At 49.9% G+C, this 130,260-nt stretch overlaps 30 protein-coding genes across 30 annotated transcripts; 10 read left to right on the top strand and 20 right to left on the bottom strand.

Annotated features, from left to right (window-relative positions):
* Positions 1 to 310: 310 nt before the first annotated feature.
* On the bottom strand, positions 311 to 2,161 carry KD926_000148 (uncharacterized protein; the record flags this gene model as incomplete). Its single annotated transcript, XM_053104076.1, has 3 exons — positions 311 to 1,517; positions 1,686 to 1,879; positions 1,943 to 2,161. The coding sequence occupies 3 exons, from the start codon at positions 2,159 to 2,161 to the stop codon at positions 311 to 313; spliced, it is 1,620 nt and encodes a 539-aa protein (XP_052952643.1).
* A 4,450-nt stretch (positions 2,162 to 6,611) lies between these two features.
* Positions 6,612 to 7,520, top strand: KD926_000147 (cytochrome P450; the record flags this gene model as incomplete). Its single annotated transcript, XM_053104075.1, has 1 exon — positions 6,612 to 7,520. One exon carries the CDS (start codon positions 6,612 to 6,614, stop codon positions 7,518 to 7,520), a length of 909 nt encoding a protein of 302 aa, XP_052952642.1.
* A 173-nt stretch (positions 7,521 to 7,693) lies between these two features.
* Positions 7,694 to 13,781, bottom strand: KD926_000146 (uncharacterized protein; the record flags this gene model as incomplete). Its single annotated transcript, XM_053104074.1, has 3 exons — positions 7,694 to 10,632; positions 10,683 to 13,673; positions 13,727 to 13,781. 3 exons carry the CDS (start codon positions 13,779 to 13,781, stop codon positions 7,694 to 7,696), a joined length of 5,985 nt encoding a protein of 1,994 aa, XP_052952641.1.
* Positions 13,782 to 14,671: 890 nt separating this feature from the next.
* On the bottom strand, positions 14,672 to 15,121 carry KD926_000145 (uncharacterized protein; the record flags this gene model as incomplete). Its single annotated transcript, XM_053104073.1, has 2 exons — positions 14,672 to 14,683; positions 14,747 to 15,121. The coding sequence occupies 2 exons, from the start codon at positions 15,119 to 15,121 to the stop codon at positions 14,672 to 14,674; spliced, it is 387 nt and encodes a 128-aa protein (XP_052952640.1).
* A 2,921-nt stretch (positions 15,122 to 18,042) lies between these two features.
* On the top strand, positions 18,043 to 20,697 carry KD926_000144 (uncharacterized protein; the record flags this gene model as incomplete). Its single annotated transcript, XM_053104072.1, has 6 exons — positions 18,043 to 18,057; positions 18,106 to 18,333; positions 18,740 to 19,053; positions 19,115 to 19,392; positions 20,153 to 20,404; positions 20,456 to 20,697. 6 exons carry the CDS (start codon positions 18,043 to 18,045, stop codon positions 20,695 to 20,697), a joined length of 1,329 nt encoding a protein of 442 aa, XP_052952639.1.
* Positions 20,698 to 20,951: 254 nt separating this feature from the next.
* On the bottom strand, positions 20,952 to 23,486 carry KD926_000143 (fungal specific transcription factor domain-containing protein; the record flags this gene model as incomplete). The annotated part of the gene is made up of 6 exons (XM_053104070.1): positions 20,952 to 21,141; positions 21,202 to 22,030; positions 22,100 to 22,220; positions 22,278 to 22,780; positions 22,851 to 22,990; positions 23,125 to 23,486. The coding sequence occupies 6 exons, from the start codon at positions 23,484 to 23,486 to the stop codon at positions 20,952 to 20,954; spliced, it is 2,145 nt and encodes a 714-aa protein (XP_052952638.1).
* Positions 23,487 to 25,410: 1,924 nt separating this feature from the next.
* KD926_000142 (uncharacterized protein) lies at positions 25,411 to 29,631 on the top strand (the record flags this gene model as incomplete). Its single annotated transcript, XM_053104069.1, has 2 exons — positions 25,411 to 25,440; positions 25,504 to 29,631. The coding sequence occupies 2 exons, from the start codon at positions 25,411 to 25,413 to the stop codon at positions 29,629 to 29,631; spliced, it is 4,158 nt and encodes a 1,385-aa protein (XP_052952637.1).
* Positions 29,632 to 30,846: 1,215 nt separating this feature from the next.
* Positions 30,847 to 32,194, top strand: KD926_000141 (uncharacterized protein; the record flags this gene model as incomplete). The annotated part of the gene is made up of 2 exons (XM_053104068.1): positions 30,847 to 31,080; positions 31,151 to 32,194. The coding sequence occupies 2 exons, from the start codon at positions 30,847 to 30,849 to the stop codon at positions 32,192 to 32,194; spliced, it is 1,278 nt and encodes a 425-aa protein (XP_052952636.1).
* Positions 32,195 to 34,689: 2,495 nt separating this feature from the next.
* On the bottom strand, positions 34,690 to 44,053 carry KD926_000140 (putative ABC efflux transporter; the record flags this gene model as incomplete). The annotated part of the gene is made up of 12 exons (XM_053104067.1): positions 34,690 to 34,953; positions 35,016 to 35,342; positions 35,397 to 35,678; positions 35,752 to 35,829; positions 36,299 to 36,648; positions 37,276 to 37,625; positions 37,693 to 38,344; positions 38,434 to 38,441; positions 38,491 to 38,559; positions 39,057 to 39,223; positions 40,158 to 40,720; positions 40,816 to 44,053. The coding sequence occupies 12 exons, from the start codon at positions 44,051 to 44,053 to the stop codon at positions 34,690 to 34,692; spliced, it is 6,348 nt and encodes a 2,115-aa protein (XP_052952635.1).
* An 886-nt stretch (positions 44,054 to 44,939) lies between these two features.
* On the bottom strand, positions 44,940 to 47,079 carry KD926_000139 (fungal specific transcription factor domain-containing protein; the record flags this gene model as incomplete). The annotated part of the gene is made up of 2 exons (XM_053104066.1): positions 44,940 to 46,132; positions 46,479 to 47,079. 2 exons carry the CDS (start codon positions 47,077 to 47,079, stop codon positions 44,940 to 44,942), a joined length of 1,794 nt encoding a protein of 597 aa, XP_052952634.1.
* Positions 47,080 to 56,317: 9,238 nt separating this feature from the next.
* Positions 56,318 to 56,656, bottom strand: KD926_000138 (uncharacterized protein; the record flags this gene model as incomplete). Its single annotated transcript, XM_053104065.1, has 2 exons — positions 56,318 to 56,575; positions 56,642 to 56,656. 2 exons carry the CDS (start codon positions 56,654 to 56,656, stop codon positions 56,318 to 56,320), a joined length of 273 nt encoding a protein of 90 aa, XP_052952633.1.
* A 944-nt stretch (positions 56,657 to 57,600) lies between these two features.
* Positions 57,601 to 59,809, bottom strand: KD926_000137 (transient receptor potential ion channel family protein; the record flags this gene model as incomplete). Its single annotated transcript, XM_053104064.1, has 2 exons — positions 57,601 to 59,342; positions 59,443 to 59,809. The coding sequence occupies 2 exons, from the start codon at positions 59,807 to 59,809 to the stop codon at positions 57,601 to 57,603; spliced, it is 2,109 nt and encodes a 702-aa protein (XP_052952632.1).
* Positions 59,810 to 60,256: 447 nt separating this feature from the next.
* On the bottom strand, positions 60,257 to 64,347 carry KD926_000136 (fructosyl amino acid oxidase; the record flags this gene model as incomplete). The annotated part of the gene is made up of 11 exons (XM_053104063.1): positions 60,257 to 60,440; positions 60,492 to 61,770; positions 61,889 to 62,267; positions 62,325 to 62,678; positions 62,748 to 63,042; positions 63,103 to 63,229; positions 63,279 to 63,595; positions 63,651 to 63,794; positions 63,854 to 63,924; positions 63,984 to 64,014; positions 64,247 to 64,347. 11 exons carry the CDS (start codon positions 64,345 to 64,347, stop codon positions 60,257 to 60,259), a joined length of 3,282 nt encoding a protein of 1,093 aa, XP_052952631.1.
* A 604-nt stretch (positions 64,348 to 64,951) lies between these two features.
* Positions 64,952 to 65,914, top strand: KD926_000135 (short chain dehydrogenase; the record flags this gene model as incomplete). Its single annotated transcript, XM_053104062.1, has 1 exon — positions 64,952 to 65,914. The coding sequence occupies one exon, from the start codon at positions 64,952 to 64,954 to the stop codon at positions 65,912 to 65,914; it is 963 nt and encodes a 320-aa protein (XP_052952630.1).
* A 1,899-nt stretch (positions 65,915 to 67,813) lies between these two features.
* KD926_000134 (putative extracellular thaumatin domain protein) lies at positions 67,814 to 68,368 on the bottom strand (the record flags this gene model as incomplete). Its single annotated transcript, XM_053104061.1, has 1 exon — positions 67,814 to 68,368. The coding sequence occupies one exon, from the start codon at positions 68,366 to 68,368 to the stop codon at positions 67,814 to 67,816; it is 555 nt and encodes a 184-aa protein (XP_052952629.1).
* Positions 68,369 to 70,797: 2,429 nt separating this feature from the next.
* On the bottom strand, positions 70,798 to 74,135 carry KD926_000133 (Sec23/Sec24 family protein; the record flags this gene model as incomplete). The annotated part of the gene is made up of 6 exons (XM_053104058.1): positions 70,798 to 71,432; positions 71,487 to 71,678; positions 71,734 to 72,171; positions 72,228 to 72,568; positions 72,626 to 72,729; positions 72,786 to 74,135. 6 exons carry the CDS (start codon positions 74,133 to 74,135, stop codon positions 70,798 to 70,800), a joined length of 3,060 nt encoding a protein of 1,019 aa, XP_052952628.1.
* Positions 74,136 to 74,868: 733 nt separating this feature from the next.
* KD926_000132 (amino acid permease) lies at positions 74,869 to 76,957 on the top strand (the record flags this gene model as incomplete). The annotated part of the gene is made up of 8 exons (XM_053104057.1): positions 74,869 to 74,925; positions 74,985 to 75,388; positions 75,449 to 75,564; positions 75,623 to 75,797; positions 75,873 to 76,187; positions 76,271 to 76,600; positions 76,725 to 76,796; positions 76,870 to 76,957. The coding sequence occupies 8 exons, from the start codon at positions 74,869 to 74,871 to the stop codon at positions 76,955 to 76,957; spliced, it is 1,557 nt and encodes a 518-aa protein (XP_052952627.1).
* A 237-nt stretch (positions 76,958 to 77,194) lies between these two features.
* On the bottom strand, positions 77,195 to 82,825 carry KD926_000131 (cleavage polyadenylation factor subunit CFT2; the record flags this gene model as incomplete). The annotated part of the gene is made up of 6 exons (XM_053104056.1): positions 77,195 to 80,045; positions 80,130 to 80,288; positions 80,957 to 81,350; positions 81,499 to 81,528; positions 81,848 to 81,961; positions 82,015 to 82,825. The coding sequence occupies 6 exons, from the start codon at positions 82,823 to 82,825 to the stop codon at positions 77,195 to 77,197; spliced, it is 4,359 nt and encodes a 1,452-aa protein (XP_052952626.1).
* A 1,635-nt stretch (positions 82,826 to 84,460) lies between these two features.
* Positions 84,461 to 87,793, bottom strand: KD926_000130 (putative integral plasma membrane protein; the record flags this gene model as incomplete). Its single annotated transcript, XM_053104055.1, has 8 exons — positions 84,461 to 84,619; positions 84,708 to 86,515; positions 86,569 to 86,614; positions 86,669 to 86,753; positions 86,811 to 86,849; positions 86,963 to 87,089; positions 87,151 to 87,697; positions 87,755 to 87,793. The coding sequence occupies 8 exons, from the start codon at positions 87,791 to 87,793 to the stop codon at positions 84,461 to 84,463; spliced, it is 2,850 nt and encodes a 949-aa protein (XP_052952625.1).
* Positions 87,794 to 88,192: 399 nt separating this feature from the next.
* Positions 88,193 to 89,446, top strand: KD926_000129 (snoRNA-binding rRNA-processing protein UTP6; the record flags this gene model as incomplete). The annotated part of the gene is made up of 2 exons (XM_053104054.1): positions 88,193 to 88,282; positions 88,349 to 89,446. The coding sequence occupies 2 exons, from the start codon at positions 88,193 to 88,195 to the stop codon at positions 89,444 to 89,446; spliced, it is 1,188 nt and encodes a 395-aa protein (XP_052952624.1).
* Positions 89,447 to 89,796: 350 nt separating this feature from the next.
* KD926_000128 (peptidyl-tRNA hydrolase domain protein) lies at positions 89,797 to 90,437 on the bottom strand (the record flags this gene model as incomplete). Its single annotated transcript, XM_053104053.1, has 2 exons — positions 89,797 to 90,061; positions 90,163 to 90,437. The coding sequence occupies 2 exons, from the start codon at positions 90,435 to 90,437 to the stop codon at positions 89,797 to 89,799; spliced, it is 540 nt and encodes a 179-aa protein (XP_052952623.1).
* Positions 90,438 to 92,312: 1,875 nt separating this feature from the next.
* KD926_000127 (putative RNA-binding protein (Nab3)) lies at positions 92,313 to 95,249 on the top strand (the record flags this gene model as incomplete). The annotated part of the gene is made up of 5 exons (XM_053104052.1): positions 92,313 to 93,573; positions 93,644 to 93,823; positions 93,886 to 94,372; positions 94,427 to 94,647; positions 94,708 to 95,249. 5 exons carry the CDS (start codon positions 92,313 to 92,315, stop codon positions 95,247 to 95,249), a joined length of 2,691 nt encoding a protein of 896 aa, XP_052952622.1.
* A 575-nt stretch (positions 95,250 to 95,824) lies between these two features.
* On the bottom strand, positions 95,825 to 96,315 carry KD926_000126 (cytochrome c oxidase subunit 6B family protein; the record flags this gene model as incomplete). The annotated part of the gene is made up of 2 exons (XM_053104051.1): positions 95,825 to 95,947; positions 96,085 to 96,315. 2 exons carry the CDS (start codon positions 96,313 to 96,315, stop codon positions 95,825 to 95,827), a joined length of 354 nt encoding a protein of 117 aa, XP_052952621.1.
* Positions 96,316 to 96,773: 458 nt separating this feature from the next.
* KD926_000125 (protein SYS1) lies at positions 96,774 to 97,449 on the top strand (the record flags this gene model as incomplete). The annotated part of the gene is made up of 2 exons (XM_053104050.1): positions 96,774 to 97,021; positions 97,095 to 97,449. The coding sequence occupies 2 exons, from the start codon at positions 96,774 to 96,776 to the stop codon at positions 97,447 to 97,449; spliced, it is 603 nt and encodes a 200-aa protein (XP_052952620.1).
* A 5,159-nt stretch (positions 97,450 to 102,608) lies between these two features.
* Positions 102,609 to 104,435, top strand: KD926_000124 (Ty1/Copia family ribonuclease HI; the record flags this gene model as incomplete). The annotated part of the gene is made up of 4 exons (XM_053104049.1): positions 102,609 to 102,641; positions 102,978 to 103,091; positions 103,645 to 103,785; positions 104,157 to 104,435. 4 exons carry the CDS (start codon positions 102,609 to 102,611, stop codon positions 104,433 to 104,435), a joined length of 567 nt encoding a protein of 188 aa, XP_052952619.1.
* A 1,066-nt stretch (positions 104,436 to 105,501) lies between these two features.
* KD926_000123 (MFS general substrate transporter) lies at positions 105,502 to 107,094 on the bottom strand (the record flags this gene model as incomplete). Its single annotated transcript, XM_053104047.1, has 2 exons — positions 105,502 to 106,733; positions 106,803 to 107,094. 2 exons carry the CDS (start codon positions 107,092 to 107,094, stop codon positions 105,502 to 105,504), a joined length of 1,524 nt encoding a protein of 507 aa, XP_052952618.1.
* An 8,595-nt stretch (positions 107,095 to 115,689) lies between these two features.
* Positions 115,690 to 118,601, bottom strand: KD926_000122 (mismatch repair ATPase MSH2; the record flags this gene model as incomplete). The annotated part of the gene is made up of 2 exons (XM_053104046.1): positions 115,690 to 118,518; positions 118,578 to 118,601. The coding sequence occupies 2 exons, from the start codon at positions 118,599 to 118,601 to the stop codon at positions 115,690 to 115,692; spliced, it is 2,853 nt and encodes a 950-aa protein (XP_052952617.1).
* A 396-nt stretch (positions 118,602 to 118,997) lies between these two features.
* Positions 118,998 to 120,557, bottom strand: KD926_000121 (DNA replication factor Cdt1 C-terminal domain-containing protein; the record flags this gene model as incomplete). The annotated part of the gene is made up of 1 exon (XM_053104045.1): positions 118,998 to 120,557. One exon carries the CDS (start codon positions 120,555 to 120,557, stop codon positions 118,998 to 119,000), a length of 1,560 nt encoding a protein of 519 aa, XP_052952616.1.
* A 766-nt stretch (positions 120,558 to 121,323) lies between these two features.
* KD926_000120 (uncharacterized protein) lies at positions 121,324 to 121,952 on the bottom strand (the record flags this gene model as incomplete). Its single annotated transcript, XM_053104044.1, has 3 exons — positions 121,324 to 121,530; positions 121,592 to 121,704; positions 121,841 to 121,952. 3 exons carry the CDS (start codon positions 121,950 to 121,952, stop codon positions 121,324 to 121,326), a joined length of 432 nt encoding a protein of 143 aa, XP_052952615.1.
* A 1,686-nt stretch (positions 121,953 to 123,638) lies between these two features.
* KD926_000119 (putative C2H2 transcription factor) lies at positions 123,639 to 125,501 on the bottom strand (the record flags this gene model as incomplete). The annotated part of the gene is made up of 1 exon (XM_053104043.1): positions 123,639 to 125,501. One exon carries the CDS (start codon positions 125,499 to 125,501, stop codon positions 123,639 to 123,641), a length of 1,863 nt encoding a protein of 620 aa, XP_052952614.1.
* Between the last annotated feature and the right edge of the window lie 4,759 nt (positions 125,502 to 130,260).

The following is a 130,260-nucleotide window of genomic DNA, read 5'->3' as shown; positions in this document are numbered from 1 at the left end:
AGCTATCCGAGATGGCCAGGGTGGCAACATCGTCAATCCACCCGTAGGAAACCGTCTTGCCTCCCTCTAGAAGGGGTAGCTGAATCCGAAGGGCCTCAATACCGTCGATCGATAAGGCGCGAATGAGGGGGGTGTTAAATAGGAGGAATAGCATCGGCGATATAGGGGACCCCTGTGGGATCCCGGTAGGGGTTGAAATAAGGTTGCTGAGATATCCGGGAAGCTGCAGCCTTGTAGAACGGTTCGATAGGAAGGATTTGAGCCAGCCGGCGAAGAAGCCGAGCCCCATCATACGTAGATTGTGGAGGAGTCATATATGCGAGACGTTGTCGAAGGCGCCAGCCACGTCTAGAAGTAACATACTGACCTTCCGGCCCTTGCCCCAACTCTCAAAGATCTGGTCAAGGAGCAACTGGATCAGGTGGTCGACTGAGATACCCCTGCGGCCCCCTAGATGGCTCCTGGGTAGGAGATTGCGCTCTTCCAGGGCCCAGGCGATCCGTACTGTAGCTACGGCCTCCAGGATCTTGCCGAGGGTATTCAGGAGCGCTATAGGTCGGTAGGATTTGGCGAGGCGATAATCCCGAGGGGCTGTTTTACGCAGTACTACAGTAGTCGATTGCTGAAAGTATTCCGGGTTATGCCCAAGACGTAGACACGCGTTAAATATCTGCGTTAGTACAGTGAGAAAGGAGAAGACCTCACCCAGCCAGTGCCAGACCTTGTTAGGGATGCCATCCGGCCCTGGTACTTTATCGGGAGGCGCCCGCCTGATACAGCGGAGCACCTCGTGCTCGGTAAGATCCGGGAAGTCGATCTGGGGAGGTATCTGGGCCGTAGGGATGTCAGAGAGGTCGGCCGGGGGTGGTTCAGGAAAGAAAGCTTTGCGAAACGCCTCTACTTTCTGTTCTGCGGTCTCTGCGAGCCCGTCATCCGTCTTCAGCGTCGGTATAAGGCCTCCGCGGGCCTCCCTGCTCCTCGCCCACTTAGCTGCCTTCCACATGCCTCGAGGGCCTGATTCGGTAGCCTTGCGGACCCAGGAACGGTGGCCCTGGCGCAGTGCCTTAGCCAATACCTTTCCTTTGCGGTTCCTGACTTTGGTATAGCGCTCCCACCGGAGGCCCGTGGTAGGGTCGGTAGGGCCGTTCGTAATAACTGATTCCGTGTACTTACGCCGGAATTTCCGGGTGATCTTGACCATTTCGCGGCATTCTGCATTGAATGAAGGGTTCGCCCACTTGCTGGGCTTCGCCCACGGGGTAGAGGCAGCGATTCCTTGGTTGACTGTCTCGATAAGGTATTCTATAGCGAGCTCAATATGCTGCTTCGTTTGTAAGGGAAAGGCCTTGGTCTGTAGGTTAAAGTCTACGAAGCTCTGCAGGTCCTTGACGCTGCAGGCTTTCCAGTTCCTTCGTCGCTGTGCCTCAGGGGTTTTAGTGCTGATATCCAGAAGAGTTCGTATAGGATAGTGGTCCGAATCTGCGTGGACTCGTTCGTTGACCTCGCAGGCAACGAGCCTAGGGGTCAGGTCCTGTGAGCCGAAGACCAGATCGATAGTGGTTCTGCTTCTGTTGCGCTCCTACGTGGTAGTGCCTGGCTCTAGCCAAAGGTCTAGGCACCTCGTATCGGTCAGTTCCAGTAATTGGTCGGACGAGGAGTCTCTTTTAGAGCGTTCTCCTCCCTACGCCGGGTGGTGGAGGTTGAAGTCGCCTAACAGGAGCAAACGCGGATTAGTAGAGCTGTTAGTAGGGCCGGTAGGGATAGTTAGGGAGGTAACGAGATCGAGAGTAGTGCTATCTGCTTCGTCAGGTCGATTATAGATGTTGAAGATGCGCACTTGTTGGCCGTCAGCATCAGTAAGCTCGAGCTCCTGAACGTCCTTCGAATGCGCTGTATGTTTCTAGGTACTGGGATCGATTTGGCGTGATATATAGAGGCACACGCGGGCCCGCTCGTCCCCTATTTCGGTCGAATCCGGGTATAGGAGCTGGTGGGAGCCGTTAGCAGGATGATGAGTAGTATCCTGGTAGGGGTTCTCCCAAGGTTCTTGTACAAAGATGAGGTCAGCCTCTAGGACCGCAGGGTCCCGGAGGAACTGTGCCATCACCTTGTCTTTAGATCGATTCGTATTATATTGGAGGATGTGAAGGGGCTTGATCATGATCGATCAGCCCTAGTGCGTTTCCGTGATACTGAGCGGGCCCTTGTGATAGGAACCGTGGTAGGTGCAGTAGTTGGCACCGGGGACTTCGGGAGGGCGCCAGAGACAACAGGGGTAGGGCGGCTCGCGGTCGCCTGTGGCAAAGCCTTAACAAGTCCGTTCGATTCCAATACCATCTTCAACCTGGCATTCCTGCTCAGGAAGTGATTTTACCCGGCCCTACTGGCAGAACCCTGACCCAAAAGGTTCTGCTGCAGCAAATATCTCTGAAGTTTGCACCTTAAGCCAGCCGCAAGGGCAATAGTATTATAGGCAATACCGCGCCAGGAAGCTCCTGGGGACCTGAGTACTAGTCAGGCATAATACTTTCTCTCTCTAGGCCAACCGACATGCGCATCCGTCCTCTCGAGCTACTATAGGGTCTCCGCAGGTCCATCTAGTAGGTTATGTTGGCGATACCACGTTGCTGCGGTCCAAGTACGAATTGGAAGCATCTGTTGAAGTGCCGGCGATACCATACAGCTACGGTCCAGGTACGATCTGGAAACACACCTTTCTAGTACCCTCTGGTTACCGCTATAATGCTACGGCCCGCTACCTCAGAGAGATAGTTTCCCGTTACTGCTAGTGGTCTCCCTCTAGTAGCCGACCATGTCTTGCAGAGGCCATCACCAGCACTACCTAGCCAGCGTACTGCTTGTGTAATAGGCCCTACTAACTTAGCTCAGTTCCTACCATATACTTTGAAACTCTGAAACGGTGCGCTGTGCCTGTTCAAGTAATAAGTAGTTCGGTCTTGGTGTAGGCCTTGCCTTTAACACATCCGGCAACTACTATCCTGCTAGACTTAACAGCTTCTATTACCTCAGAGAGTACTTAGGTTTTGTTCTATCCTTCGCTGAGACAGGATTTTCTGCCTCAATCCCAGAGCTAGCTGAATTCGAGGGTGCCCTGTCACTCCACTAGAACAGCTTTGTGTCGGGTAATTTTTATATCCCAGTATCCCTCTGGCGATCACTGACTCCTTTCGGAGCACCTAGGCCCCCTTTTGATAGATATTCAAAAGGTTTCTCGCATTACCTCAAACCAGTTTTTCAAAAGGTCACCCCGCGGGGAGGATTTTAGCATATATTTTACATCTCTTGCCTGGATGGTGCGCTGATGATTCCTGATGCTAGACATTTTTAGAGCTTCGGCCTAGGCGCCATGATTACAAGGCCTAGATATAAGCTGCTGCTAGTAGTTGGAGCTTGGCATTTTCAGGATCCCGGCCTAGGCGCCATTTTTGCAAGGCCTAGATATGGATCTCTGCTAACAGCTTATTCCTCATTCTGACTTTTTTCTTTAGCACGCTGCTGCTTACCCAGACCATCAGCTATCAACTAGTAATTAGATTTACAGCAGCCCATATAGGCATCCCAGCCTGTTATGGTACACAGTAGTACGTGTCACTAAGGCAAGTACGCCAAACGCGCCAAGAAGCCGCGTGTGGAGTACGCGCCCGGAAACGCGTACACAATCAAAATACCCCTTTTCCCCGAAGCTGGGGGAGCGCAGATAGAGAAGGAAGCGATGAAGAAAAGGAAGCGATGAAGAAAAGGAAGCGATAAAGAAAAGGAAGCGATGAGTGTTAGGGAATAGGCCTCGAAATGGTGCGGTCTTTGGTCCTTTTTGAACTTACTAAAGACCGCAAATGCATAATTCTACTATTACCCTTTTCAGCTGTAACTATCTCCTTCTTGCTCAGCATAAGCCTGCTTATTCTTTGAATGCTTTTCTTGGGTAGAAAGATACTCATAAAATAGCGCAAGTTGATCAGATTCAATATCAAATTTGCTGGTACACATAAACATCATCAAATCTTGGATTGTACGTGGCCGTAGTGAGCCCCGGCGATAGTGGCAGATATCACGAGCAGAGTTAAAAAGCCGCTCTACCGCAGAACCACTAGCTGGTGTTGTAAGAATATTTCGAGCAACACTTGCAAGGACTGGATATTCAACTTCATATGCCTTCTAGAATACAAGAGGTGTTGATTGAACAGTACCTATTGATTATATATTAGTATGAGTAAGACCGGGCTATCAAAAGAAACCTACTACTTCTAAGGTAACGTGTAAGCTCATCTGGAGCATCATTGGATGACTGTATCAGTAAAGACGGCCTAATTAATATATTAGTATCAGAGATATCACCCCGAGTCTCCGAGAGTACTACATCTGAGTATTTCTCAACATTACGCTGTTAATAAGGTCGTATATACTTCTCTATCGACCTCTTGTATCGTGGTACCCAGTGTTTCTCCCATTCTGGTCCTATAAAGATCTCAAGTTTGTTTCTTGGGCCTAGAATAGTCTCAGTTTCTCTCTTGCACGTTTAAGTGCATCTCTCATAACTGTCTTCCATCTAATCTTCTTTCGCATAAGCTGTGTCTTTGCCCGATCAATATACGTAAAGAGTGCATTATAGATAGCAAAAACATTATGCATCGTAACATCAGTAGTCGCCGACAGGGATGAGGTAAACTTAAAGAATAGCTAAGTAATTGAAAGCAGGTAATCAACCTGTTGTCATTCATTCTCATCCATAGCAAATGTAGTAAAATTAAACTGAATACAGAAAGTATCAAATACTTTCTGCAGTCGTCGTGCCCGACGGAGCATTAAAAAGGTTGAATTCCAGCGTGTCCGAACATCTTGTATTGATAATAGTATCGGCTCTTTCCTCTCTTTGTCTTTAGCTTGGTCTTTTTGGATTTTTATGAAGACTTCACGGCGTTAAGGGCTTCGGTTAATATAGACAACAATCTTCCGAACCTAGATAATAATATAGATTAGAACTAGTAGTAGAAAAAAGGGAGAGAGAATTAATATACTTTAGTCAGAGTTTTCACAATAATCTGATTTTCTTGTTGAGAGACCACATTTTTATGATCCTCCCACTCCATCTCCTCTCGATCATTTTGCGGATTGACATCTATATAGTTAAGAAGCTCTTTCAAACTGAGCTGTTTAACATGTGCAATACATGGAATACGAATCACTGGGATATAGCTTGAGATATCCATAGCCGTAACTGCTTCTTGAAGAGATGTCATCAAAGTTTTATTGTTTGAGGCATTATCAGTTGTAATTGTAAGTACCCGATTTGTGATATTAAGTCTTTCAAGTACTTTGAGAAATGAAGTAATAAGCCTTGTACCAGTATGAGATCCAGATATGGGCTTAAAGCCAAGTAGTATCTCACGATAGTTCCATTCCTGGTCAATAAAGTAGCCTGTTACTGCCATGAAAGCCTGGCGGAAAGGTGATGTCCAACAATCTAATGCAATAGAGAGTTTAGATCCTTCAGGAAACTTTGCAAGAAGAGAACTTTGATGCTGCTTCACAGTATTTTCAAGATGTGTTCTGACCGTCTTTGCACATGGTATATAGGATATAGAAGGAGCACGATTTGACATTTCGATAAGAGCGCAGAATTCGGGATGTTCAACAAGCAGGAATGGGAGCCGAGATGCAACAATAAAGGTAGTCAGTTTATCCATCCAAGCCTAAGAGGAGAAAGGTGTCTTATGAGATAGGGTAGCCTAGCTAATAGTGATCCATCAGATATTAGGGCAACTTGATGAAAGTTCTCCCAGGTACCTGCCTGACGTTTTCCTTTAAAGATATTCCGTGGGTTAGTACTTCCATATTCAGTTTTCAATCACCAATGGATAAAATCCTTGTTCACTATCTCCGTCCAGAGAAGATATATCTTCTTTCCGATAGGACCAACACATTCAAGATGTAACGAACGGCTACGCAGGCGATAAGGAATCGCGAGAATGTAGGGCATGCATTCAACGAAGAAACTAAGCTAGGTTGTGAAGCTAGTCCCGATCGGGTAGTTAGGTCATAGGGTATCACGAAGGAACGTCTTCGGTGGCTGGTCACAGTCCGTGACACAAGCTTCTCTGGGATTATAGGTGGGATGAAAGGATGTATCAAATTCGCGTCTAGATTAGAAAACGGTGTTTCGCGGCTATCAGGAGCAAGAGGTGTATCAGATACAAGATAGGGGAGATCTATTAAATTACCCCCAAAAGGAGATGAGGGATAATGGTCTGAAAACTGGGATAACCGACTTTGTGACATAGTGAGAAGAATAAGGGGAATAGAGAATATAGGAGGGTAGAGAAACTTAGAGAGACTTAGAGAGTCTGAAAGCCCATTCAAGAAAAGATGACTCCAACTGCGCCTTTCCCCCTTTATCCAATAATTCTGTCTTGTCATCCGAAAAAAGCCCCAATCTAAAGAATCAGCGAGAGATACACCACACTTCATATCAAGCATATTATTGTTCGGTCCACGTCGCGATATATCGTTGGATCTCCGCTGTGTAGGCTTTTCATATTGTTTGATGTACCATCCACTAATGTGAAGACAGGCGGCGACCAAGCATTCATTCGATGGAGTTTAGTGTTTATGGAATGGAGTACACCGATTTGCGAGATCGGATTTTTCACCAAATAATTGGTCGAATTTTGTCCATTCCGCGGATTATCCACAAATTGAAGAGTCTTCTGCGATCGACGTACGAGGATCGGCTGAAAGGATTCCAAAAAGACCAGGGACCAGAGGGTGAGCCTCAAGACCTTCTTCAGAAGATAATGCGACATCTCTACGAGACCAACATCCCCGATCTGAACCTTCACTTTGTTGCCACTCACATCATGATCTTCATGCTGGCCGCTTGCGTACAGCCCTATATGCTGACTCCGCACGTTATATTCGACATGCTGGAATCGGATCGCGAATATGGAACAATATCCCAGGTGCAGGAGGAGCTGAGCGAGGTCTTCGGTGAAGCCCGACATGACGAGCCTCGGTGGAGCAGAAATGACGCATCCAAACTGACCAAACTAGACAGTATTCTTCGCGAGTCTCTCCGCCTGAACACCCTCGTGAGCCATAGCATGCCCCGGAAAGTGATGGCCGATGGTCTACAGACACCTGATTGTTTCACCTTGCCTAAAAGCGCGACTGTCTCTCTCCTGGCAAGAACTGTCCAGACAGATCCTGATATCTATCCAGACCCTGATAAATTTGTTCCGTTTCGATTTGCTGGCTCGGACGGCAAGAGGCTCACGGTTATCTCATCGGAATTCTTGGTTTTCGGGCACGCGCAATATGGATGTGCTAGTCAATTTCTGGTAGCCGTGGAGTTGAAAATGGTGCTTGCGTACCTGTTCAGGCATTACGAGGTCGAGTTACCAGCAGAGTATGCAGGTAAACGGCCGCCGGCTATGTGGATCACTGATTTAAAGATCGCGCCGCAAAATGAGAGGATTAGATTGAAGAAGAAAGGGTTTAGTTAGACATGATACTTGTGTACTGTCGTCCAGAATGTGATAAGTGGAACTAGTTCATGTTAGAGTTGAGATTGGTGTAAATTATCATGTTTCTTGGACGGAATCATAACTCCTGTCTCATCCAAATGCAACAATTACAATAAACAAACGTCAATCAATCCGATGAAAGGAGTGTAATATCACTCGTCCCGAGCAAACAAAGCCAAGATCTCATCCCTGTCAAAGGCATCAGCCACATCCAAAGCAGTAGCTCCCTCTTTATTCTCCGCTGTCGGGTCCAATCCTAGCTCAAGGAGCAACTCGAAGATCATCACATCCTGATCTTGCAAGCCCTCCACATCCTCCCCTCGACTAGCAACTGCATGCAGCAAGGTATCCCCGCTATCATTTACCGCAAATATATCATGCTCTGCGAACACGCGTCGCATGTCATCCATATCAGGCGAAACGCGCGGCTCTATGTCGGAACTATAATATCGTACTTTGCTGACATAGGCGAAGATGGGAGTATTGCCTTTGTTGTCGCGAGCTTCGCGGCCACAACCGGCGTCGATGAGTGTTTGATAGAGCGCTGCATAATTACAGAAATAACGGTCACGGTCATTTTCCTTGCCCAGAGAACTACGCTCTTGTCTTCCCTCATCGGACAATTCCATCAGTGCTGGAATTATGCAATGAAGGACTGTGACACCGTTGAGGAGAGGATCAAGAGGGTCCGCGCCGGCCGCCAGTAGCGATCGAACGATCTTCAAGGGTGGTATTCTGAACCTGGACTCATCGGAATCGGATTCGGAACTATCGATCTCCCCGATTAATGCACAATGTAGCGGCGTTAGACCATGCTTATTGCGCACTGCTGAGCGTGCACCGTGCTGGAGAAGCTCTTCAACTACATTTGTCAACCCGGAACAGATAGCATAATGCAGAGCTGTGGAACCTGAATTATCAACGGAGTTGAGGTCAACACCACCGCGAATTAGCTCTATCGCAGCAGAGACCTCTGCCATATATATGTCTCTGGCTAATTCGAAGTTGTGGTACCCGCGCAAGTTGCATGCTCGGATGAGAGGTGTTTGGCCCTGTGCATCTCTTGTTTCAAGGTCGAAGCCAGCAGCAATAATGGGATTCACTCGTGCATTGAGCGAACATATCTCATGCAGGACTGAAGATGTCCCATCATAGAGGGGTTGGTGAGGATTAGCACCATGTGCAAGTAGAATATTCATTAGCATTTCATTTTTTGCAGAGGCCTCCTTGAGTGGTGTCTCGTGTTTGTCCCTCATCCGCTTAGATTGCATTTGCATCTTATAGACCACATTTGGATCAGCGCCTGCCTTGAGGATCATTTCCAACGCCGCATGGTTCCCTGCCCGTATTGCGGAGGCAACTATAGGCTTGTTATTTAGTTCTGCACCGTGGCCCAGCAGTATTTGAACGATTGACAAGTCTCTTTTGTTCTCCAACGCGTCCTGAAGAGGTGAACGTTCATTGTCAGCTGAGCTAGCATTCACATCTGCCCCGAACCTGAGTAGGATGTCAAATGTTTCATCGCACCAGAGGCCGAGCTCGCTGGCATCTGGCTCACCGGCAGCCAATGCAGCCTGCAACGGGGTTCTGCCTTTCCGCAAGAGCTCGGTGTCTGCTCCTGCCTCGAGTAATATGGTGAGCGCCCTAGCATACCACCAATACTTACCCGAGGCTAGTCTATGCAAGGCATCAGAGGAGTTGAGTCGTTTCTTGCTCTCCGTATCTTGGACATGATTCCCATCGTGGGGTACGCGCACAACAACTTGTGTCAAGAGGCGGATCATTTCAATGTTGCAAAGAGTCCGCTTAGTAGCAGAATTAACAAGTGACGGTAGGACATCGGACAGATTCTCAATACATGTAAGGAGGGTTTTTGCCATTGATAAAAGGCCCCATCGGGCACAAAGCTGCAGAGCGGATATTTTGTTGCTTTCCGTAAGGGTGATCTTCGGTGAGCGTAGAAGTTCTTCTAATAGCTTCACATTACCAGTGGAAACCACGCGTTTCAAAACTGTGTCATTTCCCGAGGACGCTGGCATCCTGTCGATTAATCTTGCGAAGTCTTCACAGGTAGTCGTGCATAATGCTTCTCCAAGAGGGTCCAAAGGCAACGATCTTAAACTTTCGGTCGAGGCGTAGACCCGGGACGTGGTTGGTGCTAACTCGTCCACAACTTCGGATAGACCAAGGATTAATGCAATGTCCAATGGTGTATTGTTGTCGTTGTCCCGTTCTATCGGGTCGGCTCCAGCTGCGAGTAGAAGATGCACGACCTCTCGAACTGATGGAGAATCTTCCTCGTCACTAATCACAAGCCCTAAAGTCTCTAATTTCTCAATCGAACCTTGCGAGCTATCTTCGGTGTTTTCCAGCCTTGCCTGACATGCGTTTCGCCTGCGGTTATATTGTGGGACTTGGTCAAACTCTGCAACAGCATGCAATGGTGTCTTGCCTTGTCTATCGCATATGTTCGGCCGCAAACCTGCATCGAGTAAGAGCTTTACTGACTCGTATCTTCCAGATCTGGCAGCATCATGGAGCGCTGTGCGACCCTCGACGCTAACATCATCCAGCGGCAATGACAGTCTCTTGTAAGCCTGGAGTAAGAGACCTACGGCATTCGTCTGCCCTGCCTCCGCAGCGAAATGAAGAGCGGTTCGTCCATGGATGGTCTTTGCTCCAATATATGCACCATGTTTCATTAATAATAAAACATTAAAGTCGGAGGCCGTGGCTGCAATATGTAAGGGAGTGACAAGCTCATGATCCTGGGCATTGATATGAAATCCCAACTTGGAGTCCAGCAGAAATTCGAGTCGTGTTACCATTCCTCTGCTCCTGTCGTTCGGGATTGCGGCAGCAAGGTGCAGTGCTGTTCCTCCCCGATAATTGCGCACATGAATAGGGGCATTTAGTTGAACGAGGGTCTGCGTGAAATAGCTCGCCGAGCTCCACCGATGTGCGATTGTTTCGTGGAAGATCGAATTACCGTCATGATCGACACTGTTGATATTGGCGCCAGCATCAATAAGCATATTTACCAGGGACTTTGCATGTTCAACTGATTCGACGGTTGATGCGTAATGCAGCGCTATAACTATCAGCATCTCGTGCTCAAAATGGGTGTTCAGGAGCTCTTACCTGACTTTCCCTGAAAGTCTACTGCCTTCACATCCGCGCCCAGACGCAATAGCCCACCTATGCAACGATTATCATATCTAGTCTCGGCTGATAGCGATGTGAGGAGCGCTGTGCGACCGACGAAGTCTCGCGATTCTAAGTTTGCTCCATGTTTTATCAACATCCTTAGAATAGATTCCGACTCGTGCTCATCAGCGGTAGTGTGCCACACGAACTCGGCCAGCGGCGTTCTCCCGGCGTGATTTCGGATGTCCGAATGTCCGAGAAAAATCCATTGGTCGGCCTTCTGCAGTGACGACGATGCCAGGATGCAATGCAGTGGTGTATTTCCCCCCGAGTCCTGTGTGTGAAAGTCGCCATTCAGTTCCGCAAATACACGTGGATCTATCAAGCTTCCCTCCTTCCCAGCGACATGGAGCGGTGTCATCCCATCTGTTCTTCTAGCGGCATTGATATCAGCGCCAGCATTCGCAAGTATTCTGACGATATCCTCCTCCCCTGGGTAATCGCTAAGCTGATGAAGCAGAGTTTCTCCATTGATGTCTACTATGGAGGCGTCAGCTCCATTCTCAAGAAGCCAGGAAATGAACTCGACAGCAAATTTTTTGCAGGAATGATTCGAAAAAGCTCCCCAAGCAAAAAGTGCCGTCTGTCCTTGATAGTCGGTTGCATTGATATCACACCCTGCATTTATGAGAAGTTGAAGCACCTCTCGATTCTTTTTATGGGCGCCGGTCAATCTCGGTCTTTTAATCTCAGAAAGTCCAGCCCAACCGTGGACAGGTGTAAAGCCCATGTTGTCTTTTTCTTCTCCTTGATATGCCTTTGAGTCGTGACTTTTCTTTGGTCTGTCGAGGGATCGAATGCCGATGTCTGCTCCATTTTTTAGCAAAACCTCAACTGTTGCGCTACTCTGAGACTTTGCGGCGAGATACAAGGCTGTGTCTCCGTGATGAAGGTCGTCAATTCCGCGGCGAACTTTTTCGTCTTCAAGAAGAAGCGTAACGATCTGCGCTTGGCCGCTTGATGCAGCCATATGTAGAGCTTCCCGACCCTGTGTCGAGGGATCAATATATGCTTGCAGCTCTACCATGGTCTCGACATGCCCGCCTCGGCATGCATACGAGAGAGCTGTCTCTCCTTTCTCAAAGTTTCCCCATCTTCCTCTGTAACATCCTGACTCGTCTTCTTTTTTCTCTTGTACCGCAGCCAGAGGATCTGCTCCTGCGGCCAATAGAAGACGCACAACTTCTGACTCATTGAGCTTGGCGGCGTAATGAAATGCATTCATCATATCATCGTCGACCCAGTCATACCGAGCCTTGTAGTTGAGAAGAGTTTGCACAGTTGCAGCGTGTCCCGTCATAGCAGCATAGGTGATGGGCGTACGACCGTAGCCATCGCGACACTCTATATCGGCTCCATTGATAAGTAGGTGCTCAGAAAATTCACTAAGCCCACTGTGTGCAGCCATATGGAGAGGTGTCAGGTCGCTGTGTGTGGGTATATCTCGACTATTCAACACGCCTATCCACCACGTGAAGCATTCATGGTTATTAAAAAACTCATCCAGAAGATATATTAGCTCTTCGACTTCGTCCACCATGAAAGCATGGAACGGCCATTCTTTCGATGCGTATCGTAGCGTGGGGAATCGTTGCCACAGAGCCTTCAGATTGTTAGTGGGATCTTCAATATACTGCTCCGGACATTCGATGCAGCAGCGTGTGATGTATTTTATGCAAGCGCGTGTTATGTTTGCATGAGCAGTCTCAGGGTCAAGGACGGGGAATTCTCTCATATCTTGCCCATCCTGAATGTGGCTGACGTCTCTGTTCAGGAGGAACTCGGTCATTGAGTGGTGAATTATCTGGATCACTCCATCTTCGCAGACCTCCAGGAGTGGGCCGCAGGTGCTACGAATAGCATGTTTGGCATCTTGGCCTTCGGTAAGGCCGCCGCGATCGGGTAGTGAGTCGACCATTGTTGCTATCTCCAGCAGACGCAGCGGTCTCACTGCGTATACCACGAACTCCAAGACCAACCGCTGGAATTCTCGGGTTGTCTGAGAACGAGCGGCGTGGTCACGCAGGATAGTCGTATACATGCTTCCTAAACCATCCGGTAGTTGGCTCAGTTGCGAAACAATTGTAGTCGGGTGGAGGAGTAGCTGATCAATGACTAGCCGAGCGTATAAAAATAGCCCCTTCCCCCGGTCGCATATTACCTCTTTGATTTCAGCAGCCTCGCCTTCGGTCAGGGTAGCCTCGGATTCGAGTCTCTGGGTAATGTAGATCGCGATGTCTTTATCCACGTTTCGGCGATCTAAGCGTAGGTCGACGAGACAAGACCCTCCGAGATGCTTCTCCAAGTGAGGCAACTGACGACTAGTCAGGATCAACTTGATCGATTGAGGTGACTTCCGTCCCAGGTTGAGAACGTCTTGCAGGAATTGATCGTGGCCCGGCTCCATCTCATCCAGGGCGTCAATCACGCAGTATACTTTGGGCATTGCAGCCAAAGCAGACACAAGGCACTTCCACAGCTCGCTGAACGGAACACTCGCTATATATTTATTCTGGCCGTTCAACTTCTCCAGCGCCGATTGTAGCACTGGAGAGTGGTCCAAGAGAGTATGGCAGAAATCTCTCAGGAGCGAATGTGGAGTTCGATTCGCCTCGATAATCTCTCGGAAGAAGAAAAACAGTACCGGCGTATCTCCCCGTTGCTGTAGCCTTCTCACCATACTGGCTGCAACAACTGACTTTCCACTTCCTGGAATTCCTCGGATCCAGAGATCGCCGATCTCATTGGTGTCGCTCCATCGACGGTACTGGTTTGTGTCGAGGATCCATTCTCCGGTGCCGGCCACATGAGAGTTAAGGTGCTTGCGATACTCACTGGCTGGCGAGGTTGTATCGGTCGGAGACAGCCATGCTTTGAGCTCTTGGATCACACGCAGTAACTCGCTTTTACTCCTGGCAGTGGTCTCTGCGGCCAATTAGTTGGTAACAACATATTGGTGGTATCATTATCAATTTTACCAGGAAAGGGGACAACGACATAATTGTCCGCGTCGTCGCCGAACTCATTATTCATTGTTAGCGGTGATGGGCAGGATATTGTTCATGAGATCATGAAAGAACTGGGCGATCGCAGCTATTTAGTATGGTGTTAGCTGGCTAGTCAGAGCCAGTGCCTAGCTCATCCCAACAGTGCCTCATTTTCTGTTCCTATCATTGGCTCATCTTGCAATCTAGCCTGTCGTTCCCACTCTTGAAAATAGACCAATCTGTTGTTTCTAACCTCCAAATACACGGAGTAAGGCTCACTTTCTCCGCTTTATAAAACCCACAGTGATCAAACAGAAATGAATGATCCACTTCAGAGCTTCGAGTGCCTAGAATTTTCCACTGCCTCAAACCATTTGCACAAGGTTCCTACACAAGGCTCCCACATTGGGTTATCCATTTTCAAACCGTTTTTCCGTGTTCTTGGTCTCATTAATACCGTTTGAGAAAGCAACAACGAGATTTACTGCTGGTTATGTGCCCACGCTAGCGGCCCACACTCCACTTCATTTATGTTGGCCAGTAATTGGATACATATTTTTAGGCAAGTACTTGCTAGGACCCAATGGCCCCTTCCAGCCCATTCTCTACAGGCTCAGGGAGTGTAGAAAAAAGAATAAATACTCCAAGCAGTATAATAATATTGATTGAGTTAGTGATAAGTTTCGAAATTGATCATCTCAGCGGGCAGAAGGCCAGTGCTGATCGAGATATATTCCCGGGACAAACTTCATGCGATTGATTGAACGATTCAATTCCCAATTCATACAACCAAAAAGGCAGCTGTTCAAAAATGAATAATTCATTGTCTCCCTGACAGCAATCATATTGGGGAGTAATGCATTTCAGTAAGTAATTCGCCGGGATATATCCCTACACCCATCCAGGTAACTGTGGAATGACCTGCCTCAGGTTCATTCACTGGGTGTTCTGCAGTATTGTTAGCCAGAATTCCCCCCTCGAACCTAAAATCAAGATAGGATGTTCACATACACAAGCAAAGGACTGGATCGCCGCATTGAAGCAATCCTCTCCCTCCACTTTCTCCGCCACGCCCTTGCGGCCTCGGTGTTTAAAAAGCCGGCACTCCTTCGAGTGACGGACGCGCACACTTGCGGCAATCAGCTGCTTATTTTTACAGCTTTCCTTGTGGTCTTCCCCTCCGTTCCAGTACTGGTGGAATTTCACGTGACTGTCTCCGCTGTCGAAGTTGTGGCACGTCTTCGTGTCGGTCCCGTAGTAGATCTGGTATTTGTTCGGATTTCCGGGGCCGCAGTCCTTTGTGTTGTCGTAGGCCGTGTCATGCCATGCAGAGGCAAATGAGGCAAGGGAGATGAGGGCTAGGGGAATGGTGGCAGAGAGCATCATTCTAAATGGCTTGGGGAGGTAGAAATAGTGATGAAGAGTGTGTAGTGGTATATTGTGTGTTTTGTTTTCTTGGGTGAAGGTTCTGGGCCCGCGCTTGCTTTGTATATCCCTCATCATCCATATTGAACCGCCTACATTTGGTTAAAAGAGTGCAGGCCGTGTAGGAGTTCATTTCAGCTGATCTTTTGTTCCCTCCAGCGAGTATCGACCGAAAAGTCAACCAACAGGAATGCGACAAAATAGACAGATCATGGGATATCAGCTGCTTTACCATTGTGCTGTAAGGTAGCGGCATGCCAGCTGAGGCCTTGGCCGGTTTATTAGCTCAATTAGGATGGGCACTGTCGATCATTGCCTCTCAAACACCCCGGGGCTTTATATGGGGACGGAGTAAGCAGACCCGGGAAAGGAATTTCATAGACAGAAGCGTTCGGGATCATGAGTGGTGGGGATTGGTAGACATATATCGCGCCAAAGGTTGCCTCGATAAATTTGTTGCCAATTAAATGGATTACTTTTCAGTTGACTCTGAGTGTACTAACCGATTTGTCACCAGCGCGAGCAGTTTGATTATGTAGTAAAATGTCGTCTTCCTCGCCGTCAGTCAGTCGCTATAGACGAAGTTGCGGGTTTCACTTAGTCGAGAAATCACGAGCTTACTATTGGGAAAGAATTGGTCCAGATGGCCGGGCATGTTTAGACTAATGTTGATCATCATACTGGCTGTTGCCAGCAACAGGTAGGCTCACTGATGGTGAGATCTACCGAAGCATTAGGTTCTATGAGCGAGTAGGAAACCACGCCGACGTAGAGAACTGGAAAGCCGGCTGAACATAGAGACGTCCAAAAACCTCAAGAAACTTGGTGGAGATAAGTACAAGGCCTTGAAATATATCTTCGACGACAACCTTCCATTTGGTGGGATTATGGGAGGACTTTGTATTCGGGCCGTTCAACCGCTAATTTACTATGAATCGCCTAGAGGTATGATCCTGACCCGTATCTTAGAAGTATTATGATTTGACTAGTGAGGTAGGAGTTAGCACATTATATTCGACATATTTCTAAAACTTGGAGATTTATTTGTCGTGATACTCGTCTCTTTAGTCTCGTGGATAGTTGCACTGTGAAAATACTGGAAATTCTTACACCAGAAGCGATCTACCACGCGAGCGTTATAGAGTAACTAGCAATGAAAGGTCAAATATTCCTGAATATTAACAGGGCGACTGCCCTTGACCAAATGTTGCCTCGAATTCTCCAAGTACAGGGGCGTGTTCCTTCCTTTTTCTCTTTTTTCAAGGATATACTTTATCTGGAAGCATGCACCCAATCACTCCGCCCACTACTGCCTTCCAGGCAGAGAGATGGCTTTTCGACAGACATTCTACCGGAGTTTGGCTAATACCAGCCAGTCACCAGTGATACTCAGAATCCAGACAGGATTGGATAAATTTAGACATGCTAATGGAACAACGGGTACTTGATGGTGTTTCTAGCAGCAATGCGTGGCTTCGGCGTTGAAGAACGTCAATCATATTTGGCCGTACTGGCTCTAGAACTGGGGTTTGATAACCGTGGATCCAAAGGCTTCTAAAGCAGGAACCTGACTATGTATGTCCCATGGCCTTTTTATTGCGGAGTTGTTCTATGCATCAGTACCCAATTAACATGGATGAGGTGGAAGGCTTAGCACGAGAATTGGCAGAGAGCATTTGTGCATGCGCAAGGCCGAAGGATAGATGCGACAGCCCTGAAATCTCCTGTTCCAAGGAAGTCCCCAAAGAATTACGGTGTGGCGTGCCGGACGATGTCAATTGCCAGGAATTCCAAAATGATCTAAACGTCGACACTGTCTACAACTGTAACCCAGCCCCCTGGCATCACTCAGCGTCGCTCATTTTCAGCGCGATATGTTCCTCTGCTTTTTCGGGAAACATGACATCCCAAGAAGCTTCGACAAATCACTTGAAGACTATAGAGGGGATCGAATATCGGACGATATAGCACAGGTGAAGATCAGGAGCTGAAGTTGGCGTTTTTGCTCTCACCTAGTAGAGAAATTACTTTTCGTGTATGTATCGATAGCAGGGATACTATCTCGACAACGTGACTTGAAGGGCCACGATCATAAGAGAAGCATAAGAGTACACTTATGGGCCCCTCCCATCTTCGGAGTATAGCTGATGTGATGGGGAATTGTGTTATGAATTGTCCTACTTCTTTTTAGAGTTGTGAGAGTATGAATTGAACACTTGTTACATGTATTTGTATTATTGTGCTAAAGAGCAGCAAATGTAAGTGCGGAATACTCCGTATTGTGATTGGTAGACAACACGCCGACGGTGGTCATAGGAGTTAGTCCACCTTTCTCGTTATGCCTGACCTGACAGAATAAAGAAACTAGTGAAAAATGGGCCATTATTTCAATTAATTTCAATTATAAAAATTCCGTGCCCGCCCATTGGTCAGTTCCGGCAGGGGTATAAACCAAGCAATACGATTGCGTTGCATCAACTAAGAAATGCACATTTGCGCCTAGGCGCCTTTTAAATTGACGTTCTAGGTTTTTCCTATTTAAAGACAATAACCCTCCGTCCTATTGATAGCTTTGTAGGTTCACAGCTGACAATCCGCTAGAACTGCCGGAATCAACCCAACAGGCCATCCGAGAGGAATACTCACATCAACTCAGCTTTACGGATGGTGATATCTATCGAAAGATCAAGCTCTACGAAGGAGTACAAAATGGTGCCGAGGCAGAGAAATGGAAAGCACGCCTTAGCGACACCAAGGCCAGAAACCTTAATCGGTTGAGCAGCTCTTTATAAAAAGACCTACAAAACGCCTTCGATGAGGTTCTTCCATTCATAGGGCTATGGGATGGTTTCCTACCCGGGTCATTTAACCGTCTATTTCATATGGATTGCCCAGAGGTACGGCTAGGTCATCTTAGAGATCTACATGCACTAAACTAGACACAGGAACCGGCCCATTATATTCGCCACATTCATAAGACTTGGAGTTTCATCTGTCATAATCCTGAAATCAGCGGCCTCGTTGACGGTAACACCGTGAAGCTCTTGGAAACTCTTACCCCAGTGGCGACATCAGATCAGTCCACTATCAAACGGCTTGCGCATAATGGCGAGATATTCTCCAGCGTCGATAGCCTGACCGTAATGGAACAGATTGTCCCTCGTCTGTTCCAAGTTCAAAGGCGGATTCCGTCCTTTTTACTTTTTTCGAAGATACAATCTATCTGGAAGCCTGCATTAAATCACTGCGCCCATTACTGCCGCCAAAGCAAAAGAGACAAAACAAAGTATTCGACAGTTCTTCTGCCGCTATTTTACCGACATCGAACAATCACCAGGTATAATCAAAATACAAACAAATAATAGCAAATTCAGGAGTGTTCGTGGGGAAACGGACCAGCGCAAGGCGTTTGGCTACCTCACGATATTTCTTGCAGCCATGCGTGACTTCCCCGTGCTGAGCCGGACTGCCCCTCTACAGTCACACGGAGAAAAAAAGCCCCTGGTTGGAGGGTCCATCGAGGAGCGTCAACCACATCTAGCGTTATTAGCGCTGCAAATGGGGTTTGACACCTCCTAGATCCTGGCCCTTGCGAACAAAGATCCTGACATTGCAGCTGCTAAAGAGTTTATAAAATGGTGTCGCCCTACAGACCAGCATGAAGCCAACAATTATGAAGCCGAGAAGCTTTTACGGTACATAGCAGGAAAAATGGGGGTTATTGAAAGTCCAAAGGACAAACGTGCTACTCCTCAATTTGTTGGTGTTGTCAAAGTGCCCAAGAAATTGCGGTGTGGGCTACCAGACAATAGAACCTATAAAAATGGTCGGAATCATTTATTTCTCGACACAATTTACGACTACAACCCGCCCTTTGGACAGTATTTGACGTCGTTAGCTTTTCAGCGAGATATTTTTGTCTGTTTTTGTGGGATGCATAACATCCCACAAGAGGTCAGCAGAGATTGCGCTGCGGTTCAAATCACTCACCAGTTCAACCCTCAGGCTTAGCACTGGAGGGAATAAGCGAGAACAACAGCTACCACTGGCGAAAGGTGCAAAAACGGGACCAGCGGAGGTAGAGTCACGGGTATTCAAGGGTGCAGCGGTGCCAGAGCGGCCCTTAGGGGCAGACGATGAGGTGCCAGAGGGGGCAGTTCTTGCTAAAGGTGAAATTAACTTCCTTGTTGCTGCGCTCCTTGCGCCGGGCCATGTCCAGTACGGCAGCCACGGTATCAAATGTCTTATAACTAAAGGATTTACTGATGTAAGGAACTAGAGTGTATTAGAATTTGGTCACACGCTCCTCTTCAGGGGTCTCGGCGCAGATCCACAAGGGGAGAAAGCGCTAATAGTAAGCCGATATAGATTCATTTCTGTCTTGTTTTACAGTGATTAACTGCCTCTTGGCGTATCCCTTGAGGAAGTAGATACCTAGATACATTTCGAGCTCCTTCATAAAGGTCTGGTAGGTCACGAGACTTCTGCATCGAATGTCTCAGGATATGATATCATCCAATAGGAAACTTCTGAACTGACCTCCAAAAAGAGAAATTCATGGAGCTTCTGCCTTGATGAAATGGACCGACAACCTTTACCTGACTTTTTGTCAATTTGCCCATCGGCGCTTTGCCTAACACTGAAGTTCCCGATGTGATCATTTTGTAGCGTCCATGGGCGCAGCACCTCCTTCCTGCAGGGTAAATCTTTAGAGTCTGAGCCATGATATGTTTCAATTGTGCAGCGGTGGCACTTTCGCAGTCAAGTAAATCTCACGACGACCACCTTGACCCAGGACCACCGATGGACACCCTAGACGGCACATGAGGAAATGCAGTGGAGAAGTGGAATCTAAACTTGATCCGCCCTGTGGAGGTTGACTTTCGATAACATTTATAACCTCCCATCCGTCCACTTCAGCTTTCATATCTCCATTTTCCTCTACTACACGACAGTCTTTACACAGTACTATCATACTACTTTCGCTCACAGTGAAGGTCTTCGCCCTAAGTTCTCTCGTCCCTCTGGTCGCCGCCATGCCCGGCCGCCGCCAGGAATCTGCTTCCACCGGCTCCTTCGGCGTCACTGCTGCTCGCTCTGGCTCGCCCATCCACTTTCTGCCTCTGACTGCTGCCGGCTCGTACATCTATCTCGGTGGCAAGAGCCAGACCTATATTGCGGAGGGCGTCCCGCTCAGCAAGTCGACCAACGACACCATCCTGGCCGGCTCCCGTTACCTTGTATGTACATTTCCACATCTCGCAGCGCAGCTCTCCCACTAACGATTCAAAGAAGTCGTTTTTCCCGGCGGCCAGGAGATCTACGTCGATGCTTGCGGTGCTCTGTCCTTCACCACCTCCCACTCGGGCGACATCCCCGAAGGCTCCTCCGAGGGTCCCTTCAAGTACATTCCCGGCAAGAACGGCGGCCTCGGCACCTGGAGCTACGGCTCCAGCTTCATTGCTTGCCCTACTGCTTCCAATGCCACTACCACCCCCTACAGCCGCCGCCGTATCGCTGCTGCCGCCCCTAAGTAGCAGGTCTTCTCTGCTCAGAAGAACGCCACCGTCCCCACTGGCAACATCAACGACTGAGATCCTGGTGACCTGATTTCTGAAAGGTTGAGCTAATATTGAATGATTGTAAATCGAATTTCTTTTCTGGCTTCTTCGTACATATACATTCCTTTGTGATTATATTATAGACATGCCGTAATGCCGTATCTCCACATTGATAAATAGTTCTATTATCCAGGCTAACCTAGAAAAGGTGTGAATTTCTTGCAAAGTGCTTAAAGTATCCAGGGATCAATATTAGCGAAATCGCCATTGAGCCACTGTGACATGTAGGCCAGATCTATGTCGTTGGAAAGAATATTCGGGTTAGAAAAACAGGGTGCGACGCCCCTTGAATGATTGATATCCGAACCCGCCGGTTGAGGAAGGCGAGTGAAATCAGGTTCTGGAATCTCTGATTCCTGGCTTAAAAGAAAAATAATCCAGTTAGTAGAGGAACAAGAAGTTATTGAATTCGAGATATACTCAAGCCATGGAAACTCTTCGAATAGACTCGAACAGTGTTGCAGCTCCTGGCTGGATGACTGAATAGCCTCTTTCACGCACTCCATCACATCGATACTGAGCTTTTTGCCCGTAGTTGGACCGATGTGCTCCATCTGGTCAAGGCAGTGAATGCCTCGATTGACATAGCTCAAGATATCTTTGGCATATTCGGGGTCAACGCCAGGTCCAATGACATCGTAGAGTAATGTCACACAGGCGGCGATGAGAAACGCAGCAAAGGAAGCATCGTTACGTATATCGGGGAAGCGTTTGAACATTACCTCATTGCAAAGTGTTACAATGCCTTTGGCTGCACTGATGCAGGCAATGACCGATTCCTCGAGCTTGACAAAGCCAGAGAAACTTTCTTTCGCTTCTATTTTCGTTTCGAAAAATGATGTAAAGACGAGAGCAGGCCGATGAATGACCATACGCATCATGTGGTGATTGATACCCAAATGAGCGCGCTGAATCTCCTGCCACTCTTGGCCGATGACGCACTTTTCGTCGAAAAAGTGCAGATATGAGGGCAATGACTGTGCAATGACATCGAGCGTCGTGTCACATTCCTGAACCACGGGGTCAATCTTTTCCAGATTCTCCACTGTCTTCATACTCGTCGATGAGTATATGCTCTGAGCGGCTTTCTCAGCTAGGCGACCAATCCCTGCCATTGATCGGACCCATGCACATTCTTTTGTAGGCCTACCGCTAACCAGGTCCTCCAGCGTGTAGATATTCTCGACTTCGGGAAGATCTTCTGGATATGAGACATCGATATAGTCATCCAGTAAGCTTGTCGGACGACCTGTGAAAAGCGAGCACATCCTTTCGTTGCTGTACATGATCCAAAAAGTTACACGTAGCCGGTGCATACTAAAGCTGTTGCCATTGGCTACCTGGCTCCGGTTAATTCCCAGGGACAAAGCTGTTCGGGCAGCATGCCCCAGGAGTAGGTAAGTCTCATTGGGGCGCATCGCTTGCAATGAGTCCATGGCCTAGAAGTTTGTCAGTTTTCAGAGTAAATGTCAAAATGCAGGAAGCCTTGAACAGACCTTGAGCAAAAGGAATTGAAGAATCTTGAAGCTGGGCTCTTGAAAGACAAATGAAAAATCGCTACTCTGGGAAGAAAAATATTCGGCCCATTTTTCGAGATCGCTCGCCGATTCATTTGCTGTTGGTCGAGAAACGCGGGCTCCCAAGGCCAATATCATGAAGATAATGTCTTTCGATACCATGTCATGTCTAGAGCCCGGTGGACCCCAATAGGCTTCCCACATGGAGATTGTTTCTGAGCGAGAAATAATGGGTATCAAGGGATGGACAAGTCTGAAATATGCACTGAGAAAGGCATCGCACTTCGATTTATCCAAAATTGCTTCCTTATTGGTTCTTGCGCCCATTTCATCTTGTCGTGCGGAAAAAATGAAGTTTTCTAGGCCCCATTTTTGCAAACCATCAGGAATAGGCTTCTGCTTTTGGTCCAGATCAGAGCCGTGACTTATTTCATGAATACGCTGGTAAACGCGTTGAACTAGGTTTAGATAAGAGGATGGACCTAATATTGTAGAATGGTCAAACACTTTCCCATCAGAAACTCATGATAAATTTCCCAAAAAAAGGCATACCGTAAAATTGGAAAGATCCGTTTTTTGTGTTGGAAACTCCAATCCCCGCACGCATCTCCGTCTGCCTTTTGAGCTGAACTGGATCGTATCGCGCGCGGTGCGAGATTTTGACTGGAGAGCGCCCCGGTGTATCTGTGGCTCTGGGCTGCAAATTTAGCCCATGAGGAAGAGTGACAGGGCGTTTTCGTCGAGATGGTCGGCCTTCTATGCGATATGTGCAAGGAAACCCATGCTGCCAACAGTTGGCGCAAGGTTTATTACCATCGCATTTCACCTTCCGGGCCCGGCAGGCTTCACAAGCTCGACTGATACGAGACTTTTTCGCCAATACTGTAGAAGGCCGTAGACTTTCAGGGTCTTCTTCCATTCCCAGAAAGGTCCACGTCCTAGTCCCAACGAAGCGGTTGAATGCGGATTGATCGGTTGAGCCTGAGTATCCACAAAACTGAGCGTAATTTGCAATGAAGTGACTTGTGCTCTACAAAAAGTGATAAATTGAGGACTGAGAGGTGCGACAAGAGATGCCAGCCTATCTTGAGGTTGCAGAGATTTTGGGTGCCTAGCGAATCGCGATTTTAGAAAGGTAGATTGCAAGGTTCCCGAAGTTGGAGGCAAGTGTCGGAATGTGTGGAGCATTAGGTACTGGCGTGTTAATTAACGTAGGTAATCCACAAGCGAGTGAAACACCACCCGCATTTTGACCGCAATTAAAAACCTCTTCAATTCAACCACCAACCATGCCTCCAAAGGCGCGTCAAAATTCAAGAAATTCAGTAGAACAAGAGGGAAGGATCTTATTAGATATTTCTTCATTTAAAAAGGAAGAATTCAAGCCAATTCGTGAAACTGCACGCGTCTTTAACATCCCGCATACAACTTTATCTCGTCGGCTTAATGGAACAACATACCGCAGCGAAACACGCGCAAATAGCCATAAATTGACTGAAAACGAAGAATATTCGCTTGTACAATGGGTTCTATCATTAGACGGACGTGGAGCAGCTCCCCGACCCTCTCATGTGCGAGAAATGGCCGATATTCTACTTATTCAGCGCGGTACTACACCTATTCAATCAGTCGGAGAGAACTGGGTATACAACTTGATTAAACGGCGCGATGAACTAAAGACACGCTTTTCTCGAAGATATAATTACCAGCGAGCGAAATGGGAAGACCCAAAACTTATTCAGGAGTGGTATAATCGCGTGCAGATTACTATAATGCAGCACGGTTTCTTACTGGAAGAAATCTACAACTTTGACGAAACTGGCTTTGCAATGGGTCTAGTAGCAACTGCAAAAGTAGTTACTAGAGCTGAGATGTCTGGCAAACCCTTTCTTATACAGCCAGGTAATCGGGAATGGGTTACATCAATTGAATGTATCAACTCTGCTGGATGGGTCCTTCCACCATGCATTATCTTCAAAGGGAAGGTCCATATAGAGGGTTGGTACGAAAATCCAGATCTACCACGCGATTGGAGGATTGAAGTCAGTCCTAATGGATGGACTACTGATGAAATTGGGCTTCGCTGGCTTAAAAATATCTTTATTCCTGCTACTACAAGCCGTACAACTGGGAAATATCGTCTTCTGATTCTTGATGGCCATGGCAGCCATCTTACGCCTCAATTCGACCAGATATGCAGTGAGAACAACATCATACCTATCTGTATGCCTGCGCATTCTTCGCATCTACTACAGCCTCTAGATGTTGGCCGCTTTTCACCACTAAAACGCGCATACGGACGTTTAGTGGAGAATAAGATGCGTTTGGGATTCAACCATATTAATAAGCTTGACTTTCTTGAAGATTTCCCTCGGGCGCGTGCAGAGATATACACTACTAGTAATATTAGTAGTGGATTCTCTGCAACTGAGCTAGTTCCATACAATCCAGATAGGGTACTTGATCAGTTGAATATTCAACTAAAGACCCCTACACCACCAGGGAGTCGACCAACAAATTCAGCTCCTAAAACATCCTATACAACTAGGCAGCTCGAAAAGTAAGCATCTATTGTGAAGCAGCTGCTTAAAGCACGTATATGTGAGCGTACGCAAAAGCCCTTCATCTTCATTAGAAGCGCGATTAGACAAGATTGTTAAAGGCCATGAATTAGCCTTGAATGAAGCAATTCTTGCACGTGAAGCAATTGTCAGTCCATCCTGACCTAACAATAAAACTGCATGGCCAGGGGGACATTCCCAATCAAGACTCCTTGCTATGCTACTTAGGCCCACAGTTGCTCCGACACCCGGTTAGCTGACTAAAGTTTTCATGGGCTCGGGAGTAGCCAACCAATGAATAATCATTATCGCTACCGAAGGCCTCGGATACTGTCTGTATTGTGATTGGCTGATGAGCTATCTACTCGATGGCAATAATACCAGATCCGAGATCCCTACCGAAGTAAAGGCGAGTGAGCCAAAATAGTTATTGAATTACTTATATGAAATAAGATACGTTCCGGGGATACTATTTTTATTTAAGGTCGTTAGCTCCAGTGATTTGAGTTGCGCTGTGCTATCGTCTTTGGTCAAAAATTGCAAAAGAAATCATGAGTGCAACCGCTCACATCGAGAAAAATGTAAGCTTTGGCAGCGCTTTTTCCGCATGTTAATTTACTAACTGTGGATTTTGAATCGCATAGGGGAATCCCCCACAGTTCGACCTGCCGCTCTACCGCACGGAGGGTCGTTCGCTTGGCGTTGTGTTTGAGCATATGAATGTGCTCGGGGCGACGGCCAGTGCCAGTGGCATCCTCAATCTCCCAACCGTAATCCTGAAAATTGCGGAATTTCCTGTTCGCCTGACGCTTTCGATCTTTGGAAAGCGATCCATCCCCTCCAAGCCCATCGTTGAAGATATCAGTGGCGTTCTCTTCCCGGGCGAGACAATGCTTGTACTCGGTCGCCCGGGGTCAGGTTGCTCGACAGTCCTGAAAGCCCTAGCAAACGAACATGATCCATTCGTCGACGTCCAAGGCAAGATCTCATACGGAAACATTTCACCCTTGGAAATGTCCCGCCGCTTTCGCTCCGAAACCGTGTACGTCAGCGAGGATGACATTCACTTCCCCACTCTATCGACGAGAAACACTATGTCATTTGGCTACAAGCTACGCAAACCAGTCGACTCGGAACAATCAGATTCAGAATTTGCTTCTGAGCAAACAGAGAAAATGCTTCGCTCTCTAGGTATTGTCCACACTAAAGACACGGTTGTGGGAAATGCCTTCATCCGAGGCGTGTCTGGTGGGGAAAGAAAGCGCGTTACTCTAGCTGAAGCCATGTCAATAAACTCAGCCTATGGCTCTTGGGATAATCCTATCCGGGGGCTCGATAGTTCTTCTGCGAAGCAGTTTCTTCGCTTGTTGAAAACTATTTCAACTCGAACCGGTATGGCAAATAGTGTTTCTCTCTACCAAGCTTCTGAGTCCATGTATCAAGAATGTTTTGATCGTGTCATGGTTCTCTATGAAGGCCGTATGATCTTTTGCGGGAGAGTTTCCGATTCAAAGAGCTATTTTGAAAACCTTGGTTTTGAGTGTCTCCCTCGCCAAACAACTCCAGATTTCTTGACCGCTGTCACGTCTCCTGCTGAAAGAAAGATTCGAGAGGGCTTCAAGAACGTGCCGCTTGACCCTAACTCTATGGCTCGGGCCTTCCGCGATAGTCAGGATTATACCCGTCTCCTCGCCGATATCACCACATATTATAGTGCTGTTTCGGAGAGCCAGGTATATACCGAGTCTTTTAAAGAAAAGTCGCGTGCTATTCGATCGAAAATGACGATGTCTACAGCGATCGCACCTCGATCTGTGTTCAAACAGACAACTGTGGCAATCTCTCGCTATTACCAATTGATTTGGGGAGACAAACGCACATTCTACACAGTTTTAGTATTCAATGCTATCAATGCAGTTATCAACGGCTCGGCATACTATATGGCGCCTAAGACGGCCACCGGGTCTTTCGAGAAAAGCGGAGCTCTTTTCTTCTCGCTCGTCTATTTCTTCCTCAATGCACTTGCGGAGACATCTGCAACCGTTAACTCTCGATCTGTCTTGCTCAAACAACTCAAGTACGGGTTCCTCAGCCCTGTCTCTTATGTGATTGCACAAACGGTTGCCGATATCCCCGTTGCCGCTTTTCAGACCATCGTGTTCTCTTGTTTATATTACTTCATGCTTGGCCTCGTTCGCGATGCCTCTGCCTTTTTTACCTTTTTTCTCTTTGTCTTCGTTCACTATGGAACGGTACAGGGCATGTTCCGCATGCTTGGAGCCTGGTCACCAAACATGAGTGTTGCATTGCTTATGGCTGGCAGTGGAATGCCGGTGGCGCTACTATACTCTGGATATGCACCCACAATCCCTACCATGCACCGATGGGGCTCTTGGATTCGGCGAATCAGTCCATCTCCATGGGCCCTTGAAGCATTGATGGCTAACGAATTCGCGGATATCAACTTGAGCTGCACAGAGAGTCAACTGGTACCTTCAGGCCCTGGTTATGATGGCAATCTTCATTACCAAGGTTGCACGATCATTGGTAGTACTAAGGGCTCTGCGACTGTCTCAGGAACCACATATCTGAGTGACCAGTATGAATTTTCGCCTTCCCACATATGGCGAAACTTGGGAATTCTCCTCGTTCTATGGTTTCTCTATACAGTCATCGCTGCCGTCGGGCTCACTGTCATGACTCGCGAAAACAGTGGGTCCTATGCTCGGGTCTTCAAGAAGCCTCGATCATTGAAAAACTCAATGCAGGCAAATGGCGATCCTGAGAAAGGCACCAGCACTTTGCCAAGCTCTCGTGCATCATCTTCCAACGAAATTGACGCGGCTGGGGCCCAAAATGAAATGGGAAAAGATCGAAACCAATCCAAGACTTTGTTTACATTCGTGAATCTCAATTACTACGTCAACGCTGGGGGGTCTGAAAAACAACTTCTTACTGATGTCAATGGCTATGTTCGCCCGGGCCAGCTTACGGCCCTGATGGGAGCCTCAGGTGCCGGAAAGACAACTCTTCTAGACACTCTGTCGCAAAGAAAGTCTGAAGGGCGCGTAGAGGGCCAGCTTTTGTTGAATGGCCATCCTTTAGGCAAAACATTCGCTCGCTCTTGCGGTTTTGTTATGCAACAAGATGTTCACGAGTCTACTGCCACAATTCGTGAAGCTTTCCAGTTCTCTGCTCGTCTCAGGCGGCCTGCGGAAGTGCCCGATTCCGATAAATTGGCGTATGTAGAACATGTGCTACATTTACTGGATCTTGAACCCCTTGCGAATGCTATTATCGGCGGCGAAGGCCAGTTGAGTGTTGAAGAAAGAAAACGTGTCACAATTGGTGTTGAGCTGGCGGCTCGTCCCCCGGCGTTATTTTTCCTCGATGAACCAACATCTGGACTGGACAGTCAGGCTGCATACCAACTAATTGCTTTTCTGAAAAAGATCGCACTTGAAGGCCTGCCGATTGTTTGCACAATTCATCAACCCTCTGGTGTTCTGTTTGATATGTTCGACCATATTTTGCTTCTTGCACCTGGTGGAAAAACTGTTTATTTCGGGGAAACCGGAGAGAACTCCATCAACGTTGTGAACTACTTTGGTCGGTACGGTGCCATCATCAGGCCAGATGATAATCCTGCAGAATTTATCCTTGGAACAGTTACTGAGGGTGACAGCACGCGAGACTGGGTGGCTACTTGGAATGAGTCCCCCGAGCGACAGAACATGGAAAAACACATTTCGTCTTTGAATTCAGAAGCTGTCCAAGAGCCCGGCACTCAGGAAAGCGATGCTCGTCAATATGCCCTCAGCTATAAATATCAAACTATACTCCTGGTCCAGCGGCACTGGGTTGCAATATGGAGGAATGGACCATACAACTTCAGCAGGCTATTCAAGTCAATATTCTGTGAAATTTTCATTGCTTTCAGTTTCTTTCATACCAAGTCTGATGCTCAAGGTCTTCAAAATCATATGCTGGCTCTTCTGCTACTAGCTTGGATTATCCCTGCCACTGCCGCTGATATTCAACACGTTTGGTTTGAAAAGTGGGCTATTTTTGCCGCCCGTGAGAGGAACGGCATCTATCAATGGAGTACACTTCTTACTGCTTTGATAGTGGTTGAGATTCCCTGGCAAATCTGCTTCTACACAATCATCTACTTCTGCACTTACTGGACCGTGGGATTTCCAAATACCTCTACAATTGCAGGCTTCCAGTATTTCATGTTCTTACTGCTATCCCTTTTCGGCACTAGCTACTCCCAGGTCCTAGCCGCTCTTTTTCCAAATGCCACAATGGCAAGCTATGCAAATTCGCTAATATGGGTGATTTTGATGCTTTTCTCTGGTGTTATAGTTCCTCATTCTTCGATGAATTCGTTCTACAAACCTTGGATATTCTGGACTGATCCTATGCGTTATTTCTTTGGCGGTAGCGTTGGAAACGTTCTTCATGGACTGAAAGCGAAGTGTTCTCCCAGAGATTTCACCTTGTTTGATCCACCAGTCGGTCAGACCTGCGGTGAATATGTGTCGGATTTCCTTGCTTCATCTGCTGGATACATATCCAATCCAACAAGTACCAGCGACTGTTCTTATTGTCCTTACAGTATCGGTGACGACTACTCTGCAACTCTGGACTACTCATACGGCAGAAAATGGAGAGACTGGGCTGTCTTTCTAGGATTCTGCTTGACCAACATTGCATGTCTTTATGTCATCATGTGGTGGCGACAAGGCCGATCCCAGCGCAGAGTGTGATTTTAGCTCCAGCGGTTGGCCATTTCTTTCTCTTCGTCTTATTCTTAAATCCTCTCCATCGCTATTTCTGCTTTTTATGCCAATCTTCGGCCCCAGTCATCTTCGTCGGAAGACGAAGCATCTGAGTTTTATCTTCATAGAGGTTCGGAATTGTACATGGAAGCTCGGCTGGACATAATATAACTACATTTCTTGATCAATCTTGCAGTGACCAACTGATAATTGTACTTTTCTCACCTGCGCCGTCCTGGGACCACATCTAGAGTACCCCTCAAGCGATGGGATGAGCTCATTGAGATTAGCAGGAAGCCTATGGAATGTAAAACCCTGTGTTGTCATTTTGAGGCAAGGAGTAGCTCTGTCTTCTAAAACTCAATCATATCAGGTCGGTCTCTCGAGTCAACAAAAACAATGCCCAACATCCCATGCGGTGACTTTCATCACAACTACGGTGTAAACTACTGATAAAGACTGCGAAAACTCGAAAATTATAGCATTAATGTTAGGATGTGTATATGCTGAAATTAGTTTTCTTGAACCGGTGGAAGATGTGACGAACGGCTACGCAGGCGATAAGGAATCGCGAGAATGTAGGAAATGCATTCAACGAAGAAACTAAGCTAGGTTGTGAAGCTAGTCTCGATCGGGTAGTTAAATCATAGGGTATCACGAAGGAAGCTCATCGGAGGCTGGTCACAGTCCGTGACATCCGACGGGTAAGCTCGACACGCCCAACGGAAATACTGGAGGAACAAAATCAATGCAACTACCACAAGTTAAGAGGTGTTTGAGATGTCCAAGTGGCACAGGACAACAGGATCCTACCAGAGCCCACCAATAAAGGACCCCCTGCAACCTGACTGCCCCCCAGCAGTTAGTATACAAGAAAAACGTGATATCCTAGCCCGAAACCTCCTCCAGAATTCTGCTGAAGTAGGAGACATACCGCTAGACACACCTGCGATCCCATCTAGACCCCTGCCATTCCCCGACATATCAATGGCGCAGGTAGAGAAAGCAGTGCTGCACGCAGGCAATACAACCCAGGGACCAGCCCAAACATGCTTGTTTCACAGTAATCTCTTTATCTTAGGTACCCATGAAATGCCTGGGTCTTGATCCTTAAACTCTACAGTTTTCTCTTCGGTTGCTCTACCTGTACAAAATCTCTCTATACCATCCTCCAAACATCAGTATCGACAACGAAAACGTCGCATGTTCCATCCTCCTCCCTTGTTTTGGAAGAAGCTCACGAAGCTGTGGTTGACCAAGAGCGCGTTACGAGAAGCTGACCGACGATACTACCTCCTATCCTCAAACCAGAGCAGCTCGCCTCCTCGTCCTCACATTTTCGCTCCTGATTTCTTGCGCAACTGCTCGGCTACTTGTTTACAAGAGATCAGAAAACTTTCCCGCCGCAGAGGGCCAGATATATCGGGCATCAGGAACGTGGGTTATCGCTAGATGCATCTCTATGAAATGGACGCATAGCATACTAACTAGGCAGCCTTGCTTCTAGTATCCCGCACCAGCTGACTTCAGTCAGTACTCAATGGATCCTACCGACTCCAGCTCGAAGCGCCCTATTTCAAAGACCGGAAATACGACGGTCTACTACTTACACTTTGAAAGCCATCTGAACGACCACGGTATTTTCATGCCCAATTCCACCTACCCAGATGGGACCAAGCCATGTAAACCGGAGAATATCGCCGAGATCCAAAGACGGTTACAAGCCCCTCGCCCGTCCCTAGCATTGTCCGAAGATTCCCTGCAGAAGGAATTTGACGAATTTACCCTCCTTAACGACAGCACCTCCGACGAGCAGCTCGTGATCAAGAAAATCCTCCCGATTCTCGACGGTCCGCAACAACAATCGTCGTCCTTCCACGATGGCGGCAATCACCCCTTCACGAACCTGGCGCCGCTCACGAACGGCACCCTCGCCAATGCCAAGCCTGATATCTACCACGGCGCGCCGCCTCACCAGCTGCATCCTCGTGTCCGGGAACAGCTCAGTGATCAGATCATCCCTACCCGGCAGGGCAACCGTCCTATCACGCCTAATTTCTTCGTCGAGATAAAGGGCCACTGTGGCTTGCCGCCCGTGCTGAAACGTCAGGCCTTGTATGATAGCGCTCTGGGTGCCCGAGCGATACATTCCCTTCAGCAATATGGATATGCGCAAGAGGAGCGCCGCAGCAGCAGCAACAGCAACAACCGACCACAGGATAATGACGATTGCTCTGATCCTGCGCCTGCTCCTGGCTCTGCCCATGATTCCACTTACGATAATCACGTTTACGCGATTGCTTCTACCTTCCAAGACAGAACGCTGGGTATCTACGCGACCCATCCGACGCGGACTCCGAGTAATATTAACCCCGGCGCAGACCGTCAGACGGATTATGTGATGACCCGGGTCGGGTATTACGCCTTGATCGGGAGTCCGGAATCCTACCAACAGGGTCTGACCGCGTATCGCAATAGCCGGGACCTGGCGAATGAATATAGGGACGAGTTTATCAGGCAGGTGAATGAGCGACATGAGGCTGGTCGGTAGGCTCTCATGATGTTTGGGGTTTCCTGATGGATATGGGGGACGCGGGTGGGGAAGATGGCAAGGATCGATGGAGAGAGAGAGAGAGAGAGAGAGATAGATAGATAGATAGATAGGTGATTGAGACGGTCTGGTATGGTCGGTGGGCTAGCTGGATTATCAGAATTAGATAGAATAAATTATAAGAGGCTACCCTGGCTAGTTGCTGTAACTAGTTAGATATTTTGTGCATGAATCAGCAGTTCACTAGATGTTCCACTGACAGACAAACTCCTTCATATAATTATTAGAAGATGTGTGTACAGTAGTGAATTAGGTTGTGTCGCTATCACTATAGAACGTCTTACCGACCTCCCCGTAAGCCCTGCCTGCAGTACTCTGTACACAGAATAAAAGTTGCATATTGCACCTGAGGGACAACGGAGGGTTGCAAACCGCTTTCCTGAGTAGGAAGGTAGCTACTAGTGGCATCTACAAAGTAATCTATCTTGTTGCCTAAATGTCTAAGGGCCTAGCTAGCCGATACTTCCAGATGAAAGTAGGACATGCAGCTATCGGATCATATCTACACCGCATAAAATCTCGGGAAAGAGCGACCTGCCAAAACTACCAAGCTCCTAGGGAGACAGTCTCTCATATACTAGTCAGCTGCAGGCAATGGCAACAACAACGAGAGGTGCTATATACAGCTCTAGATAGAGCGGGAATAGCAAGGCCTTCCGTACAAGAAACCCACCCGGAAAGCAGGCTCTTTGGGGAGCCTAAAGCTACTAAAGCCCTACTGGACTTTATAGCTAAAACAGACGTGGCTCCTTCTGGAGAACAACACCAGAAGGACCAACACAGAGCAGAGAAAGAAAATGAAAAAGGCCTAAAAGCTCTAGAGGAGGCTGAACGAACCGGAGAAGGCTAACAGGAAGGGTGGCCTGGGCACACCTAGGCGTCACCCACCCTGCTAGATACCCAAGGAGAGCAAACAACCTCAAAAGCCCTGCGCAAGAAGGCGGTATGGGGCAAGGAAAAGGAACAGAGTGTATATAAACGAGGGAACAGCCCTAGGAACTGATAAGGGCCTGAGGCCTAGCCTCAGGCCGACGACACACGGTCTGTCATAGCCCTAGGGGCTCGATATGGACAAGAATCTTGATTAAATAATAATAATAATATAGCTATAAGCAGATAATGTAAGTAACGTTGTAAGCCATCGTGATCGGGTAGCGGTATCATAGTCTTACATGAATGACGTTTTAAATGCGTTTCGCTACCGTTCCTGCCGTTATTTACTCCAACTAAGAACCAATCCCCGTGAAACCGTGCTTCCTTCAAGTTTCGTCATCACAATGTAGTCGATGAATCCACCAGGGACCCAGTTGTTGCGGTCTTGGGTTTCATGTTTCCAAGCCTTAAACCAAGGAGTGCATGTGCATTCTACCCATATCAGGGCCCGGAGAGCCAGGACTTCTCGCAAGGTTTCTTCTCGAATATCCGGCTGTGCCTGTTGAGCCCTTATTTCTGGAGATTCAAACTCAGAATCCCAACATGGAATCCTTGAACATGAATTAGACATATCATAAATCAAGGGAAGGGGGGGGGGGGCATATTGCATTCGGATCTCTATAACCGCCTGAGTTAATCCCACAGGGTCTTCGCAGACAAAGACACCGCATGAATCGGAAATGTATTCAACTTCGAAATCTATCCATCCATAACGCGTCTCTGTCTCTGCGAGTTTTTTGACAATCCTCCACGAGCAACTTTCGAACTCGACATATTGTCTAATCCAGTTTGGGCCAAACCATAAATCCGCGTCACTGGACATAACAGAAATAGTAAATTATTTCATAATCTGATTATAAGACACGCAGCGTGGAACATGGATTTCCTTAACCAGACAGAGCATTCAAGAAGTATCCGTAGCCTGCAGATATTTTTTTCGCGACCATCACCCCGCAGTGGGGCCCGAGTAACCCCTTAAAGCCTCTCCGTTCGAGGCGGGTTCGGTGCGGTGCGGGTTGAACCCGCAAACCCGCACCGAACCCGCAAACTGCCCAGTCTAGGCCATCTCCCAGGCTTCACTCCCTTCCCAAACATATTCCTTATGGCCGTTCAAATATATTAGACTTGCCTCCCTAGATGACCCGGTTCTGTCATCTTTTGTCTTGGGAGCTAACTGTGCGATGAACCAAGAGATTGAATTTCTAATATCCGGTTGACCTGCCCAACGTGCTGTTAACTTCCTAGTACCAGTAGTTGATCATTGAGCAGTCCACCATGCAAATTCACAATTTTTGTATAATTAAATAGCATCCTTTAATGTACAGTATCATCTCACTCCCTCCGGTTGACGCTTGTTCTACACGTTCATATTTCCACCCAGTCGAATTCCAGTTGCACTCCTATCATCGATAGCCCTACATTCGTCATTCGACTCTTTAAGTTCAAACAGGATTTGAATTCAAGAATTTTTTGATCTGGTAGGGTGGTTAACTAAGATAAAGCTATGAATACACTTTACTCCCCTTCCCAGCTAGTACCTCCGCGAAGAAATCACGGAAGTTTATTGGTTTGAAGTCCGGATAGAGCTCTCTAGCGTTGAGATATCCTAGATAGTTGGCATATTCAGGACTGTTGTCCTGACGCACGTACTTGCTATGTTGGTACTGGGCCACATAAAGGCCGATGCGCTTCATGGGATCATGGGGATCCTGAGCTAAAGCGGCTTTGGCTTGCTCGACACTAATTTCGATATCTTTACTCGGGATCTAGGAATTGACTTGGGTTAATGGAAAGTAATACGCGTGAATGGAAGTAGAAGTAGACGTACCCGAGTTGGTTTCAGCTTCTCGCCAGACATTTCTTCCCCGATATGAAAGATTTCGTTCTCGGAAAGGACATCCCCGGACGTGTAAACATATCTGTTCAGAGTCCGATCGTCGAGTACGATACGTGCGACAAAACGCCCGACATCACGTACGTCAGTCAGAATGTTCGGGGCTGTCCCATCCCCATGAATAGCCGTCACCGGAACGATCTGGGCATAATCCACTTTGCCAGACGGGAGAGTCGGATATGATATCTGATACCAATATCCAACATCAATCACGGTATAAGGAATCCCCAAGAACTTGATGGCATTGTAGATTTCTTCTTTCTATGTGACGATTAGTCCAATTGGTCCTTCCTTTTAAAAACACAGTATCCATACCTCATCACGAAGCAGCATAGCGCCCTGTGGGGGAGCGACCGTGATGAAAGCGCACGGGACGATTCGTTTGACACCTGCATGCTTCGCGGTTTGGAGGAGCTTCTTCTGCTGGAGTAGGTCGTGGGGTCCAATAGCGCTGATGAGAATGTCAACCCCAGTTAGGGCAGATACAAGCTCATTGAAGTCATCAAGCTCGAGGGACCAAATTTTGATACCCTGTTCTCGGAGCTTTTGTACCGATGGTTTGTTCGCAGAGGCGGGCCGGACTAACACCTCCACGTCCTAAGCAGAGGATAGGGAGAAATCGGTGTCAGCCACAGAAAAAGAGGTTTTCTAGGTAGAGGTTTCAACGTACAAAGTTGCCAGATTCTTGCAGCCCGTTCAGGATAGAGCCCCCAGTTTCACCCGTAGCTCCAAGGAGCAAAACATTTTGCTTGGCAGTCATTTTGAGTCTCTTCAAGACGCAAGGCCTCCTCCCTCCTGTGGCTACTAAAGGGGGAAACTCTTGGAGACGGAGAAAGGTAATGCTTTTATAGAACACGAAGAAATAGAAACCTACCCATCATTCCATGAAATTTGTCAGCCGATTGGCGGACGAGTTGCGGACCGTTCAGCTCCCGACTCGGTTCACGGGACTTGTGCATCCGATATGTTCAACACTGGATGCATTCCGTCATTGCATTCTTTCATGGACCCACTGTGGAGCTGATTCATTAAGTGATTGATTCTTCAGTCTTTTGACACCCCTCGACCCGTAAAAAGAAAATCGCAAACCTTACGTCCCCGCAAGACCATGCGATTTAACAAACACTTGAGCTAGAATAACAGAATATAAAATAAAGCCCTTCAGAAGGGCTCGAGACAAAATCATCAAGCATATTCAAGGCCTGATTGAGCAACACATTCTGATTCACCCTCGCCTCCGGGGTTGGAAGTTGATTGCCTTCGTAGAAATCCATAGTGGCGGGATCGTTCCTGAACCACGCGATGACGGGTTGACAGATCTCCAGATCCATTCTTCGGAGCCACATGCAAGTCTCGGCACGCTGTTTGGGGGTGTCGCCAAAGAGAGACATGCCTCCTTGGGCGATCTCATCGAGGTACTCGCTGATAGCGGTGATTTCGGTGAGGACGGTGCCGTTGTCGAGTTGGAGGGTGGGAACCTCCCCGCGAGGATTGATTGCGCGGTATGCAAGACGTCGGTTTTGGAGGCTCATGATGTCAACGGTTTTAACATCGAAGGTGAGCCCGCCTCGTACAAGCACGAACAAACGGTGGGGTTTGGTGCGGCGGCATCATAGATTTTCATGGTGGCGGTTTTTCAGGATAGGACTTCGTTTTGCTTGCGGTATAAGAACTTAGGGAACCGCGAGGACCTTTATATCTCTGCGCAAGAAGAATCTGGACTTCAGGGTCGTTGAACGTGGAGTTAATGAAGCTCGTTGCTTAGTTACTGGGTGCTTTGATGTTGCGGAGTTAGCATTGCGTTAACTCCGCCCGAAGATTCAGATTTACGCCCCCTACTACGGTATACGCAAAATGCCGGTCCGTATTGGAGTAGATGGCCAATCGACAAGTTTTCCATGTTACATGGCTCAGTGTATCACAAGATATCAGGATCCCCAAAGTCTGCGCAGAAGAATTTAGCAGTTATAAAATGAGAAACTTTACATCTGGTAGCATGTCGCGCGCTAGGTGTGCTTTCCTAGAGCACCCTTCAACAGTGCCATCGAGGGCAACAAGGATTGTGCAGCATCGTCAATCAGGCACAAAGTGTATGCTTACTCCTTCGACGAGATGATCTTGCTCTCATGCAGCAAATACACCCACCTAATGAGTATGTGAGCATGCAAAGTTGTGTCTGAAGTTGCTGGCCAACCTTGAATGTTGCCTGTTTTGACTGATGCTATCATTTTTACTCCTCTCCTGTCAACAAAGACCCCCAGGCGATCCCAGAGGGCAAAGTGGGCCGTTGGTGACTTGCAGGTCGTCATCTGGAGAGCATACTCTTGGAAGGCGTAGAACAAAGACCTGCACATCAGAGGTGACCAACCTGACACATCTGTTGATGTCGCAAATGCATGATGGAGCGCAGCGAGTGAAATGGCATGTGCCATGCGCTGAAACTTCTTCTTGTGGGTAACTTGGTCAACTCTGATTGAGACTCCTGGAGTCATGGCAGCAAGGGGTCGTATTGCATGGCCAACCTCAGAGAAGTACTCGCGGACACTGTCGCACCCAGAGAGAGTGTTTCCCTGACCTTCTTCCTAGGTTTGGTGTTTTCAGCTTTGCCTACCTCTGCTGCAATGGCCTCATCTGAGTCATCGAGGGCATGGTCCATGACCTTGTTCCGCCACTCCGGCATGGTGAGCCCATTGGATAGAACAAGCCTCTGAAGATGGCATGGAGGAGCTCGTTTTGGTCAACCTTGGACAAGGCCCTGGAGTTGCCTCTGTTCATGTACATTGCAGATCGACAATCAACCCTGGTTGCATCCTTGGCGTCAAAAATGTGGAAGTCACCCGAGTGATCATACGGGAACTTGCCCTGTATCCATGCCTTGCCCCTGTCCTTCTGTGGGGGCATTGTGAGTTTCCCTAGCAGTGACTGCTTCCACCAGTCTTCTTCAGATGACTTGTAGCCCTCGACGTGTGCATATTTCGAAACCTTCCTCTTCTTCGACAGGAACCTTGCAAGGCCATATGCTTTGCAGAAGTCAATGAACTCCTTGACTGCCTTCGGGTCAGACTCATTGGCCATGCTAGTCCGTTCTACCAAGGTATCGTGGAGCAGCAATGGGTCGATGTCAGGGGGTGGCAGCAAGTGATACAGTTTGAGAAACTCTGCTTCAGCCCGCTCAGGGACGCCCAGCCCACGCACTAAAGTGTAGAACTCTGATGTGAAAAAGTAAACAGCCAACATCTCCTCCCGTAGAGTCTTTGAGCGGTCTTTATAGCCACAATCAACAGTTGCCTCCTTCTTTCACATATTGTTCTGCTAGAGGGTGTACGCAAGTTGCATGTGCCTGGCAACGTACCTCGCCATCTTTGTGTCAGATATGGCTCTTGCAACCCATTGCTCGCAGCTCTTGTACTTGGTGATGTAGTTGACTGGCTTGCTGACACCACTCAACTTGTACATGGAGAAAGCCCACATGGCATTTCTGCGTGCTGTTAGTGCGGTCCGCAGAAATGAGCAAAATGCTGCATCTATCACCAACATCTTTGACTTGACATACAACACTATGACACCAGAGTAGTTTAGGCTGAATAATTTCTCCTGCTTAAACAGGGTTTAAAGCGTATATCCTGTGCCTCTCTGTCACTGGATACTCATCGGCCTTTTCGATGAACTCCCGAATCCTTGGCTTGACCCGCCTCAATCCTGCTGCCCACATCCGATAGTACTTAACCCACATTGGATGTGCCCTGTACTGGAGGTTCTCCCCAACAGTGACCCAGGCGTCGGCGTGCATCATGTCCTGTGAAGGTGAGGACATTGCTGTGCTACCAGAGAATGCAAAGGAACATTGCCTGGTGCGATCTTCTGCCCCAGTGCCTGAAGCACCATAAAATCATTTGCCACGATGCGGGCCTTGTATGAGTCTCTGACTCAGTCCTGAAGGATAGTTCTGAGTATGACTCCCTAAGCAACCAAAACATTGCCTGCTCATCACACAACACTTCGTCTACTTCGTGCTTCTTGTGCGTTGCAATGAGGTCTTCGAGATAGATCTGAGCTGTGCGCCGGCACTTCGAAACGTGCAGCCGGGACAGGTTGCCAATCTCAGCATTGAGGAGGTATTCTTCGAGCTGTGTATCCTCACCCTAGAGCTCATTATCATCCTCCTCATGATTAATCATGTCCTCAGCATACAATTCGTAGTCGATGAACGTGGACAACAGAGATTCCTTATCGAGCATGAGGATCCGGGGAATGATCTTTCGGTGTTGCGCTTCTGATCAATCTTTCTCTCCTTCTCCATTCTATGGTTTCCTGCTTATTTTTGTTTCCTTCGGCGTTCAGTTTTTTTTTTTTATTCAAACGAGGACGTTTGACGCTTCGAGAAACCCCCAAACTGTTGCATGCTCGGTGTTCTGCATCGTTGCAACCTGCATGTAGGTATGGTAGCTACGGTTTCCCCTACTGCCCGCGCTCATCTTCATCTGCGGTAGGCAGCCCTGACTATTCTTGATCCTTAACAACTACCTAGCATGCAGAATAAACCATCGTTTTACCTACCAGAACTTTACACCAGGTGTTTGCTTTGATCCCAGAGGAATGTTGGGGGAGGCGTGGCATGCAGAGTTGAAATTTCTTGGACATCGGAGGGGGGGGATCGGCCAGTACTTAGTAAATGGACTTAAGGAAAGGCTCGGAGTTAAGACGCTGGTGGGTTAACTAACCCTTATCAACTAGATTAGGCACCTCAACATCTATATCGTGTAGTAAGATGAAACAAGATAGCAATCAAACTATGCCTGGTCTTGCTGGAAACAGGTACGTGCGGTTTTGTAAAGGGGGTTGATCCCGTCTACTTCAAGCATCTAAGCTAGATTGTATATTCTCACACCCGAAATACCCGAATCATCACGATAACTACCAGATAACGCCATTTCCTTGTCAAACCGTTCTAATCAACACTTCTATCCATACTATAGTGTATACCTTCTATTCCCTCAACAAAAGTCACCCCGAAAGTAGAAACATCCGCACCCAAACCACCCCCCACGCAATAGCCCTATACACCAGCACGCAAACGCACAATCCCAAGACATTCAACGCGCCGTTACCATCCAGCCCGTAGAGTTTCAACACCTGGCCCCCATTCTCGATCGGACAGGTCCCGTCTCCAAGCAACTGCGCAGGGGTACAGTGAAACGTTTGATCCCGCATACCATACACAGCCAGGTTCGCGACCAGATATTTGACGGGCGAGAGGTAATTCACGCCTTTCAGGACGATGTTCACGTCGAGACTCATGACGCCGCCTAGCATGGTGGCGATGGAGAGTAACGTAGAAGTGATGTTGACAGCGAAGCCGACGTGCGAGAAAAGCGTGCAGAACATGATGCCGAGCGACTCGCCGCAGTTGATGATGCAGAAGCAGTTGAACGAGACGATGAGGAACATCTGCGGCGTGCGGGTCAGGTTGTCGGCGTAGGCGGCTAGTACGCCGAAGATGAGAGATGAGAGGATCTCGAATGGGATCTCGAGGGTCGTGTATTGTACGAGGAAGGTCGTCGTGCCGTAGCAGTTGTCTTGGGCTTCGCGGTAGAAGACGTCGCGTTCGGAGGGGTAGATGGCGATGTTTTGGAGCATGCCTGGATGGGCGGGTTAGTTTGATTTTCCACCGATGAAAGTATATCTACTGGATGAATGGCAATGAAGGGGAGGGCTTAAAGGGGGAAGAACATACCGACAAAATACAACGCCGTAAACTCCTGGATAAAACCCATCCGCGACTGCACCGCGATATAATCATTCTTCAGCGGTGCAAAGAACAACGCCATGATGATCGAAACTCCCACAATCTGCATCGATCTCGCCATCACCAGATCCGGCTGTCTCCAGAAATTGATCGCCGCGCGTCGCAACACAAGCGGATATGTCGTGCGGAACGGCAGCATTTGCCGCTTCAGACTGCCTAGTTCGGCGGGGGTGGCCATCTGCGACGGACGACGAGCCGTTTCATCACCTAGGGCTACGGCTTTCTCGCCATCAATCCAGCTGTCGATAAGCGATTGGACTCGCTCGCGGGTGACCGCTTCGCGATCGGCAGCTTGCAGGTCGACGGTGATCAAGTCGAGGACGAAGTCGGCGGGATTGGTGGTCTTGGGACAGGTGTAGCCAATGCCGCCGAAGTAGGGGAGCATGCGGGCGCCTTCCCCGGCGTAGACGGGATATCCGCCCCGGGCGAGGAGGAGAACGCTGGAGAAGTGCTGGAAGAGGTCGGATCGGGCCTGGTGGATGGTCATGACCAGCGTGCGCCCTTCGGCCGCAAGGCCTTGCAGAACCTCGATGATGGATTGCGCCGTGAAAGCATCCAAGCCTGACGTGGGCTCGTCCAGGAACAGGACCTTGGGATCGGTAAGGATCTGAATGGCGATGGAGACGCGTCGTTTCTCGCCGCCACTGATCCCCTTGACCAGTTCGCCGCCCACCAAAGTGCCGGCGCACTCCTTCAGGCCCATCTTCAACAGGATCTCCTCGGCTCGTTGGTATTTCTCGCTGCGCGACATCCAACGCGGCAGCCGCAGACCGGCGGCAAACCGGAGACTCTCGCGCACTGTCAGCGACGGCATCAAGGAGTCGTCGTCCTGTGCCACAAACGACGTGACGGACCGTACTACGCTCTCTGACGGCGCTGCCCCGTTGTACAGCATGTCACCGTGTACCTGGTACCGAGTCCCCACGGACCCGTGCAGCCGTCGCGCCATGGAGTTTAGAAGCGAGGTTTTCCCGCTACCAGAGGGCCCCATGATGACATTCAGCCGGTCAGGATGGAACTCGGCAGTGATGGGCTTGAGGATGGAAAGGGTGCGTGAGGGCCGGCTCAAGAACCCTCGCTTGTGGATGTCCATCGCGTAGTTTTCCAACGAGATGGTCACTCGACGGGCTTCCTGCGCCTCTCTCACGGCGATCTTCTCTTTTCCTGCTGACAAGTCCGAATCTGACGCTCGAGCCTGAGCAATATTGACGGCAAAGGTATTGTACTGCAGAAGGACCGCGGCCAGAAGATAGTGGCCGAGCACGAAGGCCACCAATACCACGATCGGTCGCCAGATCCAGTTCGACGGAAATCCCAGATTCTCCATGATGTACCGACCGGTGTACTGCGTACAGGCCAGGTCATCTGGGTCGTCGGAATAGGGGCAGGCGTAGAACTGCCCCTCAGGAGGGCCGTCGGGGCCGATGAACTCATTGGCGCAGAGTGCCCCGAAGATGTAGAAGGTATATGCCACCCATTTGAGCCATCGCACGTACACGGGGATCTGATTCGACTGGACGAAGTACCCGCAGGCGAACGACTGCACCGTGAACGACAGATTGGCCACCAAACTGGCTCCGGGGAAACTTCGGGCGATGCTGATGCTGACGGCAGCAAAGGTCACGGCAATGTAGTGAGTCAGGATGGTAATGGCCAGGAAGATGAAGAACTGGGCCGCCGTCAGACGGTATCCGACCATGAAGTAAAAGATGACGGCAAAGATCACTGGCACCGGTAGGTCCTCGAGAGGTAGGCGTGCTGCTCGCCTGCTGAGCAAAAACGCCGGGACGCTCACCACCCCTTCGTTTCTTTCGCGGTCGAACAGCCGGATGTCGATCGTCAATCGATATGTCTCGTACAGCAGGATCAAGTATCCGTTCAGGCTACTCGCGGTGTACAGACTCCCTTGCCGCGAACGGATCCCCGCCTGGCTCTCGTCCAGCTGCAGGAAGATCCACCCGCCGATCACGGCCATTCCCACAGCCTCCAGGAGGCTGCCGGCCATCCCCATGGGGTCCCGGATCGTCGTCTTGAACGTCCGCGACGTGAGAACGCGGAACTGCTGCCCGAATGACACCTTTCGTGCCGGTGGGTGGTTGTCCAGCGCACCCTCGTCCGCAACCACATCCATCGTCGTCGTCGTTGTCCGGCTTCCCTCGTCTGCAGTGATTCGCGACCGCCACGCAGCCTTCAGCGACTCCATTCGCGCGTACGACGCCGTCTCCAATACCTCAGTGCGGTTGTCAATGGCGGCCAGATCGATTAGAAACTCAGCGGGATTCACAAACGGAGGTAAGAGGTGACCACAGCGTTCGAAATGGGCCGCCGACTCGCCCGCCGGTCCGCTGTACAGCACCGACCCCCGCGCCAACAGGATCACCCGATCAAACAGGCTCCAGATCTCAGAGCGCGGCGAGTGGATGGAGACGATCACCGTGCGGCCGTCCTGCGCCAGACGCTTGAGCGTGCGGACGATCTGGTAGGCACTGGTCGCGTCCAAACCCGTCGTGGGTTCGTCGCAGAACAGCACCGACGGGTTCGCCAACATCTGCACACCGATACTAGTCCGTCGCTTCTCGCCCCCGCTGCAGCCCTTATGAATGTTCGTCCCGATCCGCGTGTCCGCGCACTCCTTCAACCCCAGCTCCAGAATCACCTGCTCAACGATCTGGTGACGCTCGTCCTGCGTCGTCGGCGGCGGGAGTCGCAGGTCGGCCGAGTACCGCAGGGTTTCGCGCACCGTCAGGGTCGGAATCAACACATCCTCTTGCATCAGGTAGGCGCAGCGGACGTGCTCGAGGTCCGGATGTCCGTTGAAGGTCGTGACGCCGGAGACCTCTGCCTGTGCCATCCCCATGCGGCCGGCCATTAGGTTTAGTAGCGAGGTTTTACCCGACCCGCTGCTGCCGATGATGGCCGTTAGACTGCCACGGGGCATAGCGGCGGTGACGCCATCCAGCACGGTCTTGTATGTCCGGGTCGGGGATTTTCTGCGCAGTCGGCTCCATAGTTGCGACGGTGGGGTTTCCCAAATGGGCGGGGAGGTTTCGATTCGCAGCGACAGATCCTGCACCGAGATATCGACGGGATTGACAGCTCGGAGAGAGAGGTTGAATGGGATGGCTTCGTCGATTTTGACGTGGTGAGGGTGGGCCTCTTTCTCCATCGTTCACTGTTAGTCCGTACCTAGTCGTCGTTAGTCCCCTCAGACGACGGTCATCGAGAGAGAGAAAGTGTTAAAGAGTCGATGTCGAACATGATTCTTTCCCGTTGGTGTCAGCCTGTCAGGAATGACCAGTAAATTAACAATCGGAGCTAAAAGTGTGGGGATCTCGACTAAGCGTTGGAGCGTTGGGGACGTTATTGGCTCGGAGACGGCAGTGCCGAGTCGTGCTAACGAGAGGGAGAAATAGACGAGGTTCAGACTCAGACGGCCAAGAGACACCCGGATCCATTATTTACTGCCTTGCCTAATCCTATCCCAAAGTCATCCCAATAATCCAAATCATTCATACACGCTGCCTTCGTCACGTCATATACACCTAGAAATACAATCCCATATTGTCTCCGGGGCTGTTCTGTGGATAAGAAAAAATATACGAGAAAGGCACTGCAAATTCCATCCATGCCTGACGCCGGTCTGCGTAGAAGTATATGAGCCCCTGTGTTCCTGTCCTTTTGACCCTTGGTCACCCTCAGATCCAATACATTCCAATCCAGTCGCCAAATCCAACCCTGAAGTAGAATAAGAAAAGAAAAGAAAAGAAAAGAAAAGAAAAACATAAAAAAAAGGGGGATGAGACGCGTAGAAATAGAGACAAGAGAAGACAAAATGATGACATGCATGCATTGAACACAACGCCGTAGGTCACCCTCCAGGAAATAATCACTGTGCAGGAGGAGTGGTTGAAAACCAGTCCAAGTCGAAGATTTCATGGATAGAGAGGAAAGATATAGAAGAAAAAGAAAGAGAAAAATCATAACCAGCACCTCGTTAATATGCAATCATGTAAAAGGCCAGGTACGGAGTAGACAAATTCCACACCCCGCCTTCAAGTGATGAGAAAATCCATGTTCATAGATTTGATGATCTTCTCCCAGTCCCAGCTGTCTCCGATGTCGCTGTCCATCACTTCCCACACTTTCTCCACCACGGTCAGCGCCGGCTGAATATTGCGCAGGTTGGAGTAGGCCTTGAGCGATTCGAATCCCTTTTGGATCCGTTCTCGCTGCTCAGGCACGAATGCAGAACATCCCAGCAAGAAAAGCGGCATCAGCACGATGCTGTAAGCTCCCGCATCCCGTGGCAGCTGATCTAAAAAGGCGAGACCGTCGTCTACTACCCGTGCAATCTTCTCGCTAGGCCGCGAGGGTCGAATCGTCCGATAAAGATAAACCCAGGTTGATTGCCGATAGAGCTGTGCCAGGGCCCAGTTCGGGGTGTTGGGTGGGTGGGATGTTTCCCAGGCTCGGATGGCCGAGTCGATCGAGACGGCCTCACTCAAGATCTGATAGTCCACCGCCGGCTCGTACCCTTCATTGTACCGCTGCCGGATACGGTCGCGCAGTCTCGTCACTTCGGAAATGTAGTTGAACAGACCGTCAAACACCCCCAAGAACATCCCGGCCTGTGCATGAGGGACAAAGTCCGGGAGCCTGAGGTCCCCGTTGAGATGCGCGGGACGTCGGTCCAAAGAGGTAATGGAGTTGGAGACATCGTGATATTGGAAGAACTCGACGATGAACTGTCGGAACTTCTCATTCCGGGGTTTTTGCGTCACTAACAAATATCTTGCAGCATCCATATGCGGTCGGTATTCGCCGTTGGTCTCTCCCTCGCAGATAGTATTGAGACTTAGAGCGATCGTCGACGCAATGATCGGGTCTTCCACCAACAATTCCGGTTCCTCCCCCCCGCCTTTCGATGACGCCGTGATGTTACTCTTTAGATCCCGAATCGCCCGATGGAAATGGTGGTATTTTCGCTCGATAACTCGCGGCTCCGGCTCGAGCCCGGAGAGATGTGACCCTGAAAGACACATGAGGGAATGCATCAAGCCGCGGTGTTGTGTCGCCATCGGAAGGAGGATCTCCTTGAAGGGATTGGAATCATCGTTGATCAGCGTCAGCACACGGCTGAATCCGTACACAAAATGGTCCAGGAAGCGTCGGTCGATATCGCTTTCGATTCCATCGATTAGGAAAGGGAGGGCACGAGAGATCATCGTCTGACATCGGGCTGCTGCTGTTGAAAATGATTCGGTTAGCATGCCATCAGCGGTTGGTAGGGAATAAAAACCGACGAAAGACAAAGAGATGCAGGGATGCTCCGATCGAACATAGACTCACCATCTTCCTGTTTTTGTTTCCCACTCTTCCAGATCTCTTTTGGCGGATAACCTTCACACACGACGGCATTTTTCTGACAATTTAGGCACCTGCGGAATGAAAGGAGGCGTTAGTCTTGGCGATCGCCGGAGGAAAAATCAGAGACAAAGAGGGGAAAAAGGGGGAAGCAAATTACGCTGGCTTGGTCTCGTCGCATTTCTTCTTCCGTCGTCGACACGTTATGCAACCCGTCTTTGATCGACCTTTGGTGATTTTGACTTGACCTCCGGGAGCTGGAAGAGGATGTTTGCGCGGTCGTCCACGTTTCCGTGGAACGTTGACGGGAAGAGCCGTGGAATCCGGATGAGTAGAGTCCGCATTGGCCAACGGATCCACACCCATAGGTTTGATACTTTGTAAATCATCCGCGTCGTCCACCTCTTCGACCTTGGGTGTTACGTCTCCCATCGACAGGTCCGAATCGTGATGAGCGACCATATTGAACTGGAAGGCTTTGGCGGAGGTCATGGCGAGAGGATGGGAGATGTCGTGGATCTTCACTTCGACGTCGGCGACGGGAGAACTGTCGGGACCCTCGTCATCCCACGATTCGGGCGAGTCGTTGGAGTTTTCATCGGTACTAATACTGGCACGATGAGACACGGACGAGTCGTCCATCAACGGGTAGTCGGCGAAAGCGGGGATTTCCGAAATACTGCCGGAGCGGGTGGAGCTGGACGGGATGATGGCGTGTTGCTGGTGAGGGTGGTGAGGATGGTGATGAGGATGAAGCTGTTGCGGACGCCGCTGGTCCCCGTTGATGGCGGAGGACTGGGGGAAGATGAAGGCGGAGCTTTTCTGCATTGACAACATTGATCACACGTAAACCTCTCTCACGGAAGAGAGAGGTTGGTGCGGGCGAAGAAAATGGTAGGCAGCGACGGGAAGCTTGAGGAGGGAAAAAAAGAAGTCGCAGGAAACGCTCGGGTGGGAGGGAACAGAAGGAGGTTTTAATTAGAGAAGAGGATCAAAAAGGACGAGCACAGGTAAAGAGTCGAATCAAAAATAGTACTAAATAAAAATCCCAGACCAAAGAGAAAATAAAAAGAGGGGCAACGACGGAAGGATTCCTCGGATTGGGAAAGATGGGGATGGAATAAATTGGGATGGAGGGGGACAGAGCGAGACGAGACGACGACGACGTCCCTGAGAAAGTGGGGAGGGAAGCAAAGACCAACAAGCCTTGGCTGTGTCAATGTGTGGACTGTGGACGGTGGACGGTCGAAGTTAGTCCTAGTGCTGTCGTATTGCAGAAGGGGGAAGTGGGAATCGTCTCAAGGAGGGGAGGGCGAGAGAGGATGTCATATTCTTTAAGAGGCGATGGGGGATGAAGAGAAGAGCAGAGCAGAGACAAGAGTGCGAGGCTAAGATGTTTTTAGAGTTTCCCGTTGCACAGCCAGACGGGGATTAGATCGTGAGAAGTGAGAAGGAGCTTGGAGAAACTTGATATCAGGGGATTTAAAATCACCGACCGAGCAGGCAGTAACTACTACTAACTACAGAGAATCAAAAATGATTACACAGTAATTCACCCGCATCGCTGATTGGAATGAATCATGACAATCCGTCGGTGGACCCGTGAGCATCGACCCAGTCGATACTTGCCTGTCTGAGACTAGGCAAACCTTGGGATCGACTGGGAGTCACTCGGAGTAGGCCTCGCTTTACTCAGGAGTGTTGGTCCATAGGTGGTATTAGATTGGATTGGATTCTCTGAGAGAACCATTCAAACTCTACCAAGCAGTGGGGAGGCTCAGTACTCCGTAATGTTCAATAGTGGTCAATTGATAGTCCAGATTTATCTGATTGACGGCGGAAGATTTAATCGACGGCAGACAATAATACGGGGCAGGACGGAGCGTGGCATTGAGATACTGATACACGCAGTACCGCCATTCCTACCTGATATAGTTAAGACTAGTAGAGGCAACGAAAGAATGACGAATTACAAATCCAGATTCCCATCGATTAGGATCAAATAATTAATCGTCCGTGTTCGAGAATCATCGCAAATAAGAAAAATAAAATAACATAAAATCAAAAAGCAAATACCACCAGCGAATTCTAAACGACCCAAAACCCGCCCAAACGACACGCATGGGTGACGACGGCGGATGATCCTCATCGCTCGCTTTGGCAGGGACTCGCACCGCTCTGTCGTACCTGTCGGTTGGCGACCGTCCGTCATTATTCCATTCGATGCGTTTCGATGGCTTTTTTTTTTTTTTCTTTTTCTTTTCTTGGATCTATTTCCTCTATGCAGATATCAACCTACTCTCCATACCAAAGCAGATGAAACGCAGGAAACAATGATGAATTGACTCGCATTTTTGTCGCCCATCGGATGACCGATGATGATTACCCAGACCGTCGACAGGTGGAGCCCCTTCACGATCATGAGGAATTCAATTCCCATGCGGCAATGTGTACGGAGGAGAACGGGAAGTCGCTCGGTCACGGGTCGGATGCTAGATGAATCTAGACAAGATGATATACACCGTACTGAAGCGTAAGCAAGAAATTGAATTCCACCGACATCATGGACCTGCCTCGTCCTGCTTCAGTTCGGACTCAGAATTCCTACCTAATCCTACCTAAGAATAGGCACCGTACTGGGTCTGTACGAAGGTCGAAGGTACAGTAGTAACAGTACCACATACTGTAGTACCTACAGTAGTATCCGTACGGGGTGGGAGGAAAGGGGGGCACAGTGTCGCAACTAATCCCAAAGAAGATCTAGTAGCAAAGCCTCTCTACCCTCCCCCTAAGGGCCCTACGCCCCTACCACTATTTAACTAAATTCATAAGAAAGGAAAATAGGTCATAATCTTGTCCAACAGCCCCGTTGATCCTTTTTCCCCCGTTCGGCCTGCTGGAGGTATTGATGTATTACTTGCATACCAGGATGGACACGGCTCAGGGCTCAGCTGGACGCCACCAAAGGGAAAATAAAAATAAAATGAAAAGGCCAAAAACCCCACGCTACCAAATCCACCGGACCTCCCAAGCGTGACGGGTGCGGAGATGGGCCGATGCTCGGGCAGTGACACCGCAGAGGCCACTTTCCCATCGGAGGGAAGATATTCTTCTTACTTGTAAAAAATGAATAAATGAAAATGAAAAAAGAGAAAGCTCCCTGCATTGCAGCCACTAGCGCGATCTATCTTTCTCTCTTGCTCTCTCTCTCTCTCTCTCTCTCTCTCTCTCTCTCTCTTTCTCGCTCTCTCGCTTTTTCTCTCGTTCCATGACGCCCGGGGACCATGATGCTCTTCCTCTCTGTATAACCCGGACGCGCCCGGTCCTTGTTTCTGATTCCCGATCCGATTGTGATCGCTCGACCGAGGACCCTGACAGGTAGAAAAAAAAAAAACAGGAAGATCTCCATGTTCCTTCACGCATCTTGAGCAAAAGCAATGACAATAAAATCGAATTAAAAAGAAATAAAAAATAAAAGCAAAACCTCTCATACTGATGACAATCTGGGGAAAAGTGGGCTTAATCTCCTTTGTGCACCCAGCACGGACATCCGTGTTACTGCAGACTCCCTACCTTCTATCTTATGCTCTGGCTGCCTGTTTGCCTTTCGCCGGTCGGTCAATCGGTCTGTCGGCATGGCATGGGATTGGAACCAGAATAGAAGCAATTATGATCACTAATTTCGATCAATGCTAATGCATTCCAAAAGAGGGGGGATGGATCGCGCGTGGAAGCTTTAAAAGAACCCTCATACCCCTTCGTTCAGTTTCAACACTTCTTGCCAGCTTTTCTTCACCTCTTCCAATTCCTAGGTACAATACTCCCATTTACTTTCCTCCGGGGTAAGTAAACAAAACCTACTCCGGAGTAGGTAGGTAGGAAGGTAATCATCACCTGACCCCCACCCCCCTACCAGCCATCAAGGACTATCCCTCGATCCATCCAGGACATCCCCTCATTCCCGTCATTGGCATTAATATCTCCGAGTGCTTGGACCCTCTCCCCATCCATTGCATTCCGATCCCCAGACAGAGCTTCCGAAACCGGTTGGAATGACCAACTCCCTCTGACCTCATCTTGTCGCATCGCATCGCATCGCGTCTCCTCTCATCTCATCTAGGTGCTCGGCCGGCGGGACGGACGGGACAGGCGAGCAGGGCGGAGCTTTCAGCCCGTTTCCATCCATGGCTTGTGGAAAGTTAATTTTTTTTTTTAATCCTAGGTAGGCGTTCTTGGACGATGTATAGTACTGAGTACGAATTATTTTGTTTTTTCGACTGGCTGGTGAAAATCGCAGATTAAGGTTGGTGATCATGTCTGGGGTGTGAAAAAGAAAACAGTGGGTGGGGAAAAAAAGAAAAAATAAATAAATTAAGGGAGGGAAAACAAATCAAGGAAACACAGGCCAATACGCCGTACGAGGGGCGCACATCAGATGAGCACGGCTTGCCCGGTGAGGAAAGCCGTAGGATGATTAGCCAGCGCTAGGTTATTCGCACTGACAGCTCTGCAGTCAGAGTCTTGACTGGACTGAGGACATAGAAAGTACGACGCTACCTACAGTCAGAGTATAGTATGGTGCACGGTGTATAGCATAGAAAAGAACCATCCAGTAGGAACGTCATACGCCTGGAATTGAACTTGATAGGTAGGTGGGTAGCGACCAAGGAATGACTGCCCGTCAACCAACTAGTGCTCACAGTGCTGTGTGCCTAAAATTCTAGACCAAGTTTTAGAGAGACAAGGCTGTTAGAACGCTCACTAAGGGTGTTTAGTGCTAACTATGTCCTAAGACCGGTGCATCTGCAAGTTATTCAACCTGACACATGGCCTTGAGAATACTAGAGAATAACCGTCGACGAAAGGGAAAAGAAAAGGAAAATACAATAAGATTAATCAAAAAGAGAGTTGGTGAAACAGCCCCATTCGAGAAGAAGGTTGTCTGGGAGAAGCGAGCTGGAGAGACGGTTACGTCCTGCTTACTCTATCCGGTCATTGGTTTCTGGGGACATGACTCGAGGTACAGAATAGGGAGAATGTATGGGTCGGGTTTATCGCCGATGTACTCCGTGGGCCTACTCCATACTGTATCGCATGGAATTATATATTTTTTTTCTACAGGTGCACTGGAGTGATTGAGATTCTGCCACCGATGTAATTGTGCCCCGTTTTAAGAAACTGAAGAAGTGGTGGAAATGACAAGTGGAGCCGGGAGGGAGGGTGTTCCCGGCGTATCCATCCATCCATTGTTCGCTGTGGAGCCCATAAGTTACCTCCGGCGACAGGAACTGAAGGATTGGAAATCTATCGAATCATGGCGAGCTTGGACCAAGGAGCCCAAATCGGTAACTAGGGGGATGGGGGAGAGAAAGGGAAAGCACGGTTTGCAATGCACCTATCTGTGTGTATCTGCAGTTATATGCCGCAAGTACAGATCAAGGTCAATTGTTTATTCTCTACCGTAGTTGGGCAGTAGCTCCAGCAGCTAAGACGGGTAATTAATTGTGGTAGCTACTGGTCTGAACCAAGAACGATCCACTGCAGTCTTCCCTAGAGAAACTAAGACCAAGATCAAGAGCCAGAATACCGCAATCCGTGCGGCGGCAATTAAACTTGCTTCTCACATCACATCGCGACCGCTGGAGTGTCAGTCAGTCAGTCAGTCAGTCAGTCATTTAATTGTCTCCCTTGCGTGGGAAATGCGGAGATGACAGGGGGATGCCTGTCTGGTTTGCGGGTTTTTGACTTTTGAGCAATGTTCTTTGGACGCTTCATTTTTTTCTTATCTTTGCTTTTTGCCCCCACCGTTTCCTCCTTACCCCGTATTGAACCTCAGTGGATTTTTCATGCTACAGGATCTTTCTAGAGAGTGAGATCTGATACGTGCGGGATGTTTTTTCTTGGCAGGTGGCAGTATACAGGAACAATATGACTTGGATTGATAGTTCTTTTCTTTTTCTCTGTCCTGAAGAAGCCTGGTGCATGTGGTTAGTTCAAATCAGCACCGACCTTACTCTGTGGGTATGTAAGATAGGTACAGAGTGCATACATGGGCAATTTCCCTGGCTCGGACTGTAAGGTATGTTTCTAAGTACCTCGGCACCGTATCATCTTTTCCAACCCCCTTCTCAGGGTACACAGAACACAAGAAAACGGAGGAAATACCTCTATGAGAATAGCACAGTAGTACAAGAGTACAGAAGCAAAAGCCTAACAAACAATACGAACAGACCAGAAAGAAAAAAAAAATCAATCAAAAGCATGAGGGACAGGGCGGGGACCACCTGACCTCGTGTCGCTCACGCAAGGAAAGTGGCCCGAGAACGGACCTATCGAAAGCGAGACCGACGATGTGACGCAAGCTAACTGACTGGGAGTAGGGAGCATGTCAGAGACATGTGTGCATACGGTGTATATACCTTAGGGTTGTCGAAGAGTGTTGAGCCCATGATGGCGTCCACAGATACACCACGCTCAGTACAGTGTACATGAACACTGTATGATGACTGGTGAGTGCTCGGGAGCAACAGTAGGGGTCTAGGCGGGGGTGGAGGGCTAGCGTTGGTCTGGCTTTGAACGCTTGACTCTTTGGGCGCAGGTTTAGTGCGATGTACGGAGGGCCATCTGGAGACTGGAGACTGGAGACTGTGGGCCGGAGTGGAGGGAGCTATCCGGTTTGGGAAGGGGATGCAAAAGTACGGCACTCTACTGGAAACGGGTGGGATGGACTGCCTGGTCAATGGATTTCATGGGAGGGACTAAGACCTAGAAGAAGGAGGTGGTTAGTGCAAAGGAGGCCCGAGGATGTCATCGTGAAGAGTGATAGAACCTGATCATATTGTCTGAAAGATAGGAGGTACTCTGTCTCCTCGGTAGGATACATCTAGAGTACTGTATATGAAGGGAATAAAAAAGAGCTGCGGGGTAAATTTGAAGTTCAACTGCATCGCCGAATTCGAGTTCTGCCTTCGTGTCTTCGGTAGCCTCCTTGTCAGTAATTAATTCGACGCTGATGAGGAATGATACGCAGCAGGGACTACCGTAACTACTCCGTACTCTCTGGCCCTCGCCGTAAACACCAAAATTAACCAAGCCACCGTCAGTCACTAATTTCGGAGAAGGTTAGCGCATGATGGCCGTGGCTAAAGTGGAACCGGCAAGATCGAAATGCCACTAAAAATCCTACTAAAATCCACCAAAAGTCTCGGCTCCACCGGAAGCCGTCGAGCAGGCTGATTACTTGTTCGGGACAGACGTACATCCTTAGCTTACGGCAGCGACCTTCCTTGGTCTGGCTCTGCCTGCCTGCGCCGCGGAGGATGTCGTCGCGTTGCCCGGTGGTGGCATCTGTAGGTCTGCCGTTGGTTCCTTGGTCTAGGTAGTTACTGCTTACTGTGTACTCCGTACTGTGTAGTCCTCGGGATCGGAATCAGGCACATGGGACATCCGGGATGTGGTCGACGAAATCTCGACCTGGTACTCTATTATGTGTTCTGATTGTCTACAGGTAAGTGAGCAAGTGGTCTAGTCTAATGGAGTTCTCTAGAACCCGATTAACATCGAAGAAATGGATTGGTCGGAACGATCCCCGCGGCCGAACTACTGTGTAGAAACCTAATGGTGGGTGCCTTACCTTCACTATTTACTCACTTCTATCTACAGTACTATTCTAACTAACTAATGTAGATGCTTCCATCCTCTGGCTTGGGCATCAACCAACCAACTAAATAACCAACCTACAAAAGTACATACATGCGTAGTGGACAGGACTAGAATCTTCTTTTTCTCTTCACATGGCTACAGACTAAGTTATTTCCATCAATCCATTTCCCACGCTCCTTTGAATCACGTTGTTCATCTCTTCGTTCCCTTTTCTCGCCATCCATCCATCCTTATCGGGATTCAAATCCGCAGAGCCCTGTGCACAATCCCAGTCCACCACCACCGCTTTTTCGCACTATCGGCCGGCGGTTTGTTTTCTTTCTTTTTTTTTATCGATCGCCCGAACTCGCTGATGTCATATATAATTAACTGTACACCATCTTTTTCTTTTTCTTCTCATTTCTTACATCATCGTCATGTTAGGGGTCATTAATATTTTTTTTTTCTCCCATTGCCTTTTTCTTTTTACAATATGAGTTCCAACGCATTGACGAGGCATTTCCTGGTTTTTACGGTCTCGTGGTGCACACAGGGGGACGGACGGTGTAGGTGTAGGTACATACATACATGCGTCAAGCGAGGGGCGGAGAATAGTAAGGCTTGATTTGAAATCTGCGCAAAAAAGGGGGGGATGAGGGGTTGGGGTGATGCTGAGTTGAGTTTATGTAGTTTACAGAAAGACAGACAGAGAGACAATGGTACATACATGGTGACTATTGCTTGCAGGGTAGGTAAGCTTGAGGAAGGGGGATGGTTTTTGTTGATGGGCTATGTGCGATTACATACATACGTACGTTCCTATTATACGTACCATTGCATAAAAGAAAAAGCCTCAGCTCACCGCGAGCATAGAAACTCATACTGAAGGGAGGATAAAAGCAAGGCCGGACAGAACTTGATTTTGTTCCCTCGTCAATCCACAATGACCCTTACTCGACACATGTGCAAGACGACTCACCGGGCTGCGATGCGACCCTAGTCGGAATCAAGGCACATGGGACTCGGAGTTGTGGTCGATGACATCTCGAACTGGTGCCTTTCTAGTTTCTTCACCCTGGCGGTCTTCCAATTTTCTACGGAGTACTGAGTATTTGGTCTGTCTGCACGTAAGTGGGCAAATGGTCTAGTCCCATGGGGCTAAGGAAAGAACAAGATTATAGAAACCTAATGGCAGATGTCTTACCCCCCGGATATGTAAAGGTCTACCAGTAGGTAGGTAGGTAGTGATTGCTTATCCATTGAACACAGGTATTCACATTTAATCTTCTATCGTGCACACAGCACTGCTTCAGTTGCTTTACTTATGAACTTACGATATGTTGGCTAATGATAGAATAAGATGTTGCCTGATATTGATGCTCTGAGATAGTTATAATTCACTCTCTAGGCAAATAATACTTAACCGTAAGATCTAGCCCCCTTATCGGCGCTAATACTAAATCCTATAGAAGTAGCAACCACAGACGGATTCCCTACCTTAGAGCAACCTATACTGACCACGTATACTACCATAACCTATGGCATAGATATGTTTCTTGGGAATGATGCACCTCAGTCACACCAAATCATCAATGGTTACTAGATTACCCCGCTTCAATGAAGTGGTTAAAATCTTGAAGGCAAGACCAGATTGTCGATAGAACAGGTCTGTGCTATGAATGCCTCACACATACTTGCAGTCTCTTATATCTTTGTTATACATTCGCGTAACGGATTACTTTAATTGATGGCTGTACTCTCTAGATGTAAAGTGACGGTGCCCGGGGAGATTCCAACTACCAGAGCGCAAAGTTTTCTTTCATTTCAGATGAACGGGCTCAGGTATCATGTGTTATACTGTGTCCTGGATGGGACCCCCAAACAACTTCTGCTTATATTATTTAAGTGCAATAAAATTTAAGATTTGAAGTCTGTTTGAATCTCCCAATTACGAACTTTACTCGGTAAGTATATGCGTTCACAACCAGTCTATAGAGAGGGTTCTCTAGAGTTCTGAGCATCACTGAAGCTTTCCATCACTTTTGAATACCACTCTGGCTTTCTACTTTGAAAAAGGCTGATGGCAGTAGCGAGGTACTGCCGCTTAGCGTTCGACAATAAGGAGTATCCGTCAGTCAAGCCCCGCTCCTTCTCTTTTTGTCTCACGATGGCGATATAATCTTCCCTATCATTGTACCTTTGCCTGTACTCTGCCTCTTTAGGGTTACCGTTCTCATCATACTTCCATGGGATATCCATAGCAGGCGGGACTACCGATATGGACACGGGAAATTCGCCTGACATTTCGCACGGTCCTGCAAATGCCGTCTCCCAGTCGATAACTCCAAGCAGGTAGTATTTATCGTCAAACACAATATTGTTATGACAGAAGTCGTCGTGGCATAATGGAATTATTGACAGACAGTCACTCCGCATTATCATGCACCAGGGTTCTGAAGGCTTTCACGGAGGATAGTATCTCGCTAGCATATGAACCAGCTGCGTTTTGAAGCTGGTCTTTGGAGAGGCCAAATTCAACCTTCGTGGACCAGGCTCTGAAAAAGTCGGCAGCAGTGTTGAAAGGTCCACCAACGGTGGGTAGTGGCCCTAGCTGATATGATCCATCATCGTTGATTTCAACGACCTTTCCGGTTTTCGGCAGCCGAATGTTAAACATATCGATCTGGATAAAGAGCGGTTAAAAGAACAATAATCTATCAGTGTAGTACAGTGTACTGTAGGTACATACCTGAATATTTGCCATGCTAGAATAAAAATCCAACTTATGCTCAGGAGGAAGACTCAGACTCAATTCAATTCCGGAATTTCCCCTGAGATTGTCTATAAACATGAACTGTGCCCCCACGCTGGAGTCTGGATCGGCCTCGAATATATGAACATGGGGAATAGGTATTCTACTTTCTTTTTGAACAAGACACATTGCCTTGTACTCACTCTCCATTATATCCATCGCCTTGGTGTAGTTCTCTTGCAAGTGTGGCATCCAGAGTCTCGCCACCCATTGTGTGCCTGAAATATACCCGATAGTTACAGTTGTAGGTACAGTAAAACTCCGATATAGCAGAGTTTTACTGTAACCTCCTACTCTCTGTGGCCATTTCATATATGCCACACTTAGGAAGACCGCCAGATGACCCTTGTCCAAGCAACGGATTGTTACAGACTGTGCTCTTTTTTGACTTTTGTCTTCCCAATCTATCAAGCCTGCTCTTGGGCCCCTTTAAGCGACCATAACGATCCAACCACCATGTTGTACAAGGCAGGGGGAGAACACTAGGTAGGCAAGAATAAACCCTGAGAGGAAAAGTACTGCTTTGACTCCAATAGCACCAATTCGGGGAAGATACCACCTTGACCCGAAGAGCTATGGCCTTCGACGACCCTCGAATAGCTCAGGACTACGATGCGGCTTCTGCTTCATTATGATGAGATAAGCGAGTTGCTTCGCCAAGATCTCTATGGGAAAACCAGGACCAGGACTACAGCGATGTCATAATCTAACCTGAAAGCACAACGAAGTCTAACATTCAATAAGCCCAGAGGTAAACAGGACCACGACTCCCCTCTCCTAAATTAGATGCCCATAGTGATCATACAACAGACAAGGAGGGATAAAAGCACGAAGGTTCAGAATTCAGACAATTCTTTCTCTTAAGCTAGCCTTATTGTACACATGTGCAAGATTATTCACATCGGCGAAGATGATTGTCGTCGGACTTTACGATCCTCCTGACCTGGTCCTCCCCCGCTGGGGAAGAGGGGCACCGAGAGATCCACCACCGACGTAGGGAACTGTCGTTCATGCAGCGTGACATCTCCACTTGAAGAATGTCCGCCGTTGAGGGGGCTGGTGCTTGTCTCCTTCCGGCTGGTGGCGAGGGGATCGAGGTCGCTGTCGGTGGCTCCCCGAAGGGCCTTGTACAGTGCTGTCGGGGGGTCGCCTCGAGCCGTGGCCCCGAGGGCATGCAGCTCGGCCATCCCCAGTTGGCTGTGCGATCGGACGAATGAGTCCCGGTCATCTTGCATGGGTTGGTACCGGATATCTGGGTTCTTTGAGAGGATCGCGTATACCGAGTCAACTAGTATCAGGACCAGAAGGACGAGGACGAAGGCCGTGTTGAAGACGAAGAAGACGACGCCCATCACCCCCGTGACGATGCCAGGTTGGTTGAACACGTCGGCGAAGAAAAGGAAGAAGATGGCGTTGATGAAGTTGAACGCCGTGATCGAGATGTTGTAGATATTGGTCTTCTTGTTCATCCAGGGTCGACAGACACTGACGACAACGAGCATGCTGGTTTGGATCACCAGCAATGCCACCGTCTGGACCACGGGTGCTTCTTGACTTAGGCTGATGAAAGCTGCCCGGAGGAAGGTGTAGCTAAGCGATGCGACGATGAAATAGTAGGTCGTGGCCTTGTAGTGCACGTAAAGGAATCCCCAGCGACTCAAAAAGGGCGTGTTGGAGTAAAGAAGATATGCCGGGTTCTGATGAATGACCAACGATTTCCGCGCCAGCCTGATAGCCCTAAACGCCGCAAAGCCGACGCTGATAATCATCCCCAGAAGCGTGACCGCCGCGAGCAAGACTTCTGCTGGGGAATCATGCTGCGTGAACTCCCAGAGGCAGAGTATCAGCATCTGAGGGAACCCGATCAAGACCAATCGAAACATGACGCCTTTCGAAACAAGGTTCCACCTTTTCCTCGATGCTCTGAGTGTCTTTGCACCTCCGGACCGAGTGCGAATATCACAAAAGACCTTGAAAGCAGCAACAAGGAGCATCATCGCGGCTACAAAAACGACGAAGAATATCAATCCAGTGAGAAAGATATTGGTGGCTTCGATTCCAGCCCTAAAGCCGACTCGCGGAATGCCTCGAACCATGATTGTGCCTCCATTCGTAGCACTTCTTTTCTGTCCCGCCCTTTTGAGCAACCCAGATGCATGGCGAATAATCTCAGAGGTGTGCCTTTTGGCCACATGAACCGAAGTCACCGTAAGATTGGACAGGATCGTCGAGGGGCTTCCTCCCGTTGATCGTTGATACCAAGTACATATCCTCTCCAGAAACCCAATGTGTATGATCCCCATGCTCCACTGAAAGTTCTGGGTCCACGACTGTACAATAGGTGGCATATGAACAGACATCATCCCGAACATAGCCTGAGACTGCATGAACCCGAACAGAGAGACAACGCTGGCCGTGATGTGCGTGGCGGCTTTCGAATGCCCCAGACTCGAGGTAATCGCGGACGCGGCCAACCCCAGCCCCGAAATTATTGCCGTTGTCCATCCCACCCCGGCTTGATAGACTGACTTTCCATTTGACAGAGCCGCTTCGATACAGGTGATCTCTTCACCAGTTTCGGTAGAGTTGATATGAACGCGAACCGTAGCGTCGAGATCGGGGACAGAGTACGCGATACCTAATTGATGCGGTGCAGTCTTTGTCAGTTTTTGACAATAGAAAGGAGGCATATTTTCTTGAGAGGGATTGAAAAAGATGAGAAGGGGAAAGGAGCTTACGAGGGATCTGCGAGACGACGTTCGCCGGGATCTTGATGTTGGTGCTCATCATGGGAAGTGGCCCTGCTCGGACGGGACACAGGCCATCCAAGCTCATATCGCAGGGGTCCAGTACCTTGCGCAGAGCCTCATACCCATACACCGTCAAGACCAGCTCTGCTTTCACATAGCCGGTGATCCTCGACGTTCCATCCAAGCCTAGTGCCATCGACTGGTTCTGGGGCGTGAAGACGACATTGAAGTGTTCTGCGGTTAGGCTCAGACTGTCCGAGCATAGATTAAGTGCGCGAGACTCGATGAGTTCGAGGGAGGATGACACTGAGGAGAGGAAAACCACGGAAAGAACGAAAAGGAGGTGGAAGCGCATTTCGATGAAATCAATACCGCAATCAACGAGTACGTAGAGGTTGCGGAGGAAAAGGTAGAAACAACGTAGCAATGGATTTGAAATATGTCTCAGGTCATATATACCAGGCGGTGATGAAAGGGGGACTCTCCGTGATGGGCGAAGTCGAGGGAATGAATGGGGAATGTGAATGTAAAAGGTTAATGGGGGAGGAAGGATGAAATGGTGCAGAACGTGCAACTGACGTAGTAGTTTGTACAACAAACCCCCCTTCGACTCTCGAGAAATCCCGGAGTTTTTCGAAATAGAACCGAGTGTCTTGCGACGTACGCTATTATTGGAGTCTTCCTCGAGCTCTTTATTATTTCTTTTTTTTCCCCCTTTTCCCCTCCCTTATCCTATTTGCAAGACAAGCTTCCTGTATTACAACCTCGCGATCATGCACGGACCTTCATCGATGTCCAATATTCACAGACGAGCCTGTTCTTCAGGAAGAAGCACTCGTCTCGGAGGTCCTCCTCGACTGCCATCGCCCTTCGAAAGACGGTTCGCAGTTGCCGGCCACGCCCATTTCTCTCGTTGCTCCTGCGACGCCTTTCGCTCGAAACTGTCCGCCACATAACGACCCAACACAGGTAGGAACTTGAAGGCACTTCAATTCAATTAGCACGTTGCGCAATATAGTGCGATGACCTCAACTTACTGTCCGCTTCCACCCGTTGCCAGGAACAGCCCGTCGTGTTCCGGATGATGGTCCACAATAAAATCGCCCTTAGGAGTATCGGTATACCAGCATAACCGGCGCTGGACGAACGGACAGTCCTTGAACCGCGGCAAGAACAAAGCCAGGCCCTCCCTCAGAGACTTTTCTGCGTCTGCCGGTAGGAATGGTGATTGAGAAGACATCTTGGGAGCGGAGAAAGATGAATTGGACTGCCGATGTGGCGAGTTGGTGGTCGTTTCAAACCCATAACCATGACGGGCCATTTTCAACAGATTGGTGCCGGGAGTAGGAGGGAAGGCAAACCATCCTGTGCTCAAGTTGATCATGACGGGAGAGTTCTGCAACGCCTTTGCTTCCTCGGGGGTGAGCTGCAGAAAGGCAACCGGCTGACCCGTCGAAATTGTCCGATCACCAGTGTCAATCAAGTATGGTGTCCAGGCGCCCGTGGCCAGGATCACGGTATCCGCCGAGACGCTCGTCCCTGCCGCCGTGACCACGCCTACTACCTTGCTCTTCGTTGAATGAGTCTTAGTTATGAGATTATTGACGGTTCCGTGTTTTCCTGTCATGAAGGATACGCCAGCCTGCGAGCATTTCTGGGCCAGGTGCGTAATACTCCCCTCTGCATTGGCCCATCCACACTCGGTGTTCCAGTACCCTTGCATGTCTGACAGATCGCCATGAATACCTGGATACTTGTCCGTGGCTTCACTGCCTTGGAAAGTTTGGATGGTGACACTAGCTCCTAAGCTTTCCAGGTTTTGCTTTGATTGGTCAAGGTATGAATTCTCGGTAGAGCCTTTCGATTCCGCGCACAAGAGACCACTGCGATGGAAAAACGGTGCATATTCGGCGTTCCATCCTTTCACAGCATCTAGTCCCATTCGAGCATAAAATACGTCGGCATAATCTGGACGAATGATGCGAGAGACATCGACGCTTGATCCATCGGGAACAGGAGGGAGTCGACGATCAAGAACGGTGACATTATCGTAGCCACGCTTAGAGAGCTCCAAGGCAGTGGAGAGGCCGAACACGCCGGCTCCAATGATAACAATTGAATTCGATTTCGAGGAGTGGGACATCGTGGAACAAGAAAAAAAAACCGTAAAGTGAGTCAAGTTATGTGCAGGGCGAACATTCTTATATTCAGGCGCGGTGAAGATGACGTCCCACGCCCCGAGAGCCGGTGGGGACGGACCCGGACCGTGTTTTGGAACATCGACGGATGCTTCTTGAATCAACTGATCACGTCGGACTGTAGAAAAGGTGAGAGATAGGATAGTATAAATTTACTTTCTTTTTGCTTTTCTCCCCATCGCAGTGATCGGCCATTCAGAACTAGCAGGAGGCTGCCAATCGAGCCTCTTACAAACCGCCATGCAAGTTGAGACTAGACTGACCCTCTGGACGGGAAAAGATGGAGAGATCGATGTCGCTGAAAAGATCATTGTTCAAAGTCGAATTTGGAAAGAAGACCGGCGATTGAAGTGCTTGATATTCCGCGGAGCTAAGGTAGTCATTGGAATAACCCCTATCGGACACAGAAGGCTCATGCAGAGGAGCAAGATGCTGTGTTTCAACATGCTGCCCACTTGGTGCCACAAGATAGCTAGAGGCATCAAAACCGGAGCTAGGTATATCGGAATCGAGAAGGTCCCATAGCAGAGATTGTTTGAAGGACGGAATTCCCCTGTTTCCGGTTGTTTCGTGAGCTTGTCGCGCAAGGCTTTGTAAGAAATCCAAACAGCTCGCCTTTTGGACCTGTTAGCTCTACATTCAGGTAGCAGGGACAATTCCCGATAAACTTACCGCAGACGAGAATTGTGGCCATTTCCTGTTTACTGTAAGCAAAAGCCGCTGACAATCTCCAAAGTCAGAGCGTGCCCTATCCGCCACAGCTTCGTCGCTGGCAAATTGGAATATCCAATGGATAGTTGCAGCCACGACGAGGAAGTGGCCTAAGAGCGGATCATTGAGCTCGAGCCTAAGATGATCCCATGTACGCAAAAGGCGCACTATCCAGCCCGAGTGAAGGAGCGCCTGGTCGACGGTTTGTTGGAGAAAGGATGGCGGTGGGTATCTGGTGCTGAATTTGCGAGAATTGGTAATGTAGAAAATTGGGTGGTGCAAGAGCGCATTCCCTGCATGAAAGCACACCTGGTGCTGTATCCATACCGTCCAGTAATATCGGTTTTGGGAGAAATCATTTGGTGATATATCTTGAAAACCCACATTCTTTAACCGATGCATTTGCGCAGAACTTGCCTCGAATTGACGATATTTCGCTACCAAGACATGGTAGGTTGAAGAGATCAACCAAGGGTCCTCACCCTGTCCTAGTCGTAACCGTCTTGAATATGCTACAACGTCACCCCATAGAGAGATCAACTGTAGACAGTGTGCGTTGACTCCCAGGTCGGTGGGCGCACTGTTAGCAGCGGAATAAGGCACATTGGAGGCCCCTAGGTCAACGACTAGGGGTGGCCTTGCTGGACTCGGAGGATAACTGAGGTTGGCGAATGGGGGGCTATCGCTCTGGAGTAAAGTTGGGCCTGATGTAAATACCCTCTCAAGCACGAAAACACACCATAAGCATCTTGCCTTTTCTTCCGTCTTTGTCGTAGTCCCTACTGGTGACCATTGAGGATTTTGGGGTGCAAGGGCAAGTCGAGAGGCAATGCCTATGGTCATCCACATCCTCGATCGACGGCCGGCTAAATTAGATTAGCTGCGGATTCTGTGCACTCTAGTGGGAATTCCTACCAGCGAGGTCATTCAAGGCTAGTAAGCAAAGAGACTGCAAGATCTCCACCGACGAGTTTCCTTCAGTTGCCAGATACATCACAGTACCTCGAGCCGAACGGATATAAAAGTCAATTGCCTCATCTTTCGCAACCCTATAGAAAGCATGCTCCGAGAAAAGTAGTGTACTTGCCAAGAAGCTACGCAAGAGAAAAGGCGGGAAATTTAGAATTTGTGAAGACAGCGTGTCGACATTGAAAATGGATAGAGGTTGGGCGTGAAGTCTGACTTTGTATACCTCGACAAAGTGTGAAAGAACCTCGGGCGGAGGATGAGGACTGTGAAAGATGGTTAGCCAACGATGTTCTTCTCTAAACCCTTACGCCCACATACTATCCAGAAGCATCAAAGCAAGGCACCGAGACTTCCATAGTCTCGCCGACTGTCTCCCGGGGCCCATCTGTGACTTCTGGCTGTGTTTGTGACGCCCTTGCATCTGATAAACTCGGGTCTGGATTTCCGCGCTCAGTAAGGGTTCTACCATAAGTTAAAAAGTCATACTCCAGGTCAGTACAACAGTATTTCGCATTACTCACTGTAGAGCGTCATTCATTCGTTCCATTTGAGATTCGAGACGACGTAGTCGCTCCTTACTATCATGCTTGCACTTCAAACGGGTTAAATGAGAACCGCACCCACACGTGGTGGGAAGAGAGCTCGTCTTACTTTGAGACCCCGACCAGGTTCATCCTTTCTACTATATGTGCATCGTTGATTTAGTCTACGGCAGAACGAGCACGCCGGCTTTTCGCCTGGACATTTCGTCTTCTTTCTTCTACGCGGGATCAGTTGTTGGTAGAGCCACTAGAGCAATTCTTGCGACTGAACTTACCGACAGGGTTCACAGGCATGTCGAGCCCGAGACTCAAGGGGAGACGCACGATCATTCATGATGCATGTTACGTAGCATCGGAGAATTGAGTACTTACGAGGAATGAAGACCCGATCGACGGAGAGCCCGGAAGGCCGTCCGCCGCTCACGTGAGATACTTCTGTCCGGCGTCCGCTCACGTGATTCAGAGGCGATCATTGTCTGGTGTCGCCGCGGATATACACTAGAAATAACCCTTACTATTAAGGGTTGACCCTTTTTAGTGTAGCGGTATTTTTTCTGCCACATCTGGGATCCAGCTTCATCCCGCCACACGGTAATTTGATCGGGAATATAGAGCACGAAAAAATGATACTTCCTAACTCTCATGTGATCGCATGATATTTGCTCTACCACAAGCTACCAGCGCAAGCTAGAGATTGTTAGATGACGGATTTGCAACTAATCAACAGCCACCTGGAGCCATGGAAGAATGGCCACTTGGTGGATACCCTGGATGCAGCTGGATGACGCCTTTTCAGCCAATTACCTCTAACCTGGGGATATCAGTCGTTAGTGGATGTTGCTCCTCCATACGGTGCTTGGATGACGCCCTTTCAGCCAATCACGCCGGGGTGTGAAGTACTCCGTACTTACGAGCTCAGCTTTGATGGAAATCTTGGGTCAAATTCTGTGTCGAGAGCCGGTCTCCCGGACAGTCTCGAGGAGAGCACAGTCAATGTAGCTGGTATTCAGATAGGGGTATTAAAAGAAAGGCTCTTCGCCAGGTCTGCACCTCCCCTCAGCCTTCTATTCACTGTTCATGGAATACCAGACTGCCCTGCTTCAACTTAATTTGCATTTCGCACTCATGCCTCCATTCAGCAGTCAGGATATCCCCGATCTTCGCGACCAGGTCATAATTGTCACTGGGGGCAACGTGGGTCTTGGTTATGAAACGATCCGCCAGCTCAGCGAACATAACCCCGCGAGTATCTACCTCGCTGCTCGATCCCAATCCAAGGCCGAAGAAGCCATTGCAAAGCTAAAGGAGGCCAATCAAACTTTCACCAATATCCGTTTCCTCCAACTGGACCTTGCGTCGTTTAGCAGCATCAAAGCAGCTGCGGCAGACTTCCTTCGTCAAGAGTCTCGCTTGGACATCCTGATCAACAATGCCGGCATCATGATGACTCCAGAAGATGTCACGGAGGACGGATACGAGATCCAATTCGGAACGAATCTCCTGGGTCCAGCGTTATTCACGCAGTTGCTATTACCAACTCTGCGAAAGACGACAAAGGTGAACAGTCAGACACGGACGGTTATGCTCTCTTCTGCCGCCCACGCCAGGGCGCCTAGTGACATTTATCAGTGTGACGAGCTTCGAACGAGTGTCCCCGGCCGACATACTACCAAGCGATACACAACGTCCAAGCTCGCCAATCTTCACTATGCGCGAGCTTTGGCGGCCAGGGAAACAGAAGTCAAGATCATCCCGGTTCACCCCGGCATGGTGGCGACCAACCTTCACCTTGCCTCAACGGGCACTTTTCTCAAGCCCTTTCTCAATGCCGCCATTTGCTTGGCTGCTACCTCGGTAGAGAAAGGCGCCCTTTCTCAGAATTATGCGGCTGTGAGCCCTGAGGCGAAACACGGACAGTACTATGGTCCTGTTGGCAAGGCAGAGTCGGGCTCGAAACTCAGCCAGAATCATGAGCTACAGGAAGAACTGTTCACATGGGCCCAGGGCGAGCTGTCAGCACATGTCGAGACGAACCTTTAAGGATTGTGTTTTCTTTTATGAGTGTGTAGAGGGTGTGCACCAGATCTTCTATGGTCATATCTATTGTTGGATACTTCTCAATCTTTTCTTAAGCTCTTGCTCACATAAATGTATGGTTCCGTTGAATTATCAATATTCAGTGTATCTTTGCTTACGCGGGCAGTATTGAGGGGTCTAACTATATCCTGGCTTTACATTGAAAGTGACCAGAACGTGTCATTTTCTCGCATCAGTATTCGATGGATACGTGATGGTTTATGTTCGATAGCCATTGCATTCAAGATTGTTTGGAATACATCATTCGGCGTGAATTGATAACTCTAGAAGGTAGACTAATTCGGTCGGTACTACAAGCCCGGCCTAGGCAATCGTGAAAGGGCATTTCTAATTCTGAAGAGGAAAAAGGGTCATCTTGTCAATGTAAACGTTACTAACAAATTGCAACCGAATACCCATTTTTTCATCTTACCTGGTAACCATGTACACCCCAATAATACTACTACTAAGAAGCAATCACATCTCAAGTGTTCAGAAGCAAACAATCTCGAGGAAGAAAAGTAACCGGAGACTTCGGAAATCCATCGTTGATGATGATGATGTCATCCCTCCATTCCCATCCACCGGACCACTCAAGCCCTACTTCAGTCAAGTCAAGATCGTGAAGCATGCCTTTCTGGTCTGCGAACTGCATGCTAGGTGATTAATAATTACTAATTCTGATGATTGTTCTCGCCAAGATATTGACAGCGAGTGTGCTCCGTTCTACAGTCTTACAATAATGGACAATGGACACGCTTCCTCGTAGATGCCTCACGACCGAATGTAACCTCAACCACCAAAAGTCATGAAGTCAGTCATCTGCGGGAATATTTTCCTCAAAGGCTATTTCCAACTTAATTATACTATTCATCAAGAGCAAAAATTATGATAACAAGAATTGTGAACCTAAACAAGGACAGTGACACAACTAACGCTGACTAACCAGCCTCCTTGTCACCGTAAACTGTACTCAGTAATGACCGAGTTATCCAAGATCCACCAACGAATCTAGACTCGCCACGCACAAACGAGTAATGACATCCCTCACAGTCAAGAGTCTAGACTCCCTCGCCTGAACAAGGATTGGCGCTAAAAATGCCTCATTGTTGAAGTCCTCAGGGAAAGTCAAAATAAGTGTCTGTCTAACGGACACACAAAGCCAATGAGATCAAGATCAAGATCGGGTGGACTCAATCGGCGCCAATCTGACTGGTTAGGACCGCATGGCGTCAGGGGTTCCACTTTAGCGTCTGTTTGCCTTTTAGTTCGTTGGACTGTGACTTTTGGGAGGGAGGGAGGGAATGAGGCTATGAGCCCGATAAAGGGATCCACTGTGGCCAAAACACCGGTCAAAGGCTTGGTTCTCGTTTCGCTTTTGGTGGGTTTGGCTCATGTCAGCCCTAATGGTTGTGGCCTGGGCTTCAACGTTTGATTCTGGGATTATTACTCAAGTGTTTTCTTTCTTTTTTGGTGCAGGATTTACTAGATGAGATCGGATGTTTGTTTCTTTTTGTAAAAAGTTGAATTGTATCAATCAAAGGTATCGTCGAAGGAAAGTAAAAAGTGAAAAGAGAAGGTAAAAAGCAAAGGAACGAAAGTCTGTCTCTTGAAATCAAAGTCTTTCGCAAAAAAGCAAATGTTCCACCCAACTCCACAAGTGTGATCTCAAATCACAGCCCAGTTTTCCCATTTTCCCATTTCCGTTTCCGTTTTCCATTTCCATTTTCCGTCGTAGCATCAAGTCATGTTCATAAAGATTGAAGGAAAGAATAAGGAATGCGGTCATTGGTTGACATCATCCTGCATCATTTCCCGGGAGCCACTCATCTAGAGCGCATCTTTTGTTCGTCATGAGGTAATCTAGTTACCCAGGCTCAGTGAGAATGAGGTATCGATAGGGCAGCCGTGGGTAGCATGGTCATCCTTAGGCTGGAGGTAAGCCTCGGCGCAGCTAGTGTCGCCAGCAGCGCAGTTAACGCTGGGGCAGTCGTCGCCAGTCTGGCTAGGCTCGACGGAGAAACCGTGCTTAGTGAAGCTAGAGTCGCTGCCCATATCGATGCAGGACATGTCCCAGAAGATGGTGTTGCCGGACTGGGTGTACTCGAACTGCAGCACGTCGGACTGGTCTTCGGACATGGACAGCTTGATGGAGATGCCGCCGCCGTTGTCGTTGCTTTGCCACGATTCCTGGTAGTTGCCGCCGCCCGCAGAGAGGGTATGCATGTGACTGACTCTATCAGACACAGACCACGCGTAGACGTTGGAATCCAGGTTGTTGACGATGTTGACGCCGCCGCCGCCGCCGCCGTCACGACGGATGATGGTGCTAGCAGCGGTGCCGTTGGTGGTGGCGTTCAGGTAGTAGGGAAGGGCCGTGGCGAGAGTGGCCATGAGAGGGAGGGACTTGAACATCATTTTGATTGAGTTTTTTGATGAACGGTTCTTTCTTGAACTTGAAAGAATGATAGTAAGTCTGAAGAGACTAAGTATAGAGAAAGTGGAATGTAGAGAATGAAGTCTGTACAACAGACAAGTAAAGACTGATAGTCAAGAAAGACAAAAAAGAAGGACGATTCGAATGAATCAAAAAGAGATAGACTGATCAAGAGAATGTTGTTGTTGAGAAGAATCGCAAACCATCGACGACGGACAGGATATTTATATGTCATTCCCCTCCAAATTGGCTTCGGTGCCTGTCCGCCACGAAACACCGGATACCAGAGGCGCAGGGGCAACAAACTCTAACGGCCATGGCGAAGATGAAGAGTTCCCCACCGTCAAACCCTTCGTTTACCCTCGACCCAGACAGCCGGCGAGTTTGGAAACCAGTTGGAGATCGGAAGGCCTGGATCGTTGAACTGCCGGGACTGGCATGAAACGCCGGGGAGATGGAGTGCCTCTGGTTGGTTGTGCCCACGTCTTTTTCGTGGCACTCTCGGCGTGTTGTCTACAGGAAAATGAGAGAGAGCAATGCATGCTGTCTACGGATGTGTCAGGTCGGTGAGATTGCAATCCACCGTAATCTAACCTGCATGCATGCGCGCTGTCATGTCCTTCGAAGATGGGACAGGATGGATTTTTAATGTGCCGTACTTGACAGACATTACCTTTCTGTTCGTAGACTACAATGAATTAATTGATTGATCTATCGGTCATTCAATACTACATCCAAGAAAGGCCTCAAAAAGAAGGACAAGAAAGACAAGACGTTCTCGACGCATCCATCCATTGATCCCGGTCTATCACCAACAAAGCACCAAGACTTGGACCCGACCCGACCAGACCAGGCCCTACAGGGATCAAAGATCACGAAACAGACAGAGAGACCAAGGCAACTCCAACGGAATTCGACCGTCAGCCAAGGCGAGTGGCCAGTCAAACTCTGCGTGGCTGTTATGTCGTGGCAATACTACTATGCCCATATAACGCCGTGCACACAAGTCTATAACATGTAACAAGTGCGTGCACCAAGAACCCTAACCCTAGCGACCCACGGAAAGTCCCTTCTTCTGCCCTTCTTTTCCTTTCTTTCCTCCGGCGAGGCGCCGTCTCTTCCCACGGATCCACCGCCATCTCCAACGAAAAAATCCCCTCCGATCCACTTGACATTGTTTTGCCATTGGATCAAGTCTGCATATTTATGGGGAAGGATGACGCTGCCAGGCTCAATGCTGTCCATGCTTTGACTGCCCTCTCTCTGGCTAGCTGTGCCTCTCAAGTTCGCCATGTGCGGATATCTTCCATCCTCTTTCTCGTCCGTGGGTCCTCTGGCCGGGAAAATCCTCGGTAGATTTACTTTCCTTTCCTTTCTTTTTTGTCTGTGTTTCCTATTCGATGCTTCCGACTGCGTGTGAACCAGAGCACGCTACCGACTGGGCACACCCAGTGTAAGGGGTTTTCTCGGACAGACTGATTATTGGGTTCTCAACGTTCAGAAGACGGAGAATCAGCCGATTTGAAATGCAGGTACCAAATCACCGTCCATAGGAGTAGTTGTTCTCTCGGTATTTGGGGTGTCAGTCGTTTGCCGATCGTCTTTGGTCCCTTTTTTTGGTCCCTTTTCCCCTTATGTTCCATTTCTTTGCTCTTTGTGGTTCCGTGTTTGAGATTTTTTTTTTTCTTTTTCTTGTTCTTTCTTGTTCCTGTAGATTCCCAGACAGACTGACACTGCCCTGACAGAGATCGCTCGGTAGCCGAAACTGTCACCGACTCGACCGAGAGTGACTTGACTTGAAATGACTAGACTAGGCATCTTAGTCGATACTTTATTTTCATTGGTATGACTGAGGATCTCCACTTCTCTCTCGTATCTGTTCCTTTTTCTTTTTCTTTTTCTTTTCTGCCTTATTTGCCATCGCCTTGGGCCCCTCTGCTTATGGGTGGCACATGACGGCTTTGGTTCAGGGACAGGGTCAAGAACAGGGACAGGGACAGGGACTTTCTCCTCCCTTCCCTTCCGAAACAGAGTGCTCCAACCAGAAACTGTCCTTTGTCTTTTTCTAAAAAGAAAGAAAAAGGAACAGGGTATGCGACCATGGTCCTGACCTGGTCCAGGGTCTGTCTACAAGTCTGGTTGCATCCAGCCATGCTGATACCGTTCTTTCTCTCTTCTTTCTTTCTTCTCTTCCCTTCCATGACCCAAGAATTCGACGGGATTGGTTCGCACTAACGTATACTTATCTAGATAGAAAAAGGTGAAAAAAAGAAGAAGAAAAAAAGACAAGTGAAGGAAGCTAATAGGCTGTACCAATTCAAATCGAACCCTCTTCTTTCACTACTACATACATTCCCCTCTCTCCCCTCATCCCCCCTGTCAAATGACCAAGTCTAGACCTTTCCCCAAACTACCAATATGGGGCCCGTAATCCAGCCAGACTAGTCAAGGACGCGTCGGCCGAGGCATCCTCTCGCTTGCGATGTCCCGCCAGCTCGAGGTTGATCTGTCGGTGGACGTGGACCAGCCAGTCCACGTAGCTCTGCGCCTCGTTGTTGCGGTCCTCCAGCAGTAAGCGGGCGAACTCGTACTCCGCACCGTCCAGACCCTGGCGCGCCAGCTGGATCGTCACGGCCTTGGAGCCCCGGATCGTCGAGAAGTACTGGACGAGGTTCCGCACCTGGGCGTTCAGATGCGTCTCCAGCAGCGGGATCGACGATGTCTGGGGGTTGAGGGCTTGCAGCGAGTTCTGGCCCTCGCCGAACAGGTCCTCGAGCAGGTTGGGGGACACCTGGGCGTGCAGCCACAGTAGACAGACCTGTCCGTTGTCCACGAGATAGACGCCTCCATCCTCGATCTTAGAGTAGCTGGCCCGCAGCGACGGCGGCACCTGTAGTTGTCCCTGCTCGTTGGGGAATCCGTCTTCCGGCTGCATGTTGTGGATAGGAATGATGCGCGGATACAGGTACAGCGAGAGTTCTGTGCATCCTATCGATCGGAGCATGCGCATGTCGTGAATCCGTCGGTCTGATGCTTCTTGTCCACCTGTTTGGGTTTAGCATTTGTACTTCGGTTTTGGCCTTGTGGACTGGATCTTACCCTTCAGTGCTCGCGACTTAAGCAAGCTCAACATGTACATGGAAAACTCTTTCAAGTTCTCCGGCAACACCAGTTGCCCCGGCGGATGCGACCCGGAGAAGATCTTGCGATAACCGCTGAATATATCCACCGTTTTTTCCGTCACGCTGGCCCGGATGTCCTTGAGCGACTTGTCCACCGTCTTGGACGCGGCTAGATTCCAACAGTCAGCGAAAAACCATAAGATCTCATTGACAGGAACACCTACCCTCCTTGGCCATGATGCTGACCACTGCGTCCTGGTCGATATACTTCATCGTTTCCAGACCGCCCTCGTTGACCGCCGCCACTGCGTTTATGCAGCGCACCCGGCGCTGTCCGTTGGCCGACGTGTACAGTAAGGCCGCCTGGAAGTGCGCGTCCAGCTTGGGATCCAGCTTGCCGTCATAGCTGAACATCACGCCGATCGCCTTGTCCGCATCGATGGCTCCGATCTCTAGATCCGCCCCCAGCGCATGTTGCACGAAGTTGCCGTGGTATCCCGACACCTGCAATCCGTTCGAGCAGCGCACCTTCATCAGAGCCTGGTATCCGGTCTCGCGCGTGGCGGCATGCGCGATCTCTCGCGACAGCTTCAGGAGATCCCGAGGCGCGTGGAAGTTGGGGTAGAAGAACGTCTCTCCGCCCGTCACTTCAGCGATGTGGCCTGTCTCGAGTTTAGCCGTTGTTTCAGGCCATATCTTCCATTGTCAAAGTACTTACCAACTGTCGCCACATCCACGTAGGTTCCGCCCGGCGCCGCCATGAACAAGTCCACGCCGATGCCCGCCTCCGCCAGCTTGCCGGCCGCGGTTCTCCAGTCGGCCTGCTCGGTCGTGAAGAGCTTCCGCTCCGCGTCCGTTCCGTGTACCTTAGGGTCTTCGCGCATAACCAGCGCACCGGGACCCGAGTTGGGGAGGCTAGACACGGCAGCGATGACCTTTCCACCGGTCGCATGCAGCGCAGACAGAGCCGCATTCAGCGCGGGCAGTAGTGCCACTTCCGGCGTCTTGAGGTGGGAGAAGATGGTGGGGATTTGTTGCAAAAGAGAAGTAATCACATCCCTAGGACGTATGTCAGTATCAGTTTAAACCACTGCAAAAGACGAGTTGATCGCGTACCTAGACTCGTAAGGATCGACAAACAGTCCCTCGCTCAAGGGGACAAACGGCTCCTGCAGATCGGTCATGACCATCATCTGCGCGCGCTCGAGTTGCGCCTGGTTCTATGGGTCAGAATCTGCGGTTATCTTTGCTAGCACTCAGAGCGTAGACAACTCACACTTAGGTTGTAGAAGTGCACCTCTCGGTCAAAGGTAACAATTCCGATCTTAGCCCCCTCGGGTATTCGTTGCGGCGACTCGCCCTCCTTGGTATTTTCCGTGTCGTAGAGCGCGTTCAAAATACCCTTGCATGCCCCCTTCAAGAACCCTCGGTTGATGGACTCCTGGCTGACATCGACCATGAACAACAGCTGCAGACCCACGGGCTCCTTGTTCCAGTATTCCTTGGGCACCACAAATTCGACGGTTCCCATCATCAACTCCGGACGCTGCATGCGGTCGATGCGCGACCCCGACGGGTCCACGGGGGCAAAGTATTCGGGCGGCACGTCGTTAGGGAAGGTACACATGTTACAGACAAACTTGTTTCCGCCCGATCGGAAGCTCATGAAGGGGTTGATGTAGGTACGGCATCGGCGGCATCTCGGCGGTCCAGCGTCGCCAAAGTCCAGCACGGGGACGGGCTGTTCGCCCGGGTCCTGACGAGCCAATGGCTGCAGGATCATTCCCAGCGGCAGCGCAGTTGAAGTGAGGAAGTCGGAGGCGGAGGGGATGTTGTTGAGCGTGAGACGGGCGTACTTGGGAGATGAATTGCCCTGGTCATGGGCCACGAAGGGCACGGCGGCCGGCGGAGGGAGATGGCGTTCCATCGTAGGGTAGACATGGTTGAAGTAGTACTGGGCGGGGAGGTCGCGAGATCGAGGGATGCTGGGAATCTGCTCCGGATCAATCTTGCCTTGCGTCGGCACCGATCCTGGAGCGCCCGTTCCTGGGAAACCCGGTTGTGGTTGCAAGCCCATGGCGGGACTGACGCCTCCCACGGCCGGAGAGACCGACCGCGGTGCCTGGTTCAAACCCGTATTCAAGAACTGCGACGTCGGTTCGGGGGCCAACATGCCGGGCATCTGCTGCGGAACCGAGCCCGACGCTGAGGCCCCGCCAATCTCGTGGTGGGCATGACGATGCTTCTTCTTGGAGGCGCGGGCCCCGCCCTCGCCCACGATTCCCAACCCACTCATCTGCGACGCCAATCCCGCCATCGAGGGGTCCATGGGAGGGCTCACTGCAGCCTGGGGATCTGCATTGTACCCGAATTGCGGACTGGGGGCGAGACCGCGCGCCGGCGGGGGTTGTTGTAGTTGCTGCGGATGTTGTTGATATTGTTGTTGCGGGGGAGGAGCGCCGTAGGTAGACCATTGACTCGGAGGCGGGCTCCCGTAAGGAGCACCAGGCTGAGGAGGAGAAGGACCGGGAGGGAAGCCGGCAGGAGGCGATTGCATTCGATTAGGATCGGAGGGATCTGCGACAGGTTGGCCGTAGGCGTTATACATAGGGGGATAGTCGGCCATGGTGGATCATAGTCGGGTGAAGATTCGGGTTGGTTAGAGAAAGGAGGACCGAACAGACGGGGAAGAGAGGATGGACGGCGAGACCAGGAATGCGAAAGCGAAAGAGAAAACCCAGCGAGAGAATCGCGGGTGAAGCAGCGACGAGGAGCAGCGAAGCGTCGAGGTCGAGGGCGAAGACGTGAAGCACATCTCCATCAAGCAACGTAGACAGAAACAGCCCGGATCAACGTTGCTCCGCGCACGAGGTGTCCCTTGCCCTAGAAAGCCTCGAGGGACTCTGCTCTGTCCCCAAAGTACTTCTGTCTGACTTCCGTCGGCAATTTTGACCGAATTTAAGACTAATTAATGAGGTTTCCATGAGACAATCCGGAATAATGTCTGGCTATTTGTCGGATATCTTCAATATTCCCGGCATGCTGGTCCGGTCCCTTGCTTCCCACCCGTTTGTTTGCCCCTGATAAGCGCTTCATCTGATCAATCGCTTACAATTGCATTATGTCTCTGCAGGACAAACGGGTCGAGCAATTGACAAATAGACCGACTCGGACTGTTACTCAACGTCCGATTGCCGCTGTGATTGACTGATCGACTTGGCGGGGCTCTTCTTCACCGTCTCTTTAGCACCGGCTAACATCATCCTGATGGCCGAGATAGCACGTAATTTCATTCTTATTCTGTTGGCATCCCCTAGACAGTATCAGTCCATCCTGACAGATATTTAAAACTAAATATCATGGTCTCCATATCCGACGACGATGAGCTCCTGCTCGCTCGAATCGGCTACAAACAAGTCCGCCCGCCTGCCCCTTTTCCATGGTCTCGGTCTATCCACTAACCTAGTATCCCCAGGAACTGAAGCGTGAATTCTCCAAATGGTCCACCATCTCGTATGCCATCTCCATCCTCGGCATCTTAGGCTCCGTGCCCGCCACTTTCGGTGCCCCCCTAGCGGCCGGAGGACCCGCCGCCGCCGTCTGGTGTTGGGCCGTCGGCTCCTGCATGGCGTTGTGTATCGGCAGCTCCGTGGCTGAATTGGTGTCGGCCTATCCCACGGCTGGTGGGATGTACTTCGTCACGAAATACGTGGTGCCCGAGGAACATGTGCCGGTGTTTTCGTGGGTGCAGGGTTGGTGCAACCTCCTCGGTCAGACTGCCGGCGTGGCCAGTGTCACGTACACGGTCAGCCAGATGCTGTTGGCAGCGGCGAGTATGAATTCCGGGTTGATTGGGGGTGGAGAGTATAGATATTCGCCGTGAGTTGTCTGGTCTTGTTCGTGGCCGATTGATAGTTTTAATGACGTGCAATGGCACAGAACTGCATTCGATACGGTCCTCTTAGCTATCGTCCTACTCTGCGTGCTGGGTGTAATTTGCTCGCTGACAACGAAGACGCTGCATCGCATTATTTTCTGGTTTGCGCCGATTAACAGTACGCTTGAGAGAAATATCATGCAAAAAGCCGAACCCAGAGCTCACTTTGATTCTAGTCACCGCGACCATCGTCATCTGCTTCGTCCTGCTCTCCTCGCCCGACAAACAGTCCGCCAGCTGGGTCTTCACGCACTTCACCGACGGATCTGGATGGGGATCCAAAATCTTTTCATTCCTATTGGGATTCATCTCCGTTGCTTGGACCATGACCGACTATGATGGCACCACCCAGTCTGTCCCCCTTTCTCCCTCCCGCCTCTTCTGACACCTCAAGCCCACCAAAACACTAACAGAAAGAACAAACAGCATGTCCGAAGAAACTCACGACGCAGCCTCCCTCGGCCCACTGGCCATTCAATCGGCTGTCATTGTCTCCGGGCTCATGGGCTGGATCCTAACCATCTGTCTCTGCTTCTGCATCACCGACCTCGACGCCATCCTGGACACCCCTACCGGCCTTCCCGCCGCCCAGATCTTCCTGAACGCTGGCGGCCAGACTGGCGGCACCATTATGTGGGGGTTCGCGATCCTCGTGCAGTTCTTCACGGGCTGCTCGGCCATGTTGGCGGATACGCGCATGGCGTATGCCTTTGCGAGAGATGAGGCGGTGCCGTTTTCGAGGTATCACTCTAATCCATCCCCTTTTCCCTTTCCATTTAAGGAACCCAATAAACCCACTAACCCAACCTCCCCTCAAAAAACAGAACCCTTTCCAAAATCAACCCCACCACAAAAACCCCCCTCAACGCCGTCTGGTTCGTCGTCGGGGCCAGCATCCTCCTAACAACCATCGCAATCGGATCCACGCAGACCGTGACCGCCATCTTCAGCATCACGGCGCCAGCGCTCGACCTGTCCTACGTCTCCGTCATCCTGGCGCACCGCGTCTACCAAGACCGGGTGCCGTTCGTGGAAGGTCCGTTTACGTTGGGACGGTGGCGAGGAGTCGTTAATTGGGTGTCGATCGTCTGGGTGGTGTTTATTAGTGGAGTGTTGTTTTTTCCGCCCAGCATGCCGGTTACGGTTGTTAATATGTATGTTTTGTTCTTCCTCTTCTGCTGTTGACTCCAGTTTGTTTCCCTTGGGGGTTCTGGATTTGGAGAGTGGCGGTGCAATAGTGGTTGGTCGAAGGATTAAGGCTGACTGTCTATCGACTAGGAATTATGGCATCTTTGTGGGTGCTTTTATTGGGTTGTTTGCGCTGGTTTGGTGGTGGGTTTCTGGGAAGGGGTGAGTGCTTTTCTTTTGTTATATCTCTCTTTTGTTATTCTTATGTAGTTGATTTACTGATATACTGATTCAGGAAATATACCGGTCCTCGAACCAATGACTATAAACAGGGCATACCGACGGAGGATTTGGACGACGACTGCTACGGCACGTTTCATTGATATTACTTGCATTCAATGCATAGTAATACAATAACCACACAGGCTTATAGTCTACAAATTGACAGGAAAGGAGACTAAACCTTTCCACAACCACTAGAATGAAATATACTTTGGATATCCCTGAGATGCTACATGGACTTTCACCCTATATCACATCACATAACATAGCATACAAATACATCATTAAACGCTCAACCTCATTCCAAGTCCCCGGACCCAAAACTAATCAATCAGAAGTTAACTTCCCGCAACCACCGCGAGACCCTCGTATATCTTCCTTTTAACGGCAAGGAAACTGCCTGCGCCGCCGCGTAGAGTCCCCGCGGTGGCTAACTGGGCAGCTGCTTCGATCTCGATCCTCCCCGTGCCGGACTTGCGCACCGCCACCATCCCATCGATCAGGAGAGTTCCCTCGCCGCGGAATTCCGCCTTGTGGCCGGCGCCCTGCATGAGCTTGCGTAGGTCGGCAAGTCGCAGATCGCCGACGTGCAGGGGGCGCGTCATGGACCGAGTCCCCGCGGCCATATTGGCCGGGAGGGTGTCCAGCATTGGGTAGACGTCCGTCTTGTCTGTTGTCGTTGGGGGCTTGGCCTCGTCCGCTGCCGGCGGCACGGTCTCGGGTTCGGCTTCACCGGCCAGGAGTTTTTGCTTTTTATGGGGCGAGTCTGTCGCATCCTCGTCTGAGCTCTGTTCGGGTGCCCGCAATTGTCCCGTGAGTGTGACGACCCCAAGGCTGCGGACGTGCTGCCATTTCAGCCGGCGAACAAGGCTGTTGCTCAATTTGACCATCCAGGCATTGGTATCAACGCTGGCATCGATGACCTCACCATTAGCAGGAGTAAAGATGACAGCCAAATCCTCGTGAGACACGTCCATGCCTGCCTTCGCGACGAGGAGTTTCTTGCATTCCGTCGCCAGCGCGGTGGTCTCTTCTTTCATGCCGCCCACCAGGATCAGTTTGCGCGGTTGGATCAGCGGGATGAGCATCTCCAAACTTCGCTTGTCATGCAGACCAGTGAAATCCACATACGCCAGACGCGCGTTGATCGTAAGCGAACTCTTCTCATAGACCGCCTTCGCAGGGCCTTCAAAGGATTGCTCGTCGGTAGCATCAGGCTCCGCCGCAGCATTGGCGTCCTCCTTATCTTCGTCTTCCGAGTCCGTAACACTGCTGTCGTCTGCCGCGCCTGTGTCTCTCCGCTGGGCGCCATCAGCCATGTGTGCTCGCTTGGGGCCCCCGCTGGGTCCGGTCTCGTCCCATCGTCGCTTTTGACCAAGTTTTGTCTGCGAGTCTGAGCGCCGTTGTTGCATGTCGGCCTCCTCACGTTCTTCGGCACGCAGGTATTCCTCCGGTCGAATGAACTCTCCGTACTCGTCTCCCTTCTTCCGCGGTGCGACGTACGGGAACATTCGCTCGCGACCCTTCTTGCCGCGAACGTCGTAATCGAACACATTCTTTCGCCGTAGCAGAACGTTGATACCAAGATCTTCGTCGCTAAGTCCAAGTTTGTTCCGGTTGACGTGTGCCAAAGAAGTCGAAAAATTCAACACTCGTCCCTGTTGTTCCTCTTCGGAATCTTCTGATGACGAACTGGACCGATCATCCAGTGCATCTGCTGCAGTGTCCAGGGCTTCTTGGCCCCGAGCCTGCGAAGTATCCTGGAGTTGTCGTTGTGTGGCGAGATACTGCTGATAAATGAGCTGCTCCCCAGCGTCTAGCGGCGCTCGCTGGACGTCGGTCCAGGCTAGCTCTCGTCCGCCACTGTGAATCTGCTCGATTGTCTCACCATCCGACGCCTTCTCCAGCGCAACTCCGTCTTTTCTTTCTTCGTACCATTCCCAGATCATGCTTCCCAGGGTCTTCCGTTGGGTTTCATCCTGCTCCACGGGAAGTCGCTCCTTGTGGAGCGACTCCGTCAGTAGCAAGAGGTTGTTAGGGCCCTCCGCCACCAGACGAAGAGATTCCTTTGCGAAACCCCAGTCGAGGGATGTGTCTGACGCAAGAACGACTTTGGGCGTAGGATCACTTAGAATCTTCTCCAGTCGCTTCCTTCGCTCCACGATCTTCAAATGCTTGAAAGTGAACGGGGCTATTCCTTTCTCTTCGCCCTTGCTGTTTGCCTGGCCGCCAGAACGTTGGCCATCGGCTCCGGACCGGGACTGGCCCGTCGTAGCATCGACACCCTCGGCTGCTTCGAACTCGCGCACGATGTTCTCATCCATCCATTCTATCATACTCCGCGCAAGTCTCATCGTGGTGTGAGCCTTTCTCCCACCCAAATACAGCCCCGCGCCTTTCAGCGCATCGGTGCTTTGTTCGTTCCCCGCAGCATCGCGCCACGCGTGCTCCAGCGCGTAAGCAAGTTCCAGGACACGCGCGCTGGTATCGGTTGGGATCAGAACAGTCCCTCCTTTAGCAAGGGAGCTCCGAATCATATCCAGTAAGAGATCATCGCGCTTCTTACGGCCCCCAGGAAGTGCGAACTTATCACCACCCCGGGTGCTACAGACTAGAGCAGTAGGTTTGCGCAGCTGCTCAATGACTTCCGCCCCGCTGGCCCCGGATCCTCCGAACCACGCCGCACCGGCTACCACGCTCTCTCGAGCCTGGTTCCAATCGACGGCATACACAATCGACTCCATGCCATGTTGCACATGCCATATCGTTCCACCCACAGTATGTCCAGCATTGTAGGCCGTCAACGTCAGGCCGTTCAGCGGCGGAGAGAAAGGAGAGGCAAGCGGTTCGTGAGGCTGCGAGTATTTCAACGGGTGAATAAAGGAGAAATATCGGGCAATATCTTCGTTGGTGGGCGGTTGAAGCAGAATCCGTTCTCCCTCCGCGACCGATGGCCCAGCCGTGGACGCCCCAGACTCGGTGACCGAGGTCGTCGGTAGAAACGTCGCTGCTAGCGGGGAGGATGCATATAGGTCCTGGAGCAGCGTGCGACCGAGGGCGATAACGGGACCGGTAGCGTAAACGGGGATCTGAGTAAAAAGGGGAAAGGCCTTGCAGCAGTGCGCAAAGGCACCAATATGTGCCGGGGTCGCGTGTGTTAAGAGGATCAGAGATAGGGTCGGAATATGTCTATTTCAAAAAGCATCGTTAGAGAGATCATTGCAACTTCTCACGCCGGGCACGGCGGACAAAGAGGTGAAAGAGGGCGCTCACTTTTCCAGTTCCTGCAAATCAAGCGGATCAAAGGTATCGCCCCAACCCACGTCGACAAGGATCTTGATTCCCCCATCAAGCTCTAGAATCGACTGGGAGGCCTTTGACGATGACGACTGAGCCCCCAGTAAAGGCGTGAATGTGAACATGTTGCCTGGTCTCTTTGTTTAGAGGTTCAGTATTCCCGGAGTGCGCCGACCGCACGATGGAATCTGTTGTCTGGAAGGACTCTACGCAGGGACACTTGCACCGTGAGTCATCAGCCCAGACACAGGAAATTTGAGCACAGCAAGACAAGAGGCTTCCAGCTACCGTGACATATTCAGTGGCATGGCACAGCAATGGGTGAAACGGAGAAGATGCGATGATGAAAGACAGCGCGGAAAGGAAGAACAATGAGCTGGTTTATCGGGTTTGTCTGATTTGCACTGTTTGCATTGGGTGCCCGATCTGGCTTAGCCCCATACCTATCCAGCCAGCCCTACTTGAGCAGTACAGATGAGTAGTTCTACCAGTTCAATTTGAAGCAAGATAAAAGTCCATGCGAATATTATTGGCTTGATCTGTTGGTAAAGGCCCGAAGCAAGTAATACAAACTATTTATGACACAAGAACGCCATGGCAGCGAACTCCGTTATCAACCTCTTTCAAAAGGCAGCATCGAGCATCCACTATGAGTCCTGAATGCTTTTTCTATTCCTCCGCTTGGAAAGACTTCCAAACTTCTTCAAAACCTTTCCTGTCTTTTCACGTAAGCGCCGAATCCTAAGGCCATTGTGAGTCCAATGTATATCCAAACACATTCGAAGAAAGACTTCAGATCTTACCTCTTCTTCTTCGCAGGATTGATCTCCTTCTTCGCAGGATTGATTTCCTTATACTGGCCGAAATCTCCGAGATCGTGCACATTGGATTCACGCCTCTGCTCTTCTTCTCTAAGGCAAAGCATGTGGCAGTATGTTGCAAGCAAGCTGAAAACCCAAAACGACCTATTCCGAGCGCTATGTTCGTGAAGCCAGCGCTGTTGCATGTCGGGAATGCCGAGCTTTCGGCACATTTCAGACGCGTCATCCTCCGATGGAACAGATGTATACAACTCTTGCTTCTGGCACCAATCCATCACTCTGGTTCCTCGATCTACTTCGTTCACATCACCGCGGATAGCGCTGGCCCTGCCACTGGACACCGCAGGATCTTGGTATCTCCTTTGGGAACCCTCCTCTATACTTTCGGATCGGGATAAGGAGGTATCTTTCAAGTCACGCCCATCTCGAATACCTCTTAGCAAATCTCCCAGATAAATCATATATTTGTCCTCGCCGAATTGACTCAAGAGCTCAATCAGGAGTATCTAATATGCGCTGCTTACCATCACCGGGCGACGAACTCTCTTCGGATTCTATCGAGAAAAAGCGTTAGTTCCTAGAACCATTCAGGGGAAAGGAATGCGGTATGCAAGGGGGGCAAAAGCAAGGAATGCGACCTTCTCCAGCCGGGGGATATGTGTTATCAGCCATCTTTTAATGACCTATTACAACGACGGGCTAAATATAACCATGGAGGGATAAAATGTGGTTAAGGGAATGACAGAAACGCAGTAAGTAGTAAAGGTAGTACTAGAACCGATCGCTAGATGATCTTGAACGCGTATAGAAAAAGACAGAGAAACATGCTCAACACAAGCAGGATGACAATGAACCAGATCCATTTGTACTCACCGATGGAAGTAGACGAGGTGCTGTTCGCGCCTTCCTCGTCGGATTCGGCATAGAGTCGGGGGATCCGTCTCGGGGGTGTTCGGTTGTTCTGATATAGACTCCCGGCCTTGGGCACTGTTTCGATGTTAGTCAACTGTAGATAAGCAAGGCGACTTTTATAGACATACGGGCTCGATCTGCCAAAGAGGGGCGTTCATAGTTTGGGAATTTGAAAACCCTTCCATCCCAACTGCCCGGAGTCGGGCCCTGGTCCTGTCGAGTCACATCGACATTAGGTGGCGGAGACGGAAGTGACGGTATGGGGTCCTCGATTTCTTGGAAGTTGCCGTCTGTCCTACTCCAGATGTCTGTTCTGATATTATGTCTAAAGACCGGATTCTCCAAAGTGGTTTCCAGAACCCCATATGCGTATTTTCTCAACCAACTGTTCTCTGAGTTCATCGCGTACGCAAATGGCCCGGCATCAAATACCCATTCTAGTTCAGCCAAGTCCGGCTTTTCCTCAGACTTCTTTGTGGGTTTTAGAAGCCAGCGGGGAGCAAGATTGTTATATCCATACCCGATGCGGAGGGTCATACACGTGGGATCGAAATGTATACCATAAGGTAGAGTTGTTGGTGGGTTTGTGCTGGAGGAATGTGAAGCCCCATGTGTCTTCTGGGTGGCGGGTACCGTTGGCGGTGGTTGGTGCGAAGTGGGTGACCTTCGACGGTTTTCTGGTTGCTTGCTTCCAGGGCTTTTGGTGAGCTTTTGAAGTGTCGCGCGGGCATTGGCGAGGACACGTGGAGGACTGGTTATGTTTGGGGGACCGGTAGCTCTAGGGCTGAGTCTTCCTGAGCCCTTCGACTCGACTTTGGTGCTTGCTTCTGGAGCCTGAGTGACCTCCACGTGTTCAACATGCGGATTATCAAACTCAAAGGAGTCTCTATTCAACTTGGGAGGGGCAGGCGTCTGGCGTTTGCCAGAAAGGCCGGTCATGATTGCTGAGTGAGGCGTTATATATATCGAGAGGCCAGATAGAATGACAGAGCTGTAGCTGCGTTGAAGGTCTGATGGGTAGAATATAGGGATTCCCGATGTAAATAATGTTGAGCACTGTCGCCAATAGACGCTCGCACTTCAGCAAGAACTATAAGACCTGTAGAACGATTAGCACTGCGATGCGATAAATCACTTGCTTTAACATGTGGTGTAGAGAAGCAGGGACAAGGGTACCAGTGGTATATTTGAGAGATGATCTTGTCTTCGCCTCTGAACCTGTTGCGTAGCGTTTACTAACGGCAGAAATAGCACAAAGAAATGAAGTGCAGAATGAACGGTTTCTCTGCAAAAAAGAACTCAAAGATACGTAAATGCAGTGTGGCTCTGGAGATTCTTTGTTGTGTCAGTAGCACAAAGGCACTAATAAACCGCAAACCATTGAGGGGAATGGCCAGTACAGCGCGGCAAAATGTTAACATCTTCCAAGAGCCGAGGAATTATAAGGAACTCGACGGACTTACCCCTGGAGAGGAACTACATCGGAGTCAATAACAACAACAACTACAACAACAATAACAAAGATCCAGCCAGTCACCGGTTACATCCCGGGGGCTTCCACCAAGTTCCTGTCTGCATCTATCAAGGGCAACAACGTTCCTGGGGTAAGGAAGAATTGCAGAGCTATTCTGTTTTCCTTGGCCAGGAATTTTGTACTCCGGCTGCGAGACCAAAAGCCTTGGTCATGAACATTGCAAGGCCCTGAAATGTCCAAGATGTCCGAGCGGCTACCCCTAAACTTCGTGTCAAAGATCCCATTGGCCAATATTCAAGGAACAGTCAATGACCATAGTCACAATGAACCAGGGAGAAGCAAAAAGTAGAAAAAAAATCCTCTCCCTCTTCTCTCCTTGTTACCAGCAATCTGGTAGGAGTAGATTCCCTGCCTCGTTAGGAAAAGAGGTTAGCCTGGTGATCGACAAAGAAAGGTAAAGAGCATTCCTCGGAGAATTGCGGCCGAGTTGGACCAAGAGATTCCAGGGACAATGATCACGAGACCAGGCGAGAATAAGTTTGTTTTCGAGTCATGGAGAGGCCAACCGGCTTGGTGCGCGAGTAGATCGTAGAGGGAGCGGTTTTGGCTGTGCCAGGGATGTCATGTTCTATAAAAGCATAATTGAGTGTCTCAGGAAGCCGGATTTTGCCGATCATGCCGTGACCCAGACCGGATGAGATTATTGTGTCTCACGAACAAGGACCAACGTGTGGAGTGTTGAGCATAACATTCCGCAGCCTGTCGCTGAACAAGATAAGGTTTTCAGGGTCATGCAGCAGGATGGTGAGTAATATATCCTAGCTAGTCAACTCTTACTGTATACGCGTGGTATCGTTTCAAGGGTTGGCTTGGTAATTGACCTTAGTTGATTCCAAAAATTAAATACAGATATATATCAACTATAAGTTCTTTTACAGAGTCATAACAACTAGAGCTAGTAATTAGCTATGAGAGTACTAGTGTGCTCGGCCTATGAAAACTTGTACTCAATGTGTTTGTCAAACAAGAACATAGAAAAGCCGAGTGCTCGAAGAAAGGATACACCTCCTCGCTTCTTTTGACGCCACAGAGTCGATAGCTTATTGCCAGTATCTGGGTTCGTCAAAGACATGATAGCGGTGACCACGGACACCTTGGCCGCGGAAAAGTGCTGGAAATTGTCGACCCTGAGGCACCATTTCCTCTCCAATGCGCATCTCATTCTCGGGCTCAGGCTCTCCTACCACAAACTTTCCGACCTGTTCATATGAAAAGAAGCAATTAGTACAAAATCAACGAAAAATAATTTGGGATAGTTATCAACAAAGGGAAGATTTTGAAACTTACCTGAATTTCAGTGTCCGTAATAGAGTCACGGCTGACACGAGCATAGCCTGTTCTCTTCAGCTTCTTGTAAAGGATGTACTCGCACCATCGGTCCCAGTCAGTGTTGTCGATATCCTTCATGCCACTGAGGTCGCTGACGTAGGTGTTGTAGTTGCCTTCCAGCGGCTTGGTGACTAGGTAACTGAGAAGGATCAAGGGGCGCGGGGACTCGCCCATCAATTTCGACAGGTACTCGGTCTGGAGACGACGGTCCTCCGGATCCTCTTCCTGACCGGAGTGGAAGACCACAACGTCAACCAGTTCGCCATACATGTCCAGAGTGGCGTGGATAGCAGGAGCAAGCTCACCAACGGGCGATGGGAGAAGGTGGTGAGTAGAGTTGACAATGGGGAACTTGGAAAGCAGGGCGGAACCCCACGTGTGCTTGTTGGGGCCAGGTCCGAAGTCGGCATACATGCCCATTTCCTCGGCCAAAACTTGAGTGACGTCGCGATTGCCCATGATAATGCGCTGGTTATCCGACTCAAGCAAGCCGACCACGTCAAGCTCAAGTTCCTCGATCACCTGGCGCATACGTTGCTCAGAAGACCACATGTCGTTGTCAAGGCCGAAATGGACCGTCCAGATACCGGCAGTGACAACCTTGTCATCCTTGTGGTAAGGAACATAATCATTGGTGGGGAAGCGCAGATAGGCGATGGCAACGGAAAGAAGCTGCAGGGCTGCCAGGACGTAAATGTAGTACGATCGCTGTCGGCGACCACTGGGGCTGATCGTCTTGCTCTGTCTGTTAGACGAGTTTGTAACGGCAGCCGAGAAGACACCAGCACCGATGGAGAGCATGGTAGTGATCATGACCCAGTCAGTGTGCTCTCGCACGAGGGGTCCACCGGGAACGAAGGCGTAGGCCACAACCCAGACGTGGAAAAGAACCATGAACATAAAGAAGATGCCGCCAACGCCGAAGGCGGTAACGGGCGAGTGGCGAACAGCCGATGCGATCAAGACTGGAGTAACCGCCAAGGTGTAGAACGCGAGGATAAGACCACCGTAGAACCCGGTCCAGTGACTGTAGCAAGTAAGCAGAGCGGCGCCCAAAGAACCAATGCCAAACGCCGTCCAGCTTCCGGTCAGAGCAGGATAGTAGAGACCAAACACAAGACCTGCGCCCATTGCGAAGATCGTGACTGCTCCGTGGGGAACTGCGATGGGGCCGCGCACGGGGTATCCTTCCCAAACCCAGGAGATCATAGTGCTGGAATCAGCCAAAAGAGAGGACATAACAAAGGTTATGCCACCAAAACCGATACCGGCCAGAGTCGAAGAACCTTTCTTGGGATTCGGGGGTAGGTAGTCACCTCCGCTAGTCGGGCCTCTCCGGTGTGCCCTCAGAACAGAAAGAATCGCAAGTAACAAACCAAGCTTGTTCCAACCTCCGTTTCCGGGGTGCATCGTTGGCCAGACGGGGTTGTTTGTCTTGAAAGCAAATTTGGCGATGCTCGATAAGATCAGACCCATGGCCCATGCGGTGATCCGGGACTCGAGTCTGGCTTTGTTCGCCCTGTCCGCATACAGCTGACCAGTGAATGAAATACTGCCACAGCAGACAGCAAAACCGGTCACAAATAGCCGGTTGGAGGGGGTCTGCACCTGGTAGGCCAGCAGACCAGAAAGCGATAGGAAATGAACAAGGCGAGGGTTTTTGGTGACCGCAGTTTTCAATCCGGGAATGACAAAAAGAAGGGGCGAGGCAAAGCAGACGATAGCAGCCTCGTAACCGGAGATGCCCATGTGCCACAGAGGGAAATCTACAAGTTGATCAGAGCAATTCCCTGACAGACAAAGAGCCAATAACACTTACACCAGACTAACAGTCCAAGAGCCGTCCAGGTAGACCAGAAGACGAACTACGTCTTTCTGTTAGTAACGAATCTGCAGAAAAGGGCCGGGGCATAATTTACCCCGTTGTAAACATCCGCTGCCGCGTCAATGATTTCCGTCCAGAAGAAACCTTCGCCAAAAGTGTTGCCAACGGGCTTGCCCTTCCTAACTACGAGTTAATTGCCAAAATCGTGATTGCTCTGGAGATCAGATTATACACACTCTTTCTCAAGGACGGAGTCCGCCGTGGTCTTCAACTGCCTGAAGGATAAAACTTTAGAGCCCATTTTCTTTTATCAAAACCAAGCGCTGAATTTTCGAGCCACTGTACATTTCTTCTCGTTCTGGTTTATTTCGGAAGCCACTGTACATACCCTCTGCTGATTCCTTTGACATCCCTCACCACAATCTCGAAGGCCTCGAAATCCAATGCGGTCACCGCATCAAATCCGACATCAAACAAAATGAGGGACCACTCGAAAAAGGCGTACTTCGTGTAGGCTAAACGAAGATGGTTTGTCAGCAACGACGTCTCTATGGGCCGTAAAAGCACTATACTTACCGCCAGGGACCTTGTGCACTTTGTGCTGAATGAAGTAATAGATCAATGGCACCAAGGTACCAAAGAAGAGGCTCGCCATGACCTTTCGGTACTTGACAGCACGGCGATTGTTGGGGCTCAAGGCCAGACAACCGAGCGTCCACGGCAGCGTCGCAACCAGGTAGGAGATCATGAAGATGTCATGCCAGTCGTGGTCGTCTGTCGAGGTCACGTAGGTCCAGCCACCACAGGTGAATGTCCGGAACAATCCAACACCAGCGACAATCTTGGGGAGCGACGAGTTCGGGCGCGCGGTCAGGATGTACCACAGGAACACGAGGGCGAATCGAGGACCGGAGGTAATGGCAATGAAGACTTGGAAGAAGGAGCGTTCGGGGTAGCGATCCCCAATGGTGGCCGACACGGAGGGGAACCATTCATCGGGATATCCGTAATGTTCGTTCTGCACAATCTTCCGGAAATGCAGGGCCATTCCGACTATTAGAGCACTGAAGAAGGCCGTGTAGGCAACGGCAGTATGCGTCCAGGACACCCATTTCCCGTTCACCTGCGAGATAGTCAGCAAACCACCAGGCCCAATGGCATTGTATCCATTAGCACTAACCGCTACGACAGCATCTCCGTCCTTATATCGAGGTGCCATGGTAGCGCAGGAGACGCAGGGTCGGTCTCCAGGCAGTGGATTGAGGCCGAAGGGACGAGATAAACAAGGCTCAATTTAATAGTAAGAGGACAAAAGAGCGTCACGAAAAAGAAGCATCGAAGAAGAAAAAGAAAGGAAAAGAGAGAACGGATCGACCAACGAAAACCGCACGGCAAAGAGGTCGCTAAAACCCCTGAGGTAGCAGGCAAACGCAACGTAAGATGGAATTGCGGACGTGACAGTCGGTTCCTTGAGGCTCGGCAACTTGCGGGCACACTAGAGCTAAACGGGCAGGCGGCCTGGGAGAAACTTTGGGGTGCGGGATGCCGACCACTTTTTTTTTCTTGACCTTGACTGGCATTGACGAACAACTAGACGCCCGTTGCGGCCACTGCAATCATGTCCGCCGCTACTGACAAGGCCCGTTTCTTTCTGGAGAAGTCTATTCCGGAACTGAAAGAGTATGAGCGCAAAAAGCTTTTCAATAAGGTAAGATGAAGATCTTTCGTCTTATCGTAACGCGACCATGGGACTAACAAGGCCTTTCGTGTCTAGGATGAAATCTCAGCCATCATCAAGAAGAGGTCCGACTTCGAACACAAGCTTAATGCTCGAGGAGCGCAACCCTCGGACTTTGTACGATATGCGGAATACGAAATGAACCTGGACATCCTCCGGCGCAAGAGAGTGAAGCGACTAGGTATCAAGTCGGCGGGATATTCTGGACAGCGACGGATCTTTTTCATTCTGGACCGGGCGACTCGCAAATTCCATGGTGACATTGGACTGTGGGTTCAGTACATCGAGTATGCGAGGCAACAAAAGTCGTACAGAAAACTTGCCACCGTCTTCACCGACGCCCTTCGATTCCACCCAACCAACGCCGAACTGTGGATATATGCAGCGCAATACAATGTCGAGGATCACGCGGACATGTCGCAGGCGCGAAGCTTCATGCAGCGTGGATTGAGATTCTGCAAGAGCTCGAGGAAGCTCTGGATCAACTACGCCAAGTTGGAATTGATCTACACGGCCAAGCTCATTGCTCGCCAGCGTATCTTAGGCCTCGATCAACCGCTCGAACAGTCCGACCCAACGCAAGATGTCTCCATGGATGACCACGATGCCGACATGATCGCGCTACCCAAGATCACCGGCGAAGACATTAACCCCAGCGAAGGAGAGGCTGACGGGGTGGACCCGCAGGCTTTGGAAACTCTGAACTCGACACCTGCGCTTAGCGGAGCGATCCCCATGGCCATTTTCGACACCGCAATGCGCAACTTCGACAACGACGCCAAGTTCGGTCACGAATTCTACGACATGGCTTTCGAATTCGAAGAGGTGCCATGTCTACCCAAGATTCTGGAACACGCCGTTGCGGCGATGCAAGAATCTAAGCCCACCAGCTATCATACGCAGATTTGCTATATCAAGCTTCCTACTGCCGGCATCCGCGTCACTTCCGCTGAATTCCCACGTGCTCTGGGTACATCCTTGACCCGCCTGAGGGACTATCGGGACCAGCCGAGCATTGCCAGAGAAGTCGTCGACTGGCTGCAACCCTTGGAGAAGACAGAAGGCCTCGACCCATCCTTGCGCATGGTTCTCGCAGCCACCGTTCAGAAGGCGGAGCAGGTACTTCAACAGTAGGACGTTTTACAATTTCGCATCTCATCCACAAGAAAAGGCGTTCACCGGGGGTTACCATCTTATTTCCATTAATGAAGCAAACGCAGAAGATTCAAGTCTTCGTCGGCATAGATCGAGAAAAGTTAGCATCTTAAATCATTCGTCATATTTACTACTACCCCGTCGGCTGCTTTTTTTGCTGCTGTGCAGCTTTTTCGTCTTGATTCTTGCTTCATTTTCAGCCTTTTTTCTGTATGTACAGTACATGGTCAGTTTCGAGTTCCGTAGCCAAGTCTTTTGACGTGTCATAGGGGCAGAGATGAATGACAAGATAGTACGGAGTACACCGAATGCATTCCGGAAAAAGGCACCTACAATTTATGCACGCGATCTCGTTGCTCCGGCGAGGTTTCCCCCGGGATCACCTCCTGTGCGGTACTTTTGAGCAGCTGGTGGAGCTTGTCATAACAGGACTCCACGTTGGCGGCTTGTTTCCGCGACTCCTCGGACTGGATGACCAGGCTCTGGCTACGTTCTGCAAGGTAGCGGGAGGAGCGCAGTGGCGGATGTAAAATGGCCGGCACTAGCGGCAACAGCGATTGCAGCGGTACCTTGAGGGTCGCCTTGGAGTTCACCCTGTGGTAGCCACTTTAGCGATCACGCGTTCGGGGCACCGTAGCGTCGCGGTAGTTCAGGTGGGAAGAGGGAGAAGGTCTAGGAGAGAGGGGGGAACGGACTTGTTTACATTCTGGCCCCCCGGACCACCTGACCGGCTGAAGGAGATTTCACCGATATGACGCGGGATGGCGTTGTTATGGAAGGTCCCCAGCCATTCTCTCGCCGCCGCGAACTCCCCGTCGGCCTCCTTATCCCCATTACTGTTACTGTTGCTATTATTGATAGCAGCAGCGCGTCGGGAAGCAAAGGATCTCACGGCGAAGGTGGGGCCCGAAGAGAAAGGCAGAAGAGGGGGAGGATGGGAGAAGAGCCGCCGGAAACACTGGACCGCCATGGTTTGTAATACGGGGAATTTTTGGTCCTTTATGCTCCCCGGAAATTCGGTCAAATCAAGGGACAATAACCGGAAGGTCAGGAAGTAATGGTACACGGTCTGGTTGTATATACATGCAGTAGTTCCAGGTGACGGACGTGCAATTGGGACATTGAATTAAGGCCGTGATACTAGCCAGTAACAGGCACGGGGATCACCCAAGAAACCCGAACTAGTCGGAACCAAGGACCCGTACGGTCAGGTAAGCCGTAAGGACTAACTGAGGACTCGAGGAGCGTCCTCCTTCTGCCAGGGCCGGTCCTTGGATATGTCGGCTGCCATGCCAGGTTCTTTGCTGCTTCTTTCTGTTTTGGTTTTTTTTTTTTTTTTTTGTCTATCTACGTGGGTCGGAAAAGTCAGTCAGAATGACAGCCATCCACAGGCTACGGAGTAGACATATACATACGGAGTACACAAATAACATAACATAAGATAAAAAATAAAAAACGACGACGGACAGGCTCCGTGGACTACAGTCTATAGGACACACGTGTAGGCCCGACGAGTCGCTCATGGACGGGAAGTGCTCCGACCGCCGACCGTGTTGGAGTCTAGACCTGACCGAGTGAGGAATTTATTCTTAGCTCCGAGCTGGTTTGACTAATAATTCCATCTTTGCAGTTCCATCAGTTCCAGGAGAAAAATCCAGAGCACGCCTTGACCCGCCACTAAGGGTGTTCGGCTGGCCACTCATCGTGCCGCGTCCACCACCTGCCCAGCCCGATCGAGGCAAGCGTGGAAGTTATGTGAAGCTGACTTGCGCAAACTCTGATTTTCTCTCATTTCCACCCTGCAGACCTTTTTCTTCCCTGTCCTCTTTTTGCCTTTGCTTTTTTTTTTTTTTTTTTTTTTTTTTTTTTTTTTTTTTTTTTTTTTTTTTGCTTTTTTTGGTCCATATCCCTCCCTCCCCTTCTGCCTCCCTCGTCATTCTTTTCTGATTTTCTTTTCTCCATCCCATAAATAAATTTTTTAAAAAAATTCCATCTTAAAGCAAACTAACCGCTAATTGTTCCCTATCCACACCTGGGAAAATTGGAGTTCCCACTACTACTGAGTACTCGTCGACTCGATAGGGAAGTCCCCTCTCCCATTTCGGTGTGTTCAGTTCCATGTACTGTACTCGAGTACATGTACAAGTGCAAGTACAAGTTCATACAAGTAAAAAAAAGTAACCACACCCTCACAACGTGACCACCCTCCGAGTCTCCTACCGACAGATTGATTGGGATTATCTCCTCATTTGCATCCTTCCGCTCCTCATCAACCCTTGTGCATCATCCGATAATCCCGATTGACTGAGGTTGTCTCGACGAAGGTCCCGGTCTGCTCTCATCGAGTCATCATTCTTCCTTAGTCTCGTTCCCGCCCGGCTACTAGATCTTTCGACGTCAATCCCCTTTCTTCCCTGGGTTGGATCGGCCATAGCTTCGGGTCTTTTTTTTTTCTCTCTTTCTTCCATTTTTTTTTTTTTTTATTTTCCCTCCTTTCTTATTTTGTTCCTGTCGTCTCGGGGTTGAACCTTTTTTCTTTTCTCTGTTTTTCCCCTGTCTCCGGGTGTCAGTTAGGATTCTTTCCCTCTTCTTCCCTTTCCCTTCATCCCCCCCTCTCTCTTGCTCTCTTGCCCTGGGGTTGGCTCTACGGAATACTTGTATTCCTCACCTTCTCCTTTACCGCCCCGGTACTCCAACGGTCCGGTTCTTTTTCCCAGATAGCCCCACCTTAGCTGTGCCGATTTTGAAATTCTCCATCTCGTGTGGCTCGTTGCGTGTTATTTTTTTTTTCTTTCTTCTTCTTGTTTTGTTTTGTAGATGAATCTATTTCACACCCTTGGTCTACATGACGCCGAGTTCCCCAGATGAAGCTCTTCACTTCCGTGGCAAGACTCTGACTCCCGAGAGCCCCCGCCCGCTTCACATCGCGGAACCGGCCAATATCCCGGTGCTTCAGAATCAAATGGACCCCGTTTTCAACGATACCTCGACCTACGAGACGCCGGAAGCCGCCGTTGACAACTTCGCCTTGGTGCCTCGTCACGATGGAACTTTCCCGGCCCCTCATGCAGGGTCCGCGCATGCAATGGATAACGCGGCTTCCGTGAGGGGCTCGGACCGACCACCACAAATACAAGGTAGCTTACACTCTGGCTCTTCTCAGACGAAGAATGGGACGCGGTCCTTTTCTTCCTTTACGGCCTCGTTTCCCCAGGCGTCACCCGCAGACCATTCTGCTCCTTCCATGGCCACTGCGACTCCAGCGGATGTCTGGACATCCGCAGCAGCAAACTCTTCTCTAACGGCTTTTCATCCATCAGATCCCGCCACCTTAGCTCATCCCGTCCCCGATGTCCCTTCCTCTTCTTCCCACCCTCAGAGCATCCGTACTGCGAACGAGGTAGACCCTGCTGTCGCCAGCTGGACGGCCGCGCCGCCGCATCGCCTAGATACCCAGAACAGACCCGTTGATAATATTGGTGAGGATGGTGTGGACTTCCAGAACCTCCTCGATAATCTCCCCCCTCCCTCTACTGCCGCACCCCCTGCCCATGCGGTGATGGAGACGGCACCCTCGTCTGCCAATGACGCCACTGCAGGCCCTCATGCAGCTTCTGACGAAGCCCTCCAATCTTCCCTGGGTCTTCCTCCCCGTCCCCCGCCCCAGGAGAAGCCCTCGATCCATCCCAATTACTATCCCAACGATGATATACGTTCCTATCATCAACTCCCCCCTAATACCCCCAATACTTCCACCACCTATCCCACCCAGCAAAGTAATTATCAATCCGGCTCGGGAGCCTCTTCGGTGGTTGCTGCTGGAGCCCCAGGAACTTCTTCGGGGGCCAGCGCGTTACCCCCTCCTCCGGTCCCTAGCTTCCAACAATCTCCCACCAATTCGACGGATTCTCAGGAGCCGTTTGCGCCGGGGGCTAAGCACGCCCGTACCGATGGCAAGCAAGGTCGACCGCCTAAAGGCACCGATGAAGACGCTCCATGGGGTCCTGATGTGCAAAAGAAATATGACGAATTTCTTCACAATGAAAGAATATACGTGACGGAAGGCCTCTGGGATCGTTTCCCGTCGGGTTCTAGGCTATTTGTTGGTCAGTACCTACTATCTGTCCCGTCATGTCCCGTTGCTGGTATCGGGCAAGGTATTAACGCGCCAGGCAGGCAATCTACCCACCGAGCGAGTAACCAAGAGGGATCTCTTTCACATATTCCACAAGTACGGGAAACTAGCCCAGATATCGATCAAACAGGCCTACGGTTTCATCCAATTCCTTGATTCTTCGGCCTGTAAGAAAGGGCTCGATGCAGAGCAAGGCGCGGTGATTAGGGGACGGAAAGTCCGTAAGTGTTTCAGCCATTGGGACTACAAAGCGGCATGCTTGTTTACTCACGCAATTCGTTAGATCTTGAAATTTCGAAGCCTCAACGGAACACTCGACCTGGGCCACCCGTGGCAGAATCATCCCGCGCTCCTCCCCCTCGGCGCTCGCGGTCGCCAGAATTCAGTAGAAGTGGACCTCCTCCCGCCAGTCGCAACCCGAGGCCAGCTGGAGACCGCTATGACAGACCTTACGAGCCGGGGAGATTGCCGTTCAGCGATTTCCGTGACGAGCCTACTCATCGACGCCGTGATGATTACCGACCGCCTCGATCGCCCTCGCCCCGTGGTTTCCGAGGCCGCGACGGCTATCGGTCTCGCGACCGGACTCCAGAACGGTTTGATAGGCGGGAGAGACGGCGTTCGCGGTCTCCATTCTCTAGAGAACGCAGGTATCGCAGTCTCAGCCCTCGCGCGCGCTCTTACGATGGGGATGCGGACTTGCCCGTGCCTAGGCGAAACCCAAGAGATGTACCTGAGGTGCAGGTTCTGGTGTTGGAGGAAGTGGATCGGTTGGTTTACCGTCGCCTGTTGGGGTTCTTCTGATGCTAATCCGATGTCTCTAGCAATTTTATCTTTCAGGTCGAAAATGCCTTCCGCAACCGAGGCTTGCGGGTTGACATTCTGGTGCTCGGGCCGCGAATCCCTCTCAACGCCGCGGTGCAGCGACAGATTTCTGAGGGTGTCCTCGCCGTGGTGAGACTTTCGCGTCCCAATCAGTTCTCGCGGAAAATTCCCCTACAGGTGTTCGACCGGAGTGGCGGTGCGGAAAATGTCCGCTTCAATGGTCAGTCCTTCTCATTCTCCCTATATAGGCTCCACGTTTGATTTGCTCACACGTTAGCAGAATACCCTGATGTCGAACCAAGCATTGCCGCCGAAATTGTGTTCCACGCACAGTCAGTGCAGCGTGGCGCTCCTCCAACTCCCTTTCCTCCTACTATTCCTTTCGCATTACCACCCATGCCTCCTGCGCCGATCCCACAAGCCCCAATGCCGGCGCTCTCCAACCCGCCCAACATTGCAAACATGATCACCTCTTTGGACGGTCCCACTTTGCAGTCGCTTCTGGGTGCGCTTCAGCAGCGACCGCCAGCCGTCCCCACTGCGCAGCAACCGCCATTCCCAGCTGCAGGCAGTCCTCAAACCCCCGCGGACCTTGCCAGTCTTCTCAGCGCTGCCACTCGTCAGCCCGTAGCGGCTGGTCCGCAGCAACCTCTCCCCCCTCAGCCATTCCCCATCCAAACCCCCAACGCACCGGTGGTGTCAGACCCCAATCTGCTCTCACTATTGACCAAGGGCCTCGGGGGGCAGCAACACCAGAATCAGGCCTCCGTCGCGCCCCATGTACAAAACATCATGAACCAACTGGGCAAGTGGAAGCAATGATTTTATGACTCTTTTTTTTTTTTTTTCCCATCTATCTATTTATCTCCCTTTCCTATGTCACCTTTCTCATCTTCTGTGGGTTCCAGTCATTTGCACAGTATTGCGGTGTTGGGCGTTTGATTTACGGGTCGAATTCTCTCAGGGCGTGGTTTTGGGCCATCGGGAAATGGTAATGATGGCTATTTGGGTTTGCTTTGCTTTTTTTTTATTCAATTTAACCATCGGTTGAGCGAGCGAGTATCTGCAACAGGGGTCTCATGGTTTTTTCACTTCCTAGGAATCTTTGACACACCTGCACAATAGATATTCAGGGGATTATCATGGTTTGCATTGCGGTTCATTACAAGTCCTTTGCGATTCATCAGGCGCGTAACGGTTAGCGGAGCAAATGGCGAAGACAATTAATTATAATACTTGATCCGGACTGTAGTATTCTTTGAAGCGTAGTGTAGAGCCGCTTAGTTTCATTATGAATGGAGTGTGATATTGTACAGGAACCTGTCCGGTCTATCGTAACAACCTTTTTTTCGTTCTTTCTTTCCACTCTTCCCCTTCTCTTATATTTTCAGCCCTATTCATCTCGATGCCCGGCCCTGCGATTTCAGATCTTGGACCTTGGCCGCATCCTCTTGCTTGATCCGCTCGATGGTCTTATCGCGGTTATATTCCATCACGCGCTTCTCCTTGAAGTACTTGACCTATTCGAACAGTGTGTCAGTAAATTCCATAACATGTGCTCCATATATAACGGATTGTAAACGCAATGAGAAGATAGTATAGGGATTAATAGCCAGTTTGAACCCCGCAGGGCCAACAATAAAGGAGTTGCACTTACCCACGTCTGGGAACAGGCCGTCTCGAATTCTGCGATTTCCTTGCCACATTTGCGACGCGCTTCTTTATCATCCTTGATGGCATCTATGATATTGTTGTCGTCGAGACAGGTGAAGAAGAGGTCACGACCTTCCCAGCAGCGCTTCCGCGACGACCGGTCCGGAGCTATGCGGCCGCCGTCGGAGGCAGTTTTGGACTCGGAGGAGTTGGAGGACCAAGGCAGCCAACCCATTATGAGCGATTTCGACGAAGAGGACGACACGAGGGGGAGAAATCCGGCAGAGGTGAGAGAAGGCGCGAGACGGAGGTGCAGCAGCTCCGCGGTGTTCGGCGGTCATGCATTTCTTGGCGGCGGTGCTTTTCCAGTGGCGCTAAACCACTTCGTCTTTCCTTGCTTGGCCTTTCTCCATCGCTTTCTACCTCCGACTTGCTCGCTTTCATCCATTCCGTCATTCCTCGAATCCGGTCGCTGAGTTCCCTGTCTTGCAACTTGGCTTCTATATACCGCGTCTTTCCCGGTCATTCGCTCTTGTCCGACTCGAGCCCTCCAGGGTAGGGGTGAACTCTCCCAACCTCCGCGGAGCTTCGAAGCCCACTCACCACCGGTCTCTTTCTCGCGCTCCACCCCCTCCAGCGCACCCTACCTAGATCCCCTCGACTCGATCCCACGTCGGGTCCATACAATAGTTCATGCCCCCGCGCCGACGTCCTCCTCCGGCGGGGGCCCGAACTGAGCTTCCGCCGCTGAAGATCGTGCGAAAGATTCTCCTACTCCAGCTGGCCTATTATGCTTCCGCAGCTGCCTTGATTCTCTTCACGACTCTGGTATACGGTACGGCGTTCTCGCTGAACCTCGTCTTCAGCTGGGATGCATTGCGAGGAGACACCACGCTAGGATGGGTGCTCGGGCTAGTATGGATGCTGAATAGCGGAATTGGGTGAGTTGTTCCGTTGCTACCTTCGTTATGGTTGGCCAGGCGAGCGCAAGCTAACATCTAACCTCACGCGCAGGGCCATTTTCCTCCTCGTTCTCGTCGCTCGCTCCAAGCTTATCCCCGATTTCTCTCTCACCCTGCACTTCTTACACCTCATCGCGACCACCCTCTACACGCACTCGCTCCCCGGCAACTGGCTTTGGTGGGGTCTCCAGTGCGCCAGCGCGGCCCTGATGACCTTCGTGGGCATGTGGGCTTGTCAGTGGCGGGAGCTCAGACCCATCACTTTCGGTGGAAACTCAGGACAAGCCGCCGGTAACGGGACCTCCGGGTCTCAGGCCACCGAAGGGAGCTCGTCTCGAGGACGTAGCCAGGGTGGTGATGAGTACGAAATGGCGGAGATGAAGGGCGCGGGCGATCAGAACGTATAGCCTCGTTCCATCTCTCTCTTTTTGTCTGTTTTATTTATTCTCTACTTGCCGATGACCTGCATGTGCATTTATATTTGCATCAGCTTCATGTATACCCTAGCTGTATTGGTCTTTATATAGATGGCGTTGTTTTTCTCTTTCTTTTTTTCTTCTTTTCGTGACGACGTCCTTTTTTCGTTCTGTCTTCTCCGATTTTGGGAAATTTATGTTTTTTCAAACTCAATGTTTTTACTATCTCTTTTATCATTATATACATGCGGGTACATGGAATATATGTTGATAATACCGATCAAATTTAGATATATATCAACTGCAATGAAAACTTCCAATCCAACAATTGTACATCTATCTAGATCTAGAATGCCTCTCCTACCAAGACAGTGATTAGGGCTGAGCTGTCCATCTACTTCACTCACCACGCAAACATGATCCATCCTGGAAACCTCCCGTAAAAAATCCCCATCACAGCCTACCCATTCACAACATCTAGATCTGACATCGTTTCTTGCGAATCCATCAGGCGAGTGCCCACCATCAGTGAAGACCTATATTCACAGATCCCAGCCTGAGATTGGGTATATAGAATCCCCCCCGGTCCTCTCCAATCCAAGTCTTGTAAATATTTTCCTACCTCCTATCTTCTTTGTAGAAGGTCATAAAACAGAATGGATTGCTTTATATATGTTTTTTCTATGCTTATTCCTTGTCTACTTGCTCAGGTGCAGCTCTGCTTGTACATATCTTGCCAGCATGATATGCAGATATTAAGATTTTCAAGGCACACAACACGCCCACTGTACGCGCAATAGAAATGCCTTCGCCTAGACTGTTCTGTTCACCGTTAGCTCCTTTCTCGGCATCCCAGCATGACAACCAAAATTACAAGCAAAACAGTACTCTGGAAAAGACGAAGCGTGTGCCCATGGGAAACAACGCACGCAGCATGAACAAAAGAATGAACCCTTATCATATGCCTGCCTGTTCAACTACAGCCCGTTTCACGAAATGGGAACCAAATGATAATCATGAAGAAGTAGTTTCCCCAAGACGCACAACACGCGCAGCATGGAAAACATGCAGTATGGAAAAAAGAATGAAACGACACCGGTTGTCATGTCGTCTGCTGCCCGTTTCGAGGCGGCTCTTGGCCCCGCCCTAGGGTTACAATTCAAAGGAGAAGAGCCACAATCTTGAATCATCGAGTTCCTCATGTCCACTTTTCCCATACGGTCCTGTGCGCCCTTTTGAAGAGCCTGGAAGCATTGTTCGGGGCATCTAGACCCTTGAAGCATCTCCCTCTACAAATACGGCCTTGTTTGAGGGCTCCGGTGCTCTTTAATTGGCACCGCAAGATGGATCATACAAATTCTGTGAACCCATGTCAAGGACTCTCATCGGCCTTCTTTTCGTGACATCTACACTGTCATTGAAGCGAAGAAGGCCTCAAATTCCCCCAAAAGCCAAGTGCAGGCATTACTCGACTGAAAGACCGGGAATTGGTCATGTCCAAGCAACTATAAAACGCGTTGGACTCCAATTGAAAATCAGCTCCGAGCAGACGCACAAGCCGCGAGGGTATTCGGGGAAGGGGACGAAATCTGGCTGCTCCCTAGTCAGCAGAACGCGAAATTCCTAGACAACTAATCTTCCCCTCTGATGTTGTTTACTATCATTGTGAGGATACCGAATGTATTCAAGAACATCTGGCCCAGGTTCTTTGCATCGGAAAAAATCATACATCCTCTATTTCAGCGGTGCAGCCATAACGACCGCGTTCACAGAGATATCTGGCACGGGTACTTTTCTCACTCGCACATGACTCGAAAAATCAGCGATATGCGACATTATCAGGTTTACGAAGCGCTCATGAACACGAAAGGCTACTCATAGCCCAGGACAGACATGATATATTCCTCGTGATTGCCTCATACGACGACGACTATGTTCGTTATGACTCTATTCGACAAAAATGAACGATAGAAGAAAGAACTAGGCCATGCGACTGGACTGACAAAGGATTAATATAACGGGATTATGGACGCCCAACGCTGCCATAATCAATAGGACTGAAAAGGCTGTTGGTTACTCCGAGCAATGGCTATTGTAGTCATGATCAATCCGTCCACCCATTGCCCAAACTTCGCAATATACCAGCAGAACAAACCAACTGCCGGTTCAGACCAGCTCTACTGAGATGCTTCGACTGATCAAGGTAGTCGCAAACATGAGAGTACTACAGCATTTTGAATTCCACATGCAGCAAATCCTTTTTAGGCAGAGACGACTCATGGTCGTTCTCCGAGACTCGGAAACACCAAACAAACTATCCACCCATCAGAGGATCGAAAGGATAATCTTAATATAAGACCTGCAAAATACCGCAAAGCAGTTGAAGAGAAAAGACTACCTGTTTACGCCTACAATCAGTCTACTCTCGCCGAGCCGAATTCTGACAACTACGCCGACCTAGCCGCCCTTTGTGATGAGGACATCTAGTAGATAGGTTCACCCAATGATTTTTTTCGGTTCATTTCACGGTTGCAAATCGATTTTTGGAATCAAGACGATACGAATTTCCTTTGTTTTTTTCCCCATCATTCCCCGACTGAGGACTTTTCTCTTCTCTCTTTGATTATGACCAATGAATTCAGTTTATATCTAAAAGTTATTGCAATTCATGAGCTCCGAGTCTTCTTTTTGAGAGAACTTCCTCCGTTTAACGCTCTATGAATACGATTCCGTTTAGGACGATCTAACTCTGCAAACCTCCCATATCGAAAGCGCACTAGAGCTAATCGGCCACACATGCCACAGTTGAAGCTGCGACGTTCGACACTGCCACTCACAGCTTACCTCTAGAGAATTGAATGGCGGTCCCCCTTATTACCGTCCCGCAGATACGAGCAGCACTGCCTGGTGGTGGAGCAAATATGAGCTCAATGACTTCAACTTCATGGATCGCGAATAATGGGTCGGTTGTCGAAAAACGGCATTTCAGATGGTTTATGCGTACTCGATGCCGCAAAATTCATGTTGAATTACATCCACCCCGAAGAATTGATGTGTTAGTCATTTCCTATACTCGACATTCGAATGCCACTGGGGCAAGAACAGTCCAGCGCCGATGGGATACACTGATATCGTGCCATAGGGCACGATATCACGAGTTTAACCGAGTGTATACCCACCGGTTGCAAACGGGATCAAGGCTCGAATCGAGGTTTGGATCCCCTAGTGTATCTATTCCATTCTTACTGCTATTGGCTCAAACGAAAGTGTTGAGAGCCACCTCCGCCACCCATTAACCTGCTACAGGAAGCGCTTTCCTCTGCTTGCAGCTTTAGATTAGAGTGAGAAAGAACGTATTCTTCCGAATCATATCGCCCAACAAGCTGAAGTCATGGGCAACAGAAGGTTTTGGTTCTGAGGAATGGTGCAAAACGGTCCTTCCACAACACCACCAGCCTCAAGGATTCCGCTTACAACGGCTTTCTTGACACGAATCGTCCTACAGACTATCCATCACACTAAATAGCGTCCTCTCATATGTTGGTGATGTGCAACGCACGTTGCACATCACCAACAAGTTATAAGCCCTCTACTCGACCAATTTCATCGAGAATAGACTCGTTTTTATCGCTGTGTATCCGAGGTGGTCCTTCGTTAAATGTCTTCACTTTATTTCATCAATTTTCATCGAAAAAATAACGTTTTAGCCGTGGATCGTTGACCCGCCAGGCTCATAAGTGCGTTACACATCACCAACATCATCCACTCCGACGCGCTAGGAAGCAATGTTTCCTCCGAGACGCCACGGGGCTCAACTACGCGAGTGGTGGGCGACCCCTACGATCAACGCTATGGGGAACAGCCATTCAACCCGCAACAACAGCCTCTGGGTGGATACGTTATGCGAATCTGCTCAGAAAATTGTGATAGAACAGGTCTAGTATAATCCAACTCAGTCTCAGCAAGGCGCCAACCTTCTGGACGCCTATGCTCGAGTATGATATCACCAAACCAACGACATATCCACCAATTTGACCCCTTCGCGGACCAAGTACTGACAGAAAGTGAGAAACTAGTCCACAGTGGGTCCAAATACGGACCGGATAGTTTCCAAGTGAAGGTTGAAAAGCCCTACAATTGCGATTTCCCTGGTCCTGTCCAGCATCCATCTCCGAAATGCCCGTATTCCATGCAATAAGATCGATGGAGGAGTCAGAAGCCTGCGTTTGAAAACTCGATACACGCGTAACTGAAGACATTGACGCCCTTTCCAAGGCCTGCAACTATCTCCAAGGAACCCTGTCTGCATCCCGTCAGGGTCGTTAATCTTCTGGAACTCAGCACTGTAAAGAACACCGTCGCGAGACAAAATGCAAGATAGCTACCTCATTGTTGATTTTGTGACAAATGGAGGCGTTGGGTTTGGTCGGCACTTTAACTTTTCGTTTCCGAAAATCCGGCTGCATAGGGACGTCACCTATGCGCATACATGTCGACTTTAACGAGGACAGGAAACTCCCGCTGTTCGCTCACCCCCAAAGTTGGGGAGCACGGCACATTATAAAACGGCTTTTTTCATCGCAATCCCTGCCAACGTGACTCGCCTATACAGGCACCGCTTCGCCGCCGATGGCTTCTTTATCTCGAGAAACGCCAGATTCTATTCTTCGATGAGTATGGCGGCGTGGAGAACTGGAAAAACCATCGCAGAGACCTTATCCTTGCCTATGGCGAACGCGTCCATCCAGGAGCAGTTTGACACAGAATGGGCAGAGTGGGCAGAATGGGTCTTCTTTCTATAAGAGATACTAGTTTTAAAATTGACCTGTTGAACTAGGAGATACTCCCAGTGACGCTTAAAGCTGATAATCAAGCATTATGGCCAAAGACTTCCTCCCAAGGAAGAGCGAAGACGAGTCTATCTATCTTCAATGACCCTAGGTCATCTGCGGAGAAAATTAGGGCAACATGCAAGAAATGGCGGCGATCGATCGTCATCTTCGAGTGATCATCATGTGCGATGATATTGAAGAAACCATACCTCCGTCTAACGCAAACAAAGTGGTAATACGATATGGCCAGCGATCGCACTTGAGGTCGGCTACACAAAATCCCCAGCTTCCCGTCTCGTCGCCTCTCCTCCTGCGACAATGGACAAAGGGTCGAGTGATAACGTTGCGAAGGTAACAAGTGATCTTCAAGGTTTTACGATTGATGGCTCATATTTTTGGTAAAGAAAGTGACATGTTGCTGGGCATACGGACCTTCTGGCAGTATTTAATCTGTCTTATAATACCTGCTGGCTTCGGATCCGTGCTTTGCCGCTCAAAGTCTTTCTGTTCCTGGAGCGCGAGCTCCGTGCCCTCCTTGCGGCCTGGCAAGCCGACCACCCATCTGAAGAGACAGTGTCGTGAGGTGAAAGATGCGAGAGCGTTGCTGAGATTCGCTTCTGCAACTTCGAACACCCTCTACGTGAGCCTTTCAACGTCTCTGGTTATTCGGTTTTCTAATATAACCAGGGCGCTCCTCACCATCCTCCTGTTCGCAAGCGCAAAAGTCCGAAGTCGAAATTCGAGGATCTCAAGCAGGGTGCCGAGTTGCTTCTACGAGGATCCGAGAGTCAGATCGAAACAGTGATTCCTAACTTTAAACAACATGGCTTACAATACATGGCTCAAGATTCCGCTAGCTTGTAATCGCTCGTTTTCCCATTTTTGGGAGATAGATATATCCCTGGTCATATCTCCTCTGAAAGAATAGGGGTTTTAGCCGCGATTGCCTCTAAAAAGAGCGTGGCTTCTCGCAAGAAAGGAAAGCGCTCTGCACGCTCCTAATCAGCGAGAAAGACAGATCTGTTGGAAATGCGAGCATCATCATATCAATTTCTACGATTGTGATATAGAAGCAATCATGGGGGGATATGTGTTGAGTTTCATTACAGAGGATAGAGACCCGAACTATCTGCGCTTTTATGTGGGACAATCCAGCAACCCTGCATATCGCATCAGAGCGCTTATCCATGCGATCACAAACTCATCATAAGATACATTACACTATGATGTTGTCTTGCTGCGGCGTTGTGTGATCAACATCGGATGGGAGAAGCACCCTGGTGAGTCGAATTGTTTCCTCGATCGTCTTGACTGTCAATAGATTTATTCGGCTAACAGTTGGTTCTTCCTCTAGCCTCCTCCGTTGAGCCCAACCCCCATTCCCTCCAGGTCGGACGTTCGTAAGCGTCCCTTGCCCGGCAGCGCGTCCAAAGACCTTTTGAAGAGACCGAAGATTTATCCTGGCTCCCCGAACGAGGGCGAAGCGGATGCAACCGTCACCAGTCGTTTGACCGAGTACAACCAGCAGCTTGACAGCAAAGAATCCATGAAGAAGGACATGCATATCCGATAACTCATTGCCTAGAAGCAGAAAATATTATGCATATCTTCCGAGAGAAAGGTATATTTGATAATCTTGTTGGTGATGTGCAACGCACGAGCCCGGGTTTGACGCGACGGCATTCAAGAAAGAACTGTATTCAACCCACAGTGGGCAGTCAACCACCTGGCGAAGCTCAGCGATCATGCCCTTAAACTTCTGCACAAAGGTGCGATGATTCATGGAATCGGCGTACACCAAGCTCGAGAGTTTGGAGACATTGTGGCGACAGGATTGTGAGGTGTGACGCTGATAATTTGTCGCAGGCGGAGGATGCTAAATCGACCTCGGGATACGTCTTCAAACTTGCTGGCGCTCCAATTTCGTGGTCTTCAAAGCGGCAGACCTCAGTATCACTGTCATCTACTGAATCTGAATACATTGCGCAAGCCTACGCCACCCAAGAGCTTATATGGATCCAGCTACTGCTTACTAAACTCGATATTCAGCGCTTCGATCCCACAAAAGTCTTTCTTCCAACTCCTACTACCATTCAAGCCAACAATCAAGGTGCTATCGCGTTGGCAAAGAGCCCGGGCTCATAGCCACGTTGCACATCACCAACAGATCTCACTGGCGAGAAAAAGGTGCCGCGGCTCTTGATATTCTGTGAGTATCCGCTAACGGTATGATTTCTAGAAATACTTTTAGACTCGTGGTTGACTCCGACTATTACAATTAAGTCAACTGCAAATAACTCGCAGCGGAAGAAAACAACTCGGGCCTTTATAAGCGAGGGTTCAGAAATTGCCTGTGCTGGCTGCGCCTCGAAGTCTCCGTTCTCGGAGTGTATCGTTGTCCCTGCCTTTGGGGTGCATGCAGTCCACAGAATGGCTTATGGCAATTGTTTATGGGACTCTCACGGAAGCAAATGCTCCCACCGGGCGGCGAAGGTTAGGAGAATACATTCCATGCGTAAGTCTCCTTTCTACTGGGTTTATATTCATTTATTGACATATAGCTACAGGAGTGTGTTCGAGCAGGACGGTCTCTTGAACGCGTTGAAGAAGAATCCTTAAGCCTAGAGTCGCGCTACGATGGGGGGAGGCTAATACAAACATTGCCTTCAATTTTGTTACAACTTTGGCCATGGCCAAGGAAATAGGGAACATTGCAAATAAAGGTATAACGTGGGAAAAATTCAAGGGGGCCGTCAACCGCTCATAATCCTTCAGTGATGTCGGAGAAACTGACAACAGCCGGTCCAGGTCACTGTCGGATTGTCTTAGAGCGTCATTTAATCTGTATCAACAGTTGTTCCGCAGACTTAAAAACTGCCTTAAAGCTTTTGGGTTTATCACTTGACAGCCTTTCAAAGTGACGCTGGGTTATTCTTTAACAATCGAGTACCCGATTTTGAGATCATTAAATTCTGTTGTCATATATATTTCCGAAAGGATTCATATTATCTAGAGAATATTTGTTCAAGTAGTAGTTATAAGGGGTCCATGCGGATACCTACTGAAGTGGGTGTCAATGGGCAGCAGGAAACTACATGTGCGGCTTCCATGGCTGGCAACTCGTGAGTTCCAAGGTCTTCCTTTTGAATCTTTATTACATGCGTACTAATTTTCAATTTCCAATAGTATACAGTACATATATGCCCCAGCGTTAATGTAAATGCTCTTTTTCGTCCTCTTTCGGAATGCGCACGAAGATTGCACAAATCATCCCGCCAACAATGCTGCAAGCAAGACTGAACCACCATATCGAACGCATGGCATGAAGATCCAGATTGTATCCCTCCCCGCTAGACACTTTCTCTCCTATCGAGTCTCCCACGGCCGCGAAAACAGCCGAGGAGATGCTCTGAGCTGCAATCAACAGGCCACCCGCGGCTCCTTGAAAAGTATTCGGGACGCGAGAGGTGATGAACACGGAGATAGCGGCGAAAGACATGTCCGGCCCGAAGGTGGCTATCAGCAAACAAGGGAAGGAAAAAGCCCAGTATATCGTGTTGGGAGTCTGCGGTAAGAAAAAAGCGGGTCCACATGCGAATGCCAACATACTACCCACCAACACATAGTGTCCTGGTACTTTATGTAGTGTCCGAGAGACGACCCAGCTGGCGACCACGCCCGAGACAGTCATCGGAATCAAGCAGCAAGCTGCGATAATGGGTTGTTTGTGCTGTTCCGTCAGGAGGAAACGTACAGCATACAACAACCAGGCTCCCGTAAACGCACCATATCCGAGGAAATAACTGAGCATGAGTGGAACAAACCCTTTGGTAGTCCACAGACGGTTGTCAATCAGAGGCCTTCGGACATGATTCTCGACGAAGGAAAAGGCGACCAGAAGGAGAAAGCCGACGATTATCGTCGCGTAGCTATATGGTGCCCATTGAGAGGGAACACCTTGCGTTAAACCGAATATGAGAAGCCCGCAGCCCGCTACAAGCACAATCGATCCGTATATGTCGAAGTCTTTAAATGACGTTTCACTCTGCTTGGGATCTCGGCTCTTTTGTAGAGAAGGTATACACCATAGAGCTGCAATTGTGCACATGGCAGATAGAATTGCAGTTGAACCAAAGATCCACTGCAAATGTGCATTAAAAGCACCTCCTTGAAGCGCACCGATACCAAACCCAAGGGGTATCATTGCTCCCATCGCCGAGAATACTCGGTTTTTTCGAAGCCCAGGCCGATAGATCCGACCTAGTAAGCTCATCGCCGTGGAACAGAGAACTCCAATAGCAATGCCGATCATAGCGCGCACAACGAAAAATAGTACAGCCCTGCCTGGGTGGATAGAAAAAGACCCAACGATATTCCAGATGGTCAACCAGACGAAAGAACCAACCATCAGCCATTTGGGATCCCAGAGATCTGCCAATGAGCCTGATACTATGACGGAAATGCCAAGTGCCTCAAGAAATGATCATATGAACCAGGGAGACAGTGTTCCACTGATCTGTAGTGTCTCAACCAGTGTTATTTGCACAACAAACATGTTTGCCAAACAAATGGCAAATAGGAGTTGGCCCATTGTACACAGGACAATGAAGACTATCTCGGCAAAATGCGAAGGGAATTGAGGAGGCAGGCCTTGCATGGCCATGGGAGTAGCGGCGCCTTGAGCATCGTTTCGATTATCGTTTTGGGGATCTTGCGATGGCACCGGTGCCTCTGGTGTTGGCTGAGATTCAAGCTGCATAGCGTTTCCTGTTGATGGACAGCGCTCGAGGTCGCCGCGTTCCATCCTGTATGTTTGAGGAACAACAAGTCGAGGATCAGGTTTTATTGGACCAATGCGGTGTACAGTTCGAAAATCCAGATCACAGTCTGAAATACATACCTAGTTGGAGATGATCGTTTGCCTCCTGCAGGGTTGATTGGTAAGCATCTAGGGCTCGTTGGAGGAATCCAAAGTATTTGCCGTAATAGGTAACCCCCAAACTATGCAAAGTTGTATCTGCATCCCTGGCAACCTGTGGGTACGGGGGGGGATTTCTGATCGAATAATGAGATTGCCTCTCTTGATACATGGTTAATCTTTGTGGAATTTGCGTCATAGTAAGTCTGCACGTGGGACCATCGGTGACTTTTCAACCCCAAGTCTACAGTTGGAGAAACACGTAATTTTGGGGAAGTGTCCCGTTCGGGCAGTATACTCCATTCCGCTCATTTTATGACGATCCTGAAGCCTTTGAGATTGCATAAATATCGGCTTCTTTATCGTGTAGTTAGAAGAATTAGGACCTTCATCCATTTGAATATGATCATATAAAATCGGTTGAATAATCACTTCTTCGGTAGACCCACATATTTCTGCCACAGCAACTATCTACAATAGGAATCAAATTATTTAATAAGAGTATAATATTTATGTATTTGTCTGTGACTGGAGCCTGATATGCATACCAATTCACTGGTTTCCAGGGTTTGCAGTTACCAGGGAAGGAGAATTATGAATACTTCGGTTTTTTGAGGAACATAGATCCTAGTAATATTAGGCAGCAGTTGTTGACTTTACCACTGCACTACAAGCCCAAAATGGCACAATGAATGACCAACATGTCATTCAGTCAACGTACTATATACCAGCCGAGTCAGGATCTGGGGTCCTCTTTTAGACAGACTCTGTCCTCTTCCTGTGACAGCCCATGTTTGGGAGGGCGAAAAAGGTCTTAGCGGGAGGTCTTTTTTTGCAAAAAGGGTATTGATACTGTGCGAGCAAATTGAGAATAGAAACGAAACCAGACCTCTATCCGATCCCGCCGCAAGACAGACTATCTGTCTCGTAAAGGACTTTCTTTGTATCAGTGTGGTAGATGCATGCAAATTCTTTTATCCATGACCCATTAAGCGTGATCACCAAACCCGACTGTCAGTTGCCAGCCACGGCGGCCAAAAAAGGCTTTGATGTTGCGATTGTGGTGATTATGAACAGTGTCCCATACGTACGAGGATTCCATCTTTCATGTGGCGGCGCATTGGCAAAGTAGATTTCTTGGTTATTGAATAATATGCCTTGTGATGATACGAACGTGAATCTTAGGGTTTTCGTCAAATTAATTTATTCACTTTGCCCTAATTAACGTAGGATTTACAACCAGATCTCGAACCAAACTAAGTCTTAATCAGTTGCAAAGTTTATCCTGAGACCGCGATCCTTACCCTTGGATCCCATCTATCGTCTATCAATAGAACGATAACAAGCTCCATGCGATGTTTCTCGAAGAAACAAAACCGAAGGCGGATGACGATGCAGGAGCAACTATCATTGTTCTAAACGAACATAAGAAAGAGCAATATCTGTCCTAGTCAGACGTGGGCTGGCCCGAGGACATACCCTACGCTTCCGTCGCTGCCACGATTAAGAAATCGACGTTTTTCGCGTTTCCGAAGATCATTTGATATTTTTGGGTGGTGAAGGAACTATGCATATTCACCATGAAGTTGGATTACCAGCTTCACCAGCGTCATCAACGCTATCAGGAATATTCCCGCTCCCGCTACAAGAATGCCCACTGTTGCATTTCTCAGAGACTGCTTGAACCATCTTATCCCCCTTATGGACTACCATCACGCCACATTACGCCATGATGCCATGAGCCATCAACAGTGGATACTAGAAGAATTATTGAGCGTTACCCATTACGCTGAAATTCTTTGATTAGGGCTGCAAATGTGCTCAGATCCGGGGGAGACCACACCCTCTCAGTCAAACACTCCTTCGATCAAGGATAGAATACAAAGCAATTAGGGAGTGGAGCGAAGTCTGATCTCAAGGCTCCAATATCTGTTCCGTTGCCTGAATATAGGGATCGCATGGGATTCTTTTCTTCGAACATATGTCCGAAAAGAAGTGCCCGCATCGCATTTATCGCATTTATTCTCATACAAACAAATCCAGGGACCCATGGACGCTATCTTTGGGGGAAAAATCACCTCCAGAGCACTTTCCCGCAATAATCGGATTGGTAGTTGTCTTTAAACCCCTCGAACAATCACCAAGGTCCATGAAATTGAATGTCTTTTGATTACCAGGACCGTACGAATTCGAAAGAAGAAAAAAGCGTCATTGTCACAGGAAGCCCTTACTGGTATCAAGGAATTTTCCGATTCGGGAATAATGATCATTATTCCGGATCTGGTGCGAGACCGTCGCTGCCAATGCTTCTCAAATGGACAGAGCAAGAGGTCCGAGGCTTTAAAGTCCGGATAATCGATCCCAGCGAGCTGACAGCAGGCACGACTACCCTGACGAGCCCGAATACTGCAGTCATAATGGCAAATCATTATCCACCGATGAATCAGGGAACAGGCCGTCCCGCCGAAGAGGGATCGACTATCAGGCCCGATGGCGAGTCCATTGATCCCTGGATATGAGGCGCTGAGAAACTCTCGCAAGGCCATCCGGGACTATATATTGACGGTCGTGATTTGCCTAGACAAGCTAACCAAGGTGATGGATACGGCAACCGACTGATGACGACGTTCTCGAACAAATGAAAGATCTTGCAAACCCGCTATTACCGCCAGAACAGACCAAACTATGCGATCATTGGATCGCCAGAATCCTAACCGGCGATGTTTCCATTTCATTTACGAAACATAAAAAGTAGCCGTTTGATTTTGATTCTAATGGCCATGTACGGAAAATCAGAAGGCCAATCGGTCGCCTGGTTCATCCCCGCCGTGGCTGGTGCTTATCGGCTATTTTGTGCTCTATTGAAAGATATGATCTACAACTAAGCTTTTCTTCTTCCCGAATTCGCGTCTATCCGGGCAAGGCGAAGGTGATATGGGACATCAACAAATATACGGTTAAAGTGAAGACTCCAGATAATGCTCTGCCGTTGGAGTTTGTCGAGTCGAAAACGAAGCAAAAGGACGGCCATAGGGCTGTAAAAGCCTCGGATGCCAGCAAGAAACGAAAACGGAAGCGACTCGCAGTCGAGACCGATTTAGCCAGAAACCTACAAACGCAATAATTGGGCCTCGAGTCTCTAGATCAGCCGACTGGTAAGCGCCCTTTCTTCCCTATAACGCCATTTGCTCAAGTTTGCCTCGCTAATTGACATACAGCACCGCCTTTGTACATATTGAAACAATTCCTCAAGCGACATACTCATTTGATCCAGACATGGTAGTGTTCATCTGACTATCGTGTATTGTTTTCATTATCATCTCTGGATGACTCTCAAAATCTTCAGGTCGTGGAATATCACTACCTTGGACCGATTCAACGTTTTCTGTTGGTAATACAGGTGCTCCAGGAGTGCGTTCGTTAGAGCAATACCGTGATGGGATAGATAGCCAGCTCGAAAACACCACATTTGGAATGGACTACAGTGGGCCCCTGGCAAGAACCAGGCGACAAGGTTCAAAAGTTATGGGACAAAAATACGGTCCAAATCATACTAAAGGATCTACCAAGCACTTGCATACGCAGCCAGTTCCTTTCCTACAACGGCTAAGAACCTTTCTTGTCTCAGATAGAGCACCATTCGATTGACCGCGCCCATAAAGAGGTGCAAGAAGGCCAGACCAGAGACGTATTGGCGCGGACAACATTTGCTCTAGTGGATATCGTTATTTAAAGACACTATACAGGGCCGTGGTAAGCAGCACAGCGGCCCCCACTTTCTCGCCGTATCGGCCGCGAGAGGGAGGGGGACTCTCTCTTTTTTCAACCAGGCTAATAAAAGGAGAAATATGGGTACTCGTGAAAGAGAGATCGAAATCAACAAGGAATCAATGCTAGCCTGCAACTTTATCTCCCGCGTCCGAAGTACCTCAGCTATCGGCAAGAACACAGATCGAATTGACATTGAAAGAAAGCTTCAACAAGGTTATGAAGTCTTGTGAGCTTTGAGAGAACTCTCCATTGATCGAGCATCGAAGACATACAACTGGTTGCTCGGGATTCCCCGACAGCCTAGTCTAGATAAGCCAGCCACTCGATCCCGAGAAAATCGGTAAGAACAGCGTCTGTCGCTGGGCCAGTGCCCCGTGTTGAAATGACCGGGGACATACACGGACGATTATGGTAGCCGCGAGAGTGCAGACTCTACTGTTTTCATCTTGACAAGAAATCTATCATTCTTGGACTCAGAGCACAGCAATATATTGGATCTGACTTGGACAGTTACTTGAGAAAAAGTATGTTAATACTGATTTATTAAGGTTACATTCAAAGCCACCATCATCAGTTAATCACCACCGCCATGCAGTCCGCTGGCATCGTCAAAGTTACATCAGAAATCGCAGTTATGTCCCTTTTACGCTCCCCAGAAGCAACAGAAAACGCTTTGCTCAGTTGATAGAAGCCATGAGAACAAGGCGTGCTCACGACGAGCAGACGACTTCAAACCAGAGCTACATGGATGTCAGATAACCGTGCCTCCTTGAATATTTCCCCCTTAATTGGAGCGCTTCGTGCGCAGCGTGGGCCGGCATAGAGCTACTGTCAGTTAATCCCGGACATTGCAAGCCACCGTTACAAGGACCGCGATAAGTTTAGGGAAACTGAAGTCGTTCGACCAAGACCTGAAGGGGCTCACATCCAATTTCCTTTATAGCCCCGTACCCTTGGTAGCGCGACTACTAACCCGGTGAAAGCTCCCGCCAAACGCACCCGCGAGGCAAGTGTTTCCTCCGGAGACGTTTCTGCTAAGAAGCCACGAGGACCGAAGGCAGCTAGTGCTGTTTCTCCTTCTCCTCTGGGAAAGGGTCAGCTTCGCGATGATAGAAAAGGAACTTCAGGCAAAGAAGGACAAGTGCAAGTCTCAGGCCACCGGCAAGGCTGGATAAGCACTGTACACACCATGTCCGACTAACAGTCAATTATTCTGTTTATGCTACTACTATATGTTCTTACAATGTCTGGTACAAGTGGCAAAATACCTAGATGAGTACAGATGCAGGTAGGGGTGCCGGTATGGGTGCAAGTGTCGGTACGAATATAAATCTACTTGTACCCACAAAAGAGCCACCTTCGTCAAACGTGTTGACTGCGCCTTGCAGTATCTCCCGTCATCCTGGGGGAAAATATCGCCGACGTCAATACCTGCAGCGTGAGGGAATGCTTCTTCTTCCTGGGGGCCCGAATGAACCGTGTTGATTGGAAATACCACGGGACGAAAGGATGGTCAAAACTTGTAAGAAGATTCTGGGACCCAACCCCAACGCCCATGGAAAGGAGACCGATACTCGGCATGTTCCCTTTGTTCGGGATTGGCTAACATTCGTGGATGGCTAGCAAAACTGGCATACCTCTGGATCCATACGACGAAAAAGCGCGCGGACACCGAGCCATCGAGATGGAGAAATACAGCACAGCCACAGCCAAACCCACAGGCTCCACAGACTCTGGGAGTGAACTCTGTCCCAAGGGCAGCAGGAACAACTGTAGGTGGTAACATTAGTGTAGCGCAAACAGATCAATACTAATGAGACTTAGTACTACACAATCCCGGCGACTCGTTCAGAGATCGACAAGATCAGAAGAGAAACCTCGGAGGGCCATATCAATGGCATTTGGAATGCTATTATTAATTACCCTCTTGACGGATTGTTCAAAGTCGCGGTACGGCTCTTCAAAACAGAAAGTCCTGAGATTCTTCGTGTCCTGAATGGACGCCTGGTCTATACCGGCAGTATCAATCAAGTCAACGGCGAATGTTGAAGCAATCGCGCAGACAGGGCTCCATAAATATTCTCTCTCGCTAGGACCCTTGAAACTTAGACGGGGAAAAGTACAGAATTGTTGAGCGCAATACCGAATTCTGTCCAGGCCCCCTGTCCTCCGCTCGGAAGTCCGAGAGCAGTTATACCAGGGGCAACCAGGTGAGTTATCGATGCATCCAGAGATGCGCCAATATCGCAGCCCCGATGAACTGCGTGTGGGTTTAAATCGAGCAACCCCTTGTAGGTCATACGAGGCGCGAGTCTGATTCCAGTGGCTTACGCCACCAATATCCTCACCTATACTCGCTTCCTTTCGGTCACAAGAAAACACACAGTATCGCGGTCTTAGAAAGTGGGGGCGGTTAGGGGAGCGAGCGATTCCTCATTGCCCCTGGACCAATCCCCTTGACTATCAAATACATGCCGGTGGTATTCGATGAAACTAAATTGAACAGACACCAGCAATCCCTCGAAGACATTCAAAAAGATCAAGACTCCATTCTAAGTCTGGTGGTATTTCCTAAACACCAGCATGAAAGCATCTTTGAGGAAGGATATCAAAGAACGAAGAAGCCTTTACGAAAGGTCGCGCCCGACCCATATGACCGCCGTTACGGAGAAAGTCCCTTCGGCCTCCAACAGTTGCTGTCCCACACCACCGAGATGGGTGACAACTCATCGCTAAGCATATCATATAACTGGACAAGGTGGGCAGAGTCCAGGGTCTCGGTATCTCCGACACAAACCCGACTCCGGCGAAGCTAGAACGCAAAACAGTCCCCCGATCAGAGTGCAGAAATCAGACGATATTGATACCAGACCTGCGAAGTCCCGTAGGACAGTTGGTGAAAAACGACTGCCCGACTACAGCTCCGACCAGTCTGCTCCCGTCGAACGTACCAATTACCAACGGCACCCTCGATTTCGCCGACCCGAACTATCACCACCACATTACCAGTTCTTGTACAACCAGCCGTCAACAAAACGCAGAAGACAGATATTTCCCCGAAATCCTACAATTCCATTGAATCACACAGCTAAGATTCCGCATTTAGCACCAAGGACAATGTGAAATATGAGATTAACCTCAAGCATAGCGCCATATAAAAAAGTGCAAGATGAGCAGCCAGTAGCTCCAGGGACGCACTTATGGCTCGTTATCAATATTATTGACTCAGGGACTCTCATCGAGGTCAAACCCGTCATCAGAGTATTCATCTGTCAAAGTCAGATTCAAGTGCAAGAAACAGAGTGCACAAATGGTTGCCTGAATCAAAAACCATATCAACGCTCCATTAGACAATCTACAGGTTTCACTATCTTATATCTTCCATTAGACCTGCAAATGATACAAACCATCTCAGGATTTCCCAGGCAATCTTGGCAGTATATTTCAGCTTGTTCCTAGCATTCTGGTACCCTGACTGAGGCATCGTCCTGACAACATGATATCTTATATTAAGACTTGGAACAATCTTTTGACTGGGTTTCTGATTCAATGCTCTTTTTGAACGGTGTATATCGATCAAACTGAATAGAATCGGGAGATAACCAGCCTACCTGATTGCATTTGAAATGAAGCGTCTCTCCCGGACAACCAATGGAGGCTGGTTTGATATCATACCCCTACTACGCGAAATTCGCACGGCTCAGTCCTTCAAAGTGTTGAAAATGTGCTTCTATTGCAAGCAAGAGAGATGATAAGATACCCACCACATACATAAGATGGCATATGACGCATGACCGGGTCAATACAGAACTTTTGAACAAAAAGATAAACTCGCGGCCTATCCCCGTCGTCCTTCCGCAAAATCCCCAAGACGAGTGGCCCTTCTCACGGGGCCTTGATGACCCCGAGACAAAGATGTCGCCAAATTCACAAAGCTTACGGATCTACAAGTAGCGCAGCTCATCGTAGCTGCGCAGTCTTCGAAAGGGTTCCAAAAAAAAAAAAAGGCGCTGAAAACAGACTACAAACACGATTTCGATGCAAATGCGGCCCCGCAGAGAACGCACATGTCCCGGGGTCATGCGGTGGTCGTGCAGTATCGTGGACGGCTGTTTATCCCACGACTTAAGTGGACAGTAGGGGGGGAAGTCTCAAGTTACCTATCACGATGGGAGAGTATGGTAAACTGTGGCTCTGTATTCTACACAAAATTGATTCGTGCACGGGGATGCTGGCTCTTGGAGACTATCATTACTACTATGTGTGCACCCAGGTAGACAAGCAACGATGGAACTGTTGGCGTGCGGGATACTCGCAAACGAATTTAACGGATGAACAGTCGAATAGGTATCGTTCTAACAGGGTCTTGTATAAGTCTGGAGATGTTGATTAGCAGGAATGCACTACCCAATTTACTATTGTCTGATTTTGAATGTACTACGGAGTTCTCTATACGACAATCGACTAAATTCATATGATCTAAAAAGATTAAAAAGATATAAGCTCCATTTCCAGACTAATATTATAGCCAGTCTGTATCTGTATTGTAGATATCATCTATGAAAGATATCCCATTCCATTCCACCCGATCAAATAAAAACACCATTTTGAACGCCCCCGAAGACGCTACGAAGTAATAGTAATAAAGAAACCCGAAATAATACCCCAGTCAACCTCGCCTAGCACAGCCAAATCACGAACAGAGAAAGCCTACAAAGCCTTAATACCCTGAAACACCTTATTCCCCTTCAACTTCTCATCCGCCGTGACCAGATCACGCATGATTTGGCGCTTCTCTTCAACAGTCAAGCCCTCTTTGCCCGGGGCCTCGACTTCGGCTTTCCATTTCTTCAACATGGATTTGAGAAGCGCACTGCCTTCTTCGATTTCCTCAGGGGAGTACTTGTCGATGACCATGGCGGATTCATCGTTCCTGTTTTGGTGGGAGTCGGACGTCGTGGTGAAGTCTTCGAGTTCTTCGGCCTTTTGCCGCGCCATGTTGACTACTTTGTCCGGGAAGCGGACCAGTTCGGCGACGTGGATACCGAAGGATTGGTCGCAGATGCCGGGTTCGACGCGGTAGAGTAGGGTGACTTGGTTGTTGCGCTTTTCTTTCTCGTCGTCGGCGGAGATGTTGTCCGTTGTGCCGTCGCCGATGAAGGCGACTACGTGCAGGTTCTTGACTGAGCCCGGGTATCGGTCCGCGAGAGCGGTTAGCTCGTGGAAGTGGGTGGCGAAGAGGCCGAAGCAGCGGATCTCAGTGACAATGTGTTCGGAGATGGCCCAGGCCAGACCGAATCCGTCGTAAGTGCTCGTGCCGCGGCCCAGCTCGTCGACAATGATGAGCGACTCGGAGGTGGCGGACTTGAGGATGTTGGAGGTCTCGAGCATCTCCGCCATGAAGGTTGAGACGCCCTTGAGCTGCGAGTCGCTGGCACCAACACGAGCCAGAATGCAGTCGAAGATGGTCAGCTCCGCCTCGGTGCAGGGCACGAAGCAGCCGGTCTGGGCCATCAGCGCGATGACGCCGATCTGTCGGATGTAGGTCGATTTACCGCCCATGTTGGGACCGGTGATGATGAGGAAGGATGACTCGTCGCGGACCAGAGCCACGTCGTTGGTGATGAACGAGATGTCGTCTTGCATTTCCATGCAGGGGTGGCGCGCCTCCTTCAGCACCGTGTTGCCCGTGCCTCGCGGGTGCATCTTCGGGCGAACGTAGGCCGTCGGCGCGTGGACGGCGGCATGCGCGAAACTCACGATGACATCCAGGTGCGCGAGGACCCCGGCGAGCTGCTCCAGGACGGGGCAGTACGAAGCGGCCACGTTGACCACCTCGTTCACCAATCCCGTCTGGGTGCGGTTGTAGTTCGACGACAGCTGGTCATGTTCCCGGCGCAGCGTCTGCATGGTCGAGGTGGTGAAGTACACGCCGTTCTTCTGCGTCGAGCACTCCTGGTACTGTCGCTTGTTGCGGATGCAGCCCGCCTCGTTGCGGGTCAGTCGGAAGCACCAGCCGTGAACGCGGTGATTCTCCAGGAACAGCTTCTTGTCCATTTCCTGGTCGAGGTCCTTGGCCACCGTGCGGTGCTCCACATACATGTCGTTTCGCAGCTTGTCGAGCTTCTTCCGGATCACCCGCAGGCCCTCGTCGAACTCGGGCTTGATGATGAACTCGTGGTTCTCCAAGGCAGCCAGATCGACCGTAGTCTCGACCATCTCCTCCAGCTTAGCCAGGCTGTCCGAGTGGCCGCGCAGTTTCGTCGTGTACTCGGTCTCCAGCGGCGTCTGATACTCCTCGTCCATGACATTCTCCAACGAGCCGACAAACCCGGGCAACCGGATAGCCACCTGGTAGACACGCACCACGTCCTCCAAGTTCGCTTGCTTGCGCTGGAACCGCTTCGCCAGGCGATACAGGTCCGGGATGGAACGCAGATGCTCCTCCTGCATCATCTGCCGCAGCTCCGTGTTCACAACGAACGCCTCCACCAGCTGCTGACGCTTCTGGATTTCCGTCAGATCCATCAGCGGCTGCTTCAGCCACTGCGCCATCAACCGGCCCCCGACGGGCGTCTTGCAATGATTCAGCAGGCCGAACAGACTCATCGACTTAGACCCATCCCGCGGGCCCGGCATCAGATTCAGCGCCCTTAGCGCCGACGCATCCAGCTTCATAAAATGCGACAAATCATGCTGATACAGCTGATACTGGCCGAAATTCGTCGCGTCCGACATGACCCCCAGGTACTTGATCAGGGCCGACGCGGAGCCCATCGCCAGCTTCAACTCCGTCTGCGGCAACGTACCGGCAGACCTCTCATCGCGCAGCAAGCGGGTCAAATCCTGCTCGATATCCCTAACCCCGAAGTCCGCCACAGGGCGTTCCGAGATCGCAATCCCACAACTATCCGCAATCGTCCGGATCTTACCCAGCTCGGCATCCTTCCGACTCGCATCCATCTGCACAAGACACTCCTTCACGCCCAGCTGAATCACCAACGACTCAAAGTTCGAGTAGATATCATTATCCAGGAACTCGCTCACGCCAAGCTCCCGGACACTCGCATCCGCAAAGCACACCCCAACACTCCGCGCCTCGGACGCCTTCGCCGAGATCTTCACGGCGAGGATAATCGGCGCCGAGTCCATATGGCCCAAGCCAGCGCCCACGCTTCCCAACTCGTCCTCCACGTCCTGCAAATTGCCCGGACTGGCCTGCTTGACGAGTTTCCAGTGGCCCTTGCCGGTACCGACGGAGCCCCAGATCTCGACCCGTCGGTTGAGTCGGAAGAGAGCCTCGCGCAGGAAGTTGCGGAACACCGTCACGCTCATCGTCACGGAGGGCAGGCCGCCGGTGTCGCTGCGGCCCAGGTTCCGGAGCACCGAGGTCGTCTTGTAGACGGTGCGGGCGATGAACTCGGCCTCGGCGCCGTGTGCGGAGTACCAGTCGCCGCGGTCGAAAACGCGAATTGTCTCGTCGGTGGCATCTTGGGAGAGGGAGCGGTAGAAGCGGATGAATCCGACTTCATCGTCGACCTAGGATGAGCCATTCTAGTTAGTCAAGGAGCTGTGTGACAAATTTCTGAGATGCATACCCTGAGATCTGGCCGAGAAGACATTGTGCCAGAGTATGGGAATTTGGAGAGAAAAAGATGGGGGGAGAAAAGAGAGAGAGGGAGCTGGAGGCAGCTGTGCACTCCGTAGCAAAAGGCCGGTCTTGGCGCAGTACAGGACGCGCCTTGGTCACGTGAGTACGCGTCGCGCATTAAGTGGCCGCCGTAGACATACAATTTACGATATTAAGGTGGAAGGATATTCAGGACAGGGTAATTCAGTATGACCGAAATGTCTGATTAAGGTATCTATCTATGCTGCACAATTCGCTAGCAGATATGTCGCTAATGGTGGTGGTAAATGTACATGATAACGCCGAACAAATGCAATGCTAATGCCGGGAAGTATAGCGAGCTTCACGGATGACATCCAAAACGAAAGATCCAAGATGACAAAATGCTTCAAGCCCCGGATGCAGGAACCGTCTCTCCCAGTCCAATCTTCAATTGAGACACCTTTGCCCCGATATCCTTGGGGTTGACATCGGAACATGACTTCAGAACCACCGATTTGAAATGATTCACGGTGACAAAATTGACCCATTGACCAGCAATGTCGGGCCGCGACAAGATCTCCAAACACACCTCCACCTCCTTCTCGGAGATCGGATTCCGTACGGAATCCTGCACGTTCTGCACGATCATCCCCAGCTGGAACGGCTTCCGCTGAGCAGCCACCACCGCCGAGGGACCACTCCCCACGTAACCAGCCGGTCTCAACAAAGAGAGCACGCCGGCCACCTCCTCGGTCCGCTGCGCCGCCGCTCCGCGCATGATCATCTCCTTCGACGGCGGTGGCGGCAGCTTCGACTGCCGCAAGGCCTTCTCCTTGATGCGATCCAGCAGCCCCATCTTGCGCGACGTCGTGGCGGACTGCGTCTTCACGGGAATCTGAGTCTCCTGCGAATCCGTCGTGCGCATCCTCTCCGTCTTCAGCTTGATGATCCCGCCCTTCAAATCCTGCAACCGCTGCTGACCCTTGCGGAACGTCGCCATCGGCGCCAGTGACTCGTGAATCACCGACAAGCCCAGCGTCGCCATAAAATCGACCCGGGACTCATCCCCGCCTGCCGCATCCAGCGCCTTCTCCCACAGCGACTCCACGGCCTGCTCAAACTGCGCCTGCAGCTCAGACTCGTTGACGTGATCCACGAGCCCTTCCTTCTTCGACTTCCGCTCCAAACACAGCTTCCCCAATCCGTAATTCGCCAGACGAAATCGAGGGCCCGTCGTTGTCGGCTGCTGTTGTAAATGCATCTGCTCCCAAACCCACACCAAACGCTGCAAATCCACCACCACGACCTTCCGCTTCTTCCACAGACGCTCCATGTTGTGCAAGAAATCCCGCAAGTCAGCCGGGACCCCAGGACCCCAGTGCGCAGCATGGATCGTCAACGCCTTGACAAACGCCGCATGCAGATTCAACAACTCCGCCACACACGCGGGCCGAACCTCGAGCACCGGCTCAGGACGCGGAACATGACTCTTCCGAACTGAAGAGGCCCTTTTCACGGGGGATGCGGGTGCTGCTGTCGCAGACACAGATCTCCTGTCACTCCCAGCTCGCGTAACACGCTCGGAAGTCGAGGTCGAGGTCGAGGTCGCATAGTGGCCACTTCTCGGTGTGCACGACTTAGTCCGACGGATAGATTTCGAGGGCTTCAAACTCAAAGAACCCCCTTCCACCTCCTTGATTAGACCGGTGTTGGTGAGCGGGGCTACCGAATCCTCCGTCGTAATTACCCTGCCGCAGTCGACATTCTCCAGCTCATTCAGTTTTCGTTTCTTGGAAGGCGAGACCGGAAGAGTGGGTGCTGGTGTCGTCGTGGTGGCCTGCTTCTCATCGCAGCTGCCGTCGAGGAGGGTCTTGGGGGCGGTGATTCCCGGCTTGGTGGTTCTTGTGAAGGCGTTGATGGCGGCCTGGCCCCGGGGAAGGGAGGAGCGTGTTGAGGCGCGCGGCATCGTAGTTTCTTTCTTTTTCGATGGACTGGCTGACGCTGCCTCCTTTTTTGGGTTATGACGCTTAATACCTAGTGGGTAAGGATTAAGGTAAGGTAGGTAGGGTATTATAGAAGGTACATAGGATTTAATGCGGGGAGAGAGTATAGGATAGGTTAGGTAGGGTAATGGGGAGGAAGAATTGATATGGAGACCGTGAAGAAAAAACGAAGAGTGGATTCGAGGTGTCTTTAGTAACTCATTAAAAGGGGCGCCCAGTTTTTCCCGGTGGAGCGCGTCCGAGCGCGTCGCGCGACGTGCCCCAAAGCGGTTAAATGGATTTAGGTGGAGTCGCCCGGTTCTTTTCCTGTACTCCGGAGTAGTTCGTGATTTTTTATACAGATTTTATCTCTCCTCGTGTCGTATATTGTAGTATCATAGTGGACTGGACCAGACTATATACTCTGGTGATATCTTCCGTCTTATTGTAGTCATGTCCCCCCACATGACATTCCTATCACTACAGCAATGCCTGCACCCGCGGAATGCCACATACCAGCTCTCAATTCCAGAACACAGACACTCATAATTGGGTAACTATTGGATAATTCAATAATGGCATTAATTCATAGTGCTAGTTTCATCGAGATGGACTCCACAAGGAGCCCAGACTAATTATTTAGCATGCATAAACTCGTCAAGAATAGACATAGACTAAGAGCCGTAACCCATAAAACACCTTCCGTTCCGATCATCTCGACAAAGCACTCCCTATTGCAATGAGAGAGATCTATTTCTTCCCACTTCCAAACCACCCCGACAACGTCCCCTTTGCCTCGGCAGCCTTCTCCTCGACCGCGTTATCGAACTTGTCGACATTCGAACGCACCTTCGACGAGGCGTCTTGTCGGTACTCGTCCAGCTTGTTGACGCCGTCGTGCGCCAGCCCGGAGGCCTGGGATTGAATGCCCTGTGCCTTGTTGACAGCCGCGTTTTTCTATCCGTGATTCGTCAGTCTTGTTCTCGTTGACATATCAATGGACTAAGATAAGTGAAACGGGGAGAATAACCGCGTCTTGGAGCTGAGCCTGCGCATCCGCACTGGCCTGTTCGCCTACTCGTTGGGCGTCATTCACGGCGGGGGATTGGTTACGGGCTCGGTCGGCGTCGTCTGTAAAGGAGTTAGCATTCAGGTGCTCTTTTATTCTATCTTTGTTTAAGGAAAATGAAATCCGCTCTCGAGGGTTTCATTCCAAACCCCCTCGAAGGACATGAAAGGCAAGTGCTATAGCATGATGGGAGCGTACGCTTGATGGCCTCCTTCGCGGCATTGGGATCGCCGCCCGCGCGGTAGAGGTAGTAGCCTCCTGCGCCTGCAACGGCGAGAGCGGCGTAGATTCCGGTTCTATTTTTCGACATTTTGCAGGTGAGGATGTGTTGATTATTGGATGAGATGTGTGAGGCGAGAGAGCGATAGAGGAAGAGAAAGTTGTTCGTAGTAGATGTTGTAAAAGACGTATAGAACAGTTGAATTGAATCTTCCAAGGGTTCAAGGTCGTATTTAAAGTGAAAGATGGCAAGCAGCGACAAGGAAACCAAGTGGTGGATGGGGGTATGACGTCTGTACGTGGGCAATTCCTGGGTCCAAACTGCCGGGTGTTTCTGATCACTTCCTGGGAATGAGTGGTTCTGGAGGTCTCGCTTGGTGTTCACCTACGTCGGGGTGTAAACGAGACAAGATAACTTGTTCTGTGTCAAACCGGGGAAATCAATTGCGCTCGTTTCTTCTCAGGGTGGTATCTAGAGTAAGCAGGAAAGAAGCACGCAGAAACCCTCCCATCTGATAAAATATCTACGGCGTAAGGAGTACAGAAAGAGGAAGCGACGGGCGGCAGTGGCAGCCCTGCACGACGTCACCGCGCAGTCATCGGCCGAAGTAGTATGACCGCCGTTGTTAAGACCTTAAGACCTTAAGACCTTGACTAACTCTTAGACTCTTAGTCTTAACCTTTTAAGGCACCGCCGGTCGATCCGTGTGGGGTAAACGTCATACCCAGACACTCGGCCGGTTTACACTTTACAGCATCAGATGATCGTTCCATTTACCTGGTGGGAAATCGGCTTAGGTTCTCGTAGTAACACATCCCGGAACAGAATACCAGAAAATTCCATGTGTAAGTGAAAAAAGGGTTCATATAAACAGGCCAAAAATTAAAGGGGAAAGAAATTGGAAAATTTGGAATAATTCCGAACGATCAATCAATGCCACACCACGACCAAGGATAGGAAACTCCACGTCCATAGAACCTCGCAGCTGAAACTCGAGATTGAGGCCGGGTATCTTCATGCACTATGAACAATATCCCACAAGAACAAGACTCAACGCAAGAACCATAAAGAAAACAGGACAGGTAAGAAAACGCCCGAACATGCAGAACAAAAGACAGCCCGAAGAAAATTTGGAAACATAAGGAAAAGAAGAAAGATGTGGGGGGAAAATGGAACACCCCGAAAAGACTGGCAAGTCACAAAGCCCCCACATGAGAGTCACTTATGCATCATTCATCAGTCATCAATTCATAATGATTCTCGCAGCCAGACCGCGGAGTGTGTAGCTTCGAGTAACGAGAGGCCGCTCTTCTAAATAAAAACTCCGTAGCTATATCCAGAGAGAAAAGGGACCAAATAAAAGGGGAAAGAGTGGTGAAGAGGGTGGAAAAGGAGGCCAAGTGACTCATACTATACAGCACCGGCAGGTCAAATAACGACAGAAAGAATGTAGAACGAGAGAGAGGACAGGTAAAGAACCACCAGGATTTTAAAGGTGGTCCATCTTCCGATCACGTAAAACCTTTTCCGTGGGACACTTCAGTCCCTGTCATCTAGCACACGAGTTTGAGTGCAATCAAGGAAGGTCGCAAGCTCATGCGAAGAGCTTCGCGGTTCCTTTGTTTTCGCTCGTGGCAACAGCCACTAGAGCTTCAAGTCGTCCCATCCCAGACTCTCTTCCAGAGGAGTGGTGGAACAGATCGGATCGGGGGTCGGGTTTTCCTTGATAACCATCGGACTGGGGTGCCTGCAGTACAATTAGTGACCTGAGGGCAGTCATCGGGTCTGCGGGTAGCGGGTGCGTACTGCTTGAGACGTGTCGGATGAGAACGGCGGATGGTGGGCCTCAATGTATCCGCTGTTGTGCATGATAGCCGGATGGTATTCAAGGGACGCGGTCGACGGCGTATGGACCCCTTCGCTGCTGCTTGAATCCTCGGGCGACGTTCGCGTGGCCTGCGAGGACGTAGTGGCATTGCTATAACTTGGGTGATGACCACCGCGGGGGCGATACTCCTGCATGTTCGGCTGGTACGACGAAGAAGGACGAGAGCCAACGTTGTGTAGTTCCGCGATAGTTTGCTGGCTCCAGTGCGACGCGTCCTTCTGCGCCTGCGGGGGTTTGTCTCGGATATGCAAGCCCGTGAGGTTCGTGTGTAAAGACATATCCCACGAAACGTGTCCGCGGCGATGGCCCGGCCCGGAGACCGGCGGCGGCGGCCGAACCGACGATTGCGAGTAATTGAACCCTCCACCGAAGGCATAATTCGGGGAAGGTTTGCCTGTCTGATCGACTTGCATGGGACTGGGTCGGCGGACGGGAGGAGTAAGCGGGCGCTGCGAGACGACCTTATCGAAGCTTTCGATGCCCGGCAACCGCGGCGGCTGATCTCCCCCAGTTTGGGAGCCGAACGACGGATGGTAGGAGTCTGGCGTCTGGTAGCTGCTCAGTCCACTCGTGGCCGGCCGATGAAGGGCCGAGTAAGTGGACGGATGCCAAGTTCGCCGGCGCAGATCGGCATCGGACACACCGTGCGCCGCTTCGTCCCGAGACATCGGGTAGTTGGAGCTGACTGGACTGGCATACACGCCGCCCGAAGGAGGAGGATATGCCGCCGTACCGGCGGCCCCGGGATAGCCATGCGGAGGGTAAGCGTTGACCGGCTGCGATGCGAACGGGTTGCCTCCCGTCGGAACCGATAGACGGCGGGCGGCCGTTTTGCCTTCCCAGAATCCCGAAGCGTGTGATGCCGTGGACATGGGCGACGCTACGTGAGGACTACCGCTACCTCCGGCGGAGAAGATGTGGGACGATGCGTAGGGGGAGCCGGTCGCAGCGGGACCGGGAATTCCGCGGACCTGACCGGGAGGGGTACTGGGCGGGTCGGCCATCGTATCCATCGCCAGCCGGGCTCGTCCGTCGTTCGCCATGATCAGGGGCGGAGGTCGACGGCGGAATTCCTGGGGTTGACTATAAGTCGACGCGGTGGACGTGATGCTGGAGGCGGAAAGGTTCCTGCTGTGGCCCCGACTATGCGTTCCCTGGCTACCTCCTGTACCAGCCCGCGCCCGACCCGGCGGGCGCACGCGATCGGTTCGAATCTGGCGTTGAAAGCGGGTGCCGGTGGCGGCCAAGGAATCGCCTGGAATCTCCTCGTTGACGTGTACGGTCTGAGCATGTTGACGCAAGTTGTCGAGTCGAGAAAACCGCCTCGAGCAGTGGCACTGGAACGGACGCTCTCCGGTGTGTTTTCGAATGTGTCGGGCCAAGTGTTCACTCCGGGTGAAGCTGAGACTGCAGGGCGGGTAATCCGTACAGTAGAAGCGTTGGCCCTTCTTCTTCTTGGATGGGGGAGCATTTCCCTTGTGATCCGATTCAGCGTCCGAGCCCTCCCGATCGCCGTCCGAGTCTGCGTGCGACGGGTCCTCAGATGTTGAGGGGACGCTGTGAGGTTCTGATAGTCGAGAAGTGGGATCGGTGCTATTTACATTGCGAGGGGTGTTCTCGTCCTTCGCAGCGTCGGTCGGCCGAGGGGGGTTTTGCGCATCCGACGGTCGAGGGGTGGTTGGCGTGGTCGCATCCTCCATCATCCGGTCCGGGGGTGATGAGATGGTATTAACGGGTAAGAACGAAGACATTTCTGATGGCGACGCCGATCTGGAATTCCACGTATGTAGATAAGGAGGTCTATGTACTGAATCGATGGCGGGGCAAGTCGAGCGATGCTCGGCACACAACAGCCGATCTATTTCACAGGGAAAGAGGTTGGGTGAAGGTCAAGGAGGTGAGAAAACGCGGTGTCGATCGGACGATGCTGACTACTGGACAGATTTGCGCAACACCTGTCAGCTTGAAGACCATACATTTGGCAGGAAGTGACCGGAAAGGTAGGATTTTTCTTTTTCTTTTCTTTTTTTTTTTTTTTTTTTTTTTGTTCGGGTTCTTTTCTTGACTTATAATGGTGTTGTTGTTTTTTGTGTCGGTTATAACTTACAAATGGAAGGAGGGGGAAAGGAACTTCACCATCCAAGGGGTGGGTTTATAAAAGAATGGGGGGGAGGGGGGATGTGGAATGTACCAGGTTGGAGATGAATGTTCAGCCGAATGCCCGACGAAGATGGCGAAGCAAGGGCAAGGTAGTAGTTGTACACGATAAGCGGTAGAGAACGACCATTAGAGACGGGGAGGCATCTCTTGCAGATGAGCCTGACGAGGAAAGGAGGAGGAAGGATGACAAGAGAGATGCCTGATCGATGAACGATAGAAAAGGACGAAGAAGAAAGAAAAATAAGAAGAAGAGAGAGAAAGAGAAAGACGAGGAGATGAAGTTTCGGAGAGACTCGAAGATCGAGTCGGGTCCTGGGTTGTGGGTATGACAGTGAACAAGGCCGGGACCCAGCCAAGACTGGAACTAAAATAAACCAGGAGAGAAAAAAATAAAAATAAAATAAAATAAAATAAAAAAGGGAAAATAATAATCAGTCAGAAATAATCAAAATGGATGGATCATGAACAGGTCCGTTTCTCGGTGATCGATCGGCCGGCAGAAACAGATATAAGATCACGGTGGCCAAAAGCAGGAATTGAATCTGCAATAAATCGCAGGACGTAAAATATAAAAATGAATAAAATCACATCAATCAGAAACGATAATTCGACGATCAATATAGAAATTTCATAGAAAAATGGGGGACGAAATCCATGCAATCAAATGAAATTAAGAAAAAAGAAAAGAAAAAGGGAAAAATGTATGACGTATAGAGGCGGTGGGCGAATATACAGGAACCAGGGCCAGCGGATCAGACGGATCGGTGAAGCATCCAGAAATATGGACAGAGCGAGTCAGGATAGGGGAGACCGGGAGGGAGGAAGGGAGATGGAAGAGTAAAGGAAGCCGAGGTGAAGGCAGGAAAGAGGAGAGTGAAAGAGAGAGAGAGATGGAAGGCGAGAGGGGAAGAAGGTGCGACAATACAAGTACAGGACTGGGGCCAGTGAAATGCAGATGAAATGGTGACGAGGACGAGAGGCTTATCGGAAACAACGGTTGGCGGACAAGCGGCGAAACGAGGGGCAGAAGGAGGGGAAGAGAACCATCAGCTCGGGATGGATCGTGGATGGCGGAATGGAATGTGTTTCAGAGAGGGAGGAGGGTGTGTAGGTGTGTACACAGTAAGAGTTTCGATCGAGAGAGAGAGAGAGAAGGGAGTACGGGGGGAGGAACAGGGGACAAGTACAAGTACAAGTACAACTTTCTTCTAGGTATCTGCCTACGGGACCGACTGAACAGGACCTGTCCTCGTCGTGGAGACGGCCCAAAGTCTAGATATTCTAATTTAACCTCGACCAAGAGGGCAGCGTGCATCTCGTCGTCACTGTCCGAGTTATCTACGCCGTCCAGAGGACATGGCAGGCGAGAACCCGCGCGAAACTAACTCAACCGGCACCATTGGAAAGGCGCGCCGAGTAAAGTTTCTCTAGTCCCAGGTACTGACGACTTGATCCGGACCGACCGCCATGAATCATCGACGGCCGGTGGAGTCATGAATCGCTGATGAACTCATGGACCATTCCTGGCCGGGGGAGTAGGACTGTAAGTGTACGGTGTATGTAGAAGTCCTGACTCCTGGAGCCCCGAGTCTTGCATGATCTCTCGGCGTACTCCGGACTTTCTATGCATTAGTTCTGTAGCAGACGTACTCCGTATAATCGGCGAGAGTCAGACTTTCGTCGACACTAAATATTAATAGATAGTAAGAATACTACCTTAAAGACCGCAGATTCCCCACGGTATTGAAACGGTATCAGGAACCCCCCGTCCCGTCGATGCCTCAGGAAAAGCCGGGCGTTTCGCCATCCGCCGGCACGGACGGTCTGCTTTCTCTGAGGTGGCTGACTTTAGGTCAAGCATTGGGGATGGAATCCCCCTCTGGGCCAACCGGTAAGGCTGGCGAAGCGACGACGAGAGTCTCGATCCAAGTCTCGACCTGGCGTTCCATGGTCCTGGCGTTCTTTGCTCCCTCTCTCGGAGTGGGGGGACGTGATCTTCTACTAGAGGCACCAGGAACTCTAGCAGATCCTCAGCGGGGAAATGGAGAAATGAGAAAAAGGATAATAAGAAAGAAAGAAAGAAAGAACACCTCAAAAGAGAAAGAGGATTACCTACTATGGTGTGGGTAGGTAGATAGAACCACAGTTCTGAAGGCAGCCAAAGAATCCAAGATCAATGTAATAGGCGATCGGGTAAGATTTCCCATCGACAGACCCTCCCCTCTCGCTCCTCTCGTCCAATCCACCAGCGATCCATCATTCACATCGAGTTTCATAAATCATTATTCGAGCTCATGGCATCCCTGCTGACAAAAGACTCCGTTGAAACCATGAACTCTCTCGGAGTCCCTCGGATTCGGTGACGTTCACCATTCCGGACCCTGAGGGGTGGAGAGAGCCAAAAAGAAAAAAAAAAAAAAAAGAAAAAAAAAAAAATCTTATGTGCTGGTAACTTTGGGAAGTACCTCAGTAGAGAATGCAAGTTCAATTAAATACCCCGAACCAGTCCCAGGGTTTTCTCGCTGTTTCTTTTTCTTTTCCAGTCTTGCGAGGTGCTCCGAGATCTCTGGTCCGGACGATCGGGAGCAGCTGCATGGCAATGCCTTTTTCCCCACGGCCATGGTTGAAATGCTGGCGATGATGTATGTCTCTTATGTATGTATGTGAATGTAGATGTAGATGATCGTACCTACATTCAATCTCGACTGGGGAGAGGGTCCATCCCAGCAGTTACTATTACCCATTACTAAATGCTAATACTAGTTATGCGTACTCCGGTGTACGGTATACTTCAACCATCTCGTAGGGACCTTCATACTCTCTACTCAGTAGTCAAACCCCTAGACCGCGTAAGCGCCCCCTCCAGGGCAACGCACCTGACGAGATTCGCAAACCGGCCAGAAACTAAAATCGTTTCTTCAAAAAGAAAATACATATGAATAAAATAAACCCCACAGAGAATACGAAGCAGCGTGGAGTCGCACAATGGCCTCTCCGAATGCTTCCACTGAGCCCAAGTGATAGGCAGTCAAAATCCCCGTGCGATGGAAATTCCTTGAGCACATGCCATGCAGATACATACATGCAGAGGTACCTTACATTCCCAACAGGTGCTGTATAACCGCCCAACCTATAGATACAATGCATCATACCCGCATTTGACTTTGGAGATGAACGACTCAGATCCTCCCGGCCGCGATGGCAGCAGAAGATGAATCGGCCCTGCAGGGAATCCAGATCATGGTTTTCCCACGCAACGATGGGTTCCTGGTCTGGCGAAAAGGTTACCTACACTGCGGATAGTTACAAGAACCAACCACCTACCTTACCGATGGACATGGACAACGACACACCGCCGCGTTCAGCAACGGCGGTGGAGAAACCCGTCCCTCTTTTGGCCCGTCCCTCACGATCCACGGAGTAGAAGAGTTTCGCGAAAGTTTCAAAGTCAAACCTTGAATGTATGTACAATTGAATTCTAATCCTGATCCCCAACTCTAAGTCCAGAGACTCGGGGGAGGAAACGATTGCAAACGGTAAAACGGGAGTCGGTGGAAAGCTTCGTCCAGTTCCATGACATTTGACCGATGCAGGGAGGCACGTAGCCGTAGGGTAGGTACTGTGTAATGGCCCCCCGGATGCTGATGGAACAGGCCAGGCCAGGCCAGGGAACGCGAGAGGAGATCTTGAAACGCCGACTTTTTTAACGCCACATCTTGGAGGGATGATGTGCTTCATTTTGGAAACCTGTAAACGAGGTCAGTACTCGCTAGGTACAATAGTAAAGGTGTAGGTGTCGGTCATCCGTAGTAATATAGTTTTGAATATCAATATGAATTGAATTCAACAAACCCCAATAATATTTATTTCTTTAAATGCACCGAGTACCGACCGCAAAGCTATCTATACTTGTTCTTTTAAATAAGGCTATATAATAATAAATGGTAAGCAGAGCAGGCACAGGTACAGAATACCTTAGACAACCCATACATAGCAACCAAGCACAGACTCCCAAACAACCAGCAAAAAGAAAAAGACCCGTTCACCTAAGATCCCCCAAAGTCCCAAACCGACCTAACGCTTACTCCGTAGGTCGTCCCGCCTCGTCTTAGAATAATGCAGACAGTACATTAGTTCGGCCTGCAGCTTTCCCTTTGTTCCCCTCCGTCGCTTTCTCCTATCATTGGTTCGTCAGGGGATTTGATCGTGGAGGTACCTTACCTGGCTAACCTGCCTATGGAAATTGCTCCTGGCGGCAAGACGGGGGGGGGGGGGGGGGGGGGGGGGGGCCCGCGCCCGGGGGGGGGGGGGGGGGGTGTGTTTTTTTTTTTTTTTTTTTTTTTTTTGTAG

The sequence above is a fragment of the Aspergillus affinis genome, assembly GCF_023601865.1.
Source record: "Aspergillus affinis strain CMG 70 chromosome Unknown NODE_103_length_130260_cov_86_642442, whole genome shotgun sequence".
Taxonomy (NCBI): domain Eukaryota; kingdom Fungi; phylum Ascomycota; class Eurotiomycetes; order Eurotiales; family Aspergillaceae; genus Aspergillus; species Aspergillus affinis.
This window is presented reverse-complemented; position numbering and strand designations above follow the sequence as displayed.